The sequence below is a fragment of the Nothobranchius furzeri genome, chromosome 19 (genome assembly GCF_043380555.1).
Source record: "Nothobranchius furzeri strain GRZ-AD chromosome 19, NfurGRZ-RIMD1, whole genome shotgun sequence".
Lineage (NCBI taxonomy): Eukaryota > Metazoa > Chordata > Actinopteri > Cyprinodontiformes > Nothobranchiidae > Nothobranchius > Nothobranchius furzeri.
The window spans coordinates 21237407-21379468 of record NC_091759.1 but is presented as its reverse complement, the minus strand read 5'-3'; the positions used below and the strand labels follow the sequence as shown (position 1 = coordinate 21379468).

The 142062-nt window shown below is 42.6% G+C and overlaps 8 protein-coding genes across 12 annotated transcripts in view; 2 read left to right on the top strand and 6 right to left on the bottom strand.

Annotated features, from left to right (window-relative positions):
* Window positions 1-6657, bottom strand: part of chd4a (chromodomain helicase DNA binding protein 4a) — a 16375-nt gene extending 9718 nt beyond the window's left edge. The window contains 8 exon segments of the mRNA XM_070547512.1: window positions 1230-1368; window positions 1452-1582; window positions 1663-1928; window positions 2020-2138; window positions 3847-4089; window positions 4205-4317; window positions 5964-6119; window positions 6504-6657. Of these exon segments, the coding sequence (XP_070403613.1) occupies window positions 1230-1368; window positions 1452-1582; window positions 1663-1928; window positions 2020-2138; window positions 3847-4089; window positions 4205-4317; window positions 5964-6024 (1072 nt within the window). The 5' untranslated portion in view covers window positions 6025-6119; window positions 6504-6657.
* A 9146-nt stretch (window positions 6658-15803) lies between these two features.
* LOC129164602 (zinc finger protein 664) lies at window positions 15804-25135 on the top strand. The gene is made up of 4 exons (XM_054745305.2): window positions 15804-15967; window positions 22694-22734; window positions 23067-23127; window positions 24146-25135. The coding sequence occupies exons 3-4, from the start codon at window positions 23110-23112 to the stop codon at window positions 24671-24673; spliced, it is 546 nt and encodes a 181-aa protein (XP_054601280.2). The 5' UTR covers window positions 15804-15967; window positions 22694-22734; window positions 23067-23109; the 3' UTR covers window positions 24674-25135.
* Window positions 25136-27627: 2492 nt separating this feature from the next.
* Window positions 27628-45918, bottom strand: LOC107394771 (cell division control protein 42 homolog). 2 transcript variants are annotated; one of them, XM_015973862.3, is made up of 6 exons: window positions 45824-45918; window positions 43800-43904; window positions 34155-34227; window positions 32195-32304; window positions 29132-29329; window positions 27628-29047 (listed from the first exon to the last, which is right to left on the bottom strand). In XM_015973862.3, exons 1-6 carry the CDS (start codon window positions 45857-45859, stop codon window positions 28958-28960), a joined length of 612 nt encoding a protein of 203 aa, XP_015829348.1. In that variant the 5' UTR covers window positions 45860-45918; the 3' UTR covers window positions 27628-28957. The 2 variants fall into 2 exon arrangements, with proteins under 2 accessions (XP_015829348.1, XP_054601277.1); XM_054745302.2 differs by lacking the exon at window positions 45824-45918 and adding an exon at window positions 45601-45772.
* Window positions 45919-50249: 4331 nt separating this feature from the next.
* Window positions 50250-76916, top strand: LOC107394772 (gamma-enolase). Of its 2 annotated transcripts, XM_015973863.3 has the most exons (13): window positions 50250-50563; window positions 63546-63631; window positions 63806-63901; window positions 66612-66670; window positions 67839-67908; window positions 70261-70394; window positions 70486-70577; window positions 70680-70810; window positions 71449-71646; window positions 71732-71933; window positions 73032-73140; window positions 73685-73743; window positions 76033-76916. In XM_015973863.3, exons 2-13 carry the CDS (start codon window positions 63547-63549, stop codon window positions 76100-76102), a joined length of 1305 nt encoding a protein of 434 aa, XP_015829349.3. In that variant the 5' UTR covers window positions 50250-50563; window position 63546; the 3' UTR covers window positions 76103-76916. The 2 variants fall into 2 exon arrangements, with proteins under 2 accessions (XP_015829349.3, XP_054601276.2); XM_054745301.2 differs by lacking the exon at window positions 50250-50563 and having other exon boundaries at window positions 63505-63631.
* Window positions 76917-77042: 126 nt separating this feature from the next.
* On the bottom strand, window positions 77043-82983 carry LOC107394773 (triosephosphate isomerase-like). 2 transcript variants are annotated; one of them, XM_070547555.1, is made up of 4 exons: window positions 81801-82983; window positions 80695-80855; window positions 79416-79501; window positions 77043-77571 (listed from the first exon to the last, which is right to left on the bottom strand). In XM_070547555.1, the coding sequence occupies exons 2-4, from the start codon at window positions 80840-80842 to the stop codon at window positions 77320-77322; spliced, it is 486 nt and encodes a 161-aa protein (XP_070403656.1). In that variant the 5' UTR covers window positions 80843-80855; window positions 81801-82983; the 3' UTR covers window positions 77043-77319. The 2 variants fall into 2 exon arrangements, with proteins under 2 accessions (XP_070403656.1, XP_070403655.1); XM_070547554.1 differs by lacking the exon at window positions 81801-82983 and having other exon boundaries at window positions 80695-80996.
* A 232-nt stretch (window positions 82984-83215) lies between these two features.
* On the bottom strand, window positions 83216-90491 carry gnb3b (guanine nucleotide binding protein (G protein), beta polypeptide 3b). The gene is made up of 9 exons (XM_070547552.1): window positions 88806-90491; window positions 87461-87577; window positions 87159-87304; window positions 86693-86756; window positions 85952-86108; window positions 85586-85652; window positions 84716-84917; window positions 84158-84374; window positions 83216-84042 (listed from the first exon to the last, which is right to left on the bottom strand). The coding sequence occupies exons 2-9, from the start codon at window positions 87527-87529 to the stop codon at window positions 83936-83938; spliced, it is 1029 nt and encodes a 342-aa protein (XP_070403653.1). The 5' UTR covers window positions 87530-87577; window positions 88806-90491; the 3' UTR covers window positions 83216-83935.
* A 3200-nt stretch (window positions 90492-93691) lies between these two features.
* On the bottom strand, window positions 93692-107387 carry LOC139064276 (CD209 antigen-like protein D). The gene is made up of 6 exons (XM_070547553.1): window positions 107212-107387; window positions 99738-99857; window positions 99410-99580; window positions 99173-99330; window positions 95281-95396; window positions 93692-94339 (listed from the first exon to the last, which is right to left on the bottom strand). The coding sequence occupies exons 1-6, from the start codon at window positions 107312-107314 to the stop codon at window positions 94183-94185; spliced, it is 825 nt and encodes a 274-aa protein (XP_070403654.1). The 5' UTR covers window positions 107315-107387; the 3' UTR covers window positions 93692-94182.
* Window positions 107388-110358: 2971 nt separating this feature from the next.
* Window positions 110359-125586, bottom strand: sytl1 (synaptotagmin-like 1). 2 transcript variants are annotated; one of them, XM_070547551.1, is made up of 15 exons: window positions 125429-125585; window positions 124189-124315; window positions 122160-122311; window positions 121962-122055; window positions 121835-121883; window positions 121729-121765; window positions 121615-121655; window positions 119271-119384; window positions 118914-119080; window positions 118729-118831; window positions 118441-118602; window positions 118178-118256; window positions 118006-118105; window positions 115609-115814; window positions 110359-113451 (listed from the first exon to the last, which is right to left on the bottom strand). In XM_070547551.1, exons 2-15 carry the CDS (start codon window positions 124311-124313, stop codon window positions 113309-113311), a joined length of 1572 nt encoding a protein of 523 aa, XP_070403652.1. In that variant the 5' UTR covers window positions 124314-124315; window positions 125429-125585; the 3' UTR covers window positions 110359-113308. The 2 variants fall into 2 exon arrangements, with proteins under 2 accessions (XP_070403652.1, XP_070403651.1); XM_070547550.1 differs by having other exon boundaries at window positions 118006-118256; window positions 125429-125586.
* Window positions 125587-142062: the final 16476 nt, after the last annotated feature.

Sequence of the window (142062 nt, the reverse complement as noted above, 5' to 3'; positions counted from 1 at the left end):
AACCAGTACAGACCCAAATACCAATATCTTGCAAATACTGACAGCAAGAATTATACAGTGGCATTTATAACAAATAAATGCAAATAAATTGATGTTCACAAAATGTTGCATAACATTTATTGAGTCGTGTCAAGGTGCTGTAGGAGAGTGCACTAGCACCGTGTCCTCAGAGAGATTAGTTATTAGTTATCAGCGTGAGGAACTTATTTCTACCTTATTTATAAACTATTTATTTACAAGTCCATCAGTTAATGTAATAATTGTCCCAACCACAGCTGCACCCCCCACCCCCCAACCCGGTCTCACAGCAATCGGGGCAAGCTGCATGTGTGTTTAGCACGCCGCACGCGCACACTTAGCCGTTTTTAGTGGCTCAGGAGCCCGCAGGTACGGTGTGTGTGTCACTCACTCTGGTTAATCCAACAGGGAGCCGGCTCCGAGAGCCGTTTCTTTAGCGACTGACACATCACTACAGCATTCCCTTTCCTAATGTCCTGAAGAACGGTCCGGAGCGCAGGCGGAGTGTTTAGCTAACCTGCAGCAGGAAATGTCGACGATAGTTATCCAGAAAGTAGCTAAGGGTTACCAGAGATGTTTCTGAGGTGTTCGCTAGGTACTTTTAAGATTTAAAAAGTCAAGAAGGGGGTCTGAGAAGCTGTTAGAAATAGCATCAAAGTCGCTAAGTTGGCAACGGAGCGCTTCATTTGTAACTCAGGGCAGCTCAAGTGGGAGGAGCAAATAATCGGCTTATTTTATTTTTATAATCGTTCAAAACATTTCATTCGGAATATATTTCTATGTCGATGTTCAGAATATGACACCTGATAGTCTGAAAAAAATAATACCTAACTTGGAAAAAATAATACCTCTGAGACCAAATTTAACACTTTTAATGGCCTTAAATTTGACTATTTTTATTTATCACTTTTTAATACTTTTTAAAACCCCGCGGACACCCTGAGGAAGATAATAAACAGGCAGGACAGAAAAATAGTCAAATAAAAACAAGTTAGTTTTTGTACCTGCTGGTTGCAACAAACAGACACCACTGAAGGTAATCAGAAGTGAAAATGAAATAATTATTGAAGCAGGATGCAGAAACGTTGTTAAAAGAGAGGTTTAACTTAGAAAATGTGGGCGGGCGCAACTTTAATAGTCAAAAACTCGAGCGAACCAAGCCACAGCGGCCGCTAGCGAGACTCCTGCTACGGAGGAAAACCAGAACTCACCTTTCTTCTTTTTGGGTTTGTTCTTCAGGGCCTTCTTCTTGCTGCGGCTGCTGCGGCTGTTGGAGCTCTCCGACACCGAGATGCTGTTGATGCTCCCGCTCTCAAAGTCGCTGTCCACGTCCGGCTCGTCCTCCTCGCTCTGAAGAGGAAGACAAACAAGCGCGTTAGGGCGCTCCTCCTGAGCGGCGCGCAGACGGTCCTCGGAGACGAGGGCGGTCGTACCGACGAGCGTTTCCTCTTGCTGCTGAAGCCTCCGAGTTTGATTTTTAAAGGTGCAACCTTCTTTGTTTTGGTGTTATTCTTCTTCTCCTGAGGCTTCGGGGTGGGCTTGGACCTTCTGCGAGCGTTGGGTCCTGCAGATTAAAAAAAACGTTAAAATTTAAGGAATAAGCGTAATTTTAATATTAAAACAGAAACATGGGTGCTCTTGTACCTTTGCCTTCCTTGGTCTTGGCCTTGCGGAGGGGAGGTGCAGGGGTCTGCACGGGCTCAGGGGGGGGCGGCGGGGCCACGGCTACAGGGGCCACCTCTGCCACCATGTTGTCCACAGCAGCAGAGACGTTGGCGGTGGCCAGGGCGGCGTTGGCGGCAGCGGCACCTCTCAGAGGGTTGTTGGTGCTGAACTCGCGCCACTTGGCTCCCAGAACCATCATCATCTTAGAAACTGCAATCTTCGGGTTCTTGGCTGCAATGAGGGGTCTGAGGAGGACAGGAAGCGTTTTGTTTTCTCACCACGTTTGTTTTTGTAGCTTCAGACTCCAAGATGCTGGTGATGAAAGCAGAAGCTCACCTGACAAACTGGCTGAAGGCTTTGTAGTTGGTCAGGGAGCGGTAGTCTTCCTCAGTGAAGACGTGGTCGATGTCCTCCATGCCCCAGTCGTCCAGCAGCTGAGACGACGACTTTGGCTCCTGCAGGAGGACGAGTTCGGCGGTGAATCAAACAAAACAGCAGAAAGATTCAACAATCGCTGCGGAGAGACTGAGAAAAGCATCCTGGACCCGAAGGGTTTTACCCAGAATGCTCCTGGCTGACGAGCCCTCCTGTGTGACCAACGTTCGGGATGCTCCGCTAAATAAAAGCGTTTGATGAGATGCTCTCGTTTTTACCGGAGTCGTTTTCCCGGGAGGATTAAGGCGTCGTGTGACCTCAGCGCCGCGGCAGACGCCGGTTCGTGAGAAATAACAGGCGATGGTCGGGATTCACACATCAACACGATGAAGAGCCTCTAAAGTCAGCAAACGGCTTTCCTAATCGACACGGACCCACACGTTTTCTAAGGCAGCTACGCCAAATTGCTCGACGATATCTGACCCGTTCTGGAGGCCGAACAGCTGATCTCACCAAGAACTTCTGCCTCCTTCATGGTGACGAGTTCCACATGTAGCGTTCCAGATTTTTCTGCTGTTTTCATTTCACTCCAATCATTTTTTTTTCCCACCTAAAATCCAGTTTGGCTCCGTTTTTGGTGCATAGATGACAGAACTTCTTCCATGAGCCAGGATCGATGAACCACCCGTTAACAACAAGTTTAGACCAAAGACGACTGAAAAACACCCATCAGCTCTTGAAATTTGTCTAAATTTGCTCAAATATAAAAATAAAGATATAAAAATGTCTCAAGAAGCCGAAGTAAAGCCGACCTTTCATGACCTTACTCCGGACCGGCTGCAGTAATGTGGGATTTGCTGATTTTTAGTATAAATATAATCCGTTTATGTCTAAGTGGGGCTCCCTAGGTGTTCCTGGGGGGTGAACAAAGAGGCAGACTTGAGCCTACGGGTAACAAAAACCAGCTTCCTCTGACGGAGGCCACCCTTTGTCTCAACAACAGGCTGCAGACCGAAGTAACAACGTTTCTGCCAAAGAATTAAAAATGTGTTTATGCAACAAAAAAGGAAAAAGGGTCAAGTGCTGCACTGGGATCACCATGGTAACAGCACATTATATGCAGATCTTACACACCCATCCCTGACTTACACACCCCGCTGCACCCCCTCCCCCTCCCTTGCATAACTGTCTTTAACAACGAGGCCCCCTATTGGCTGCCGGGCTCTGAATCCACCAGACACGGCTCTTTTGTTCGGCGTCGCTCGCATCACACGTGTTTGTCAAATGTCCATTACAGTCAGGCAGATCCGTCAGAAAAACTTCCTTTTCCACCCTAAAGAGTAAACGACTAACCCTCAGCAGCTCCCCGAACCCCTTTAGGGTGGTCCTACCAGCACCGCTCCAACAGTTCAGGTGGTTTTATAACTAATCCTGACTTTAATTCATCCACCATGAACATTTCTGACAAAATACTCGAAAAATAATGCTTGAACTGAATGGGATGCATTTTTTACAGCTTTTTTATGTGGCTTCCATCTTTTTCCACGGTTACGGAGCTTCTACCAGAAATGTACGAGTAAAACGATCCAGGTCACGTTTATGCAAAGAAATTTAAACCTTCCAGGTTTCTTTCCACGTCTCACCAGATAAACAAATCCTAAAATTCTCACGGAATAAAAAAAAAAGCCAAACTATCAAACCCGGGATTAGTTCACAGGGATAACATATGAACAAGTACTCTCACCGATCCAGAAATCCCATTCTTGTTCAATACAGATGTTTTCTTACCGAGCTATCATCGTCGTCGTCGTCTTCTTCGTCCTCCGGTTCCGGTTCTTTCCTTTTGGACGAGCTCCGCTCGACTCCGGCGCTGCCCCTTTTCTTTTCCTTGCTGCTGCCACCTTTCTTCTTCTTCTTGCGTCCCGGCGTGTAGTCGCTGCCCTCGCTCTCGGAACGCTGGGCGGAGATGCCGTCCTCTCCGTCCTCCACTCCTCCGATGTCCATGGGCTCTGGAGAGCTGAGAGCTAGCTCCTGGTACAAAGAGAACAATAAATAAATAAATAATCGGTAAATAATGTCCCGATTGCTCTTTAAATGTCATTATGATGTTGTTGAGGACGGCTCAAGTTTTTCTGATGCCACTCACCTCTCTGCGCGACCGCCTCTTGCTCCCCTTGCTCTCTCGGCTCTTCTTGGCTTTTTTCTTTTTCTTCTTCACCTTCGGAGACTCGTTCTCCGAGATCTCCTCTTCCTCCTCATCTGTGAAGCAGACCACCAGAGTGAACACCGGCTGGCGGCGTGTCAGCACATTCAGGCCGTGTGACCATTACTTAACAACGAGCTCCGACAATAACTCGTATATCGTACGTGTACACTTGCAGATCCTGATAGGAAACAAGCCACCAGTCACGTGATTGTTATCTCTGTTTAGCTCTGGACAGAGTTTAATTTAACCAGACCGGTCAACAAAAACACTTTCCTGGCCAAATGAAAGCAGGCGTGAGGGTGGCGGCATCCAGAGAAGCTGTACAAGGAGAGGATAAACCCCCTGGTCTAACTTTGTGTCCCATTTTACAAGAACTCCTGAGGGAACATGATTCTAATCAATGCTCTGGTAGCTAAAACACTAATTTACAGCTGATTAGTCAATATGATTCACTGCAGTCCTGCAGGCCTTCTAACGAAGCATCTCCATCCAGGATGTGCCTCTGCTGCACCGACGCTCACAGCCTTTCACTGGAATTGGCCAAAACTTAACAGTAAACGAGGATCTGCCCTTAAGATACACCTGGTTAGAAAAATTAAGTATTTAGGGAACAAGAGAAAGTGAGCAAACTCACAGAGAAGAAATACATGATGTTAAAACATGACACCTATTTTGCTAGAGAACATGAGCAGAGTGGCTGTACAATACTTTTAGGGAAATCCTGTCTTGAGACATCAGAAAATCAACTTTTAATGTAAATAATATCAGTTTTAGTTCTATTTGACATTTTATTTTCCTAAAAGTTGATCTATTGGAAACAAATGCGCTGAAACATGATGTCTGATCAGCAAAAATCCTACAAAACTATCTCCAGCCGCATTTCATCCCTTATAAAATGACTAATAAACATAGCATTAGCTCTTTTTATGCTTGAAATATGTTTATATGCAATAGGATACTTAAAATTTTGTATGGATGCCTTAAAAATGATTAAGCTAATCCAAAAATGCAAATATGGTTTTAGTCCATTTTTACATTATTGTTCCTTTAACAGCTCGAAAGTCCGATTTAGATGTTAGCTTCTGAATAAAAACGCATTTATTAGGTTGGTTTTATTACAGACCCGCATCAGAAGGAACGGCAGTGTCACACCGTGTACTATGTGCGTGCTCGCCGTTTTTAGCTAATTGTAAACAACGCACCCTTTTACCACAACACCACCTTCAAAGACACGGGTACGTTAAACTTCATTCTGGGGAAGTGTGTTAGTATTTCGCGCTTTTTCTTATATTTTTTGTGCACTTTTTGCCTCCCACAGTTAAACCGAAGGCGCCGGCGATGAGGAGGGGAATTATCCTGAACGTCATCCGCCAGCTTTCAAGCTAACTGGCTGCCTCCTCCATCTTGTCATAGACACGTAAAATATACCGGTAGCTGGCTAACGTTAGGCCCCGGGAACATGCCGGTTTGTTGGCGTGACGGCACCACACTCCCACCATCCGCCTTAAACCCGCTTATTATGGTTGGAGTAAAACAAATTAGCTTCTCTAAAATGTGTTTGATAGCGAGTTTGCTAACGGAAGCTACCGAGTAGTTAGCCGCATCCACGAGCTAGCGCTAAGCTAACACAACGTGATTGATGTGAATGTCAAAAACATCTGCTAACACAAGCAGCTAACAAATGAGCCGCATATCTTACCGTGCATTAGGCGGTCGTCGGCGGCTTCGTAGTCCTCTCTGTCATCTTCACTTCCAGACATAGCGGACAGCAGGAAACTTTCTTTTTAGTTAGCTAGCAATGTAGCTAACCAAATAAAGTTAATATTTTGGGATAATCCAGAGTCCAGTCTAAAGTCTGCGTTCAAATCGCAGAGGGAGAGCCAGCCAGGTTTAATAGAAACACAAAAGAAAGCGGAAGTGGATTATTAGGAGCAAAAAGAGCAGCGATGTAAAGCACAGAAAGACATCAACACATGGGACAAAAACCTAACTTTCATCCAGCTATTTGGGACTTCCAACATTTTATCTCCTGCACTCACTCCATCTCAGCTGACATCTTGCCACTATCGTTACTTTAAGACCCATTAGCATGCGTGCTAACCGAGCCGAGCTAACCCGGTGGGAAGATTTGGGTTTGAGACAGAAGCGAGTGGACTGTTTTCTACAAATAAAAACGACAACCCGAGGCTTGCTCGTCCGAACTCGAGCTAATTCACAAACCCAAAACTGATATACTCACAACTTGACTCCAAAAACAGTAACTCCACGCGCAGTTTGCCGGTTAGTCAGTACTTGGAAGGTCTTTTTTTCCCCTTAGCGTAGCGGTGTGCGCACAATTTAGATATATTTCTGTGATTTTTGTGCCAGCGTGTGCGCACGACGCCGTCTCCTCTTTCTCTTCCTCGCGCGCGCACACACACAAAGAGATCAGGGGGCAGGCATCCCATAATATTCCCCCCACACACACACTCATGCACACACTCATACATACATACACTTCACTCGGCCCCTCCCCCACTCTGCATAGTTACCTTGCAACGTACAGACCATAATACTCAACTCACCCCCCCCCCTCTACAGTCTCTTCCCCATTCCTCCATGCACACCCCCCCCCACACACACACACACCTCCACCCCTCTCTTAGCAACCACTGTTGCTATGGAGACGCTCTCCCCTCCCACTCCTGTGTGGCATCCCATAATAGTAACGAGTGCAGTCACTGACATCCCACAATAAGCATAACTCCAAAAAGAGAGAGATAGGAGAAAGGAGGGGTGAAAAAAGGAAAACGTGCTCACATGGCAACTGTGTATGCCACATGACTGCTCTACTTGAGTGTGCGTGTTTGCATGTATGCGCAGGCACTCTTGTGAGCGCGGCTCCTAATGACTGCGTGGGATGCTGGCGATCCGGGGAGCTGGGGTGCACCTTCAAAGCACACCTGGGGTCACAAAAAGTGGGGTGACCCTGGCGTGACCTTTACATGAGGCCTTATGAGCTCAAACATGCATCCCTCAGCATGAGAGCAACTTTTTTTTAGTCACTATGCTCATGGCGACCCCCCAAAAACTTGGCAGTGAAAAAATCTCAAGAGAGGAGAGAAGTCACAATGGTCCCTCCTGTGGGGACAACAATAGGAGGTCACTGGGGTCAAACGGCAGTCGAAACATTTCATGTCTGCAGCCGGAGGTATCCTCTGGAAAGTCGCCGCTCAGACGTGCAAGGCAACAGCTGAGTTAAGCTGTCTGCACACATGCACATGCTGGCGTGCTCCACAGGCTGTGAGGAAATGCATTGCAGTCAATGGTGGGAAAAACGTCTGGGTCCTAGACAGCTTTTTTCCCACCATTGACTGGCTGTAATACATTTAGACTGTGGGGCGAAATTCAGAACTGCTTGAGCTTAACATGGCAGAAAAGCTCCGGAATGATACTTCACCACATGGGAAATCAGCTATGTGCGTGTCTGCTAATGATCCAGGGCCCTAGGGAAAATCTGAGTTCGTTATTTTCTGTAAAGTTTAACTGTGGGACAAGTTAATTCTGCACATCACGCACAAGTCACCAGAAAAATGCAATGTGTGGTAGTTATTTATCTTTAACACATATTTGTGTGACCAAAAATAATTGAACACAGTGATTGTCAAGTGGTGGCCCTCGGGCCATTTGAGCTTATGTGCTATGTGACACTTAGCATAATTTAATGCAAGGGTCAGTTATAGCTAAGCTCAGAGAGGGTCAATGACTGCAGTACTTCAGCCAATTAGAGCACTCGCTCACAGCAGACAACCAGGTCAACCACATGTGGGAACGTAGCATTGGGAGGACGTCCAGCTGAGAGCTTATGGGTCAGTGACCTGCCCTGCCCTGCCCTGAGTGTTTAGTAACAGCCAAACCTTTGCTGTAGGACAATAAGAACATTCTGTACCAATGGAAGCTAGATCAAGACAGAATCCCGGGGTGAGGCGGGGTTGGGGGGTATCCCATTTTTTGGTGAGGTTGAACTAGTTTGCCCTTCAGACTTTAGAGGCACACTTCAGATATCTGAGATATGGGTTGAAGTGAGTATCTCACTGGATTGCAACTGTTTGTACTAATCAGCAGGGGTGGACTGGCCTGTCTGGCATTCTGGCACTGTCCCGGTGGGCCGCTTAGCCAAGTGGGCCTCCCGCCCAGCTTGGGCCGACACAAACCCCCAGCGCGCACTCCCGCTACATTCGGCGGCATAGAGACTAGTCCGGCAAAGCCCCCCACGGTCTCACATTCCGCAAGACAGACGAGACCGTGAGCCCCCCACACACACATACACACACACATTTCTTGAAGTTCCCCACCTGTGAGCGCCAACGCAAATGCCAGGACCGATTTTTGGTCCCAGTCCACCCCTGCTAATCAGAGAAACGAAACAGCACTTTTTTAGTTGGAATTACTTGGTCCAACACATTTGTGACAAACTTTATCTAGGCATGGGTCACGTTTGACATCTGACGTAATTGCAACGTCACTGTGACACTTCAGTTCAGTTGTGTGTCAGTCGTGCAAATTTTCCTCATGTGATTTAGTCACAAAGTCGCCAACCCTCCCACAGTTGTCTCACATTTTCCAAACTTGCCGACTTAGGAAAACTAAATTAGTAAGCGTTGCAAATGACTCCATAGCCTATTTCATAAGACACCATGCTGGACAATCTTGGTAATATCACTGCCACAGTGTGTCTTAAGAAAGTGCCGTGGTGGCATGGCGTGGCAGAAACATTGTGGCATTAGTGCCACCAAGCTTGATAGTATTAGCACAACAGCGGTCTTCTGAATGAAGATCACCTTCGTGCAACAAATGGTGACGTCATGATCATGTGTGGAATGTCCGCCGAGCCCCGCCCAGCAACAATATTGAAAATGTAAGTAAACAGGGTCAGTTTTGCTTTCAACAGTATTGACTGTGAGATCAAACTGGAGCGACCAAGGGGACTGTGAAGGACAGCCACCTTTGGAGCGGCTCATGAAAAAAACGTAAAGAATGTGGCTTTAAACGGCATAAAAAATCTGTTGCGTCCAATCTAAAAGGACGCCCGAGACAGCGTGTCAACAGCACGGAGATTATCTTTACACCCCCTTCTTTATCGCAATCATGTACTCATTTGTGAAAAACGTGAATGCGCCACAATACTGCCACAGGCCGAGCACTTATGAGTGACCGGAGGTTTCTCGATGCCGCCTCAGCTTTGCGGCAAAGTGGCACCATCAGGGGCGGCGTGAGGCCCGGCTACTTGGGCTGAAGCCCCGAATGTTTCATGAAAAGCCCCGGATCTAAATCGCGGAAGTAACATGCAGTACCAAAGTCCAACAGAGAGGGAGCAGCTGGCAGTAGTTTGTATACAGCCTGCCTGAGCCTCCACCACTGAAGAAGAAGCCCTTCAGCAACCGGCTTCTTCTACACTCTCTGCCTGAAACGCATGAGTGAAGATGGACATAAGGACGATTTTTAGACCAAAAGTACAACGACAGAACCCCAGCTTTGATGAGACTGGTGTTGACTCAGGTTTGCGAGTCTTATTTGAAAATATTTGTTGTGCTGCTGGTTTGCCTAAAGTTAGCTTACTATCAGGTAAAGTTGTTGGAGAAAGAAAGGGAATATTTACTATCATCTCACACTAAACACTAACAGGAACAATACTCTGCCCTGAATATGCTTAATATGTAGCTTCAGATTAAAAATTATGTGGTACAAGACAAATATGATGTTGACTAGTGCGTGCCACGTGTGTGTGTGCGCGCGTGCGTGTGTGCGCGCGCGTGTTAAGCCCCGGATCTTCTTCAGTCCTAAATCCGCCCCTGGGCACCATTTTTATATGAAAGAAAGTCATGCCTATTTTGAGAGAACATGTTCCTTGCAATAAAAAAAAATCATGTTCAGAAGACCTTGCAATTCACTCAAGGTAATAAAGAACCATCAAGTGTGTTTCAATTCCCTCTGTTGTTGGTAATTTTTCACCAACAGTCGCAGCCTTGTGAGATACTGGCATGAAGCCAAACTCCACTTCACCCAATCTCCTGGCTTATATCTGCTTCCACACCTGTATCCCATGCATTTTGTGCCATAGGTATTTAGGGCTAGGACTATCCTACCCTTTCATAGAATATTGTATTAACAGAGATAAGAGGTGCTCGAATACAAAGAAATACTCAAATAGAAGCACTTTTTTCATTTAAACCAATTTGAAAAGCTTCTCGATGTCTAGTTTGATGTGTTTACATAGTCAATCTTTAATACTGATACTGTTGATGCATGTCACAATTTGCAGCGTTGGGTATACAGTTGGTAGCACCGTTTCACTGCAGCATGAAGGTTTCTGTATCGCTGGAGTTGGCATGTTCTCCCCATGCATGCATGGGTTTACTCTTGGTACGCCCGTCTCTTCCTAGAGAAGAAAACCACGAAATCTTAGGTGAATTGGCAAATTATCCATTTGAAATTCACATATTTAAAAGTGAATTAGCAATAACTGAAGGTACAGTATACTGTCTTCTTGAAGGGGTGCTAGATTTTTTATAACCACTATCACACAAGATATTGAATGAAGGACCAAAGATAGATGTATAGAAGTGTTGTCCCTTCCTGTTTGTTTAGGCCACTCTCCTGCACGAATTAGATGGTTCCAACCAACCTTACCATTGGGTAAATGATGTACTTGATATGTCGAGTATGGCACAAGGACGTATCGAAAACATGCAGTCAATTGGCCCTACAGTGCTGGGTTGGATTAATTCTTATTAGAACGCCTAGCTGTTTGCTGGGGGTTTCCTCTGGTTGAGCATGCTTTATTGTTATAAGACTGATTGTTGAGGGAAGAAGGAAAGATCCTGCAGGATGTATTTAATGTCAAAATGCAAACCACAGTAACTGCATTATTTTCCCTAAACACTGGTAACATTATCAGGCTGTTTTCATCTCTAGAGGACCCACACCTCACAAATTATTCATGCCAGCATATTGTCGGAGTGCCCTAACTCTTTGGCTTTTAACCCTCGTCAAGCTGTCTTCCCGGGTTTTTCTTCCTTTTTTCCCAGAGGGCTCCAACTCTCCACTGTTGCCTTACAACCTCCTCTGACTCAGCACACCTTCAGTCAGTCTTTCTCTGTTCACTCACTCATTTTGTTTTTCTCACATGTGCCCAAATAGCAAAAGACCTAAAAAAAAAACTTCTCCAGATTTCTTTTCTTTCCATCTTCTCTGCTAATCATCTTCCCTCCTCCCCCACACCTCTTTTTCTTGACTATGGACGCCATGTTTATGCGTGAATTTGAAGAGATGAGGGGGTAGGGGTGTGTGTGTGTGTGTGTGTGTGTGGAGGGGGGGGGGGTAACATCCCATAATCACCAATCAGAAGGATGCCAGGGACAGTTGTCATAGTAACCTCGTGCAAAGGTCTTGATGCCACTCCCACATCCCCCTTTCAACACCACCTCCACCATGTTCACAGAATTGCATATCTCATAATTATAATAATATCATTTCTGAGCCAAAAAGGCAAAAGGAGGGGGTGGAGGGGGGAGACTACAGACCATAATAGTGCTCCTGTGCTGCTAGTTGCCATGGAGATAAGCAGAGGGGTGGTGGTGGTGGTGACAGAGGGAGGAGGGACACAGGCAGGGTCAGATTACCATGTAAGTAAAAATGCATACCATAATATTCATTGACCGCCCCCCCCCCCCCCCCCCCCCAGCGTCCTGCCCTAAAGTCCACGCTTTGAAGCTGCACCAAATAAAGTGCAAACAGATTTGATAAGCCCCAACATGTCTGCCGTGTCAGATAACACACAGCGGCGGGAGGGGACAGACGGAAAACAAAACAATAAAAAAAGATGAGATTTGTACGCCAGGGTCGTCCGAACGTCCTGAAGACTCGTGAGCTCGAGTTCCGAATGACTCTTTCATCCCTCCAACCATCACTTGTGTCATTCTTCCAGATGAATGACAGTAAAGTCATAAATATTTACAGTTTCGCTTGACTGGTTATTTACCTATAAGCAGAAACTAAATTAGCCTCCAACACAGGTGCTTTCCCGCTCCATTTAACACTCGTTTCAGCAGTCTGGCCGGAGATATCTAGCTGTAATATCTCGAGTCATATAGATTTTTTTATATGAACGCAGCTTTAGCTCTTTTTTTTCACATTCACTCCCTAATTCTTGTTCTTCTGTCAGATGCTGCTATTTTTTCTCTGAATTGCTTCAGAGCACCATGAATATTTTATTCAACTACATCTTGACCTGATTGCAGCCTTTACAAAGATTTTGTTATGCTTCAGCTCCTTTACAACTTTTTAGGTAAGGTGGATGGTCTTTACTTTTTCCAGCAGTGACAGGACTTTGGGATTATTCAAGGAGTTCCATAAGGTTTCACTAACCAAGGAGTCAACAGAGGAAGCTTCAACATTTAGAAAAATTAAGATCTACCTATGAATTTCTGTTTTCATGTATTTCATAATGAATGGTTGAGGTAAAGATGGTTGGCAAAAACAGACACATCATATAACGACGTGTCATCATCAGCAGAGTGACGTTGGGCCCAGGACTGAAGAAACCTGATTTAAATGCCTCAGCTGTAAGATTTTAGGCAAGGACAATCCCTTGTGAATTTAGCTTCACCGTTGTCTCAGTCGTGTATCAATCATGTGACAGAGACGTATTTCTCTGTTGTGTTGTTTAATTAAAGACTGGAAGAAGAAGCATAAAGGAGAACCAAGGACTGAGCCTTGTGGAACTCCAAAATGTCCCTTTTCCACTTCTACTTGGGCTCGGCTCGACTCTACATGGTTCGGGACGTATTGTGTGGGCTTCTCAGTGCAGGGTGGCCCCCTGAGTTTGAAAAGCAACACAAGATGATCTATATGCAAAACCAAAACACAGAGATGGAAGACATGATTGCGATGTTTCACCTTCTGCTCAGTGTTTGGCTTTTGTCAGACTTTGAAAAGACGTGGAAAAAGACCGCGGGCAGCAGGTCAGAAGTGTAGGACCGTGCAGGGGACTTCGCCTACTTGTGGCCAACTGTCTCTAACGTCATGTTGGTTGCTCTGTATGCTTTCAACCAGTTTTAAGGAATGACAAAAAAAGGCCAACCTGGTACCCGTCACCAGTGGAAATGCCACGCCGGTAAAAGAACGGCCATAAGTAATTTTGTCGTTTTACGAGTGTCTTTGATTCAGATCAGTTACTTTTCGTGTCCAACTTAACCTGGACGTGAGAGTCTAAATGAAAAATCAACACAGTCTAATTGTTTCTACAATCTTGTTTCTCTCTTTGAGATTTAGCTTTGTGAATTTAAAGAACAGTCGTGGCAATCAGGGCCACACTATCCTGAATGTTTTTGAAAATGTCCTGCTCCAAATCCCAATCCAGATCTTCTGTGCACGTCATCAAGGTCAGAAGAAGCCTGGGATGTCCCGTCTGGTGAAGCTAAGGTGTGCTGAAGCGGGGAACAATCTAGAATATGCAGGACGCTGGGTCCACAGCACCAGGACTGGGGAATGCGGAGAATCTTTGCTTTTAGATTTGTGGTTACAATCCAGGGATGAGGAATGTATTATTCACTTTGCGCAGCCTAGTTTGCATTGAAGTTTTTTGTTTTAATGAATTCCCAGCTGTTGTCTGCCTTTGTGCTGCATCTTCTCTCGACTCTGCTCCCTTTCGGTATTTGCAGATAGTTATTTCTCTGTGCACGTCGGGCTGTGATGTCAGCGCACATGTAGAGGGGTGTGGGGGGAGCCACCACACACAAAAACAGACCAAAACCAGACCAGAATACCCCCTCCCCCACCTGACAAACCAGACATCCCATAATATTCATTCATCCCCCCCCCCCCCCATCACTTCCTCCTCCTCTTTTCTTCACTTGGCCCTGGCGCTCCATAATAATCACTAATTCCCCTCCCTTATTCTGTCTTTCTGTCACCCCTCCTCCCTCCACCACCACCATCACTTCCTGTCTCATATGTTCCTCAAGTGCTTCGTACAGTATGCCTCTCCGAATGGCCGCCGCTTAAAAAGGCTCAAAATACCCAGGTTTGCCATCTCTGACGTCTTCATTGCACTTCGTCGAGCCGGGGTTCCTCTCGCGCTCCTCCCTCCCACGTCCACCAAGTTCACCGGATTAAAGAAAACACGAGAATCGGCCTGCTGATCTGGTCTGAAAGGCCACAGAAAAAAACAAAAAGTGACTCCCACTTTGGCATTTCTGAACCACTTTACTCCACTGGAACCATTACCGTGTCAACGCGTGGCTCCCAGAAAACATGCTAGTTTTGATCTTCATTACAACCTCGCTAATTTCTTACAAAACCTTACTTTGACATGATTTATGAAATGTGTCACAAGCTGTGAGAGAGGCGTCTTTACAGACGGATCTAAACAATTACTCATCAGACGCGAGAAAGCAGACTGTGAACGGAACATCAGAAAGGTTTAATTATTAGAAGGTAACTTCGTTACCACGAGGTTTTTGTGGCTCAGTAAAGAGTACTGGACGATACCCAATATAATAAACACAGGTCTTTAGTACATTGGGCTTTTCTCTACTTTTTTGTGTTTCATTTAGAGTTAAAAGTATTTTTGTGTTGACCTGTTGCTGTGTGGTTCTTGTAAAACATGGATTACACATACATGTGCTTATTAAAGAGCAAGTCACCCCTTACAAGAAGCGTACTTCACTCCCACTTCATGTTTGAAAAATGCAACAAATGCTGTTGCCTAGCAGACCGAGAGGGTGGAGCCACTAACAAATACACACACTCATGACATTGTGACATCATAATGTACCAGTTTACATCATAGCATACCTCTTAGCCAATAGCGGTGGCAGATTTAAATTCAAATGCAGTGCAGAGTTTTTACCTGACAACGGCACAACACTGACAGTTTCAGGCAGAAAATTTAAATTTTAACTAAAATGCACTAAAGTGCAAAACTATTGACGACACGTGTCTGCAGCACGATTAGACACACATTTATATAGTTTATCAGAAAAAAATAGTTGATTTGGGGGTGACTTGCTCTTTAAATATCCAGCTCCAGTTATTAATGTGTCATTTGATCACAAACAGTTTAATTACACATAAATGCTCTGTTATGGAAAAAAATTATATTTATTAATTCTTGATCATGGACTCAATCAACTGAATGTAACATGTATTGCTCCATGTCTTTCTGCATGCCCACTAGTTCAGAACTCACACACACACACACACACACACACACACACACACACACACACACACACACACACACACACACACACACACACACACACACACACACACACACACACACACACACACACACACACACACATAATCTCTCTCTCTCTCTTCCATCTCTCCATAAATGAACTCTGTGACCGGGTGTTCGGGGCATTTTGCCTCGTGCATTTTGCCACAGTTATAACTGTTTGACTTGTCTGCTCATTGTCTCCTTCTCTCTTCACTATAGGTAATGAGTTATTGATAAACATACTGATAAAATCCATGACATTATTTGGTCCTTCAAAAGCTGGGGTCCCATCACCTCGCGGCGCCAAGAGCCGACGTCGGAGGACGGTCGACTACCTAATCTCCTCCAGCGCCGAGTTTGCTGGGGGGTCGGTGAGGTCTTGACATCGTTAGGAGGAATGCGGATCCACGAACTCAAGCCCTGAGTGGAGAGATTTGGTGAGACAAGTTATTTTTTTGTTGCTTTGTCTTGTGGTACCGAGAGAAAATCCTAGGTGACCAGGGGTTAAATTGGTTTTTGGGCATTTTAGCCAGAAAATATAAACGCAAACAGATTCCTGGAATGCTGTTTTGGTGTGGTTGAGAGAGAATGGACCAGTGTGGTTCCTGAGAGGTGGCCCAAGTGAGAGGTGGCCTGGCTTATGAGCATTTAGCCTTAAATTATGCTTATGTTTATTTATTTGGCAGATGCTTTTATCCAAAGCGACTTACAATTTATAACCTATAGGGCATGTCGTGATGTAAATTGAAACGCAACTCCAGTTGTCCTTGTTGGTTGTGCGGTCAGAGAGAAAGATAAACAGATTCCGGGAATGCCGTATTGGCTTGGTTTTTTGAGCGTTTTTGCGGGGTGGGGGTGGGGTGGGGGTGGGGGTGGGGGGGGGGGGGGTCAGTGAATTTCACCAGTGTGGGATGATGACTAATGGGAGTTTATGAGCTGATGGATCTGTGAATTATTATCAACTACCATATGGAACCACAGTTGTGGCAGCCATCTTTAATGTGCTTGATTTTAAAAGTCAAGTTGTAGATGGACAGCCTTCTAGGAATTAGATGAAAATCACACATGGTGGTAATGATGTCTGTTTTTGAGTCGAGCGGACGTTGTTAAGATTGTTGTATTTCCTTTCATTGTTGGACTTTTCTTCACAAAGTTTGGAGTACTGACAGTTTTGGATTTCTGTGTTCGGGATCAACTAACCCAAGGAACAAAATAAGATGATCGGCTGTTCAGAATCAGGTTATGAAAAGATAAAACTTGATTTTGAGGTGAAGAAAGAGGATTAAAGTTAACTTAGAAGTCCCTCCTAAAGGCCAGCGTGCGCACGCGTGCGCACGCACACACACACACACACACACACACACCAGCCACCATTTTATCTTACCTTCTCGAATACCTACTCGTGCACTCTCTCAGCCTCTCATGCACTCATTATAAACTTGCACGTCTGTGCAGACACGCACACCCCTCCCCCACCCAACACTCAGCTCAGAACACACACACACATCAAATTACACATATAGCTCCCCTTCACACACACGAACCCCGTCTTTGCGCGCACACACAGCTGTGTGTGCAAAAAACACACAAATGTGTTGCTCCCCTCCCCCCTCCCGTTCCAAACCCGGGCACATCGTGACAAAACAAAGAACACCCCATAATAGTCAGTCACACTGTATGCATGGCAACCAGTTATGTCAGAGATGAAGGCACTGTGTGTGTTTTACTGTAAACTGTTTATGAGCAGAGACACACAAATTATAGGCTAACACACACACACACACACACACACACACACACACACACACACACACACACACACACACACACACACACACACACACACACACACACACACAACTAAAACACGACAAACATGTGCATCAAGCCACAACACAAAATCACAGAAAGGTTCAAAAGTACGTAGAAGTAAAAGTACACTCATTTAAAAAATGTCATTAGCATAAAAAACGTAATGAAAACCCAACTGCAACACATTCATACACAAAAACCTAAAACAGATGTTTTAAATGCTCTCTTTCATACAAAAACTCACATAGAGTCAAAACTAAACTTAAATCAGCAGATTAGATGAAATAAAACCTAAAAGAATCAGAAATACAATCACAGCTGGACGGAAAATTACAACCAAATAAGGAGAAAACTCAACAAGCTTGACTTTTTATTTATCCAGAAGTAACATAAGCAGTAGAATAAACAGTTTCATTCACATACGTATAAAAGTGTCCAACATGCAGGATGAAGGCAGTATTCCCAATCAGACAGTGTGAGAACCAGGAAGTGGGGAATGCTTTCTGGATGTTTGGGTTTATTGTAAAAAGCAACTCATGAAAAATCATAATTTGATTTATTAATTTGTGCTGCCGTGTTTTTTTATGTGCGCTGACTCAGCATCACGTCTTTATCCAGCTACGTTTGACTTTGTGTGTTGGAGGTTTTGTGACTTTTGCATGAATGATTTTGTTCAGTTCACTCAGTAAACTCCATATTTGTGTTTTATGACGTGTGTGTGTGTGTGTGTGTGTGTGTGTGTTGTTGCTAATATCTCAATCAGACTCAAACAAACAATGTCGTCGTTCAGACACAAAACAACCAGACCTCACACTCGGTTTCTCCTATAATGCATCTTTGTTTAGACGAAGTGTGTGTGTGTGTGTGTGTGTGTGGGCGTCCTCTAAGTGAAGAAAAATGGAAAAAAAGGGAGAGGTCAGGTTTCTTTCCCATAATGCAACTCTCTTCCATCCCTCCCATCCTCCTCCTTCTCCACTCTCATCACCCATGGCAACACACTTATAATGAGGTCAGGTGGACATCCAATAATGTTCAACAGAGCAGTCAAACTGTCAGCAAGAGGTGAGAAGACTTCCACTCAAACAACCAGAGTTTCTGGTGACTTTTTAGTTCCCAGCAGCTTTAACTAAACCTCGTTTCGTCTTCTTGTCGTAATCTTTTGGACTTTTAAAACGTTTTTCATCAATACGTCTAAAACAATTTGGACTAAATTGTTTAAGCCAATTAGATCAAATGTAAAGCTGAAACTTGAGAAAATGAGACATTTAACCCAATAAATCCCACTGTTGGAGCTATTTACACTGTTGTTGAGTTATTTATTGGGTTTAGTTGTTGGGTAATGATGAATTTATTTATTTTAGTTTTGCCTGTGAGAATAAGCCAGGAATAAAAGAGGTGTTTTGTTTTTTTTATAAATAAAACAAACAAATCACTTGTAAGTCACTTTGGACAAAAGCGTCTGCCAAATACATAAACATAAATATGGGGACTGGTGTTGGACCAGCATGCACTGGGGTGGGCCTATAGTTTTTTACCAGAGCAGGAGAAGCAGCAGGAAATGATGGAAAACAGGATCTGTGTCTTATTGCTTGCCAAAGAATACGCAGCTTTCAAGTTTGGACATTGAACTTCTGCCTGCGTACGAAACGTTACCACAGTGCAGCAGTGGCTTTTAAAGTTGACAACCAAAGGAACTGCCACTACACCCACAAAAATGTGCAATAAACTATAAACTGGTATTAAACTAGTAATGTTGAGCTTCTATAGTTTTATTATCCTGCAGACCTCTGGCTGACGTGCACACAGAAAACCTAATTAAACAACCCCATTCACCCTGAATAATCAAGAAAACCCAATCAAGGATTTCTTAAGAAAATATAGTAAAAAAAAAAAGCTTTCAGACTTTAAATGGATTTTTTAAACATGAAAAAGTGTTTTTCTGTGTAAAAACGATAGATGAGTTACATAACTGCCTCTGTTTAGAGAAAGAGAGTTTAAAGTTTGGAGTTTTGCACAGTCGTCAGGTAAAAACGCTGCACTGCATTTTAATTTAAATCTGCTGTTGCTATTGGCTAAGAAGTACACTATGACGCTCTTTAAAGAGCTAGTCACCCTCCACCAGAGTCTTACACCGCTCCCACTTCCTGTTTAAAAATGCAACAAATTAAGTTGCCTGGCAGACCGAGAGGGCAAAGCCGCCAACAAATACACACACACACACACACAGGCTCACAACAACATTGTGACATCATAATGTACCAGCTAACATCATAGTGTACCTCTTAGCCAATAGCGATGGCAGGTTTAAATTCAGATGCAGTGCAGAGTTTTTACCTGACGACGGCACAACACTGACAGTTTTAGGCAGAAAATTTAAATTTGAACTAAGGTGCCAAATTATTCACTACACGTGTCTTCAGCACGATTAGATACTCATTCACATAGTTTATCAGCAAAAAAAAAGTTGATTTGGGGTGACTTGCTCTTTAAGTCTTTCAGGACTGATGTGCTAACGGCTAGTCCCACTCCAGCCAGTGTTAGATCTCCAAAATTTCACATTTTAAAAAGGGTTTTATTTTACATTATTAAATCAGCAAAAATACATTTCTGTGGCTCTTCACACTTGGCTGCACGAAGTGCTACATTTAGCAACTGCTCTCGTTTTATATGTTTATTGGTTAACGGCTATAAATTTCCACATAAATGACCCGTCATGCAAATGGATAAAGTATAAAAGTTAAAAGATCTTTTCTGTAGCGTCTCTCAAGTTAAAATCACGAGGCGCTTCACAAGAACAAAAATATTTTAAATACAAACATTATTTTTATAAGTTATATTAAAAATAATAATAAAAATTGTGATTACAATTAATATGAAAGGTAAAGAGAAAATGGTGGGGACTACATACATAAACATGAGTGTGGCTTAAAGGTTGCTGGAGACAATCATTGTTAATTATTTATATATAAGTATTTGTTTGACATTTTAATTACAGTATGCACTGCAGTGTATTAACAGGTGTTTCAAATCAGAGCTTTATTGAATAAATGAAAGTTATAAATTGGGGTTGATCCTTCTTTTCACTGATGAGACGAGCCCCTAACCTCTCGGCCACGGCAGCACTTACGAACCTCAGCAGAATAATATCAATAAAACAATTCTTAGCTAACCCACGTCAGGTTTTGGGTAATTCCATATTTCCTCGCCACAGCCGAGTTGTCTGTAATATGCTGGATTGATAAAAATAAAATTACAATAGTAGCGGTATCACAGTAGGACCGACCGTCCAAGAGAAGACAAAGAACTGATATCCGTCAAAGCACCGCAGAAAGTGCAGCCCTATAAAACGGACAACAAATGACCAGTTTTTCATGTTTGATATTAAACGAAAGTTTAGTTTAGCTAAAGCGCTAACTAGCGTTTACGATTCAGCAGGGGCGGGGTTAGGGGGTGGCTACTTGGGCTCAAGCCCTGGACGTTTTCCGAAACTTCCTGGAGCCTCATTTATCAAAACGTTCGTACGAACGTTCCTATATTCCTTCCTACAAATGAAATTTAGGATGTGTGTACTCCTGATTTCGGAAACGTGCGGTGGCCTCATCTCCACGTTCCTCCGCTATCGACTGATGATAAATCCCACTTGTGTGTACCCAGGTGCTCGTGTCCTTTCACTGTCATTTACATACAGAAATGCCCTCAATTAACCATATTTGGTCACGCTACGTCCTCAGCACGTGACAGGATTCCCTGTTTTTTGTCCAGAAAAAATAAGAAAAACCTTATTGACAACGAGATCTAATCACTGGCTGCCGAAGCGCAAAAAAAAAAAAATTATACAAACAAATTTTATATATATATATAATTTGTTTTTATAATTTTTTTATATAAATAAATAAGTTGTAGAGGTTATAAATGCGGTAGGGACAGAGAAGAGGTTCCAGTCGGCAATAAATACAAAATGGATTTGATAAATTGTAGAGAAATGGGTTGTCATTTACATTTAAGGAGTCGTTTTGTTTGGAGTTCGTTTCATTTGGAAATCTCATCCGAGAGTGCAGCCTCAGCCTCTTCTGAGCAGTCATTCAGTCTGGTATGACCGGGGAGCAGAGGAGGTTCTGGGGGGTTCTCATAGTTTTAAAATAAAATTTGTACTGGAATCAGATTCGTGAGATTTGTCTGTCGCACCACAAAAGGTCCCAAATCACAGCATAGCAGAAGGATTTCCTTTGAGATCAGTGTGCTCGCGGAGAACGTGTTCCCTCCAGTGTGCATGCTCTATTAAATACTTAAATAACACAGATTAGTCATGATATAATGTCAGATTCCCGTTGGTCACGTGCCTTTTATTGGTTTTAGCACCAATTATGCACAAAAGCTGTTTTTCCACCGATGTAACTACATACTGGGTAAATATAATTTGTGGATGAAGAACACGCATCGATGACTGAGACCATCAGAATTGCTGTTCCCCCGTTCTACCGCTAGATGCTGTCCCTACGCATGGTCAGAGCTGTTCTTGTATTTAGGAACATTTTCACGCACAAAAATAGGTAAATACCACACAATGCGTAAAATCGTTCCTACGCACGAAATACGCGCAGATCTGCTCTTAAGTACGGTTGATAAATGAGGCCCCTGAATTTAAATGTTACTTTTGGTAGTGGGAAAAAAAATGCTTGTACACGCACGCACACACACACACACACACACACACACGTGCCCAGTTGTATGGTTTAACACTTTAGGATTTAAAACAAATTATTTGGCGTTTATTCAAATCTATCCAAGAAAAACATAACAAATTCCACCTTGTCATTGTTATTTTGTAATGAAAGAGCAAGTCACCCCCAAATCAACAATTTTTTCTGACAAACTATATAAATGTGTGTCTTAATCGTGCTGCAGACACGTTTAGTCAATAGTTTTGCACTTTAGTGCGTTTTAGTTAAAAATTTTATGTTCTGCCTAAAACTGGCAGTGTTGTGCCGTTGTCAGGTAAAAACTCTGCACTGCATTTTAATTTAAATCTGCCACCGCTACTGGCTAAGAGGTATGCTATGATGTAAACTGGTACATTATGATGTCACAATGCTGTTGTGAGCCTGTGTGTGTGTGTGTGTTTGTTAGCAGCTCCGCCCTCTCGGTCTGCTAGGCAACAGTATTTGTTGCATTTTTCAAACAGGAAGTGGGAGTGGCGTAATAATCTGGTAGGGGGTGACTTGCTCTTGAAGCATTATTGTTTTGTTTCATTTTAAAAATCGATTCTAGAGTTTTTCAGCTGATGCCACCATTGGTTACCATGAAAACAATGCTGCACTTTTTAAACCCTTCTGATTCTGTGACTTGTTTAGAGGACATTTTCAACCGAGAGCTCAACATCTTCACGAAAACGGTAAGAAAAACGATGCTTTCGAATTAGATTTTATACTCCTCTGCCCTTCTGAAGTAGCCTTTTGAATCTTTGATTTTTGGAAACTTTGGATTTTAGCAGATTTGCCATCAAAATTTTTGCCATTAGTGCATGAATGCAGCAGAATCATATTGGTACGATAATTTGGGCTGCCAGTGAAATCTTTAAATGGAAATCAGTCCATTTAAATTATTATAAAACTTTTGTATAGCTGTCTATATCTTTACCAGAAATAGTTAAACATAGCTTCATCTTTTATTAGCTAGTTTCCACAGCATTTCCTTAAATATGTTGTGTTCTTTTCAATATTCCAGAGGTGATTCCTGGATAGAGAGAAGAAGTGTCACCACCAGGAAAATGTCATCACTGGAGAAGGTGGGTTGACTTCACTTGTAGTTGGTCAAAAGCGTTGCTTTGGATAAACACATTTGCCAAATGCATAAATAGAAACATGGAATCTGATTGCTGGGAAACATCTGAAGCAGGGATGTGTATTGTTGAAATTCTGGCGATACGATACATATCACGATACAGGGGAGACGATACGATATATCACGATATATTGCAATACATCCAGTCAGACGTTACAAGCAATTTTTTTACTGAATTTATTGTAAGAATGCTCAATGAACAGTCCAAACTGATTCGTAACATGTTTAACATGAGGTATCTGACCCATGATGGAGGGATTTACATTTCAATGGTGGAAACAAAACCCATTGCACACTGCTGCCAACTAGCGGGTGGCAATTGAATTGCACAAAACGAAAAGAAAATACACAAATGTTTGCATGTAAATGCTTTCAAAGATTAGATACATGGCTTTTGAATATTGATGTAATAAACGCAGGAAAAAAAATCACTATATATTGCCATATCGATATTTCTGATACACGGTTTTTGAATATCGATATAATATTGCTGGAAAAAATATCACGATATATTGCCATATCAATATTTTCTTACATCCCTAATCTGAAGCATTTGGAAAAAAAAACAGCGTAATCTGTTATATAATGTTGTAAATTACAATGTGATGTCTGGTACAAAACTATTATGTTTGTATTATGATAGAAGTTAGTTTATCTGCTTAGATGTTTCCACAGTAAACATGAGTTTGTGAGAGAACATTTATGAAAGAACCTTAATTAACCCACCCACTGTCTTTATGGGTGACCCCGCGAGGAAAGTTGACCATTGAGCAGGGTTGTTGGTTTATCCCTTGGGTCCACATGGCAGGGGTGAGGAGTGAGCACCACCTCACCCCTGTGATATGGACCTCAAAGGATAAACCATCAATCCTGCTCAGTGGTCAACTTTCTTCGCGGGGTCACCCATAAACTCAGTGGGAGGGTTAAAAGCTTTTCTTGTGTGGACTTTTTCTTTATTTCAGCCTACCGACAAGACCAAGCAGCGTTACTGCTGTGACCAGTGTGACAAGAGCTTTCGACATTCACCACATTTAAAACGTCACCAGCAGATTCACACCGGAGAAAAGCCATTTCCCTGTGACCAGTGTGGGAAACGCTTTACTACCTCAGGGAATCTGAAAACCCACCAGCGGATTCACACCGGAGAAAAGCCATTTCCCTGTGACCAGTGTGGGAAACGCTTTACTACCTCAGGGAATCTGAAAACCCACCAGTGGATCCACACCGGAGAAAAGCCATTTCCCTGTGACCAGTGTGGGAAACGCTTTACTACCTCAGGGAATCTGAAAACCCACCAGCGGATTCACACCGGAGAAAAGCCATTTCCCTGTTACCAGTGTGGGAAACGCTTTACTACCTCAGGGAATCTGAAAACCCACCAGCGGATTCACACCGGAGAAAAGCCATTTCCCTGTGACCAGAGTGGGAAACGCTTTTATCAGTCAAGGGATCTGAAACATCACCAGCGGACCCACACTGGAGAGCAGTAACACGTGTGACTGGTTCAGAGTTTTAGTGTCTCCATAAGCATATTTACCTTGATGGACCAGATAAGTCACTTGAATGGGTCAAAGTTTCAAGCCTCAAACAATGTTTCATTAATACAAGTCTGCATTTAACTCCATGTGTGAAGTTTTCTTTTAAATGCATAAACACAACAAGCAACGATTATCTTTGCATAACCAATCATGCAAAATAGCTGCATTTACAAGCTTTTGATCCTTCTTTTTATGTAAAAAATCTTCTGCAACCGCTGAATATCAATGTTGAAAGAGGACAGCCCAGAGTAATGATGCACTCAACTGTTCAGTGCATAGAAAAAAAATTTATTATCATTTTACTGTTGGGAATTTTAGCTCACACCAGAAAAGTGTCTAATGTTTTTCAGAATAGTCAGAGGTACTTTGTGGTTTAATAGTTGGTTTGTAAGAAACAAAATAGCTTAATAGGGTTTTTACATAATCAGACTAACTTCTAACAGCATCAGTTCATAGTTGATTGTGCAAGATGATTAGTTAAGTAGACGTTCACGGGTTTGGAATGATTCAGTGTTTTTTTACATTTCCACTATGGGGATGAACTACAGACTGTTTGTGGAAACATGTCAGGCAGTTGGAAAATTAGACAGATTTTAATATTAATATCAGACATGCTGGCTGACAACTAAAGATTTAAAAATTGATTTTCTTTTTGCACATACAAAAATAAATAAATAAACAAATAAATAAATCGCTTCTCTGGGCTAAGCCCCAGAACTTCTTCAACCCGAAATCCGCCCCTGCGATTCCGCACGCTGATCACCGATTGGATGGGACAGATTTCCCAGCATGCCATGCTGTTTCTTAAATGTTGAAAATTAAACTAAATTCATTATTTATGCTTTAATGTTGTTCAAAGTTAAGCCATCTTTGATTAAATGTAGACCTATATATATCTAAAAAAGCTGAGCAGACTTACAGTTATATGTTAACAGTGAACGAGCGACAGCATGACTGAAACGGGTTACGGAGTTGATGAAAAATAATCTATTTAGGTGTTGAGGAGTAGATATCGTCAAGAAAACAGACGTGTGCACTCGTTATTAAGAGTGTTCTTGTTCAAAAGTGGTGGGGACATGTCACTGGCGTCCATGGTTAACGGACTATGTCCTATAGGACAAGAACTCCATTTCTCTGAACAGGAAACCATAATATCCAGAATAGTCTTATTTTTCTAACTTGAACACAGAAAAACTTCATAATTAATTTTTTTAAATGATTTAATAAAGCTGAAACACCAAAAGAAATGATAAAGATGTAAAAGAGAAAAATAGGACGAGGGAAGAAGAGGGAGGAAGTAGGAGAAAAATCAGGCTCCCGTTTGCCTGAATACGTTTTATTGATGTTTGTCACTCAGACAAAGAAACAAGCAGCCTTCATGCAGGGATGTCTGAAGAATCCATCTTAGACTTCCAATTTTGAAAGAGCTCAGCTCATTTAAATCCAGCAGAACGGCTTCCCCTAGCGGTCAGAACGGAGCAGTGCAGCCTACAGATGCCACCAGATTCTCGACTGGTTTTAATTTTAATTATATTAAAAAAAGAGACACATTTTAACAAACCGTAGCATTTTGCCTTTTATTATAAATTAAACAATTAAATAATCATATCTTCTTAATACTTTGGGTATTTTCTGTATTAGTTTTGTTGCAAAAATATTTGATTTTTCTTTCTTACAAGGAGCCAAAACGCTAAATAGTTCAAAGTTTAAAGAATAGACTTGAGTTGCTTTTATAGTTATGTTGCTTTTGAAATAAGATTTATTACTTGTTTTCTAAAAGAGCAGAAATTAGGTTTTACTTTTTCCATAAAGGAAAAAAATATATATATATAAATATTAAATCAATCTCTTCTTATGCTAATTCAGGACATTTATACATTATAGATTTGAATAAAACAGCAAAAATATTACTATAAAATGTCCTAAAGATAAGGAAATGTGAAAAGTGAGAAAAAAAAACAATGAAATCTGGATGAAACAACGTTCAAGTTTTATTTTCATTATTTCTAATCCTAACCCTCAAACATTCAAATCTCTATACAGATTACTGCATCTGTAAATATTGCTTTAAATAAATTCTCTCCTCCTCCAGTAAAAGCTTATAATAAAATTCTGTCAAACCAACCCGATGATTTCTAATCTGTTGGCACTTATAAAGTTGTGTTGTTCAAAAAAAAATTTAAAAGAAATAAAAAAATTCTATGTCTAAAAACCTTTAAACGTTGTTTCCAAAGAAACAATTAAATACTCTTAAAATCAGAGAAGAAAATAGCTAAATCAGCAAATAAGAAAAAGAAAATCAGTTCCGTGGAAAATGGATCAGTTTAAAGGTTGGAATTGTTCTCAGGGCTTTAATTTAAACCAAATCCAAGCAGGAAGCTAGTGTCGCTCACTCCCATATCATTCGAGTCCTCAAAATACGAGCCGGGAACCGCATGCAGAACATTTTTTATAGTGATCTACACTGTAAGAAGGTTTATGTTTAATTAACTTAACCACGTTAGAACAACTGGTTCCACTCCACATAGCTGCTTGGATGTAAAGAGTAACTTACATTGTTTTACGTTAGGGATGCACCGATACGATACTGGTATCGGTATCGGTGCCGATACGATACTGATACCAGTATCGTATCGGTTAAAGTTAACAAATACCAGTAACTGATACCAATGCAGTTGCTTGAAAGTGACTTCACTGTAACTTGTCATTTCTGTTCACCTAATATTTTAGTTTTGTGATCACTTATATTACTTTTTCTCTACCTCACAGTCTTTTCCTATTGAAAACAGAAGAAAATAAAACCTGTATTCCAATTCATTGCATTTTTTGTGTGGTAGAAGTATCTGTATCGGTAATCGGTATTGGCGAGTACTCAGATCCAAGTATCGGTATCGTATCGGTTTGGAAAAAAGTGGTATTGTTGCATCCCTATTTTACGTTACATTAAACAAATTGGTTTAGTGGAACCAGTCGACATAACTGGGTTCATACAACACATCCTTTCTTACAGTGTAGCTTTAGCTCCATATTCTGATGTTTGTTTTACGTTTTTAAGCATGGATTTAGTCCATCTTTGGCCAAATAAAGCTCCAAAGACCAACCTTCACACCGAGCTTTCCCCAATAAGAGAAAACGGGATGAGACTTCCGAGGAGTTCCTAAAACAGAAGTTTTACATTTAACTACTAAAACTAATGAAACAAAGGAGTTTCTCCTCCATAAACATTTGTTCTGATCCGATTTAAGCAGAAAGGCGTTTCTCAGGGAATCGTTTATCTGATTAAACAGATTAGCTGGAGAGATGTCGGATTAAGGTGCAACGAGAATCCAGACGGACCGTTTTAACTCAGAGGAAGCTCCTCCATGTTTGTGGTGTCATCCCCGAGGCAGTTGTAGGGCTAAATAAGCACTTATCAGTAATAAAGCTTTAAAAGTCGGGATTGGAGTTGGGTTCAAAATTCCCCAAAGCCGTCAGCAACAGGAACACAGCAACAGGAACTTAACAGAGCTGGTGCGTGCTCCTTTCAAAGTAAAATGGAAAAAAAAAACGCTCAGATTGAGTTGGTTTATTTATATTAAGGCTAAATTGGTGCTAAAACACAGATTAAGGTCCTTTAGGATCCGGGGAAGGTCAACGACTCGCATCTACTTTTCTTCACATCCATAAGGAAATAAGGCATCGTGGATATTTTTCTATGATTTTGAGGTTTTCTGTATTTGAAAACTTAAAACAGCGGATTTTTGAGTCTTTCCAGAAAAAAAACATTTTAGTTTAGAAACAAGTTTATGTGCTAGAAAATGTTCCACAAACAACAGAATAAAAATGTTACTTTTTGGTTTATATGTGCGTAAAAGCTGGCGTATAATCGTAGAGGAACGGATTTAACCACGACGTAGTGCCTCGTGATTTATTTACATTAAATCCGGATTATTGCAAGACGACTTTTCCAAATGAGGAGCTGGTTTCCAGTTTTACTTGTAAAAGCGACTTCGTTTTATTGCATCTTCCAAGAAATTTCAGGTTCAAGCCTCAGTAGCTCCGCCCACTTCCCCCTGATTAATGCCTGCTTCCTGGTTAGTGAGGAGTGTTAGTCATATCAGGAATCTATTAGGAAACGAAATCCGTTCCGACACCACACCCTCGTTAGGCCACTACGGATGAAGGCACAGCTGAAACGTCACCCACCCTCCCCCCGGTACTCCCGTCCAGGACGACCTCCTCCTCTTCCTCAGGCGTCTATAGGAGGAAGCAGTGCCTCTTCGGTTTGGTGTCTGGAGGCTCTAGAGCTGCCAGGATGGCCTCGTCGAACACGTTCTTCAGTCCTCTCTGTAGGGGAGACACGGGTGAGCTCATTTCTTTGACACAAAGCTAAATCACGTACGTCAGACATGATGAACGGGTGTTGTGTACCTGCGTGAGAGCCGAGCACTCCACATATTTGACGGCTCTGAGATCGCGGGCCAGTTTCTCTCCGCTCTCATAGGCTAGGGGGCGCTGTTTGTTCTTGGCCAGTTTCTCCAAAGTGTTGCCGTCATCTCTCAGATCCACCTGAGTCCCGACCAGCAGGAACGGCGTCCGCTGGCAGTGGTGCTGAATCTCAGGAACCCACTGTAAACAGAAAACACTCGGGGTCAAGGGTGAAACCCGGTTTTCCTCCCAGTTGGTACCTTCTTCATCTAGTTGTGTCCTTTTTCTAAACGTTCTGTAACTTCTATATGCTGTGGACCCTAAGCTGAGTTCTGTTTTCGTGCTCCGCAGCTTTAAGTACATTTTTGCATCAGAACAAGTGATTTGGTGGAGAGCGGTGTGCTACCGCTGCGTTCCTGGGACATTTCTGTGAGGGGGAAGGAGACGGGGACAACGGTTCGGTCCTCTCAGCCGTTGTTTCCATAACAAATTCAGCTCTTCGTGGAATTTGCAAAGGCATCAGCATTTTGCGACTGTTTTGGCAGAGGGATGTCGCTGATTGGTGCAAAAGGGCATCCACAGCCACAGACATGAACTGTCGCACCGTTTTTTTAACTGCGCTCTGAAGAAGATCATTTTCTTTTCCTGTCATTCTGCTTCACCGGCAACTCAAATGCTGGCTGTTAGGTGACGTGTGCCGGTAACATTCAGCAGCATCGGTTAACCACAAGTCCTGCCCAGCGACACCAGGGGGCCTTCCTGAGTACATACCCCAGTTCAGGTAATCGGTAAAAAGTCCTTCCGGTCCAACCGGTGAAACGGAGACACCACCGTACAACAAAGATGCGATAAAATTACCCAGAAGTTCTCACAGTGGAAACCTGGTCATCAGGTGAAAAGCCCCGCCCCCTTTGGAATGCCACAGCTGACAGACTCCTCAGCAGAAATGTTATCTGACGTAATGCTGCCACGATTAGTCGATTCGCCAAACAAATATGGCGACAATAAAAGTAATAATCGACGCCATCTCTTATTTAGTGACGCTTTTTTTTTTTAAATCAGACATCATGGCGAGCCGGCGACGCAGCTCCAAAGTTTGGGAGCATTTTACAAAGATGAAAGAGAATCTGCAAAGTAGAACTCCCACAGGAGCGCAGCGGAAGACCTGAAAAGGAAGCGCGCCGTGGCGGAGGAGGAAGATGGACAGACGCCTCGTTAGCTGCTAACATCAACCGGGAGGTACTTCTACTTATAGCTGTTCAACAACAGCAGCGATAGCCATTTTATTACCTTTAGCACACGTATGGCATGTATTTGCTCTAGCGTTACAAACGCTAACGATTCACCGTATACCGCTACGTTACAGAGTTTGTTACCAAGCCGACAGCATGCACTCCTCGGCAAGCGAACGTCCTGACCGGGGCACTTGAACCACGTTGGTGACGGACGCGAGACCCCGTTGTTTCATAAGCTATCATCTTAGCCACGTTTACATGCGCATATTTAATCGGATTGAATGCCCATTCAGATTGAAAATTCTGCATGTAAACATGTCAATCGGAATATTCTGATCCGATTCGGCCCGATCGGATTGAAATTTCAATCCGATTGAGAGAGGTGGTTTATTCCGTTCTTCATTCCGATTGACGTGCATGTACACAGCCATTCGGATTGTTGGGGTAAAATAATGCCCACTGCGCATGTGTGCAACAGCCAGCGGGCCTCTCCGCTGTCATTTGGACTGCCTGACTTCAAAAATGACGGTGTAATTAACGAGCGGTGGCTTTTAAATCCGACGACAAGCCGTCCCGTTTCAGTAATATTTAATTCAGAACTTGCATTTTGTGGAAGTAAAATAAAAATCTGATTATTGCACAAATCATTCGACAAACATGTTCAAATCTGTACTGGAAATACGCAGGTTTATCGCGGGGGTTGCAGCGCACGGATCCCCGTTTCTGTCAGCTTTGAACGCAGCAGCTTCTGCAGCAGGTGATGGAGACGCGCTTGTAAAGAAGACAGGATAATCTGGGTTTTACAGACCTGATTGGAGTCTGATGTTGGGTAGGAAAACGTCCTCGGTTAAACACTCTGGACGACAGTAAAGTCCGTGTTGGAAACACGTAAACGCAGATGACCTGAGATGCGGTTTGGTAATGATGAACACAGGCTTCTAAAACTTTCTGAACATCTTCTGTTATTTTGTTTGAACAAATTTTTCTCAACAGTTTCAGCTGATCGTCACATGTTATTAATAATAAGCCACAACAGAGCTCAGTAATAAAACATGAGGCTAACCCCCCCCACCCCCGCTCTGTGCCACAGCGCAGCGCAACAGCTGTCAATTCAGACCCGCGGACCAGCTGATCAAGAGGCAGACATAACCCTCCCTTATTTTAATCAACAATAAAATGCAGCAAAGCATATATGTGCAGTTATTCACTGAAGAAAACGTCACTTCTATGAGCTAAATAAAAATATTAAATTGAATAAATAGATCAGGAAAGCAGGAAGAATAGTTATTTCTGTTTTTACATTTTTCTTTTCGTTTCATGGCGTTTGTTTACAATTTTTCTTTCGGCAAAGGCAACTCTGCGCATGCTCAACCTATTTAATCGGATTAAATGCTTGGTGCGTATGTACGCACGGCATGATCGGATCATTTCAGTTCGTGTCCATGTGAACAGAGATTCGGAAATTCCGATCAACCAAGATTTCAATCGGATTGAGGAAATTTGCCACATGAAAACGCAGCTCGTCTTTGTTTTTAGATGGCGCATAACTGATCCCACTGGAACTAATGATGGATATGTTAGAGCAGCTGCATGTGGTGCAATAAGCTATACTGACACGATTAGTCGACTAATCACCAAGAAAACTGGTGATTAGTCCATTATTAAAAGAATGGTTTGTGGCAGCCCTAACCTGAATTTCTAACGGGTCACAGAATGCATTTGGTGTTTGTTACACAACCACAGTTTGACTTTTCTGATTTATTATTTTTCCTGTTTTTCCGCTCCGGCGTTATTCAGAAGGTTCACGGAGCATAAAGCGTTTTAATGAAACCTTTTCTTTGACGTTCTCAAAGGAGGAAGGCGATACGACGGAGAAACAGACGAGGAAGACGTCAGTCTGAGGGTAGCTGAGGGGTCGCAGTCTGTCGTAGTCCTCCTGGCCTGCAGGGGGAGACAAAAACATCAGTTTAATTTAATTCTACTGCAACAAAAAGGAAAATAATAAACGCATCTTCTGGAGCTACAGAACGTAAGATCATGTCGAAGGAATTCTCTGCAAATGTTCATATTTTAAAACCATCTTCTTGAGCCAGTGTGTGCTAAAACGACCATTTAGGGTTAATGAAATGTCAGTCCCCATGCCGCTTGTGACCAGAATACCGGACTTGCAACTTCTGAGTTGCCGGTCCGGTCCCTGATGGTGAGGGGAGCTGTGGAGTGGAGTCTGCTTCCAGCTGTAACGCCATGAAGGAGCTATTCCACCGAAGGTTATCTACCCTCTCTCCACAGATGCCTCTGACACAGAACTAGTCTGCATGAGATGTGGCCTCAAGGTCTCATGAATTTGCTTCTAAACTGCTTCCTTTCCAGCTCAAGAGAAGAATGAAGAAAGGACTCTCTCCTTTTAATAAATCAAAGAACTCTATTTTAATAAAGCTAATCAAACAAAGTGTTAGTCAATAATAAGATGTGACCGACCTGTGAAATCAAAATATTAATTACTTTATTATAATCCTATAGAAAATAATAAGTAATATGACTTTAAATGTTTCCACTAGGACTGATCTCATGTAGCGTTAAGAGACGACACATTGCTTCACTGATCCAATCAGAATCTGCCAGATCTGACGGAGGCGGGGTTTTGGTGGTGTTTGGTAAATCTGTCATCTTTTCATTCGACCATAAACCAAAACATCCGAAGTATAAAACTATGCCCACGCCATCTTTAACGCCAGTTCAAAGCGTTCTAGAGAAGTTGTCAGAGTGGCCGATCCGTAACTTTCCTCTTCAGCCGAAAGAACCAACCACAAGCTGGATAAAATCTGTTGCTGTTCCAACTGCTGCAACGGTTCCTTTCAGAATAAAAGCTGAACCATCACGACCCAGTTCTGGGTCTCGCTAGATGCCGATAAACTGTCGTGACCCGGAAGTATCTCAAGACTGGTCTGGTCGGCGGCCGCGGCTGCTTCTACAGACTTCGGCTCCATAAAGGTCAAGCTGGACCTCTACACCTCCTGATCTAGACGGGGACTTCCGCTAAGGGTACGTAGACCGACAAATGGCGTTGAATGTATCTCCTAACCAAAGCTTAGCGCGAAGACATCACCTTCACTTCCCACCAGAACTAATCGTTTCTTCGGATTTGCTGGTTCTGAGCAACAATCCACACTACACCATTCTGTCTCATTAACCTTAGTTACACCATACATTTAGTGTTTAAGTTAGTCTAGTTTAATTTGTTTAGTAATAAATATTTAAACTTTTAAAACTTGACTCTCTCTTCTGTTGTCTCTGAGTGAATACAAGGTTGTTACATAATCCCTGCAATAAAAAGTTCCAATCTTCTGGTTAAAAGTACCAACAGATCCATAAGGTTGATTTCATATTTACTATGGAATCTTATGCCTTATGGCTCATTAAATAAAATGTAAATTAAACCATTACACAGCTCATTTCCTGCGTATTTTAGATCGTGAACGCAGCTGATTTGTTTGATTTAGTGATGAATCACTCTTCTAGAAACTAATGAAAGCTGAGGGGACATTTCAGAAAGTTAGATTAAGGTGTTAAAAAGACAAACACACAGCGAGGAGATAAGTTTCATCTTTGGTATATCCACAGTGAATTAATAACGGACACTAGGGGGTGCTAAAAGCAACAAAACTGCATAGTATCCCTTTAAAATAAAAGCACAAAGCTGCTTCTCTAAAAAATATCTGTTAAGTTTTGTAGGCAAGCTTCAACGATGAGAATCATCCAGCATAATAAAGTGGGATTAGATTTATTTTCACCTGCAGTGTCAAAGAGTCCGAGGGTGTACGGCTCTCCGCCGATCATCACCGTCACCGCATAGTTGTCAAACACCTGTGGGACACAGAGGGTGAGCAGATCACAACCAAGTAAAGAGGAAGACAGAAAATAAGGAAGGGAAAATGTATTTTCCAATACTTAAAATGCTTAATCATAAGGACTTTAGATTAAATTAGTTCCATTTTGTGTTGTTTTTCAGATTTTAAAACACTAAATATGACTGAAAAGACTTTTCTAACTCCCCACGCCCGGCACACGTCAGGTTCACGCCCCGATGATTACGTCGGTTAAGACAGCTGACTTTAGACCTTCTGACTGTCGCATGACCAGCACCTCTTCCCTTTTTAAACAATGACCCAATTTCAAATCAAAAGGACATTTTATTTCAGATTTCTCTAAACCCAGCCTCTCCCCACAGCCCAGACCCGTTCCAGAAACCGCCGCTTCACTTCATTATTCATGACCCTAGCTGGCGGGGGGTGTAGCCTCGGGTTTACTACCAGGAAACTGGAATACTACCTGATGAATAATGCAGGTTTATTACTCAGGGTCCTTAATGCATGTCATAACTGCAGTCAGCAACACGCGAGTGGTTTTAGTGGTCCGGTCCACGGCAGAAGGAGCAACCCGATGTTCCCGTGAGGTCTCCACAGAACCAGTGTTCTGATTCTTTAGTGTTATGGTGGTTTTAATGTTATCATGAGTACAGTCTGTAACACAGAGCTCTGTTTTTGCCCCACTTTCATTGGTTTTTCATTTACTTTTTACACATTTAGGTTGAAAACATGAATTTAGGAAGAAAAGAAAAAAAAAGACGTGAAACAGTTGAAATGACTCACAGAGCCCTAAAATAAACACGTCTGCCTGAATAATCTTCTAGTCCAAACTCATTTAGAAACCCAGTGCCTCCGCCGCAGATCCTTTGTTATTTTTTACTGCTCTGATTACTCGCCTCATGATTTCCAAAGGGGTGAGAGACTTACGGCTACTTGAATCACAAAGGAGAATCAGCTGTGGGTGGCTTTGAAACGCCTGAAGTCAGACCGTATGGGAGAGGTTTCAGCATCTACTGTAAAGGCTCCGTTATTGTTGTCGTTATCATACGTTCTGTTACTGCAGGGTATCTGCAGGCTTAAGGGAGCCACATTCAAGACTTTTTAAGGACCCGCGGATACCCTGTACTGGAAATAAGCGTGAAACTTTTGAAGCAGCTTAACTGTGAGTTCTCAGTGGTGGGAAATCTCGCTCAGGTGAACGGACATCTCTGGCTTCCCTTCTGGTTTCCTCTCACGCCTTCAGGCTGCAGCAGAGCACGATAACGAGCGGCGTGCTCACGAACACGTCAGCTGACTCCGGCTCTGAACGTGAAAAGAGCAGGAAGTCCCTGTTCCTGCCTCCTGAAACCTACAGACATGAACCTCTAAGTTCCAGATAAGCTTTAAGAAGAACCAACTCAAACGTGTAGCGAGTATCCTGATGTTGAGCTAATCAGTTACGACTGCGACAGATTTCGGATCTGAAATAAAACTATTTAGCGTTTTTGTACAAATAACCAAACATTAAACCGTGTTTGTTACTTAAACTTGTTTTTTGGGGGGAATCGAGGCAGATCAGTGCGTCAGTCAGCTGATATTCTGATAAAGTTGGTCAGTTTATTAATTTGTCTGAATAGTTTTAGTAAATAATCGATTTTAATTTAAATGATAAAATGGCCTGTATTTGATACAGCGCATTCTAGAGTCCTGGAACCCCCCAAGGTGCTTTACAACACGCTTCACCCATCCACACCCTGGTGGTGATTCAAATTAGAGTTTCAGTACACACGATTCTGGGATCAGACATACATACATAGACATAGACACATGACAAGAATTGGTGACTGTGGTCATTCGGAACACGAGTCGCGCTACCTTAATAGATCAAGAGGGTTTATATGAGGATAGAGTCTGGGGGAGGTGAAAAAGGCACTTCAGAGTTACCCTCCACAGGGAGGGCAGCTTTGCTATGCAAAAAAACACCTCAGACAGATATGCACACAGACTTCAGACATTAAAACAACATAAGTGTCCACTAGGTGGGGAGGTAGGTTGGGACTCTCCTCACTTCAGTGCATGCAGCCGCATGTGGCAGCGCTCAACACCTCCGTTTGGACAGGGGAGGGAGATAATGGGTTAGAGAGCACATTGACTCCTAGATACGGTTCCACGACCTTCACCGGTCACAGTCCCGCCCAGGCTGGTATAGGGAGAAAGAGTTTCCATGGCGACGGCAGCATTCCACATTTCTTCTGAGGGGGGAGTTTTCACTTCACCCTCACAGGCTCAAGGGCACCAGATTCAGATAAGAATTGTTTTGGGGACAGACAGAGATAACTTCCTCTCTGCCTTAGTCTTCTGTTGGTCTTCAACCCCTCTGGATCCAGTAATGGCGTAATTAATCAATCTATTCCAATCCGTGCTGATCCGTCCACTCGCTCCTTGATGGAATCCACCTTCTGTGCCAGAGTCTGAATCTCAGCCAAAGTTCCATGCATACGACTCATCTCGACAATTATATGAGTTTGTGCGTTCACAGCGCGGTGTAATCCATCCCTGAGCTCCGGCATTGAGTCAATATTCCTCGAAAGCTCGTTAATTTTCCGGTAAGCCAGATAACCGCTCAGGCCAAACAGCAGGAACCCCGACACCAAAACAACGAATATCCAGACGTCTTCAGAATCCTCTACAGACAGTTGAGAGAGGCAGATCAGGTTCCACTGTTTCCAGGAGTCCATGATATACCCAGCTGGCTCTGTCCCAGAGGGGCATCCGGGAGCCCCTTCTCCCATTCTCATCGTTGAAAAAATGTTGTCAATCGCATTGAGAGACCAACTGACCAGATCCATTTTTAATAATTTCCAGTTTCCAGAAAAAATGCAGAAAGCGCCGCACACACATAGACGAGACAAAGAGCCTTGGGATGAGGAGGGAGGGAGAGGAGAAAAAAGCGTCTGTACTCTCCGAGAGCCGGAGGAAAGTTGAGCTAGATGAGCTACATTGTAGCCACAGCTGCCCTGGGGCTTACTGACAGAGGTGAGGCTGCTGTACACAGACGCCACCGGTCCCTCCGACCACCACCAGCAGGCTAGGTGGGTTAAGTGTCTTGCCCAAGGACACAACAACAGCTAGCAGTTGGTTTTTCAGCTCACTGATTGTCAATAAAAAGCACAAGAAGAAGATAAAGAAGAATTTTACGTTTCCTGTTGGTATCCTGCCAGAGCCTGGAAGTTAAAGTAAGACAGTAATGTCTTTGGAGGTAAAGCAAAAAGCTAAAACAGGAGTGAACATCCGTGCAGCTTGCGCTAGTTTGAGGGAGCTAAATGAGGCTACAAAATCACAGACTGATGGTGACCTGGCTTTGTTGCTACTGGACTTATAAATAATATTTTAGTACAACAGTGTGGATCTTTTTACTTTGTGGCTTATTCAGCATCAGTTAGCTCGTGTTAGCTCATCGTTAGCTCTAGCTACAGCAGGCTGGCCTGGGTTGTTAATTACAGTTGTAATTCTGCTTTTGGCCAGCAGGAGGGGGAAACAGGAAACTTACTTTTGCTTCAGGATTCAACAGTTGGTTAAATTCAGTCTTCAAAAACTGATTCAGGTTCAGAAATGTTGTGCATCCACCATTATTAGTGACAACTTCACAAGTAGATGAGGTGAAAAATGTCCAGATAACGGCCAAAAAAATCAGCCCAAAAAATCGTCAGCACATATCAACCATCGGCTGACCGTGACCTCTAGATATCGGCATCGGTATCAGCGACGGAAAAACCCATGCTGGTCGATCTCTAGATAGGAAGCTTTGACTCTTCATTAGTTTGCTTACCTGTTCCGTTGAATCCGATAAGCTAACTGAACTATTTAAGATTTCATCCAGTGGTCCCGTTTAGTTGGTCATACGGTTTTTCTGGGTGGTTATTTTTGTTATGACTCGGTGACGCAGGAATAAACTGGATTAAATTCATAAAAATAGAAGAGAGGACAGCAGACACAGATAAGTGATGGTAATGTGTTTGGATGGAGCTCAGATTACAAACACTGATGGAAAAAAACAGACTGTGGAAAAGAACCAGTCTGTAGACTTCTTTTCAAAATTCAACTAATGTTTTTTCTGTATTTAGAGGCAAAATCTTATTGGAAAACCCAACAAAGATGTTCCAGTTAAAGCTCGTAAGATATGAAATTTGGTAAAAGGAATGGTTTCTCAGGAGAGACTTCCCCTCTCCTGTTTTCTTATTGGTGTCAGCTGACGAACAGGAAACAGCAACATGGCTAAATGCAGCAACGACACAATGAATCCAGAGAGGAAACGGAAGGTTTGCATCCATTTGCTGTGATGAATCTGTTGACTAAGCTGCAGCTGCTGCGTCTTTTCTCTAGAAGCCAAGAAACAACGGCTGATGTCTGTCACTGATGGGAGACACGGAGACATTAAAAAGTTATTAAAGAAAGCTTTCAGATGATGCTCCAGTGTTGATATGGAGAAACAGGGTTGTTAGCAACAACAGGATAGCTCAGGCAGGAAGAGGATGTTATGTGTGTGTGTGTGTGTGTGTGTGTGTTTAACTTTATAAAAAAAAGTATAGAAAGGTTAAAAACTGGAAAAAGTTCAGAGAAAAGGGACACTCAGGGACAAAAAGAGTCAGTAGCGATGCTAACATTCCCCAAATCCCCGTTTACATGGATGCTAACTGAAATGACCCCATCATGTCGGGAGTTTACATGCACCGAGCATTCAGGTTAAATAGGTTGCGCACGTGCAGAGTTGTCTTTCACAGAAAATAAATTGTAAACAAACTGCATCTTGTCCGCACGTCGTTCCCCTCGCTTTTTATTTTCTTATTCTCTAGCTTTGTCCGTTGGTTTGCGTTTTGTCCCCGTTATGGACGTTCTTCGTAGGGATGGGTACGTTTGACATTTGAATCGATCCGGTACTAATTCCCGGTACCTACGAATCGATACCGGTACTTAACGGTACCAATTTTCGATACTTTTGAGTGTTTAATATTTTTAATTCTCTTTTATAATTAAGTATATATTTTTCTCAATATATAACAATATTTGATAAATATCACGATAAATAACATACAACTGTTTGTATTTTAACATCGTCCTTGTAGTTTTAGAAGCTGATAATTAAACTGAAGCAAACATCTTTACTGTGAACTAAATTTACTGTGTATCTTCATTCCTTTTGCCGTCCTTTTTCATTTGATTTTTCCTACTGGGAAGTTAGAATTTCCGAGGAGAAAGCGAACGCATCATTAGCTGATAACAACGGTGGCAATGGAAGCTAACATACCAAGCTAACGTTATCTTAAACAGTTTATTTAGCTGCTGGAGCAGATTAAAACGATGATGCCTCACACTTAGATCATTGTCACTGGTTTCATCTTCACCCAATCACCCGTCGCATTTAGTAAAGTGAAGCCAAACTTTAGAGCGCGTTCATGTTCTTCTAGTCGGAATTTCGGAGTTCCGAGGAGAAAGCGAACGCACCATTAGTGAAACGGAAGCTAACAAATCAAGCTAACATTATCGTAAACATTTTATTTACCCACTGCAGCTGCTCTGTTTACAACTCGCTCGCAGCGACCCATGACTTAACGCTCTTGCGCATGCGCAGCTGTCTAGGCAAGTTCTCGTTGTGAAGGACGGGTACCGAAACGAGGCACCGTTTCAAATGAAGTGAATCGGTGCTCGGTCGGTACTGTGGAATTCGGTCGGTACCTTAAAAAGTACCGAAATCGGTACCCATCCCTAGTTCTTCGTATTTTCACCTGTATGCTTTTGTTTTTACTGATCGTTTTAACTAAGCTACAAGCTAACCCGCTCCTCCGCTACAGGAGAGCAGGATAACTTAATATTGATCACCCGCTCGCTAGTTAGGGTAACTGTCCTCCAGCTCCTCAGACTTGTCCTGGACGGCTGCAAAGGTGGAAAAACGTCACACTTGAGTCGCACACACGCTCAGTGGGCATTATTTAACTCCAACAATCCAAATGGAAGTGTACATGGACGTCAATCGGAATGATGATCAGACAAAACCACCTCTCTCAAGTGGGACTAAATTTCATTCCGATTGGGCCGTGTCAGATCAGAATATTTTGATTGACATGTTCACGTGAAGAATTTGTGATCTGATGATTGTTCATTCTGATTACTTGTGCGCATGTAAACGTAGCTGATGCTGCTTCTACAATCTACAGGTGGTTCAGAACGCCTGTGCTCGGCTTCTGACCAAGTCCTCCAAACACACCCACATCACCCCGCTTCTCCTCCAGCTTCACTGGCTGCCAGTCAACTTCAGGGTTCATTTCAAGATCCTGGTTCTGGTCTATAGGGCCTTACATGGACAAGTACCATCTTACATTGGTGATCTTCTTAGTCCCTACACCCCCAGCAGGTCCCTGAGGTCCAGTGACCAAAGCCTACTGGACCAAAGGACCAAAGGTGACAGATCATTTGCTGCTGTGGCCCCCAGACTCTGGAACTCTCTCCCCCTGAGCCTGAGATCAGTGGACTCAGTGATCTCCTTTAAAAAGCAGCTGAAGACTCACCTGTTCAAGCTGGCTTTTGTATGACTTTCTTCACCCTCTCTTTATTCTGCTCTCCCCACCTATTCCACCTTCCTCAGGATCCACTGATTTCCCTCTTTCCTGTTCACTCTCTCTCTTTCTTAACATTTTTAATCACAATTGTCTATTTTTTTGCTCATTTTAAATATATTTTTAATCATTTTCTAAATTCTTTTTATATATTTTCACATTTTTTGTTTTTGTGAAGCGCCTCGTGATTTTTATCTTGAGAGGCGCCATAGAAATTATATTTTCTTCTTCTTCTTCTGATCTAACTGTGAGGAGCCAACATTAAACTCCTTGTGTGTTTGCAGCCACAAGGTCACTGAAACTGTAAATCCACTCTAGGGCTGCACAATATATCGTAAATATATCGTTATCGCAATATCAGCATGCACAATATGCATATCGCAAAGAACGGATAAATATCGCGATGAATGGTCAGCTCAAATGTTTGCTACACATGATGCATTCTGTCAGAAGTGTGATTTTTTTTTAACAAATCAAATCGAGCTCTTCACCCATTTGGCCAATCAGGTGGGTTCTCGTAGGTTAGATGCCCGCCCCCAAGGCGGAAGACACTTAATTTTGATGGTTAGCGAACACCTGAGTTAGCTTTGTTCTGCTCTTTTTGCTGATTCAGCTTTTCACGGGATGCACTGATCGCCTTTTCTTGTTCATTTTCGTTTCCCCTTTCCTCACATCTTTTGCTTTTCTCATTTTATTATTTGTAATTTCTTTGTTTTTGATTATTTTTGTTCCTGAGTTAAGTTTTTATTTATGGTAAGTAATATCGTCATCGCAATATTAATCACTGTTATCGCAGATCGCAGGTTTTCCTAATATCGTGCCGCCCTAATCCACTCCTTACTGATGGACGCGACTGCAGGTCAACATTCTAAACAGCACAAACCAAAATGCAGCTTCTGCACGGTGAAAGCGCAGAGTTAGGGCCGATGTGACCTGGAAGTATGCAACGTTCCATCTACAAGGCTATTTCATAGGGAAAATGCTCATTTCCAGATGAAATCAGTGCTGTGGGTCATTCGACAGTTCACTGACTAGTTTTATAAACGTCTGGGTCATCAGGGCCATTTGAAAAAACAATAGAAGAAACTGTGACCATTACTGTAGGGGAACCTTTCTAATCTAATTACACCACAAAGTTTAATTTACCCCTTTTACCAAGAGCACCTGGCTGCAGACCTCCACTGTCAGGCTGCTTCCGGTGGAGGCTCCACTGTCAGGACGGGAAATGCACGGGATACATTACAAAATAAAACAACAAACGTACTTACGCTTGTAACTGATAGGTTTCAGTACAAAATATTACGTAAAATATATCAATTATTTCTCTATAGTTCGTATGTAGTTGTCATTTAACACACGTACGGTTGTAATTTTTCTAAATGAATTAACGAATGGTCGGGGTAGGTTTCAACATAAAACGTTAACATACGCTAACATACTTCTGGTCGTCATATTTCTAAATAAAATCCCGAATGCTGTTTCGGTTGAATCGCTTTCCTCACAAACGCATTCATTTTTTAATATTACGTCTTAGATTATGACAGAATATATCATAATGACCACGTTGTGCAACAGTAAAGGAAAACACAACAACAAAAATGACAAACAAAACCAAGGTTTACTAAATAAATGACAACTATATATGAACTATAGAGAAATAATTGATAGATTTTACGAAATATTAAAAATTAATGCATTTGTGAGGAAAGCGATTCAACCGAAACATCATTCGGGATTTTATTTAGAAATATGACGACCGGAAGTATGCTAGCGTGTGTTAGCGTTTTATGTTGAAACCTACCCCGACCATTCGTTAATTAATTTAGAAAAATTACAACCGTAAGTATGTTAAAGAGCAAGTCACCCCCTACCAGATTCTTACTCAACTCCCACTTCCTGTTTGAAAAATGCAACAAATGCTGTTGCCTAGCAGACCAAGAGGGCGGAGCCACTAACAAATACACACACTCACCACATTGTGACATCATAATGTACCATCTAACATCATAGTGTACCTCCTAGCCAATAGCGATGGCAGATTTAAATTCAAATGCTGTGCAGAGTTTTTACTTGACAACGGCACAACGCTGACAGTTTTAGGCAGAATATTTAAATTTTAACTAAGAAGAACTAAAATGCCGAATTATTGACTACATTTGCCTACAGCACGATCAGACACTCATTTATATAGTTTATCAATAAAAAAAATGTTCATTTGGAGTGACTTGCTCTTCAAATGACAACTACGTACGAACAATAGAGAAATAATTGATAGATTTTACATAATATTTTATATTGAAACCTATCAGTTACGAGCGTAAGTACGTCTGCCGTTTTATTTTGTAAGGTATCCCGTGCATTTCCTGTCCTGACAGTGGAGGTCTGCAGCCAGGTGCTTCCCCTTTTTACTCACACCAACACCTCTCAAAGCGTTCTCAATGTTCTCTCTGACTCGGACACCAAACTGAGGCTTACACACACCCACGACAATTATTAAAGTGTTTTAGAGGAAATTTGACAAACACATTTTTTGTTTGATTAAAAACTCCGGCACCACCACGCAAAAAGCTCTGCTGCTAATGAAGAACGTGGTAAAACTTTTACATTTAGCATTGAGACCTGCAGATTGAAAACAATCCTATTGAATCAACTGAATAGCTGAAGGATTATAATATCGTCAGAGATCAGACATGAACTATTATTTATACTTGGTGCAGATTTAGTTATTCAGTTGATGAAAAAGATCTTTAGTCAGATGTTTGAAAAGCTTTAGTAATGTGGTGTCTTTCTTTCAGTTTCTTTCTAAGTGTTTCACTAGCAAGGATTGTTTTTGGTTTATTCATTCCAACATTGTAAACAAAAGTCACTTCCTGCGTGACAGGAAGAAGCTAAAAAAACGCTGCTGCTAAATGTGACTTTAGTGCCCTTTTCAATCACCTCACAGTCTGAAACTTCATTTGTTTTGGGTGTTTTTACTCACGGTGGGGACGTATTCTGAGGGAAACTTGTTGGTGGTGTAAGAGATGAGCAGGCAGGTCTTCCCCACCGCACCGTCACCCACCACCACACACTTTATGGTCTGCATCTGCGAAGGAAACACGAAATTAGGTGGCTCTTACCCAAAACTCATCCCTAAATGAGTTAAAGCAGCTAAAGAAAGAGCATGGTGATGACATAAGCACATAATAATGGAGTTAATGGCTGCCAAAGAAATCTCCTGCCATTCCCATCCTTTTCAGACAAGTTTTAGCAAGACGGAAACAAATCTGAGCCCCAACGAAGCACCGTGAGCAGGAATTGTTTAGGAAACAAGTCGATTACTGTTTGTACCTAGACAGAGCAGTTAGCATACCCAGGCTGCTGCCTTGTTAGGAGGCACAACAGCAGAGAGGTATGGCTGGTCTCTCCATAACTGGCTCTTTGTTTGGGCCAATTGGCTGCAGCAGCATTCGGCTGAACTCTGATGAGTCAGGGACAAGGTCACGGCTGCAGGTTGGTTATGACAGGAAAACATTCCTCGGTAGCAATTCACGCGGAAACAATCCGGAACGATTAGCAACAAGCGTGCCTTTCCAATGCACCCTTTGTTTCTGGAACACACACTTACCTGCAATATCAAGTCGGTCCTGTTTGGCAATCAGCAGCGTTCATAACTCGAGATAAATGATAAGTGATGCAGACATATTTTTTTCCACTGTCAAATTAAATCAGTTTCACGTTCAAACTGCACTAATATTCTCCAACTTTACATTTTATTGGTTGGGATGTAAAAATGTAAACATTTATTTCAGACTTAATAAAATAATGAGACACAAAAAAATTAGAATTAGAACTAGAGGGTAAAAACAAGCTCAGAAGAATCGCTAAAACGGATTTCAAAGATAAATGTGCAAAACCTTTCCTAATTTTTTAAATGGACTGAAATCTACGCAGATGACATACAAACCACAGACACGACTCGGTTATTTCACCATTATGCTATTTTGTCACACAACTGCAATAAGAACTAAGTGTTGTTCTTGATGAAATAACATTTAGGCAACTGAATGTTGATGGTAATCAAAATCAACGCAAAGATCCACACAAGTGTAAAAAGGAACGAATGAGAACATTTTCCAGGCAATTCATAAGTTGTAAGTTTTTTGTATCTTAAACTAGTCAATGGCCGTTGAATTTGTTCTTTTGAGCTCTGAAAGCTAATAATTTATTACATCATTATAAAACACACAAAATAACCTAAACATAACACTCGAAATTAATTGATGTCTAACCCAAATCAACTCAAACTACAATTATAGTTAGAAACATGTCAGATTTTACGTATTCATTATTGACAGAACTAATCAATCAGAAAATATTAACAATCGACCTCAGTATGTTTTATTTCTATACAAACGTTTCTGAGATTTAAGTATTTCACTTTTCATTTAGTTTCTTTCAGATTTTTCTTATTCTTAGCCACTTCCGCGTCGAAACCCTTTTTAAAGGGACTTATCCCAGACCAGCCCGACTAATGACGTTAGAAAAGGTTATCCAAACGTAAAGTTATTAAGAGCTGATAGACGTTTAATTGTTTCTTTACCTAAAGCCAATAGCTGATTTAAAAACGCCAGTCTGATCGAAAGCCAAACCTCTAAAAGTCAAACTAGTTGTTTAAAATGTTTTTAAAAATTTAAATAAGCAAAACAAATTTAACAGATTTGTTTAATTTAGTCAAAAAAATAAAAGCTGATCCGGTTCATTGAAGAAAATAAATATTAAAACAAAAACTTAAGACTCACCGGTAACTTTTTGGGCAGATTTACGAACGCTGCTAGCTTAAAGTTAGCTAAAGGATACAGTTTGTTTGGACAGCTGTTAGCAGGTATAATTATATATATCCACACACTAACAGCGTAAACAATGACTAAATAAAGTGTTACGATAGAATACAAGGTTCTTTTTCAGTTTTTATTTCTGTATTTATCGTGGTAATGTGCCGATAATGAAGCTGGTAGCTCCTACCTTTCTGCCCTCAGTTGTCGTAATGTGGTGGCGCATTCAGGTTCTTCCCGTAAATTCCCCTTTCCTCCGTGACCGGAAGTCGAAGGAATGAATTGAGTTACGTTCATGTACACTTGGAATTAGGACCTGGCTGCAGACTGCAGCCAGATGTTCGTATTTATGTCACACGAGTCTGGACTCCAGTCAAACAAAGCTGGTTTTATTTGAGTTTAGAAGTTTTATAGATGTTTGAATGATTCATAAAATTGTGTTAGCTCAAGTTTAGTGTCTGGACACAAATAGATAATTCATTAAAGCTGTTTGCAATCAAAGTAAAGAAAAGAAATAGTCCAGAATAAAAAAAAAGAGCTTGAATTTTCACACACAAAAGGGGTTATTATGCTACTTGCTCCAAGTAAATTTTCACTCCAAATCCACTGGAAATGAAATAATATTTTTCTACATATAAAGAGAAAAGTGCTGTAAACATTTCTGTGTGCTTTTGGGAATCCATTTAATTTTAGTACATTGTTATTTGACACAGTGGTACTAACCAGCAAGTTAGTTTTATAACTAAGTTAGAAAAGTTTTTATTAGAAGCCAAATAAACACCTTCTCTATTTAGATGATAAACAACAAACATCTTGGGGTCTCTTCGAGTTATTTTTTTACCTTATAGCGCACTAAATCATGCACTAAACCTATTGGCTAGAAGATTAAGGGCATGTTTGACCCCATCATTACCATAGCTCTGCATCGTTTTGAACAAGAGCAAAGATCAATAATGATATTACATTTTAATTTAATTCTGAGGAATTGAAAAAAGTGTCACACTGAGAAATAAAATTTTACTTTTAAAGGTCAAGTTGATTGCATGGGTAGAAATGGCTGCAGACCACAGATGCTGTGGTGTTCCAAAGCGACATGTGGGTGTTTTGGATGAGAATGTAACCCAAACCAGAAATAGAAAATACGTTTCAATAAAACATTCCCTCAGAGCTGCTTTCTGTGGGATGAATGTGCGTGTTTGGCTGTCCTGGCCATCAGTCAGAGCTGCAGGCAGAGGGCGAACTTGCTGACGGGAAGGCCAGTCGACCTTCTGCGTAACGCAGCAGAAAATAAGATCATTACAATGCAGGTCACTTCTCTAGAAGCCTATCACACTGCAAGGCTTTTCTTTTTGTGTATATCTTCACAATAATGTGATCACACACTCTGATTTCATCATTTTTCTCCCTCGTCTCCCTATTTTTAAATTCTTTGCGTCTCCCTCCATGTGTCTCTATCAGCTGAGGCCGACCGAGACAGTGGATGTCAAGGACGTCGTGCTGCTTGTCTCCCAAAGATAATCCCATTAAACTCAAGAAATTTAATTATAGATTATCTCACACACTCACACACACACAGTCGTGCCAGCACATAAGCCCATTTAAAGACATGCACGCATGTGGACTTACACACCTGCCTGCACACACAAACAAGTACAAAGATGCATGAATATAACACCCATGGAGGCGCACACACACACACACACACACTCACTCCTTTGCCCTGTCAGTGTGTATCAGTGTCACCCTGCAGGCCACATTTCCAGTGCCACCATGCAGCAAGGACACAGCCAGCGTCAGTCTGCAGGGAAACAAACCAGTAAACGATAAAACTTTTGAACAACTTTTAGTTCAATTTCATCACCTTTCGTCTCATGTGCTGCAAACAGGAAGAGGGGTTGCCTTTCTGTACTTTATTTTACAAGTTTTGAACAAATTTGGCAACTCCTGCAGACGGTTTCTCTCACAAAGACCTCTGATAAGATAAATCCCTGTTTGGTAAATCATAATGAAGCTCCTGCGTGTTTAAAATGATAATTTCAGATTTTTTTTTCTGTATGAAAGTTATAAAAATGTAAGATAGGTTTCTGAAAAGCCTCAGTTGGGAGAAATGAAGAGGATTGGTGCGCTCAAATAGTTGAGACACAAGTCATGAACAAAGTGTCATGACCCTTTAGCTGACTGGTCAACCATTTTGTAGAGCCCCTTTTAAGGTGTGGAACACAGAGAAAAACATTTTTGATAATATTTCTGATCATAATCGAAGTAATCAGAGTGTTTCTTGCAGGCTGAACATGAAAATAGTCTCCTACACCTAGGGATGGGTACCGAATTCGGTACTTTTTAAGGTACTGACCGAATTCCACAGTACCGACCGAGCACCGATTCACTTCATTTGAAACGGTGCCTCGTTTCGGTACCCGTCCTTCACAACGAGAACTTGCCTAGACAGCTGCACATGCGCAAGAGCGTTAAGTCATGGGTCGCTGCGAGCGAGTTGTAAACAGAGCAGCTGCAGTGGGTAAATAAAATGTTTACGATAATGTTAGCTTGATTTGTTAGCTTCCGTTTCACTAATGGTGCGTTCGCTTTCTCCTCGGAACTCCGAAATTCCGACTAGAAGAACATGAACGCGCTCTAAAGTTTGGCTTCACTTTACTAAATGCGACGGGTGATTGGGTGAAGATGAAACCAGTGACAACGATCTAAGTGTGAGGCATCATCGTTTTAATCTGCTCCAGCAGCTAAATAAACTGTTTAAGATAACGTTAGCTTGATATGTTAGCTTCCATTGCCACCGCTGTTATCAGCTAATGGTGCGTTTGCTTTCTCCTCGGAAATTCTAACTTCCCAGTAGGAAAAATGAAAAAAGACGGCAAAAGGAATGAAGATACACAGTAAATTTAGTTCACAGTAAAGATGTTTGCTTCAGTTTAATTATCAGCTTATAAAACTACAAGGACGATGTTAAAATACAAACAGTTGTATGTTATTTATCGTGATATTTATCAAATATGGTTATATATTGAGAAAAATATATACTTAATTATAAAAGAGAATTAAAAATATTAAACACTCAAAAGTATCGAAAATTGGTACCGTTAAGTATCCGTATCGATTCGTAGGTACCGGGAATTAGTACCGGATCGATTCAAATGTCAAAAGTACCCATCCCTACCTACACCTATATCCTGCATTAGCTTCTGATAGAACACAGACGATGAAACTCTAGGATTAGAACATCCTGACAGATCTACGTCACCCTGTCACTTCACATTCATGGACTCACCCAGCCTGGCCTGCCAGACTCACCCTCTGTCTACACAGAGGACGAGTCTGGATACTCAGAGGCGGAGCGCACCATGGGGGGTGGGACTAGTCAGCTCAAAAATAACTTGTCGTGGTTTTAAAGACGTGTCCAAGTCGTTCAGAACAGAGGAAAGAGCTGCAGCGAACTCCGCTTTAGACGCCGTCTTTGTAGTTTATGAGAAACCGAGCATCGCGGTGTGTGACGTACGCTGCTCAGCGCTGATTGGCTCAGTTTGAATTCTCAGGGGCTGGGGTTATTTGAACGGGAGCGTTGCCACGCCAATGCTTCCCTTGAGGACGAGGAAGCATTGGCATGGCTGGCCGGTCTAGGACTCACCCACCTTGGCTTGTTACGAGGAAGGCTGTCATTGGTTTAGCGTCCAGGAAATAGCAAAGAACGTCTTGAACAGTAGAAGCTAACCGTTAGCATTAGTAACTCCACCACACAGCAGAAGCTTCTCCAAGCTTGTATTTTTAGTGGACATAAAACATCAACATTGCAGAGCAAACAGTCAGTAGTGGAGTCACGTTGATGTCATCCAATCCGAGATGTCCAAATATCAGGAAATAAGAGTCTAAAGCCTGCTGTTTGAAGCTCAGCTAACTTTTAGTTTCTGGAAATGCTGCACCAGTGTCCGACTTACGAGGCTTTCATTCCTACTAGTGTTGGAGTGTTCCACACCGTTCTGTCTTACTGAAGCATGAACCACATTTTAGAATAAAAACATTTTATATGAAAGACACACTTGGCAGTTTTGCAAGCTTTTAGCATCCCCCTAGTGTCCGCTGTCATTCACCGAAAATAAATAGTGAGTTTGTCTTTTTAACCCCACAATCTAACAGCTGAAATCTCTCCCCAGCCTTCATTAGCGTCGACAGGATCAGTGCATCACTAAATGAATCAAATCAGCTGGTTTCATGATCTAAAACATGCAGGAAACGTGCTGGAAACAGACGCGGCGCCAGTTATGTCAGCTCCACAGCTGTGGGGCTCTGAGTGACATTTCATTATCCCTAAAGAGTCATTTTAGACCACACCGGCTCAAGAAAAGGATCTAAAAATATGAAAATGTTGCGCAGTATCCCGTTAAAACACAAAAAATACGAGGACATTTGAATAGAAAGTTCAACTTTATCAGTTTACATTCATTTTATCCCAACATTAATGAATTTGCTGTCATGTAAATAAAACCCTTAATAGCGTAGAGGAATTTTAAACCAAGTGATGATTTCTACCAGACTAGCAGGCAGAGCATCCTCCCGTCTGAGTGTGGTGATGAAGCATGGATTATATAACCGTGTGAACATCAGCTGAACCCCAGAACAGCAGCAGAGGAAGACGAGGAGACGCCGGTCCTCCCTTCGTCTATTTTTACCTCCACTGCACCCCGTCCTTATGCCTTCATCCAAACCCTTAGTCCATCTTCTTCTTTTTAATTAGCACTCCTCTTCCTCTCCATCTCCCCTCTGAGTCATCTCCCCTCCCCCCCTTCATCATACATCTCACCCCCTCCTGCTCCCCTCCTGTTTTCCTCCCTCTCCCTCTCCCGTCGCTCTGCTTCTCCAGTATTTTCTGGCTGGCCGCAGAAGGCAGGACACACACACTCACACACACGGGAGGCAGGTAAAGGCGGAAAATCCTATCTTTGTTTTCTCGTCTGCTCCTCCGGCTTTTGTGTGTCTCCATCACATTTTTTTTAATTTATTTATTTTTTCATATTTTGAGTCATTGCAGGTTAGTGGCTTTTACGGATGCAGCTTGAGTGTGTGTGTGTGTGTGTGTGTGTGTGTGTGTGTGTGTGTGTGTGTGTGTGTGTGTGTGTGTGTGTGTGTGTGTGGCCGAAATCTATCTTTAGATGCATGAGGGATGGAATTTGCCATCAGGTGTGCTTGTGGGCGTGAAAGAAACAAGAAGGGTTAAAGATGTGTGTGTTTTCACTCTACAGTGTCTGTCTGAGATGACAGTGTGTGTGTGTGTGTGTGTGTGTGTGTGTGTGTGTGTGTGTGTGTGTGTGTGTGTGTGTGTGTGTTTGATAAAATTGCAAATTAGAAGGTGAAGGAATCAGTGTTGCAGAAAGTGTGTGTCAGGAGAGCAAAGACGTATGTTTGTATGATGCAGTTTTAGTGTTACTGTGTCCAGGTGGGTGTAGCAGGGTGTGTGTGTGTGTGTGTGTGTGTGTGTGTGTGTGAGAGAGAGAGAGAGAGAGAGAGAGAGAGAGAGAGAGAGACAGAGAGAGAGAATCATGCATGCACGCATGTCAGTTCGCGACAACATTGCTGACAGAAAAATGTGTGTGTGTGTGTGTGTGTGTGTGTGTGAGTGACTGCTTGTGTGTGTGCAATGTTGCTGCACAAATCTCATTCTTTTGTATAATGGCTGTCAAGTGTGTGTGTGTTTGTTCATATGAATATTGACTACAGTAACAGAGACTGTGTGTGTGTGTGTGTGTGTGTGTGTGTGTGTGTGTGTGTGTGTGTGTGTGTGTGTGTGTGTGCGTGCATGTGTGTGTGCGTGCGTGTGTGTGTGTTATGGTTATGGTAAAGTGTTTCATCAACAGCAGTTGTGTTTAAAGAGGCGGCAGAGATACCTGAGTGTGTATTTTATTTCAGGGAACATTTTAGGATTATTATTTATTTTATGTTCCTACTAAAAGGAGAACAGATTTTTAATAATAGCAAATTTAATTGACTCATTTTATGCTAAAAATGGTAAATTTGACATGTATGAATCCTTTCGTGTTCAAGCTTAACTTGTGTGTGGAGTCTCAGTTGTCCAGTTCGTGATTATCGTAATAATCACAATAATCATCGAGATAATGATCATTAAAGACGTCTCACCTCAGAGAAACAAGAAAAGTCCAGATGTTTCCAACAAAACCTTCGAGACTGTCAAGTACATTGTTCAAACTACATATATGGAATCCCCAGAAAGCAAGGGAAAAAAAGGAAACTGATAAAATAAAATAAAATAATAAAATAAAATAAAATAAAATTGGCTTGTTCTATTTTGGACCAGAATAGGAAAATCATTTGGAGATGTATCTGATTTTTTCTTCCTACATTTTAGAGCTGAACACAATCTTGTATGTTTCTGTCAGAAACAAGAACACATCTTTAGTCATTACATTTGCACTAAAAAGAGACCAGGCCCAGAAAATGTATTTTTGCTTTTCAGGGCTTCCGTAGGTTTAGCATGATCCTCAGGATACTTCATACATTCTTGTTTCAGCCAAACGAAAAGATGCATAATGCAACAAACACCGTGTGTCTTTATGCTCGACCCGGTTAATGAACTCACTCAGATTTAGCGCAGGTTCCCCTGCAGCTTTGGCCACTTTTGCGATCTTTCTGGGATTTCTGCACAGTCATGAACCCATCTGAGAAATCCTGCAGCTTCTTGGGTTTTTCTGCCTCTTTCACAGATCAGCAAACACACTAATCCTCCTTGACCTCCCTGCTGTCACTCTCCTGTCCAGGAAAATGTATTGCTGCTAAGTGATAAGCTTTATCAGTGGCGGTCCTTCATCCTCCGCTGCATCGGCCTCTCTTTGATCATCTCTCTTTTCTACAGCGTCAGTAAAATTACAGGCCTACTAAAGAAACATGGGGCACTCTGCTGCTGTGGTATTTTGTGATGGTTGTTGGGAACTACGGGCGGAGACTGTGGTTTTTACACCAATATTTGGAGGAATGGGGATGGTCTACACATGGATGTTTGCAGTCTGGATGCATTGGCTCCACATTCTGATTAGTTAATGTGATGGAATGGTTTTAAATTAGTTCATCAAAAGATAAATAAGTAATAAAACTGTGATGCTCATAAAGTTTCCAAACTCTTCCTCACTATACCCCTCAGTCATACATCTGCCTGGCTCCCTTTCCAGTCGGATCACGGGTCCCTGAACGAGACTAATAACGCTATTTTCTAATCCTCGTTGCCGTACGCCCTGGATCACACATATGTTGTACTGTAGTTTAAATGAAAAGTAATGATGGGTGTTTCGACCACGCCTGACATGTACTTTGAGATTTATCAGCTTGTAAAAGTTCGTAATTAGCATAACTACACACCATGAATCGGCACGTCGCATGTGTGACGTCACCACATAATCTCCTCCCCCCCAGCGTAGATTTATGGCGGTTCTTTCCTCCTGAAGGAAGGATTTGAAGTTTGCTGAACTTGCAGCCGTTTTCCCTCCGTTTTTTTTTCCGTGCGTGGTTCGATGGCGTCACTTTCGTGAAGCGCTTTTGTAGTCCTGGACTTATTTTCACACAAAACCTAAAAGAGCATTTTCCCCTGTTTGAAAATAAGCACAGTCTTGGAATCAAAATGCTTCTTTAAAATTCACGCGCATCATATTTGAAATCCACGGCACAAAACAAGCGGATTTATAAAATAGCGTTTTTAGCCCCGTTGACTTGCATTCATTTTTCGTTCTTCCAGAGACCCGTGGTCCGGAAGTAGATGGGCGTGAATTAGGCTTCCTATAGTGTTTTATTTTTATGTTTATTTCAGTTGCACAATCTCAGTGCATGGCCTCCTGCACAAGTTTTCTTTATATTGACCTTATTTTTAAAAAATGCACCTGAAATAAAACCATAGTTGTCTTTTCCAGAAGAGTACGAAACGCTGGTTACTGCCTGAGCACGAAGCTTATTTTTGCTGATTCACTGGAGCGGTTTGTTTAAATGGCTAAATGCTAGTTAGCGCGTGTGTGTCTGAACAGAGCCCTTTAAAGGTCAGGGGTAAAAATGGAAACAGTGATTGATAAATGTTTGGAAAATCGTGCACATGGATTTTACAACCGCACTGGTGCTCGTGAACAGCTGGTGTCGTGTTGAACTGGGTTTCTGGTGCAGAGCAGGGTGTGGTGTCTCACTGCGACTGATGGAGACTCACGTCACATGCAAACACAGAGGTACAACGTTTTTATTTAACTTCTGAGGAGGTCACATGACTTATGATGTCATTGTAAACTAACATTAACCACCTTGTTATAATTTCATAACCTAATTCACGTCTCAGTTTGGCTGCCAGATTCTTCCGGAGTTGTCTTACATTTTCTGAGCCACGCAGACAAAACTGAAAACCTCCAGATGAGCCCTGAATGATCGACTCTGTGACTTTTTGAGAGATTGACTGTTGTAAAGTTAAGTTTTGTGACTTGTGAAAATATTAAAAACATTTGGAGACACTTTGGCAACTCCCTCGCAAATGCAACTTACATGAAATCATAAAAATGTGCATTTGTGTGTGTTTTAGCCATGTGCGTCCACTGTATTACAACACAGTTTAGTGTGGATATGTGTGTGTGTGTTTTGGTCCCAGTAATCTATTGTGTGTGTGTGATATCCGGCTCTTAGTCACCCTGGTTGATGTGAATGCGTTTAAACGCGCCGTACTCGTGAGCTAACGGTTTAGCGTGCTAATGTCCACACATTACTGGCGTTACATACATGTGAGACCGCTCCACCTCCTGTGAGGATGTCATATTTGCCACGACATGCCTTCTGTTACCCAACCTCCTCCTTTCCTCTTCTCATCCCTCCATTTCTCCTCTCTTCTCCATCCACAGATGGTCATTTAATTATTTATTTGTCTCTTTCCTGTCCTCTTCTGCTCTCCCTCACTTCCTCTCATTCTCCATTTCGTCCTTCACTTCCTTCCCTCCTCCCTCCTGGTCATTCTCTATATCGTTTTCTGTTTTATACCTTTAAGTAGTCAATTCACTTTCTCTCTTTTCTTTTTTGAGTTATTTTCCAAATCTTTTAGCTTTTTAACAAATTAATAAAACATAAAAACTTCCTAAAATTTTTGGGATTTTACGTGCGTCTCCAGCAAAATGACAAATGAAAAAAATGTTTAAATATAATAATTTTGGATCTGTTTAGCTATTTGCTGATTTTTGGACCATTGGGAAACATTCATTTTAGTTACCTGGAGTAAAAAACAAACACAAAAATTCAGGATATGAAATTTATACAATTCAATAAAAATAATAATGAAAGGGAATTTCTTTTAAGTTGAGCTTTTATGTTGATTTTGTGTTATCCAAATATCTTTAATTTATTTGCTTAAAATCCTGATGTAATAAGTAATAATAATATTAAAACCTGTTTTTAGGAAATGAACTACTTGTTGTCTAATGTTAATATAATAAGTCTATAATCATCGGTTTTATTTATATGTAATATAATAAAACTAAAGAAATAAAATTGGCCCTTACCGCTTCTAAATCATCCACCAGGGGGCAGTAGACATGAATGAGATTGGATGAAGGTACTAATTTTAATACTCCATCTGGACGCTTTGAGGTACATTTTTGACAAGGACTCAGTTTTATATACATATATATATATATATATATATATATATATATATATATATATATACACATATATATATATAGTGAAAATTCTTTATTTATCGTGGGACAAATGTCTGCCCTTACATTCAAAAGATCCTAAAAATTGTCACCAATATAAACCAGGAAGCCCCCGTCACTTGGAGGAAGTATAAAAAAAATGGTGCACTTGAGCTAGAGCTGGGCGGTATGGCCTAGAATCAATATCACGATACATTGAGGATTTCACATTGATAACGATAAATGGACGATAACTACAGGTATGCGCAGAAAAAAGTTGTCCACTAGATGGGGCTAGTACACGTATTATGTTGAGTCATGTTTTTACGTGACTCAAGTTGATTCAGCTTCTTAAAGGGACATGAACATTGCCAACCTACACAAATCTTTTCTTTTTTTTTAATTATAAAATTTATTGACATGGGAAAATTGATTTAGATAAAAGTCAGAACTTTTGATAACGATACATTTTCGATTTATTGCCCAGCCCTGAGTTGGACAAAATCTGGCATTACTTGTTTTGGGGTTCATTCCTTTTCCTTAGCGGCCCTTTTTGTAGACTTTTTCATAAGAGTATTATTTTCTCCCAGTTTTTCCTGTAACATCAAATATGTCATTTTTTCTTTCCCTAAAAAGAAATCTGGCAAATTTGACGCAAGTCATCTGTCCCCTGGTGGAGGATTTGAGTACTGCAGGCACCAGTTTTGTGTCTATTTATTTTTGTTGAATAGTTTTATTTTTAGATGATTAAATTATCACAAGTGTTGCTTGAAAGCTGGCCAAATGATAAATAGTTCAACATTTAAATGCAAATTGAAAGAAAATCTATATTCACTTGGTTTGAATCTGAAGAGTCGAATCATCTCTGGTTTCAGGTGATTCCTGAGAGCAAATTAACCAAATTAAACACAAAGTCTATCTCATATCCTGGAGCTTAGCACTTCACGATGATATATAATCTTTATGACTCTTCCATCTTTCCATATGTTCCTCTCTATTCACTTCCTCACGTCCTTCCTCCATCTTCATCCTTTTTTCCAGATTTCTTTTTCCTTGCATGACCTCATCACTTCATTTTCTCACCACTCTAGCTCTGGTTTGCTTCTTTTTGGTTGTTTTTTATTCCTCCAGTGCTGGTGTGTTTTCTGCTGAGCACCGCAGTCTCTGTTAGGTGTGGTTGGATGCGTTCATAGATGTCCTCCATCCCTCCCTCCGCTGCTGCTGTAGAGCTTACGTAACTCACAGCAACGTGTCCAAACAGCGGAGGAGAAAACAGAGGAAGGAGATAAGAGAGATCATGAGATAATCTCACTGAGGTGACGTCAGATCATGTGTTTGTAGAAATGAGATGGATGCTCCGACAGCAGGGATCTAAGGGTTTTCCTACTTTGGAAAATGAAATCAGTCAATTGAGTTGTTACATTTTTTGTTCTAAAATCAGAAAAACAAGAATAAAACTCCAATCTGTAACAGATATTTGAAGTTGTAAACACCCAGAAGATTCCCCTGAAATCTGTGTTTGGAGCTTTTAGTTTCATTACTTTATTGCAGAATTTCTTTGCAGAGATTTTCCGCGGTGCTGCTCCACCCTAAAAGGAGGAACCGCTGAAAGAAACTCTGCAGCGCTGCAGGATGGAGCCTTATAAAAAAGGAGAACAAATACCCATAAAATTAATATAAGCCCGTAGAGAAAACCACCTACGCATCAATTCTCTCCACTCCTGGATGGGTGAGACTTCTCTGTGCCGCCAGCACCTATCTGCTCATTCTTCAGCTGAGCACCATTAACACTTTTCTGGACCTCTTTAACCTCAGTGACTCTCAGTAAGGGCGAGACCTACAGAGGAATAAATGGGCAGATTTGTCATTAACAAACAGAACAGGGAAGAAAGTTCACAGAAAATGTGGAAAAGAAGGGAGCTAGCTTGGAAAAGTAGTTCAGAGTGATGATTTGATGAGCGTCTGTGACAATAATTTACAAATCAGGCTTTGTAACAATTTGGGTTCAGGGCAGTGGCACCCCCAGAAAATTTTGATAAGGATGGCCAGATGGGGCCAGAGAAAACTTGGGGTGGCACACCAAGTTGGTCCTTGAGTTAACTCTGGGAGAGTTTAGCCTGTGGCGATGCATTTCATGCTCCTTTAAAAAAAAAGACAATATGCATCCAAAACACTTAACTCATATTTCAGAAACACATTTTCAGAAAAAAAAATACTTCTCAATTTGTTTATTTTAGAATTCTAACGTTTATGTTTTATTAAAGAATACTGGTCTTTCCTATGAGGGGCGGAAATTTCTAGAGGGGCCATGGCCACCCTTGGCCACCTCTTTGGGGCACCACTGCTGTAAACTTTCTTCCCTGTTCTGTTGGCCCCTAAACGTTGGGGACACATAAGGATAAATCAAAGAAGCAAATTAGCTTAAAAAAAGGAGTAATGTAAAGAAATTTCTGTTTATTTAAAGAGCAAGTCACCCCAAATCTACTATTTTTTGCTGATAACCCATATAAATGAGTGTCTAATCGTGCTGCAGACACATGTAGTCAATAATTTGGCACTTAGTGAATCTCAGTTAAAATTTAAATTTCCTGCCTAAAACTGTCAGTGTTGTGTAGTCATCAGGTAAAAACTCTGCACTGCATTTGAATTTAAATTTGCCATTGCTATTGGCTAAGAGGTACCCTAGAACGTGAGCTGGTACCATATGATGTCACAATGTCGTTGTGAGCCTGTGTGTGTGTATTTGTCAGCAGCTCCACCCTTTCAGTCTGCCAGACAACAGCATTTTCTACATTTTTCAAAGAGGAAGTGGGAGTGGAGTAAGACTGATAGGGGGTGACTTGCTCTTTAAATACATTTTTGATCAAACTTACGGCTGTGGTCTGTAATGTGATGACATCCAGCAAAGGAAGAGGAGATTTAGATATTTGAAGGCTATAGCCCCCCTCCTCTTCTGGAAGGAGCAGAAAGCCTTGCCTCACACTGCACACACAAATAGCCTTGTATGGCTAACTGAGGGCCGCTGTGGCTGCATGTTTTCAGTATGTTCCTGCTCAGATACCTGATTCTAACCGCTGAATTACCTCCTCAGCCTTCACCGGGTGCTGCAGGAGCTGCTAAGCGCTAATTTTAACCAAATATACAGTGTTCAAGTAGGGAAACATCTAAAACTGGTAGGATCACTGGTGAAGCTAGCACACCCCTGCTAATGCTATAACAGGCAAAAACTATAGTTCAATGTAGCACAAGGTTAAACGCTATGCTAATCACTTAGCTCCAGTACACAAAAGATAAATCTCTTTTTGTTCTCCTTTCTCTTCCACAGTTAGCTTGAAGTTTACAGACTGACATTAATTCAGTTCAGGTCGAATTAGCATTCAAGCTAACGCCTTATAGCCTTCAGTAAATGCAGCATACAAAAATTATCTCACTATTATTTTATTGTAATATAATTTTAGTTCCAGGTTTCTAAAATACAATGAAATACTTAATAGAATCAGAATCAGCTTTATTGCCAAACACTCACCCTACAGAAAAACTTTGCCAACTACTCATCAGTTTTGAGCATCCTCCATCTTTTAAAAATGTTCCCAATGTCTACATGACTGTTTATTTTTTAGAGTAGAAGTCAGTCGAGGAACCTGTAACTTAAGTATTTGTTTGGTTGATCTTCTGCAAACGTCCGGCTTCTCCTCTATGTTCCACCTGAAGGTGACTAATCAGGCATTAGAAAATTATCAGATTTATCACATAAGAAATGTTGATACACAAAATAAATAATCAACCTGTTTATTTTAGCTATAAATGAGACAGCTGGGAAATAGCCCTCCTCAGGAGATGATCTGATCTCGTGGTATTGTGCATCTGAGCTACAAGATCAAATTAAAAGCTGAATAATCAACGTGGAGTTAAATAATAAGCTTTTTTTTTTTTTTTTTTTTTTGCTTTGACCATCATTGGAACAATAAAAGCAGGTGTGTCCAAAGTGCAGCCCGGGGGCTGTTTGCGGCCCTCGGAGTGATTTTGCATGGCCCTCACTAGCGCTTTTAGAAATGTAGAATGAAGTTTCTCCAGGAAGCTTTTGATATATTTTAATATTTTATGTTCAAATTTTTACTAATATATCTATTTTAGGACTTTTTTTGAGCAGAACAAATGAAAAATATAAAATAACGTTTGCATTCTTGAAAAAAAGTATTTATTTTTGTGGCCCATGAGTAGTTTTAACTTCATGATTTAGAAAAGTTTGGACATCGCTGAATTAAAGGTTGAATGTGGAACACGAACACCAACGCAACGTTGTAGGTTGGAGGTTGTAGTTGCAATAATAGAACAAGATTTCCAGCTGTTGGGATACCAGAGTCGCTGCCAAGGACGTAATTTTCACTTTAGAAGTGGGGGGGACACGGGGGGGGGGGGGGGGTATCTTTACAATATGTTCTAATAGGAAACAGGCTTCAACACAAACGGTTGCTTTCCACTTGGTCCTAGAGCTCAACCAGTGTGAATTTAATATAGCGTAATATTGTTTTTGGATGGTAAAAAGTGCAGGGGTCAAAACTTGACTTTGGAAAAAGTGGGGGGGGACATGTCCCCCCTGTCCCCCCAAAAAATTACGTCCATGGTCGCTGCCGATACGTGACATTTTTTATTTGGGTCCATCTATTGTAGGCTTCACCTAAACTCATTCTGGCTTTTCCACGGTGCTAGCCTCGCAGTGCCGAGCCAACTGTTTCGCAACCCGCAACAGTGCCCTCTAATGGCTGGTAGATGTAACATAAACCCAGCGTTACGCCCTTCAAAATAAATATTTGATTTCTTTTTTTATTAAAATAAAGCTTTTAAAGCAAATACTGTACCTTGATTCTGAACACCTCTAAACGCCCGGTGCACGCAGCGTTTTATTTAAAAGTCCCATATTCAACCTTTAGGAGAAACCAACGTTTGAAGCAGGAAAACGTTTTCTGACTTCTTTGCAGCAGTTTTTTCTTCTGTTGCTACCTGAGCCACTTATACTAGGACAGATGCAGAGCCTTTCTTTGACAAAAGCACGCTGTAGCTGTGAGAATAAAGAAAAGGTGGACATGGTTCCTTTTTCTCTTTTGTAAAATTCAAGGAAACAGCCTCTGCGCCAGTTTTCTGCAAGCTATCAGGGAGACAAATTTAGCTCCCAGATCGATAAGGTATTCATGCAGTAAAGAGGACAGCATGAAAGGAGTTTTTCGACATATCGCTGCAGTTACGACGCGGCGTGTCTGGAATATCAATGTGGAGAAAAGAGGGGAAACACCCTCAGAGGAGAGCAGAATTAATCAAAGTGATTCAGCCTACGAGATTCCAGCTTCCATTAGTTTGGAGGACGAGGTCGGCTAATAATGTCACGGTGGTGCAGAAATGTAAGAAGCTCAAAGAGAATTCATGCATTTCTAATCCTGGGATGTGAGGCAAAGTGAAAAAAGATTCTTTCATGTTAAAGTTAAAGTGAGAAAGAAACCAACTACAGAAGAAACATGATTTTGATGAGAAGCAGAAAAAGAAAAGCAGACAGAAGTTTTATTTATTTATTTTCGTTTAAAATTGAGATTTTATGCAAAATTGTCATTATAAGGAAGGCTGTTTAAAATAATTTTGTAAAATTTGTATTTTGGGAAATTTACATTTACATTTTAAAGTTCTAGAAATTAATTTCCACCAACATTAGTGTTAAATTTGCTGCTTGTGTTGTTTTTAATTTTGACTTTTTGCACATTGGATGTTTATCAAGCAGTAGAAGAAATACGTTTTAGTGTTCCTTATAGGGCAGCGATCATATTACTAGTGTGCCCAGCTGAGCTATGCAGCTCCAAAGTGGGTGGGGCTTCCTCGTGTTTGGTTTGACCAGAATCTCATTGTTGTTTTGCTGTTTCCCAAAAGTCAAAACTCACTGTTTCTCAATAAAAAATGTTTTGGAGATCTTTTTGCATGTGGAAACTAAAAAAGGTTGTTGAATTACGTGGCGTCATACTAACATGTTTTATGATGAGATTATCTGCTTCAAGCCAAAAAGTTAAAAAAAAAAATAAATAAAATAAAGTTAATGAAAAGAGCAAAGTCAATGGTACCAAGTGTACTGATGGGCATCCTTATGTTCGAACATGGTGTTCGTTATGGCCAAACTGCGGCTTGCACAGAAATCCAATAACGAAACACCACTCAAGTTCAGATTAGGTGGGCCGTTCCTCCCAATCACACCCCTCCAGGTCATGCTGTCATTGCCCACGTGAGCATTGAAGTCCCCCAGCAGGACAATGGAGTCCCCTGATGGAGCACTATCTAGCACTCGTCCCAGGGACTCCAAAAAGGGTGGGTACTCTGAACTGATATTTGGCCCATAAGCACAAACAACAGTCAGGATCCGTTCCCCGACCCGAAGGCGTAGGGAAGCTACCCTCTCGTCCCCCGGGGTAAACCCTAACACACAGGCAGAGAGTCTTGGGGCTAACAAAAAGCCAACCCCAGCCCTCCGCCTCTCACCCGGAGCAACTCCAGCAAAGGAGAGTGTCCAACCCCTCTCAAGGACTTGGGTTCCAGAGTCAATGCTATGTGTCAAGGTAAGTCCGACTATATCTAGCCGGTACCGCTCAACCTCTGCCACAAGCTCCTGCTCCTTCCCCGCCAGCGAGGTGACGTTCCATGTCCCAAAAACCAGTTTCCTTGTCTGGGGATCAGACCGCCAAGGTTCCCACCTCGTTCTGCCGCCCGATCCACACTGCACCAGACCCTTCATTTTCCTCCTGCAGGAGGTGGGTCCACAGTTGGATAAGCCCATGTATTCGGTTCGGATGATTAAGGTTAAAACACAAAAAATACCCATGAAAAACAAAGACAAAAGGTATAAAATGGTATAAAAAAGTTAGGGGTGGTACTGAAAGACTTAATCAACTGTAATTAATTAATTAATCTAGATTAATCACTATTTAATCATTAAAGACAATTTGCACCCAAGCAATGTTTTTAATTAAAAATAATACTAGAGAAGATCAGTAGACTCACCCACACTTTAATGAGTATATTTCTGTAACCACAAGGTCTATGTCCACAAAGGTAACAATTGTGGGATTTGTTGGGATGTGTAAAGATTTGTAAATGGTGAAATGTAATTAAGACATGTATTAATGTAAATGTTGTGTACTGAACTGAACACTAGGTGGCAGCAGAGCACTGTTTATATATATAGAGAGAGAGGTGTAGCGTAGAGTTCAGTGGAAGTTCTGCTGAGGACTACTAGATGTATGCTCATCCCTCCAGCTGTAATAAAGTTCATATGGATGAGTTACTGCATGCTTTCTACCAACATAACAGTAAAAAAGTGGATTTTTTTCTTTTCTTAATGAATAGCAATTTTTCACGACTTAGTTGTGTTTGGAGCACATAAAACATGTTATAATGGTCTTGTAGCTCAGGCTTTGCTGTTTCGTTAAATGTGCAGCTTGATCGTATTTGTAGATAAATCAGGCATAAATTGGGACGCTAAACTTTTCCAGCCCCCAATTTGAGGGAATTCTGCTTAAAAATTTAAGAATTTTTTTTCCTAATCAATTCATCGTAAAATATGCGTTAAATTCCCACCCCTAATAAATAAGGTACACGAAAATATTAAAGGGTCGAGTTCTATTTTTGGGGTCATAACTGAACAGAAAATAAAATATATTTTAAAATGGGTGTAAATGATCTAAAGCCTTTGAAAGTCAACTTCAGCTAAATGAGACATTATGTCTGATTAAATTGCATTATATTTACTTCTAGGCACACGTTACCTGAATGATGTGTAAAAATTAAACTTTTCCTGTGACAACAAATATTACTAAATTCACTGCTGACTTAAAAAATCTAACAAGAGCGGTTTGTATGTGAGCTATGATGAAACAAGTGAGAAATAGAGCATTAAAATGATTTCACCTTGAGATGTTTATCCCCTCCAGACATGCATAAAATATGCTGTGTGTGTGTGTGTGTGTGTGTGTTTTAAACCATACAGTATTGTGTGATAAACATATTTTTTCTTTTTTAATCTCTACATTGTTTTCTGTCAGAGCACAGCTTGCACAATTTAAATAAACATATTAAATGTTTATCATGTTTTAATTCTGTATATTTCAGTTTTTTTTATCATCCCCGTCCTGCTTGACTCCATCCATGCAGAATTTGTGTCGTATTCATAAAACCTGAATGATTGATGGCAATGTCGGTTTCCTATTTCAGGATGTCGATCGTCAGCATCGTTGCCAGGGAGATCTTGGACTCCCGGGGAAACCCCACTGTGGAAGTGGACCTTCACACAGAAAAAGGTGAGCCTGTCTGGGTCCAGATGGTCTGATTTCTATTATCAGTCAAACCACTGGAGCAGCATTCCTACAGTTTTACAGATCAACCCATTTTAAGGAATATGACTTACACAGAAGGAAGCATAACTGTGTGAGCTGTGTTCTTTCATCAGTGGAATAATTTGCTCTGCTCTTTAGGCCTGTTTAGAGCTGCGGTGCCCAGTGGAGCATCCACAGGGATCTACGAGGCTCTGGAGCTGCGGGATGGAGACAAGAGCCGCTACAAGGGCAAAGGTGTGAAGAGCTGTCAACGGAGCATCTGTCATGTTTGATTTGATCAAGTTTCATGCAGTGGCGGCTGCTGAAAAAAGCTCTGGGGGGTGGGGGATTGCCCTATATGTGAAATATTACCCGTCTTCGTCCATTCTAAGTGTTAAAATGAAAAGTTGGAAAAGTCCAACAAACATTAAATTCCTTCCTCCAAATAAGCACAGTTGGAGAAAGTCAATTTTCTAATTTGCAGATAAAGCTGTTGGTTATAATTTTACTAATACTCAAATACTCAAGCCACCTGCAGTCAACAATCATGTGTCTCAGTTAATCATCTGCCCAAAGCTGGACACCTCAAAGCACAATACTCATCTTGGCCAGTAGATGGCAGTAACACGGCATAGAAATCGTATTAATAACGCAGTTTTATGCAACATAACAAGAACCAATAAATACAATTTTATAGCAACAGCTATGATTTCAGCTTTCTATTAAACCAACTGAGTGTGTGTGTGAATGAGGAAGTGACAGACGAGCTGAAAATGAAATCCAGCACCTGCTAGCATGATAGCTAGTTGTTTTCTGTAAGCTGAGGCGCTGACTGAGTGTGTGGTACACTAGTGCGCAAATAATTGCCGAATTGAGACAGGGTGCATTGCGTAATCGACTGCTACGCATGCCGGGACGCTGGTCGCTGTGTTACTTTGTTTGAAAGTTATTAATAAAGGTTTTTAAAAAGCAACCAAACCGTTATTTGAAATACATTTACATTATTTGCTGCTTTGTCTCAGACATACAGAGCATTAATTAACCATTCTAAATTGAACTACTTTATTTTAAAAACATTTTTTTTCCTGAAAAGGCACTTGAGCTTTTTCTTCCACAACAATGGATTGTTGGTAATACCCTTCACCAGAAATGCGGCTCAACGGTGCAAAAAGGGCGTGATCAACTTCCACACTTGAGAACCGGAACACCCTACACACTCGCACAACTGACCGGGATCGTGCAACTGAAGGGTGCAAGTGTGGAAGCGCAGGTATTGGGATTGGGCCATAGACAGTCAACTCACGAATGCTGATTGGCCCAAAATTCTCCAGTTCTCCCTAGCAACCAAAAGTGATTGGCTGTTTAGCGGCAGTTCAGGGGCACTTTGCTCAGCGCCCCAGGAGTGAAACTAGTGAGTCTGGTGGAGGAAATTCACTGTTTAATAAGAAACAGCTGGTAAACATGTAGACACACACAATGAACAAATCTGACACACAATGAACAAATCTGACACGTTTATAGTAAATATATGAATACATATTGTAGTTTTATTTACCTTTTAGACTGCCTTCAAGATTCAAAACTGCCTTGAAGAGCCCTGTACACAAGTAGGAGGATCTTAAATTTGGCTCTGTACTGCACTGGGAGCCAATGTAAGGCCGTCAGCACGGGAGTCATGTGTTCCCGGCCTCTAGTGCCTGTCAGAAATCTCACTAGACGAGCTGCAGCCTTGCAACCGCACCTTGACTTAAGCCGGGCGTACACTGTGCGACTTTTTCACTCGTAGCACTCAGCTTCAGCTCACACTGTACGACTTCCTCGCAGAGCAGATCTCACGAGTCATGTGCTCACACTGCACGACCCAGTTCTCAGATGCGACCTGACTGCTCACACTGGACGTCTGGTAGCTACACGTCGGCCCTAAAAATATGCTAAAAATAGCCGTTTTTACACAACACGTGAGACTTTTTTGTCTTGTTTTGCCTGTTGTCCTTCGGGAGTGCTGCAGGAGGACACACAGGGATTTATGGGGGTTGGATGAGGAAAACGAAATAAAGAAAGTGAATCTGTGTTTTGTGATCAGTTTAATTTGACATGAACACGACAAACACGCTTTCTTGACAATCTTTGTGAGTAAAAAAAACGTGTAGAAACAAAAACGAACAGCGTGTGTTATTAGGGAAATAGCGGGCGAGCGGCGTTGATGCAGGATTGCGCATGCGCCGTGAGCAGTTCTGATACTTTTTGGGTCGCAGCTGCTCGCAGCGCCGCCTCAACAGTGCGATACCCCCACGAGGGACGAGCGAAATGTTAAACATGCCAGAAGTCCGTGCGACCTCACGACTGCTGATCGGCAGCTGGTCACGTGGTGTTAATCGCCTCTCGTAACCCCCTGTACGCTACACGACCGCTCGGCGCAAAACTCGCCCCGATCTCGTGGATTCTCGCACGACTGGAAAATCGGCTCAAAAAAGTGAAAAAGTCGCACAGTGTACGCCCGGCTTTAGACTAGCATCAGTGACATATAAAGCATTGCAGTAGTCCAGCCTGGACAGGACCAATGCATGGATAACAGACTCCAGGTGTGCCGTGGACAAAAGGGGCTTGATCCTAGACAGGTGCCTAGATTACATAAACAGGACCGCACAACTGTAATACAGATTTTTCAACTTTAATGCTTATTTGATCTGCCACCCTTCATAATAACAAGACAATTGTATGAATGAGTTCAAAATTCTACATGATATCCAGATTTTGCAGCTACATAAACATGCCAGATGTATGGAGCCCCTCTGATGACATGGTCCAAAAAATAAATAAATTGTGGCCACGAAATAGCTATAACGTGGACACGAGGGGCTCCGTACAGATGTGACGCACACGTGCACGTGTTTCCACTGCAGTTTTCTTAAATGTTTATAATTTTTTGCATTTTTTTATCACACTCTTTTTTTTGTCTGTTTAGGTGTTCTGAAAGCAGTCGGACACATCAATGACACGCTTGCACCAGCTCTTATATCCTCTGTAAGTCAACAAATATGGAGATTATTATATATTCTAAATGATAATAAACTGAAAACAGAAACTGTTTAATCCAACTTAAAAATTTTAAATATAAAATTTCAATTTAAGTTAAAGAAGAAAAAATGAACAAAAAATAACAATTTTAAATTTTTTGAATGGTCACATTGTTCTATTTTCAAGATTTGAAGGGATTTTGAAGTGATTTTGTATCTAAGAAGGTCTTTTTACTGAACATTTTTACATTTAACAACAATTCTGAAGTGGTTTTAGGTGTAAAATATATAATAACTTCCTTTTTCTTCCCCAAAACTTTATTAGGATTGATGAGCTAACGGCTAGACAGAGCACAACCTAGTCCAAAGTGTATTTCAGTTGTTGGGAAACAGCGCCACTCTCTCAAAGTGAATGCAGGAATGATTTAGTAAACCCTCACAGAGGTACCTCTTTTGCAAAAGGAAGCTTTCTGCAGTGTTGTAGTTACACCTATGTTTTTTTTTTTTACCAAAAATTGGTTTAAAAAAAATATATATATATATATATCAAGAAAATTTTCGAAATCTTTGTGACTTTTGACATTTTAAAAGTTCTTTAAAATATTTAAAGCTTGTTTTAACTTTTACTGTTTTCATATTTCCACAAATATCAGATTAATTTATAAAATGTTTAGAAAAGCAATTAATTCACTTGAGTAGGTCTACCGATTTTAGCTACCTGGAAAATAACAGCAGAGTTTGATTTCTGCTCTTCGTCATAAAACAAGAACAAAATCCGATCCATTTATGGGAGGATGTTGTTGCCATGGTAACTGAGCAGACTGGTCAGACTGACAGGAAACAAAAACAGCCGACAGTCATTATGTGCAGCCACCACTAATGTTTGCTTTAAGTGTCTAATGTGCAGTTAGCGTGTTCAGGTGAAGTTTGGAAAATTCTAATTATTTAGAAAATATAAGATATGTTTCTTTATAATAATAATAATAATAATAATAATAATAATAATAATAATGCTTATTTTATTATCATCTTAGCTTTATTCTAATGTAAATTCTAATTTTAATTAGAAAGATGGAAGATTCATCATAAAATAGAAAGCTAGCTTGTCCTCACCTTCTGATGCGAAAAGTCTCCTGTGATCTTTTGCTGCGTTGCTTATTGTTTACTGTCTGCAGGGTATCAGTGTGGTGGAGCAGGAGCAGTTGGACAACATGATGATTGATATGGATGGCACAGAAAACAAATGTGAGTCAAAACACGACGGGAGCAAGTCGTGATGACTAACACAACGTCATCAGAGTCTACCAGCCTGCTGGAAATCTCCATGCTTCAGCAGAACGTCTCAGCCAAAGCTCGTTTGTCACAGCGTCCTCTGCAGAGGAACAAGCTGCATAAATACCGGCGTTAATAAGACAGAAGGAATGGATTGCTGCTCCAAACGGGCCTCGTTGGCTCGCACCACGCAAACTCACAACCTTTTAAATAAATGCACCGCTAATTTATTTTAGGCAACAATCATGACAACTAATCATTTCAGATGGAGCGGTAAACAAGCATGAAAGTGATGTTAGAGGGAGTTAATGTCAGCCGGAGCAGGAGCGCTGACAGATTAACCTGCAGCTGCAGGAATTCACTTATTCTTTTCACTTCAAAACAAAATATTTCAATCAGAGAGTCTCGGCTAAACTAAAAACCTGTTGTTTTTATTCTTATTAATGTTGTTTTTATTCTTATTAATGCAGATAGTTGTTTTAACGGGTTTGAAGGCAAAAGTTTGAATTTGAAATAAAATAAATAAAAACAAAGTTCTTTCTTGTCGACACAGATAAACAACAATTTCTTGTAAGAAATAACTAAATATAATTTAATGTATGTTTTTAAATTTTTTTATTCATTTTTTTATTTAATAAGAAAACTAAAAATATTTATAGCTTTGATTTGATAATCTGATCATTACTAGGGATGAGCGAGTACACCACTATCTGTATCTGTATCTGTTCAGCCAACTAAATTATCTGTATCTGTACTCGGAATGGGCGTGGCATAACCCGGAGGTGGGCGTGGTTTAACCGGAAGTGGGTGTGGTTTGTATCAGTACATTATTTTAAGTCTGAAATTGATATGGAATGATCAGAAGTTGATATGTGTGTGGTTTATTTGAAAACTATTTACAGAGCAGCCTCAGAATTGAGATAAAATATTTTTGATCACAATAGTAAAGGAACTATTACAGAACAAGTGTTTCAATAAAATCAGAACATTAATATTTAAGTGCATGGATTAATACATCTGAACTCATGCAGTAGGAACTAGGAAATATGAAATGCTAGAACCAGACACAACTTTATGTATATTTTTTAATTTTAATTTGATTAAACAGATTTTTTTCTTAACGTTCTTGGCATTTTGCCACACAAAGTTAAACAAAACAATGTGGATTGAGGTGTGTGTGTGTGAGAGAGAGGGAGAGAGAGAGGGAGGGAGGTAAAAAAAATAAAAAACCCGACCGGAGCGGAGGTAGAGACACAGCATGTTAGCTCTGTCTTGTCAAATGCACAATGTAAATTACGAAAAAAGTTACTTTAAATATTCAAAAAGAGGCAAGCTGAAGAAAAGCTAGGGAAAACTGAAGAAACGTGAGCAACAGTGAAGCAATCACAGCGAGATCCGTTACTGTGTGTGTGTGTGTGTGCGTGGATGAGCCAGACGGACTGCGCTCCCGGCCGGCTAGAGAGTTTTGTGTGTAGGGAGGGGCGGGCGCTCTATGAGACTGGCCAATCACAGAGCGTGAAGACAGTCAGTTACCCAATGAGGATTTTCCTTCAGCACGATTACAGATATTTACGAGGTTTACTCGTGTCATGATCGTGTTCGTCAAAAATGCTTTATCCGTACCGGATACTCGTCTGAAACGAGTATCTGGCTCATCCCTAATAATTACCATTGATGCAAAAATGATGTGAGATGTATTTTAATCTACTGGGAAAAAAGTCCCATTTTTTTACAGGGAGGGGGCGGGGCTTGAAAGGTGAACTCCAGCCTGCCACTAGGGGGCGATTGTTTTTAGCCTCAGCCCCAGGGCAGCTGTAGCTACAGTGTAGCTCATCACCACCAGGGTGTGAATGGGTGAATGTGTGTGTGAATTGTGTTGTAAAGTGCCTTGGGGGGTTCTAGGACTCTAGAAGGCGTTATATGAAACACATACATTTGCCATTTCTTGACGAGATTTAACAAGTCACAGTTTTGTTTGCATCACTGAATTAAAACATGTTTTATTGAAGTAAAACTGCATAAAAATATGAATGAATGCATTTATCTAAAATCAAACATTTTAATGAATTTGAATGTGTTGCATTTTGCCTCTAGACTTCACATAAGCCATTGAAATGTGCCTCTAATTGAGATTTAACATCAAATCTACAACCTAAAACACGTGTAAAATAATGTAAATGACAAGAAAAAGAGAGTAATATAAGTTAGAAGTAAAGTATAATTGTTCATTTATGTTTAAAATCTCTGAACTCCAAACTCAAACATTTATTTTGTTGCTTTTGAGGCTAATTCTGAGTATCTGTTGATGCTTGGCCCATCAAACAGCTACGTTCGGAGCCAACGCCATACTGGGAGTATCTCTCGCCATCTGTAAAGCCGGCGCAGCGAAGAAAGATGTCCCCCTGTACCGCCACATCGCCGACCTGGCCGGAAACACAGAACTCGTGCTGCCGGTTCCTGTAAGAATCAACTCCACCACCACAAAAATAAGGCGTCCTTCACTTTGGTTTGTATTTAACAACATTTAAGCTTCTTTTATCTGATTTTCAGGCCTTTAATGTGATAAATGGAGGCTCTCATGCAGGGAATAAACTCGCCATGCAGGAGTTCATGGTTCTGCCTGTCGGTGCAGAGTCTTTCAAGTAAGAATTCTTCTTCCAAAAACATTTTCCACCCTCAAATGAAGAATCGAATGTTTCTGGTGCTCTATCATTCATGCTAATGGGAAAATCTGCATGTCTCAGGGAGGCACTGAGGATAGGGTCCGAGCTGTACCACACACTGAAGGGGGTGATTCAGGAGAAATACGGCCAGGACGCCACCAACGTGGGAGACGAGGGAGGATTTGCCCCCAACATCCTGGAGAACAGCGAAGGTGAGGAGGACGTTAACGCCTAGATGCTTGAAATAAAGATGAAGTCTAACGGTAAATCAGAGTTTTTACTTCTGAGCCGTAATGAAAGTTCCATTTTTGGTTCTTTTTTAAACACAGGAAAGGTTTTTCTTTACCTTGCTGACGTTTCGTTTGCGGCTGCCGACATCCTCAGAGCTGACACTGATGGTGGCGTCACTTCCCACTCCGTTTATCCGCGGGCAGGAGACGTGGATGTGGGACCATGAACAGGAACGATGGGGTCTAGACATTGGATCGTGCATGGGACTGCATCGTCGGAGAGGGGAGAGCGGGCAGCAGAGGGCGACAACGTCCTCTGCTGCCCGCGGATAAACGGTGTAGGAAGTGACGCCACCATCAGCGTCAGCTCTGAGGATGTTGGCAGCCGCAAACGAAACGTCAGCAAGGTAAAGAAAAACCTTTCTTGTGTTTAAAAAAGAACCAAAAATGGAATTAGAAGACAAACACAGCAAGAACGTACAAAAGATGTTTAATGAAAGTTATTTAAATTCCCGCTGAAGCTCTGCTGTCCCAGATTCCCAGAATCCAGAATCGTGGGTTCAAACCTCTCTCTGTTTCCTCCCATCTCTCCTCCATCCGATGCTCCTCTGACTGCTCAGCTCTGGACCTGCTGCAGACGGCCATAGAGAAGGCCGGCTTCACGGACAAGGTGGTGGTCGGGATGGACGTGGCCGCCTCTGAGTTTTACCGGGAGGACAAATACGACCTGGACTTCAAATCCCCCCCAGATTCATCGAGGCACATCTCTGCAGACGAGCTGGCTGACCTCTACCAAAGCTTTGTGAACAACTACCCAGGTGCAACATCTTCCTTCTGCTTGTTGGTGAAGAACAGAGGGTGAAACACGTCACATAAAAGCTAACTTTCCCTCTTTCGTCCCAGTTGTGTCCATCGAGGACCCGTTTGACCAGGACGACTGGGAGGCCTGGACGAACCTGACGGCCCAGGTGGGGATCCAGGTCGTTGGAGACGACCTGACGGTGACCAACCCAAAGAGGATAGAGAAAGCAGCCGAGGAGCGAGCCTGCAACTGCCTGCTGCTCAAAGTCAACCAGATCGGCACGGTCACCGAGGCCATTCAGGCGTGAGTCTGCGGATCACGCTGCAGGTTACGCGGTTGCCATGGACACAGGATCGATGCTCATGTCTGGTTCTTCAGGCAATCCTCTCCCCAAATGCTCCAACTGGAACAAAATCCCTGGTCCTTCAGCAGAATGCCAGTCTGTGCTGGAGATTATCCTGGAGAGGCGGCTTCTGCTGACTATCGTGATACCAGGCCAAGGAAGATCAGGGCTCAACGCTCTAGAGCTTCTGCAAATGTCCGTCATAAAAAACCGAGACAGGAAAGAAAATTAGGAGAAAATCTTTTTTGAGTCATCCTCAAAACCTTTTAGACAAATATTCAAAAGGTGCCCTTGCAGACCTAACACACACACACACACACACACACACACACACACACGGGTACTTAACACGTCGGTTAGGTGAGTTACTTCCATCCAGCTATTAATTCCAAACAAGAAGGTCACAGGAAGTTGTTCATGCTGGGACTTCCTCTTGGCTCGCCGGGACATTTTTTATGCTTTTACATATTTTTAAATATTTGTAGAGAACAATCCTTCACCAGTGTTGGCCCGGTGTCCGGCTCCTGGGTGTGTGTGTGTGTGTGTGAGATCCCAGCGGCAGAACCCTCCGCCTCATGAAAACCTCCCTGCACCATTAATCTGATAAATAGCTGTAATAGATGCGATAGCTCAGCTGGCCGGGTGGAGCCCGGCGGCATCAGGACACGTCTTAATCCTCATCCTGTTAACTTGTCAAAGAGCCTGCAGTTAAAAAAAGTGATAATGCTCTTGTCCTGTTATGAGTGTGACTCATGAATGAAGTGAATGATCTGCACTACCAATCTGAATTCTACATCAAGCGCATATGATTTATATTCATATGTGCTTCGAGCTAAGTCGGTCGGGTTATACCAAAGACTTTAAAAAAGGGACCCGACGCCTCACTGCTTGGTGCTCAGCTTTAAGGGGTTGGATTGGACCAAATAGTTCCCGAGCACAGCCACTGCTGCAGCTCAGCGCTCCCCACGGGACGGGCCAAAAGTGGAAACGTCACTTCTGCAGCGTGTGATGGCGACGAGTGAGACGACCACGAGTTTTAACTTCTGTTTGTCTCCCAGGTGCAAACTGGCTCAGGCGAACGGCTGGGGCGTGATGGTCAGCCATCGCTCGGGGGAGACGGAGGACACCTTCATTGCTGACCTGGTGGTGGGACTGTGCACTGGACAGGTGAACACACACACACACACACACACACACACACACACACAAGGACACACACATATTGAAATGCTGCACTAAAGGAAACTGATTGTTTTTGCTCACCTGAAATATTTTGTGTAAAAATTCGTTTTAGGAGTTGTGAGCAAACAGAAACCGTTAAAACCGTTTTATCAGAAAAGCATCTCAACCCGATATATTTCTGTTCAGAAGTCGTGTGAGACATGTTCAGGACGAGTTTAAATCATGGACGTAATTTTCACTTTATAAGTGGGGGGGACACGTGTGTGTGTGTGTGTGTGTGTGGGGGGGGGGTCTTTACAGTATGTTCTAATGGGAAACCGGCTTCAACACAAATGGTGGTTTTCTGCTTGGTCCTAGAGCTCAACCAGTGCCAATTTAATATAAAGTATTGGTAAAAAGTGCAGGGGTGAAAACCTGACTTTGGAGAAAGTGGGGGGGACATGTCCCCCCCCCCCCCCCCCCCCCAAAAAAAATTACGTCCATGGTTTAAATAATAAAACCTGAGCTAAAGCTTCTGTCTCTGTTGCAGATCAAGACCGGCGCCCCCTGCAGATCTGAGCGACTGGCCAAGTACAACCAGCTCATGAGGTGAAACCAACGTTTTACAGCGGATGTTTTTATGTTGGACTTCTCTGCTGCAGGAACACAACAGCTCAGGACTGGTTTCTACCTTTCATGACATTCAGACATGGATTTATGAAATAAATGAGTATGTTTAAACCTCTCAGGTGAAAAATGATGCACAGGTTTCAATTTGAGACCCGAAACGTGAAGTCAGAAGCGGCAAAATGTTCCATTTTATTACAAATCAGCTTCAGGAATATATATTTGAAATCGTTAAAGGAACAAAATATGAAAAATGAGTTTATTTAAGATAAATGTAAGTTTTATGTGTTCAAAGGAAAAAAACTTTGACATTTTTTATTCTGATTCGTTCGCGACCTTCTAAATAAAAAGTTTTACCCTTTTTTTTTTTTGCTCTGTCACACCTGAACTTTTTAATGATTCAGCATTTTTCTGTCCTCCTCCAGCTCAAACTCTGGCTGCAGCCCAGCAGCCCCGCCTCTCCTTAGGAGCTTACTCTATTTTAGTGCGTGTAGTCCGAGCTAATTGATGTGGCAGTCGACAGAAGCGCTGGCGTCGCCCGATGTATCCGAGCCAGTCAGAGGATGGGAGGGACGGGGGGAGGGTACCGACTCGGTGGTTTAATCCCATCGGATTGCTGAGGAGACACAGGAGAGGTGGAAGGTGGAGCATTCGGATCATTAACCTGTTGGTGCGTTTAAACGTGAGCATCCAGGACAAACCCGTGTTACAGGATGTCAAAAACACAATTTATTCTTAATATTTCTTTGCCTTTTAACAAATCTCATTTAAAAAGGGTCTAATATAAGTATGGAAAATCCTGACATTGTCTTTAATCAAGGCTCTATTTAATCCAGCTTTTAAACATACTTACAGACTGATAATAGTCCAAAAAATATATATTTGTTTCCTTTCAAAAAAGCTAAATAGCGGCGTGGTCCTTGCTTACAATCTGTAAACCCATGGGGTTGCTGAGTCTGCGCCGAGCTAACGCTGAGCTAACGGTATTTGCAATTCAACACCGGCAGGGAAAAACCTTCAAAGGTATTTAAGTAACTGAAGCCAGTAAATAGGAGCGACCCAGAAGTTATTTCTTGAACCCTAAGAAGCCACGACATGTTTTTGTTTTGCTCTAATATCGAGTGAAGCAGGCTAGTAGCTAACAAATTATCAATGCTAACGTGAATTCGAAGAAAATAGTCGGCTCTAAAAAAAATCTCAAGCTACTTTTGAAATTACCAGCAACCCATTATTACAGTGACATGTGTGTTTGAAGTTAATCACGAGTCAATCGTAGCGTTTTATTTCCTTCAATGAGTCGTTCAGAACCATAACAGCAAGCTAGCAGCAAGGCGGCAAACAGCCAGACTTCCTGGAATGCTGGAGGCATTGCTACCATAAGTGTAGTTAGTGATCCCTACCGTAAAACACCCAAGAGTGGTAACACCAGATTTACGATATACTTATCTACTTATCAACTTACTATGTATAACTCATCTTTAGTTGTCATCTAGAGTGTTCTGGTGCTGATCTGTAACCGTCGACAGCCATGAGACTCATGGAACAGGAGTGAGATAGTCACTATTTGTTTAGAAAAATGGGCTGCAGTACCCAAATTTCACCACAGGATGTCATTATTACTTTATTCTTACATGTTGCACCTTTAAGAAAAACATAAAATGTCCCTTTAAAATGGTTTTCTCGCTAGGCTGCTAGTTCTCAGTGGTTCAGTAAGCTGAAGTGCCTTTCTGTTGTGTTGTTGGAAAATCAGACAAATGTCTCCGTTTAGTTTCTGAATCAGAAAGACAATTATGGGAGGAGTTAGCAACAAATTTGTGAATGGAGCGAGGTGAAGTGGCACACAAATGGAGACGTGAGTCAGGCTCAACAACAATTCCATGACTCCGACATTTAGGGGAATTTGTCAGGGAGTTTCCTAAATGTCTTTTAATAGTTGTCCAAGATCTCAGTTAACTCATGACTTGTAGTGGCTCGCTGGTGGTGGCGCTTACATTTTCACCAAGTCTAAAAATTAGTGAGAAAAATCTTATCTGAAGATAGTCACAAAGTAGGAATGCAGAAATCTCGATTTAGTTTGCGTGAGTAAAAAATTTCAGGGAATGTGAGACAAGTTTGAAAAACAAAAACAGCAAAAATGGAAGTTTTCCGCAGATCGTTTACAATTTCGTTTCGTTCCACACGTGTCCCGGCTGGACTCAGCCTGAAGCCGTAAAAACAGAACAAGAACTTTCCTGCTTCTCATGTTTAAACAAACTCTTTTCTTCTTCGTAGGATCGAGGAAGAGTTGGGTGACCAGGCTCGCTTTGCAGGCCACAACTTCAGGAACCCCAGCGCTCTGTGAAACTGACCAACGAATGATTCACACACTCATGCACGCGCACACCCACACACACACACACACACACTGACATCAATGACAAATAAGGAATGAGCCATGTACAAAGAAACGCCACACAAATTCAGGAAAACTCACAAACTCGCTGCAGAGCCAAGCTGAATAAACAAATAATTTATGCACTGGACTTGAAGGAGGGAGGTGATACTGTATGCACGTCCACACACACACACACACACACGCACGTGAAGACAATAACGCACACGCAGGAGAAAACCCCGATAAATAAAAGCCAGACATGCACTGTTACTGTAGGAATAGTTCACGTACAGCCAGAGGACAAATCTGCAAAAATACAGATTCATCAGATCATGAGTAGAGAAATTAGAATCATTTAGACCGAAGAAAAGGGAAGCATCAAGCATTAAAGACCAAAACGAGGATTATGCAGTTTTACTGGCATTAAAGCGACACTCTGTAACACCTGTACACACACTCAGCCGTGCACTCACCTGGACACTGGAGTACCTGCACTCCTCACACCTCCTTTCTCTTTGATTCTCCTTCTTGTCCCGTCTGTGACCGTGTTCCTTTTTCTTCTCACGCCGGTGTGATCCTGTCATTCATGCTTGAAGTCTTCTCCCCGTCTTAAAGAAAGAGTAAAATAAAATAAACCCCCTTTGATTTCCCCTGAATGCCCATAGAATAGCTGCTGTTGAAACAGAAGAAAGAGCAATGAAATAATAAAACACCATCAGAACGCTTGTCACTGAAAACTGTGTGAAAATATGTGAAATAATAAAGTTAATTTACAATTTCAGCCAGGTTGTTTTTATTGTCTTTTTTCTACTTTAAAGCGACAGTGTGTAGTTTCCCCGGGGGATAACGCCAACACCTGGGGGATAACGCCTTTGTTTCTGCTCCGATTTTTCATGAGATGGACTTAAAGACCTAAAATTTATTCCAGATACACAATATCACCATTTCTCTCAAACATTGTTCACAAATCAGTCTAAATGTGTGATAGTGAGCACTTCTGCTTTGCTGAGATAATCCTTCCCACCTCACAGGTGTGCCACATCAAGATGCTGATCTGACATCATGAGTAGTGCACAGGTGTGAATTTTAGATCTTTAAGTCCATCTCATGAAAAATCGGAGCAGAAACAAAGGTGTTAAGTTCATATTTTTGTTGAGTGTGTGTTGTTATCAGACACAGCACCTTTAGTTTAATCCTTGCACTGACAGTAATGTGCTTCCGTAGCAGTGACACATGTAATGTTTCTCTGGAAGAGAACGGCTCCACACGCTGTAGAAAGTTACTAAAACACAACTAATTAGGATTAAAATAAATAATAAATAAATAAATATAAAAATTTGTGGCTGACCTCCGTAAATGATGCGGACAGAATCGGCCACTTCGTCTGAGAGGTTTGCTCTGAGCCAGGATCTCAGTTTCTGATGGACCTCCTGAGCCTACAAAAAATAAAATAAATAAATAAACAACTTTAAATCTGTCATATTATTATAAAACTAAATTCAGAAAATACTGTCAAAATCTTTTTTCCTTTCAGTCATCAAAAATGTGTTTTTCTTTTGAAAAGAACAAACGTTAACTTCATGAAGCTGTTGGTCATGGAGGACATCTCACACAAACTTATGAAGAAATACAGGATTAAATGAGACGAGAAAGTAAGAAGAGTTTTAGATATTTATTGATAGCCTTAAAGGGACTGTAAGGAAGTGTGACAGCCAAAACATGTGTAGAAATAATAAATGTCTTCTTCATACGTTCTCCTGCAATGCCCTGGTCCTGTAGAATGAGCCCTGGCATTTTTACTGTGATTGCCTGTTTTTCTGTAAAATCACAGAAAAAGAGAGATGCTCGGGTCGAGCAGGCTGCTTCATGCGCGTTCACGCTCAGGCATCGCCCGTAGCATTTGCTATCCGTAGCTTTAGCAGCAGAGAGAGAGGCAGTGCCACTTTGTCGCTGTTCCTAACGCCTAGTGACCAAGCTAGCTACATTTCTGAGGACCCTTAGCTACTTTCTGTAGAACTTTCTTCTAGATATTTCCTGCTAATTAGCAACAAAATAGCCGTTTTAGCTCCGAACCGTTCTTTGGATTGACGTTGTTTCAGCTGTCATCAAGGATATAAATGTTACAGACACTGTGAATGTTACTAGAGTGTAGCTCACCTTGTAAGATGTCTGACTCCCATGCAGAAGACCCGGGTTTGATTCTGGATGTGAACTTAGTTTATTTAGAGTTTCTTTTTTACATTAATGGTATATTTTTTACAGTAAGATGCCCAAAATTTTTATTTGAGACTCGCCGAACGGCATTGAATTCACAGATAAAAAAGATGTGGGTTCAACTTTCATTTTGGAACAATTTTTCAAGCAAGGGAAGGGAATGATCTGAGCATGCAGGAGGACTGACCCATCATAAACCTTTGTCGGCTGTGCTGAAGAGAAAGGTACAGAACCTAATTATTTAATTAATTAGCTACGTGTTCTCCTGTCCTCTGGGCCATACACACACACACACACACACACACACGGGGTGACGGTGGCACAGGAGTTAAGTGCTCGCCCTGTAATCGGAAGGTTGCTGGTTCGAGTCCCGCTCAGTCGGTCGCTGTCCTTGGGCAAGACACTTAACCCACGTTGCCTGCTGGTGGTGGTCGGAGGGACTGGTGGCGCCAGTGCTCGGCAGCCTCGCCTCTGTCAGTGTGCCCCACGGCAGCTGTGGCTACATTGTAGCTCATCCCCACCAGTGTGTGAATGTGTGTGTGAATGGGTGAATGACTGATTGTGTTGTAAAGCACCTTGGGGGGTTCTAGGACTCTAGAAGGCGCTATATCAAATACAGGCCATTTACCATTTACACGGGACTGTCTCAGCTGTTATTTTCGTTAAGGAGTGTGCACGTACAGCATGCGCGCCTCGTGCACGAGCCTACTATTGAAGCTGCCGTCACGCTTTTGGCCTGAGGGGGCAATCACGAGCATAAAATTCAAAAGTACGTAAAGTCTCTAATTATTATTTATTTATTGTCACATTTGTGTCAATTAAACATATTTTCTTATCTGTTTTTTGGTTAGAAATGTTTAAAATCTACCCTTAGTGCTTTTCTGTATTTATTCTTATTTTTGGCAGGAAACGTCCTCCATATTAAATAAATATAACAGTTTTACCTCTAAATGGTTTTAAGATTTAATACATTTATGAATATTGATTATTTTTTAGTCATTAATGATTTATTTTGGGGGACAACATTTTATTGTGTGTGAGTAAAGTTTATTTTATTCTGTTTTACCTGCTCAGGTGTGGCTGTCTGGCTAGTGACGATGGCCCACACTGGTTCATACGCCAGCACCACGTTGCTCCAATCCTTCACGTTCTCTGGAACAAAACACCAAACGGCTGAAAATAAATGGGTCTATAAATCAAACATCTATCGGAATAGGACTTCATCAAAAATATCAACAGGAAACATTCCTAGAAAATCTGACTATTTAAACTCTGATTGTCCTTCAGCCATCTTTACTTTTCGTGCTCATGTAAGAGAGGCAGAAACCAGCTGTGCCTTTTAAAATTCCTTCAGCTGCAGAGACCAGTGACCTATTTACATTTTAAACTAGGAGGAGACCTACTTTTGGTTCAGAGAAGATCCACGAGTCCAACGTGTAACCGGAGGAAGGATCATTAATCAGATTATGTAACAGAATAAGGACAGAAGCAAGAGAGATGCAGGTTTTAACAAATGCAGACGTATTTATGGATGCAGCTGCAGCACGAGGAAACATCTCAGTCACAAACGTGGTTAACCCTTAACTAGGGATGCACCGATCAGGTTTTTTGCTGCCGATCACCGATATCAAAGAATGCTGATCACCGATACCGATCACGTGGATTGGCCAGAAATTTTCTACAACATTATAATGAGTGCTACAACCTACATAATCTGGGAATAAAGGAGATGTAACCTAATCTAAAATGGTCTGTATTAAGGTTGTCACGGTGTGAAAATGTAACCTCACGGTTATTGTGACCAAAATTACCACGGTTTTCGGTATCGCAGTATTTTTTTAAACGTGCTACATTTTCACACAATTAAATAAACCCTGTATGTCAGGAAATATTGTCCTCAGTTTGTGTCTAAATTTTGCCTAAAATGTGTTATTTTGTAATTATGTTGTTTATTTGTTTACATTTTTCCCCTTTAGTCTTTTAAAATACCAATATTTGCCCATAACGTCTTATTATGATGTCATCATTTAAAAATATTAGATCAGATGATACTCAGTACCCAAGTAGCATTCTAATCAGATACTTTTTTACCCTTACTTGAGTAATAAACCCGATATCAGGAAAATCACACACACACACACACAGTCCTTTATCATGGCTGGGCTGGAGGAAAAGAAGGTCAGGTGATGATAACTTTTAAACTAAAGAGACAAATTCTGACAAACTATTGGTCAGAAACACGTCTTGTTTTTATTCCATGGTCATCTAAACTGCAATGTTCACATTCTAGGAAGACATAACGTGTATATGATGTTTAAAATGTAATCCCTCCTCTTGTGGCACACCTGATCTCCCCTGTAAACGCTCCCTTGGACCCCGGAAACAGTTCTGGGCTGCAACGCTGATTCTGGGATCCAGACTGGACCGAACAAAGTCCAGATAGATGGAGGGAGCAGCGCAGACCACCTCTGAAATCAGAGGCAGAATGTCCATCCACTTCAGAAGCCTAACAAGAAAAGACTGAATTAATGACCCCTTGAACATCTTAGGTGTGTTCTTGCTGTGTCTTTCTAAATCCATGCTTTCGTTCTTTTTAAACACAGAAACAGTTTTGTTTACCTGTTTGTAGCTACAGTTTCGCCGACGGCTGCCGGCTTCTTCAGCCTGACGCTGATGGTGGCGTCACTTCCTTCTCCGTTTATCTGCGGGCAGCAGAGGACGTTGTCGCCCTCTACTGCCCGCTCTCCCCTCTCCGACGATGCAGTCCCATGCGTGGTCCAGCGTGTAAACTCCGTCGTCCCTGTTCATGGTCCCACATCCACGTCTCCTTATCTCGATTGCTTCCTTGATCCATCTTTTGTATACCATGAACAGGGACGACGGAGTTTACACGCTGGACCACGCATGGGACTGCATCGTCGGAGAGGGGAGAGCCGGCAGTAGAGGGCGACAACGTCCTCTGCTGCCCGCAGATAAACGGAGAAGGAAGTGACACGCCACCATCAGCGTCAGTCTGAAGAAGCCGGCAGCCGTCGGCGAAACTGTAGCTACTAACAGGTAAACAAAACTGTTTCTGTGTTTAAAAAAGAACGAAAGCATGGAAATGACCCCTTGGTCCACAGGTGGAGACATCATTAACCTGTCGCTCCTGGAAGCTAAGGATCCACCTTTATGAAAGAAACAAATAAAAAACATGGAATCATGTGTTTAAACATATTTTCACGCATTAAAACAACAGTTTTCTACTCTAAGTTGTCTTTGCATAAATAAAACTAGAATCACCAACTGAGTAAAGTTTTATTTTGTTGTATTTCTGTTTGAAACTTTGTTGGAGGAAAAAAAAAGAGACTTGAAAACAAAAACATCAGAGGATTTAACCTACTCATCTGGTCACGTGACAGATTTTCTATTCTGGTGACTTTTGAAATCAAACGTCGGCTCGGTTTGTTACCGTGCAGGATGGCGCTGTCCAGGGTGCTGATCGGCTGCCCCAGACTCTGCTTGTCGCCGTTCATCTTCCGGTTTCCTCCCACAAAGACCCTCTGGGGCGCCATGGCCGGCTGCTGGCGGCTAATTCTCGGTGAGGAGAGAGGAGGTGGAGGAGAGACGGCAGGCAGGAGGAGTCCCGCCTGGTGCTGATGTCACGTACGGTGGGAAATGTCAGCACCGGACACCGGTGACGCGTCATAACGGCTTTTGGTCCTTTACTGCCCTCTGGTGGATTTACACAGAATGGAATGAGGAATTGGTGTCGGTCTTAAAATTAGAATTTCATGACAAGTTGATTTATTTCAGTAAATCAATTCAAAACGTCAATATTAGAGTCATTCATTATTTCAAATTTTTATTTTATTTTGATGATTATAGCTGACAACTAATGAAAATCCCTAATTCTGTTTCTTAGATTATTAAAACATTTGTTGAGACCAAAGCAAAAAATAATTTTTTTTTATTTTTAGAAATGTTGGCCAGTTGTAAAGTATGAACATGTGCAGCACCCAGTAGTTAGTTGGGGCTCCTTTGGCCTGGATGACTGTAGCAACGCAGCGTGGCACGGAGTCATCAGTCTGTGGCGCTGCTCAGGTGTCATGAGAGCCCATGTTGCTCTGATAGTGGCCTTCAGATCTTCTGATCTGTTGGGTCTGGAGTACTGCATCTTCCTCTTCACAACACCTCATAGATTGTCCATGGGGCTAAGGTCAGGTGAGTTTGCTGGCCAATCAAAAACAGGGATGGTCCTTAAACCAGGTCCTGGTAGCTTTGGTGCTGCGTGCAGGAGCCAGGTCCTGTTGGAAAATGAAATCTGCATCTCCATAAAGTTGGTCAGCAGCAGGAAGCATGAAGTGCTCCAAAACTTCCTGGTAGATGGCTGCGTTGACCTTCGCCCTCAGAAATAGAATGGACCGACACCAGCAGACGGCATGGCGCCCCAAACCACCACTGACAGCAGAAACTTTACACTGGACCTTAAGCAACGTGGATTCTGTCTCTCCTCTCTTCCTCCAGACTCTGGGGCGTTGATTTCCAAAGGAAATGCAAACTTTACTTTCATCAGAGATCCTACCGTCCAGTCCTTTGGTCTTTTGCCCAGATGAGAAGCTTCTGACGCGGTCTAGCTCGACACAAGGCTGAAACTCGTGTCCTGCGCACGTCTGATCGTTGGTGGTTGGTGAAGCTCTGACTCCCAGCTGCAGTCCACTCTTCGTGAAGCTCCCCCACATCTTTGAACGGGGTTTGCTTCCCAGTCCTCTCCAGGGCGCGGTCATCCCTTGTACGCTCATTTTAAGGGTCTTTCTGTTTTTTTCTACTGCTTTTCCACTCCTACAGGCTCAGCTTTGGGAATAAACCTGCGCAGACACACTGATATCACATTAATGCAGAATTCTATTTATTAGAAAGATGTTCAAGAAACATTGTGTGTGTGTTTTTACATTAGAGTTGATGTACAAGAACTACAAAATGCTGTAGAGCCAACATGTTTGTGCTTCAGCTCCTCGTTAATCCGAGCTCATCACATCGTCACGGAGAGACGTCAGACCAGCTCGGCCCCTGATGACCTTAACCCATCAGCAGCCCCACAAACAGAAATGAGGGGGGAGTAAAAGACATAAACTCTTTATTCTAATGATCAAACAAGTTAATTTACATGCCGGTGCTTGATCTAAGCTGGTCCAAGATCCTGTTTCAGGATCTCAAAGACAAAAAGAAATGTTTCTCTAGGACATTGTTTTCAATATTTAAACATTCTTTTGTTTTTAAAAATCTACCTGCTTCCGATTCTCTCTGACGGACTTTATTTTCTGCTCTTTTTCTGTAAATTAATGTGCTATTTTTAAAAATGCGTGCCAGTATTTTAATCATCTGAACAACGAAGCTCTTCTGAGCAGCAGGACGCGTGGAGCGTCGTTTACCCGCTGCCGGTTTTACAACGTGGCTCATCCGTATTTTTATACATCAGGGAGGAAGAAGAGAAGAAGACGGAGAGGAGAAGGTCTTTCCATGGACATCTCTCTCTTCCTTCTCCTCCGTTTTCATCCCTTCCTCCTCGTTCCTTCTCCTGGATGTGTCTTCCATGGCTGAATCATTTCAGTTCCACAGTTTGAGGAAGCTATCCCAGGATCCTGTGCAGACGCCCATCCCGTCAGCGGGAACGCCGGTGCAGCTCACCCTGTTGTCGTGGCCGGAGAGAACACCTGGAGGAGATGAGGTTGCAGGAGGAGAGTTCAAGGGAACGGACAAGAAGAACATTAGAGAAAGCATCGTTTTCTAAATAAAGTACATGGAAAGAGCGAGCGAACCCGAACTCACCAACTTTCTCCCCCTTCAGCGAGTCCCAGATGTGGCAGTTGAAGTCGTCGTAACCGGCAAAGATGAGACGGCCGGAGTTGGAGAGAGCCAAGGAGGTGACGCCGGCGTTCAGGCTGGCGTCGACGTACTGGATCACCTCCTGGTCGGAGCGCAGGTCGTACATCTTGCAGGAGCAGTCGTCGGAACCGGTGATGACGGCATTCCCACTGCCGAAGAACTGAACCAGGAGAAGAGGAGATGTTTATTTTTCTAGAACAGATTAAAATGACATTTTTCTTAACCCGAGCCACCACTAGGATGTGCATTTGGATTGTTTAAAGCATGGAGATACACAAGAAATTCAACCAAAACTCAGCAGTCGAAGCTGAATGTTCCTCTAGTGGATGGGTGCAGTACACATTTTAAGCCCCGCCCCTCCATGTAAACGCATGGGACATTTTTCTGACTAATAAAAAAAAAACACCTTTTAGAAGAGTTTAACCCTAACCCTAAATCTCCGTCACACTTTTGACATTGAGGTTGTGTTATTTGCGGCATTATGCCTGACGGCATCCTCACAGCGATGGCGTTGATGTCGCTGGTGTGTCCGGAGAAGGTCTGCTTGCAGGTGCCTTCCCTCAGGTCCCAAAGCTTGGCCAGAGAGTCGCACGCTCCGGAGATGAAGGTTTTCTGGTCTGGAGACAGAGCCAGAGACATGCAGTCTCCAATGTGGTTGGTGAAGATGGTCTTCTGCTTGCCGGTTTCCAGGTCCCACAGAACGCTGAAGAGAGGAGACGCAAGACAAACAAGAAGAGGACGGCTTTAGGAGACTTTTTGTTTCACGATTTTATTTAAAGAGCAAGTCACCCTCAAATCAACTTTTTTTTGTTGATAAACTATATAAATGGGTGTCTTAATTGCTCTGTAGACATGTTCAGTCAATAATTTGGCACTTTAGTTAAACTTAGTAAAAATTTAAATAATCTGCCTAAAACTGTCAGCAATGCCGTCGTCAGGCAAAAACTCAGCACTGCATTTGAATTTAAATCTGCTATTGCTATTGGCTAAGAGGTACACTATGATGTTAGATGGTACATTATGATGTCACAATGTCGTGAGTGTGTGTATTTGTTAGTGGCTCCGTCCTCTCGGTCTGCTAGGCAACAGCATTTGTTGCATTTTTCAAACAGGAAGTGGGAGTTGAGTAAGAATCTGGCAGGGGGTGACTTGCTCTTTAAGATTCTATGATCGATTCCAGCAAGATAAAAGTTTAGCAGCTGAGAATGAGATTTTTTTATTTGAATATGGGTCAAAGTTGGATGGGTGGTTTCTGCTTGATTTGGTGGAAAAGTGTATTTGACTGAAAGACTGACTCATCATTTCAAACATTTTAGGATCTAAAGTAAATACTAACGAAGTGTTGATGTTACCAACGGTCAACAAACCTACCAGGTGGTGTCACCAGAAGCTGTCAGGATCTCAGTATCACTAAGAAAACGGCAGCAAGACAAGTAACCTGCAGAGGGAAGAAGGTTGTTAGCATCTCGGGCAAAAACAATCAAGTCGTTTTGATTTAAAGCTGGTGAAAGTTCTCAATCATCCATGGAATCCGTAGAGGTTCGAGGCAAGGCAACTGGACTTCGGAGGCGTTTTGCTTCTCATCCGAGGAGCTTTTCCAGTTGTTTTGCATATTTCGGTTAGAAGTGACAAATCTCCTCGGATGGGAAGCGAAACGTCTTCCAGAAACCAAAGTCCAGTTGCCTTCATTCGAACCTCTTTGAATAAACTTAAAGCCTTGAGGCTAAAGAGTCTTACCTGTGTGAGCATCCAGCTCCCGGAGGGTCTTGGGGCTGGCAGCCTTGATGTTGTAGACCGTGCAGATGTTATCCAGACCACCACTGGCCACCAGGTTTCCAGACGGGGCAAAGGCAACACTCATCACCCAGGCAGACTTCAGAGGAACAGCAACCAACTGGGAGGAGGAAGTTTGGTTCAGTTTGTTCTGCTTACTAAGGCCTAGGGGGGTTGTAGAACCCTAAGAAGGCACTAAAAAAGTACAAGCCAATTACCACTTAACCAATTAAGTTGGGGAGATACTAGTTCCCAAAGTTTGATTTTCACACCAAAGAGAGAAGTGTGAATGTTTTATGATCACATTGAAGTTTCCAGTGTCTTTGAACTCAACATGTTTGCATCTTTTGAGCCCCTTTGTTATACATATTTAATAGCATATTTGGGGGCTTGTCCGGGATACAAACACAGGAGTCTCACAGCCTTCTGCCCTTCTTTAAAGGGTTTTTAGGAGAGGTAGGAAGTCCAAACTTCACCAAAAGATGAACAGAATCAAGAAGAACGTTTGTTGAGCGCTTTCAAAAGTTCTTATCACATGGTTTGTAAATCCTCAAATAAAAGACGCAACAGTGTGTTTAATATGCAAGTCACTATTTGCACAGATGGATTATAAAAGGATCATATAAATAAATAAATACGCTTTTAAACATCGATTAGACGCTTCTGCAGGGTCTCTTTAACTAATTTTTTTTTATTTGATCCTACCTTGTTTCCAGTGAAGGTGTCCCAGACAAGAAGCTTTCCATCCTGAGATGCACTGACCATTTGCCTTTAGAAGACAACAGACGGTCACGTTGTTTGCAGAAAACTTAAAAAATCTGATTTTTATCCAGATGAGACTCGAGAGCTTTTGAAGTAAATTTTCTGTCCACAAGGTGTCGCTAAAGAGTCACAGTAACATGACCTTTCGCACGCAACAAGTTTATTTTCCTTTAAAACAAAATTAAATAGTAACCTCACATTTAATTGTTTTTAATGTGGTTAAAATATAATAAACATGAAGTATGTCTTTTAGAATTCAATTATTACACATGAAATTAAAAAAAAGGATGAATATTAATAATTTTCGTAGTTCAACAGACTCAGACAAGTAAATAAAATGCAGCATATTTGACATAAATAACATTTTTGTGAAATATATGATCAAAATCAGTGGTTTAGGAGGGTTTACCTGGAGTCTTCTGCCCAGTGCATGGCATAGATTTTAGCCAGGTGACCTTTGAGGTTCTTCCTGAGCTTCAGCTGGACCCGACCCACCGGGGCCACGCCGTTAGCTGCTGCTGACATGGTGGAGTCGTTCGCAGCCTTACGAGCCGCCTGGAGGTCCAACACAAGAGTTCATCATCACAGGGCTTCTTTATGTTGGTTATCATGACTGGAGCAGCCTTAGTTTATTTTTTTAAATGATCTTTTTTTTTGATGGTCTGAAAACCCACAACATGAAGTTTTCTGTCCCAGGCAGGAACGTCTCACCTCGATCTGCGTACGGAGGCCATCGCATTCCTTTTTCAGTTTATCCATTTCAGCTTTTTCAGCTGCCATGGCGACAGATGCTCTGGGATGTCACTGACGGAAACGGAAACAGTCACTCTGCAACAGGAAGCAAAGACAGGAAAAACATTTGGAGTTAAGGAGAATAAAAACGATCCTCCCGCTTTGCCCAGAAAGCTGCAGGCAAACACCAACGTCCTGAAGCAGAGCGACTGGACTGTTGCTCCACCTCTAAAAATTACAACCTGTGGAGAAGTTTAACCCCACAATAAACTGAGCTTTCGTTAGTAGAAGAGGAGAAAAATCACAGGAAAGACAAAAGAAGAGGAAGAAAGATGGAGCTGTTGAAAGAAGCGTGTCAGTCCTTTGAGATGTGATGTCTCTTGTTCCATATTTACGTTTTAAGCTCATTTTTACCCAAAACTGACTTTTTTATTTGATCTTTAATTGTTTTAAGACTCATCAGCTCAGATTCAAACACTAGCGTTCACATATAACACAATCCCAGGAGCTGGATGATTATTTTTCTAAATGTTCTCGTTTCTGCTGGAGGCCTCGTGTGCTGCAGAGATGTTCCAGTCTGAACAGGCTGCTGACGTTTGCTCTGATGCTTCTGACTTTTAGCTTCTCCCTTTTTGTCGTCTTACAGGAATTTAATCAACAAACATGCGTCCTGATTTTTTTTTATGAAACACGATGCGGCAGAGGAGAGGGGTCCAAGCCCTGCATCGTAAAGTTTAAACATCTTTTATAAACGAGGGTTTGAACTGGCAGCTCTGGTCCTGACGCGGGTTCAGGTGGGTTTTAAATCAACGTCGAAGAACTTAAGACAAGCTTTACTCCTCCAATCTCCTGTCATCCGATTACCGGCTGCTCCTCGCCGCTGAGATCAGAGAAACAGGAGGAGCAAAACGAGCAGCTTCACAGCTGATGCCGTCCAGAATTTAAAAGCCCGACGCTTTGGCCAAATGCTGCGTGTGAAACTGCTTCTGAGAGCTTAAAATATTGATTTAATTCAGAAAAAATAAGATGTTTGTTGAATTATTGAAGAAATTAAAGCTTCAAAATGAATAAAGTGGGCAACAATCAAAGAAAGGATCTCTGAGAACTGCTGCAGTTTGAAAGAGTTTTAAAAACTCTTCATTTTCAAGCAAACTGGAGGACATTTCTGCACGTCTTGTGCTACAATTTTATGTTAGTTTGCTTTTCTGATGCTGCAAAGCGATGCAAAAGCTCTGTTTCTCAGATGTATTTGCATCATCCAAAGTTCTCCACCAGCTACAAAAAAATAAATAAACAAATAAAAAACACATGAACCAAATCTCACCTTTTCCAGTCGGTCAGGACCTTCTCTCCTGCAGCTGTGCAGCTTCTGGTCCCAGTCACCTCCAACTTCACGAGCTGCTGCAGATTCCACAATCCCGGTGTGGACGGCCGACTCGATGGCTCCTCTGATGCTCTCCACCTGCAGACTGCTGATGGAGCTTAGCTGGCAAAAAAAAAACTCTCTCTTTCTCCTGCCCTTCCTCCACGGAGAACAGCTGAGGATTGGAGAGGATGAAGGAGATAAGGGATGAAAGGATAAAGCACAAAGATGGAAACAGAGAGGGGAGCAGAGAGACCGAGAGAAACGGGGGGAGGGAACACGGCAGGAAGAATCAGGTAAACTGGGAGGTGGAAAAAAAACAGGTCATGAGGTCAAATGACAGGAGAGGGAGAGGAAGCAGAGGAAGGTGGCAGGAAGTTAAAGAGAATGTGTGAGAGAAGGAAAAGTTTGGAATTCTTGGTGAAGAACTGATTTATTCAACCTAAAGTGCAGAAAAACTACAGAGAAAACATGAAAATGTGCTTTTTTAAATGCACTTTAAACATTTTAGCGGTGGCTGCGTGATTTTTGTCTCCACATGATGACTAGTGTGAAGGTTGACAATAAGGCTGGAATTGGTTTTGCAGAGCTAATGAGCTGAGCCCGGTTAATCAGGGTTTTGTGAGATATCCGGGAACGGCCAATCTCGTTAGGGAATTAGAGCAGGTCGAGTTAAACGTGCGTCACGCCTAACGCACAGCAAAGGTAAGGACGACGAGTGGATCAGGAGTCAAACGATATGGGAAATAAAAACCCCCCTCTGAAAGTCAGAAGCTCTCAGCGCTTTTTCAAAGATGGCTGAAATGATGTCATCTGATCTGATGGAGCGTTGTTTCCCAAGATGCATCTGGCCCGTCCAGCTTGTGATTTTAGATAATCCCAGTTCTAGGACTGGACTGGGACAGCAGAAGGGTTGGTTCTGGCCTTGTTCAGGCTCCTCTTCGGGAATGATATGATCTGACCTCCAGTGTGTGTGTGTGTGTGATCAGCTGATGATAGTGAGATCACTTCTCTCCTCTAGAGTAGGGATGAAGATCGATCATGATCCTGGAGTCTTTCTCGACTTTTTAGGTCTGAAACCATGCAGCTTCATTTTGAAAAGAATTAATCTTGTTTTACAAAATTAAATTTTTGAGAGTCAAAATATTTCCCCGAACTCTTGAATCCAAGTCTGTTTGTTATTCTGACAGGTGATCGTTTCTGTAATCCTGTCTAATAATGATTTTATTAGTGTAATTAATAGTAGCTCTCATTAATCTGTGTGTATTTATTATTGTTACTGGCAGTCTGGATGAGTGAAGTGTAAACGCGTCTGTCCAAGGAAATTAAACTTAAACTTTGATGAGATTATTTCTCATGACAACTGAAATAAAGACGATGAAAAGGAAAAACTGCTTTTATGTGAGTCCCATTTCCTGTGAACAGAATTGATTGGTTTTATAAGAATAAATGTCTGCAAAGACCTCACTGCAGCTGTGTGTTTCCACACCCGTTCACCCGCAGCTGCGCATCTCCACACCCGTTCACCCGCAGCTGCGCGTTTCCACACCCGTTCACCCGCAGCTGTGTTTCCACACGCGTTCACCCGCAGCTGTGTGTTTCCACACGCGTTCACCCGCAGCTGTGTGTTTCCACACCCGTTCACTCGCAGCTGTGTGTTTCCACACCCGTTCAACCGCAGCTGTGTGTTTCCACACCCGTTCAACCGCAGCTGTGTGTTTCCACACCCGTTCACATGCAGCTGCGTGTTTCCACACCCGTTCAACCGCAGCTGTGTGTTTCCACACCCGTTCACATGCAGCTGCGTGTTTCCACACCCGTTCAACCGCAGCTGTGTGTTTCCACACCCGTTCACATGCAGCTGCGTGTTTCCACACCCGTTCACATGCAGCTGCGTGTTTCCACACCCGTTCACATGCAGCTGCGTGTTTCCACACCCGTTCACCCGCAGCTGCAGCCTCAGGCGATGCAGACAAGCCCAGGGGAAACAAGGGTTCAAATTTAATTTGAGTTAAAGATAATAAGGTAATGATTAAGCTTTTTAACCAAACATCAACATTTGTTTTGGTGTAATCCTTTTTTTTCCCCACATTTAAGTTTCATTCATCGTTCAGGTTTTAGGATGTAAAAGTTGCTCTACCCAGCGGTTAAAGGGTTAACTTCAGTGGTTTTCATCACTTGATCTCTCTTTTCTTTGGCCTAATTTAGAGATAAAAGTGGACTTGACTGGTGTTACAGATAATTATGAGAAATGAAATAAAATAAATACAGTAAATGAATAAAAAGTGAAAAAATACAAGTAAAACAATAAAATTTAATATATATATAAATGTTTTGAGTTGCAGAAAGAAGACATGGAGAAGTGTGGTCAACACATTCTCAGCCTGCGTTCTTGATCATGACAGTACAACCTGGAAATGAGAAAAGAGGACAGATGGTAAATGCCCTGTATTTGTATACCTCCTAGTGGTCCTCCAACCCCCCAAGGTGCTTTACAACACAATAAATCATTCACAAGCTAGTGATGATGAGCTACCATGTAGCCACAGCTGCCCTGGGGCGCTCTGACAGAGGTGATGCCTGCTGAACACCGGTCCTTCCGACCACCACCAGCAGGCAAGGTGGGTTAAGTGTCTTGCCCAAGGACACAACAGCAGCATTCTCTGGTCGGAGCCAGGATCAAACCTGCAACCTTCCGATTACTGAACAACCCGCTCAACCTCCTGAGCAAGACCTGAAAGGCTAGAAAGTGATCGACAACAAGAAAAGAGACAAATATTTATCATTAATTATTAAAAAGTGTCTCCGATGCTGATAAGAGAGCAGGAACGTCCGATCTTAAATTTGCTCTTATGGACCTTCAACTCCTCTGGTTCATCTCCAGAGTTCAGGTGCTGCTTTATGATGAATTAAATTCAGAAATCAGACTTAAAAGAAAAACTTTCATCAGGTCTAAAGAACTTCCGATTAAGATGACTTTAAAGGATCAGAGAAAATGTCACAGCGTAAAAAAACAAAGTCAATAAAATGATTGAACAAACGAACAAAGGAGTAATAGATGATAAATAAAAACATTTATTTAAATATTTTGTAAAAAAGTTGGATTTGTGTAACTTCTATAGCAGAAAGTAGAGGTGATCTGTTAGCCCCGCCCCCTAGAGCTGTGGCCCCAGAGGCCAGGATCTTAAGTAGGAGGTCCAGGTGTGTTTACTAAAGGAAAAAAGAATAAACTCATTAAAACTTAGTCTGTTGGTTCCTCATGATAGAACACGCCACAGGAAGTCTGATCCAGGGATGAGAGAAAGATGAAACGATGGTGTGATTGGTGCTGTGACCCACCGGGCCCGGTAAGTCCTGCTCTGTAATCTGGGCTAATGAAGTGTGACAGATGAGGGCGAGCTGGCTTCCTGGTATCTCTCTGTTGTAACGAGCTCAAACTCTCCCCTGTTGGCCTCTTCGTTCACTGATGCTCTTAGTGAGAGAGAGAGAGAGAGAGAGAGAGAGAGAGAGAGAGAGAGAGAGAGAGAGAATGCAAATGAAAGAGAGAGGGAGAGAGAGAGGGAGAGACAGGGAGAGAGATTTAGAGAGAAAGCAAATGAGATTTGAGAGAGAGACAGGGAGAGATGGAGAGAGAGTGAGAGAGAGATGGAGATAGAAAGAGAAAGCAAATGACAGAGAAAGAGAGAGAGATGGAGAGAGACAGGGAGAGAAAGAGAGACAAGGAGAGGGGGAGAGACAGAGAGAGAGAGGGGGGGGGGGGCAGACAGACCTGTTTCTGCTCTAAAGCAAAAAAATTGTTTACATTTTAATTAGATATTTTTTTATTCATATATAAATGAGAGGTGGGACTTAAAAACATTTTAATCTAATTAATCAGAGGGTTTGTGATTAATTAATCTTGATTAATCACATTTTAATCGTGTAAGACAATTTGCCCTTAAGCAATTCTTTTTTTGCAAAAATTCTTAGTGAGGCACTGTAATGAGTATATTACAGCAGTGCAAGATATATAAATACTATTATTTATTATGTATTTTTTTTATTTATGTATTATTATGATGGGGGCTGCACGGTGGTGCAGTGGCTAGCGCCGTTGCCCTGCAGCAAGGAGGTCCTGGGTTCAGATCCTGGCCTGGGGTCCTGGTGCATGCGTGGGCTCTGTCCGGGTACTCCGGCTTCCTCCCACAGTCCAAAAACATGACTGTCAGGTTGACTGGTCTCTCTAAATAGTCCTTAGGTGTGTGTGTGTGTGTGTGTGTGTGTGTGTGTGTGTGTGTGTGTGTGTGTGTGTGTGTGTGTGTGTTTGTGTGTGTGTGTGTAACATTTTAACCAGTTTTTATTAGATTTAAAATCAGATTTTATTAGTAATAGATAAAATATTATAATCTGAATAAAATATTCATTTCTGTTTATTTATGAAGGAAAAGCTGGATTTACTTTTGCAAATTGCTAAATAGGCTCTCCCTGGACAGGTTACCAGTCCATAGAATAATCACATGAGGTAAAAATGTTGAGTTTGTCTGTTTGCAGAGCGCCATCTACTGGAGGAACACAAACTAACCCCCAAAAAAACCACTTTATAAATGCAGTTTTTCCAATTGCAAACAACGTAAACTATTTACAAAAACAGCAAATACAATCTTAACTCAATTTCGGGAGTACATTTTTTTTAAATACTAAAACTGCAACATTTGTTATTTTTTGAAAATTCTTTGAAAACATAAATCTGATCATTTTTAAGAATTATGTTTCTAAATGAGAAACTCTGCAGTTATAAAGCACCGGAAATGAATCGCTCAGAATTCTCTCAAGAACTTAACAGAATAAACTTTAATAAATATTGAGTCTTTAGAGTAAAATAATCCTTTATTGTGTTTTTTTTCCCATGATGGGAAAGGACACAAATTCATTTTTCTGATTCCTTTCTGAAGTAAAAAATACTTGCTTTTAAATTTCAAAATAAAAGTCACTGCGGTGATTTCATCTCAAACACTATTCTTGGTGTAAGTTGTCCTGAATCAACGGCCCATTGAACGAAAATCGCTTTAGGCATTAAAACTTTTCATTTAAGAACCATAATCGTAAAAACTTGCATAAACAAAGCTGTTAAAGAGTGCATCCTCCACATTCATTCATTCATTTAGAAGAAAATATTTCTTCTAAAATCAAATCTCTAAGAAAAGATGATCTTCTGCCTAAATTAAAAGCCTGAATGCATTTAAACACACCCGTAATCTCCACATTTGTTACCCTGACTCATAGGCACCACAACAGCGCAGCTGACAACCTTGTATTAAAAGGGATGGGGTGGCGTTGCCATGACGACAGTGTCAGCAGCTCACAAACCCAGTTTCTTCTCACAGATGAAGGGCAGACTCATATAACAGGGGGCATCGTACCAGCTCTTGGTCGCCACCCGCTCTAACACCATCGTTTTGATCATGTAGCCACAGTCCTCGTTGATGTGATTGTTCGGCTCGTGGTCCTCCCAGAAACTACGGGAAACCAAAGAAAAGGACTTTAGGTGGACTTCTACAATCCTAGTCTAAGTTTGGGTTTGAGAGGATGCTAGAAGAGCAGAGTTTCACGCAGTCTCAGTTTGAGGATACTTGTGATGATGCTGCGTACTTCGTTTGAGCTGACGGAGTCAGAATCACGAGAGGAAGAGAAGAAGGGTGCGTCGTCCTGGAGGGCCAGCTCAAAAAGGAAGGTCAGAAGATGAATAACGAATGGTTTTTATAAAATGAGGAAGTGAAATCTGATGGTTCTCAGAAAAATGGGCAAGTAAGCAAAAATATCAAGAAACAGAAGAAAGGAGGAAGTACAAGCAGAAGTGGAAGAATGCGTCAAGTCCAGGAGATCTTGGATTAGAAAATATGATAAAAATAAGAGAAGAACTGAGTTTGCATTTTAAAGAAAACCCATAAGAGAAGTTCCTGGGTTTCTGCCTGAAAACACAAAAAACCCTCATCCCTATCTGGATCCCAACCTGGATCCTGACCTGCATCCCAAACCTGGATCCTGACCTGGATCCCAAACCTGGATCCTGACCTGGATCCCAAACCTGGATCCTGACCTGGATCCCAAACTTGGATCCTGACTCAAATCCCAACCTGGATCCTGACCTGCATCCCAAACTTGGATCCTGACCTGCATCCCAAACCTGGATCCTGACCTGGATCCCAAACTTGGATCCTGACTCAAATCCCAACCTGGATCCTGACCTGGATCCCAAACTTGGATCCTGACTCAAATCCCAACCTGGATCCTGACCTGCATCCCAAACTTGGATCCTGACCTGGATCCCAAACCTGGATCCTGACCTGCATCCCAAACTTGGATCCTGACCTGGATCCCAACCTGGATCCTGACCTGGATCCCAACCTGGATCCTGATTACCAGTTAACGGCTAGGAAGACACGAAGGGAGAACCTACCCTCCGACCAGCGGAGAACCATCAATCCACTTCCACACATCTTCCGTTTCTCCGTCAGTGATTCCAAACCAGTAGGCATTCCAGAATCCTCTGGGAAGAAGGTTCCATACAAATGTCTAAAACGAAATAAACACAAAGGAAAAGTTTGACACAAATCAGTGGAGTCCCCAGCCTTTCGACCAGGGGTGCCCTATCCTGGTCCTGGAGGGCCGGTATCTAGCATGTGTTTTGTTTCTCCGCTCCGACACGCTTGATTCGGAGGATGGATCACCTGTGCAGCAGATCATCAGGCTCTGCAGAAGCTTGTTAATCACCTGCTGATTGAACACAGGTGTGTTGAAACGGAGTTAAAACTAAAACGTGCTGGATACCGTACCAGGATTGGGCAACTCTCTTTAAAGGGTTAAACACATCTTCCTCCTCTCCTCCAATGACCAACAGCAGTCCGGTTCCCACCGACAGCTGTAGGTCGACAGTCATCGTTTTCCCAGGTCTCTAATGATCCGGTATGACATCCCTGGCAGCGACTCCCGTGTTTGATCAGTCTTTGGTTTGACGATGGATGCCCTTCCTGACTCAAGCCTCGGCATTAACCCAGATTTGGACCGGCACAGAGACTCTTATGACTGCATTTAAAGAATGAATAGAAATAGAAATGCTGCTCTATATTCCTACAGATCTGGAATGATTCCTGCATGGGGAACAGAAGGATACCACATCATGTGATGAACATGTAGCCATAACTAGCTCCACCAGCTTTTGACTTCACCGACTTTTTATTTAAACGTTCAGCTCAGCGCTTGTGAGCTCAGCAGACTCCTCTCCGTCTTCATTCGGTCTTCCCCTTCTCCTCCTGAGCTAGTGCATAAATCCCTCTGATTGGGAATGCGTCTCAGCTGTGCCCAGCTGCACTCCCACGGCTCCGTCCGCTCCTCACTCACCCACAGAATTCCAGCTCCATGAGCACCGCCACACACCCTACAGAGGCTTTACAGCAAAGTCACACAGATGCAGCGGGTGGGCCAGACTAGCTGAAGTGTCAGTCGTTTGTACACCAACGGTTTGGTCCTTTACACCTGAAGCACCATGTAGGGCTCTGGGAGGACTTGTCCTGCTCCTCCAAAGAGCAGATAACGGGTTAAGGACGTTCCATGACTCTATCCAGCTCTACTAGAGTAACTGGAATCTCCTCCATGCTGTTGACACTGAGCTGTAGAACGGCAAACCTTCAAGCCCACCTTGATGCACCGTCCTGGTGGAGCAGGACTGCCTATGGAGCCTCGGTAGGTCCAGGTATCTCCTAACTCTGGTTACTAAACTACTGAAAGGCAACAACAAAGATGTCTTTGGCCTCCGCCTGCAGAACTATCCCTGTTTGTAGGGTTGTCCCATTGTTGCCTTTTAGTGCAACAAGTGTTCTTTCATTGAGCTTGATGACTGAATAGTTATCATGACTTTTCTAATGACTGTTCTGCTGCAATGTTTTCAGCCTGAATGATTCAATTTTGACCTTTTTGATGGCTGAATAAAGTTATTTTATGTTTATGTATTTAGCAGACGCTTTTGTCCAAAGCGACTTACAAGTGATCATCAGCACGTTGCCCTTGAGGCTAACAACAACAATAACAACAACTTGACATCAGTCATGGAGAGGAGGGAACAAGGAGTGGACGGTAGAGTGGGGGGACGGGTGCAGACAAGGTGCTAGTTAGGAAGATGCTCTCTGAAGAGCAGGGTCTTCAGGAGTTTCTTGAAAATAGAAAAGGAAGCCGCAGTTCTGGTAGTGTTAGGAAGGTCATTCCACATTTGTAGAACGATGCATGAGAAGAGTCTGGATTGTCCTGAGCGTTGTGTTGGCACTACTAGCCGACGATCCTGTGATGACCGGAGCGGCCGGGCCGAGACGTAAGCCTTTGCAAGAGGATTCAGGTAGATGGGAGCCGTACCATCTTGAACTTTGTATGCTAGTGTTAGCAATGTGAATTTGATGCGTGGTGCTAACGGTAGCCAGTGGAGCTCAATGAACAGAGGGGTGACGTGTGCTCTTTTTGGCTGATTGAAGACCAGACGCGCCGCTGCGTTCTGGACCATTTGAAGAGGTCTCACAGTACAGGCTGGAAGACCAGTTAGAAGGGCGTTGCAGTAATCGAGGTGGGAGATGACAGTAGATTGCACCAGGAGCTGGGTGGCATGTTGTGTTAGGTATGGTCTGATGCTTTGTATGTTATACAGCGCAAAGCGGCATGAACGAGCAACAGAGGCAACATGATCTTTAAAGGTCAGGTGTTCATCAATCACAACACCCAGATTTCGAACTGCCTTTGAAGGAGCCAGAGATAGGAAGTCATGCTGGATTGAGATGTTGTGCTGTATGGATGGTTTTGCTGGGATGACAAGTAGTTCAGTTATAGAGAGGTTGAGTTGGAGATGGTGGGATTTCATCCATTTTGATATGTCAGAGAGACAGTTCGATATTCGTGCAGAGTCAGTGTGGTCATCCGGTGGAAATGACAGATAGAGCTGGGTGTCGTCTGCATAGCAGTGGTAGGAGAAGCCATGTGATCGAATGATCTCACCCAGTGCGGTGGTGTATATGGCAAAGAGAAGAGGTCCTAGTACAGAGCCCTGGGGGACTCCTGTGGCAAGACAGTGCACGGTAAAGGATTGTCCAAGCCAAGATACACTGAATGATCGTCCTGTGAGGTATGATTCAAACAAGGCATGTGCTTTCTCTGTGATGCCCATGCTAGAGAGTGTGGACAAAAGGAACCTTTTTGACCTTTTTGATGACTGAATAACATAATTTTGACTTTTTTGATGACTGAAAGGTCAAAATAACATTATTCAGTTGTCAAAAAGATAAAAATAACATTATTCAGTCATCAAAAAGGTCAAAATAATGTTATTCAGCCATCAAAAAGGTCAAAATAGCGTTATTCAGTCATCAAAAAGGTCAAAATAACATTATTCAGTCATCAAAAAGGTAAAAATAATGTTATTCTGTCATCAAAAAGGTAAAAATAACATTATTCAGTCATCAAAAATGTAAAAATAACGTTATTCAGTCATCAAAAGGGTCAAAATTGAATCATTCAGGCTGAAAACAATGCAACAGAGCAGTCATTAGAAAAGTCATAATAACTATTCAGTCATTAAAAAGGTAAAAATAACTTTATTCAGTCATCAAAAATGTCAAAATAAAATGTTATTTTGACCTTTTTGATGACTGAATAACATTATTTGACCTTTCTAATGACTGCTCTGTTGCATTGTTTTCAGCCTGAATGATTCAATTTTGACCCTTTTGATGACTGAATAACGTTATTTTGACCTGTTTGATGACTGAATAACGTTATTTTGACCTTTTTGATGACTGAATAACATTATTTGACCTTTCTAATGACTGCTCTGTTGTGTGTATTAAGATTTCAGCCTGTATTGACTTGAGTTGAATCGTTTCACATCCACTTTGCACACCCCACTTGTGTTGTTTTTATGTTCATCTCTTTGAACGGCACAAAGACTGAATGCGTTTCAGGGGCAATAAAGATTCATTCATTCATTCATTGGTGTTTGTTTTGAAGAAATGTTGAAGAAAAATGCTGAAGCAGAAGTTTCTTCTCTGATGCAACAAAAGGAGAAGAGAAGCTCTGATTGCAGCTCAGAATTGTTAAAAAGGCTGAAGACTTTGTTTACATGAGGAGATTTTTTTGGTGCGACATTTATTAAACAACTTTGTGTCTGAAAAGCAACGACGACGACGCTTCTTAATGAAAATGTTAATTTGGATGTTTTTCAGGAACATGAGGGAGTGATGACATCATCGTCAGCATAAGCCTCAAGTTGACCAAACGGAATAAAAACAAGGAGCGCCGTGACGTTTACAGCTTACCTGCTCCTCAGCCGTTAGGATGATGGCCAGGTGACCTCCTTGGCCCTGACAGTATGTCTGCCCCCCCTCCCAGTTTCTTGTGAGGCTGGTGATGAGGTAACAGCTGTTGTTGAAGAGATGCCAGTCAGTCTGGCACACAGCAGGGGGCTTCGTTTTTCCTGATGACGGTTTAAAAAGGTTAGAAAACTTAGGAAACGCCGGGTTAAAAAAAAAAAAACAGAAACGTCATTGATGGACCTTTAGTGGCCATGATGGTAGTCAGGTTGGCCTTCAGCGCTTGGTTGTCCTCCTGCAGCTGTTTATTCTCCTGTTTCAGCTTCATGATGTTGGACGTCAGCGCCGAGATGTTCGCTTCCCCCTTCTGCATCAGAGAGGCTGCTTCCTCTCCGGCCTGGGGTTTGTTCTTATCTGTGAGGAATACAGAAAAATGCTGGCATGTCTCCTAAAAGAGACATCAGATTAACGCCAAATGAAGAAGCAGCAAAACCGTTCGGATCGTATCTCTGAATTCTTCGTGAGCTCACGTCTAGCTTCACAGAGTGTTTTCTGACGGGTGTGTACTCACGCCGCGCGGTGACAGCTATGATGGAGATGAGCAGGACCACGCAGAGAGCAGCCAGGCAGACGGTGGCCAAACGGTAAAGACCCGGACCGCTGGGGAGTCGGAGTGAGGACACCGGGAAACCTGGAGGAGACAGATCTGATCACGATCACCTGTCGTCGTCGTGAGGGAAAATGAGAGGTTCTTACATTTTATTTAAGAGCGGAAACGCATGACACATTGTTTTCAACCAGTCAGAACTTTCGTCTGTCGTACAGAGAATCTGGTTGTTTAGTGAAGTTGTCCAATCCGGTTTACTAAGATTTGTAAACAATTAGGAGATATAAAACAAGGCAACGCCATTTTAACCTCAGCTCTGTTCGACCTGAGCTCCGAAGGAGCTACATCATACTCTCAACGTAGTTTTCAACCAGCTCTCGATCCATCACCGCCAAAAGAGAAGTACAGCCTGGCCAGATGTACTTTCTACTTTAAGCTGAGAACTGTCAAGCTGGAGATTTCCGTCGTTTGAACAACAAGACGGCGTTCCTTCAAAATAAGAGTGAACTCGCTGACACCTGCCGACTGCTACCGGAGTCGACCCACAGACGGGCTTTGTAGTGCTGCGACCGCTGTTCCACCAGCTCCAGTACATCCGAGGGTCAGAGGACCTGGCATTTCCTGATCTACACGGGAGGCTCCACAGGGTACGTGGTTACGGCAAAATGGCGGCTCATGTCATCAGCTTCTGAAGCCTCGTGGTAGCCTAGTCATAACAACCAGATTCGCTACGCCAGCCTAGAGATTCTGAACAAAACACACAACTATGTAAGGCGTAGGATTCCATAGTAAATATGAAATCCACCTTACGGTTCGGTGGGTTAGTTAAACCAGAAGATCGGATCTTTTTAATGCAGGGATTATGTAACCGTTATGTATTCACTCAGAGACACAGAATAGAGAGTTAAGTTTAAAAGTTAAGAATTTTATTACTAACGATTAAACTAGGCTTATTTCAGAACTACGTGTATAGTGTAACTAAAAATGGATGAGACGGTGAATGGATGACGTGTCATGTAAATCAGAACCAGCAAATCCGGAGAAGCGATTAGTTTTGACGGGAACTGAAGGTGTTGTTTTGGAATAAGCTTGGGTTAGTTTCAGAACCGCATGAGACACCACCAAGCCGGTCTACCTGCCTGGTGGAAGTCCTCTGGTGAGATCAGGAACGTCGAGGCCCAGCGGACCCTCTCTGGAAACCGAGCTGGTAGAAGAAGCCGCGGTTCCGACCAGACCCGTCTCGAGTTACCTCCGGCACACGACTCTTTTCTTGGCGTCTGTTCAGACCCAGCATGGGTCGGTGGAGCTTTTATTCTGAAAGGAGCTGTTGTTGTTGCTGGTTGTTATAGCGACCGGATTTCCTCAGCTTGTCGACGTTCTTTCGGTTGAAGAGTTAAAGGTCGGATTGGCCACTCCGACGCTCGCTCTGGAACGCTTGAACTGGCGTTAGAGCTGACGCGGCGTAGTTTTATACCTCGGATGTTATGGTTTATTGTCGAATGAAAATTACCAAACACCGTCAGAAGCACGCCTCCGTCAGATCTGTAGAATTCTGATTGGATCAGTGAAAGAATGTGTCATGTCTTTTTAACGCTACGTGAAATGAGTCCTGTTGGAACATTTAAAGTTACATTACTTCATTTCTAAGATCATAATAACGTAATTAATATTTTAATTTCACAGGTCGGTCACATCTTATTATTGACTAACACTTTGATGGATCAGCTTTATTAAAATAGAGTTCTTTGATTAATTAAAAGAAAAGAGTTCATTCTTCATTCTTCTGTCTTCGTTGCTGGAACGTAAACAGTTTAGAAGCGAATGCATGACCTTCAGGCTGCTTCATGCACTCTGGGACTGTGTCAGAAGGAAACAGCTGTTAGAAAGTAGAAATGGCTCCTTCATCATGTTACATCGTCGTCGTCTTCCTCCGCTTATCCGGGTCGCGGGGGCAGCATTTCCAACTAGGGAGCTCCAGACCGTCTTCTCCCCAGCCACCTTCGGCAGGACCCCAAGGCGTTCCCGGACCAGATTGGAGATGTAACCTCTCCAACGTGTCCTGGGTCGACCCGGGGGACCTCCTGCCGGCAGGACATACCCGAAACTCCTCCCCAGGGAGGCGTCCAGGAGGCATTCTGACCAGATTCCAAAACCACCTCAACTGACTCCTCTCGATCCGGAGGAGCAGCGGTTCTACTCCGAGTCCCTCCCGAATGTCCGAGCTCCTCACCCTATCTCTAAGGCTGAGCCCGGCCACCCTACGGAGGAAACTCATTTCGGCCGCTTGTATCCGCGATCTCGTTCTTTCGGTCATTACCCAAAGCTCATGACCATAGGTGAGGATTGGGACGTAGATGGACCGGTAAATCGAGAGCCTGGCTTTCTGGTTCAGCTCCCTCTTCACGACAGATCGGTTCAGCGTCCGCATCACTGCAGACGCCGAACCGATCCGCCTGTCGATCACAATCACTTGATTTAATCAAACAAATGGAAAAGAGAGCAAGAGCGGCAATATTCCTCATGAAGGCCAAACTTATAAAGATGTAATTATTTAACACTTAGTATATTTTACAAGGAAGAAATAATTATAAATGATTTTAGCTTCACGATGTTTTTCCACGAGATTTATCAGAATATTTAAGGATTTTCACTTTTTTGTGCCCACAAATTTAAAGTGCTTCAAAACATGAAATTTGTTTTTTTGACAATTATTCTTTTCAGGCGTTGAATTAGCCAAGAATTCTTATTTATGTCTCCTAATTTAAAACTTCAAAGTTAAAAAAATGCACCAAAACCACAAAAGAAGATTTTATTCACTTTAATCTTAGGTTTTGAACCATTAATTTATTTAATCTGTGGACTTTGAGCACTTGCACAACATTAGTTCTGTTTGCTTTGAACAAACATTCAAAATGAAACAACTTTGTGGATCATCAGGTCTAATTCTGATTTATCTGCTACTGCATAAAAGCTCAGATGGACAAAAAAGTTCATTTATTCCCATAAAGTAAAGATGCTTCAAGAGAAATAACATAAAGGACTTAAAAATAAGTCAAACCCGTTTTGGTGCGTTGTAACGTCCAGAAAGGGTCAATTTTCACCGACATACTGACCTACATAGTGACCGGTCATCTACAGATATAATTCCATTTTCTAGGTGGATTTTAGGTTCCATCTTCTACAACCCAGGAGGCGCTGCTGTGCTTGTTGACATTCCATGAAGACAAGATTGTCAGCCTGTGTCTCCAAACAAAGCTTTCCTCTGATAAGACTGCAGGAGTCCGCACTCTGAATGAAAAGTGATCTTTTACAACTCATAAGTTAAATAATCAAACAATCACATGGTTGGATGAACCAGATGTTATATGAAATGTTTGAATAATCTGTGCCCAATTCAGTGAAGTTGAAATGAATACTGTGCTTACAATGATCCATTTGGGGGCGACGGTGGCACAGGAGTTAAGTGCTCGCCCCGTAATCGGAAGGTTGCAGGTTCGAGCCCCGCTCAGTCTGTCGCTGTCGTTGTGTCCTTGGGCAAGACACTTAACCCACGCTGCCTGCTGGTGGTGGTTGGAGGGACCGGTGGCGCCAGTGCTCGCCAGCCTCGCCTCTGTCAGTGCGCCCCAGGGCAGCTGTGGCTACATCGTAGCTCATCACCATCAGTGTGTGAACGTGTGAATGACTGATTGTGTTGTAAAGCGCCTTGGGGAGTTCCAGGACTCTAGAAGGCGCTATATCATATACAGGCCATTTACCATTTATATCCTATGATCAGTACTGTTTGATCTAACAAGTTAATCCTTATCTACACTCATACACAATGTTCATAAGATGCAAATTACGGTTAAGGTCACCTCACATAAGTTTAAAGATTCTTTATCCACAGAATGGGAACATTTTGTATCTGGAAGGTGTGTTTTCTGAGTGATGTTTGGTAACGCTACAAGATGCCAGATTCTGATTCGCCAGAATCATAACAGGTGGTAATAAAACTGAATTTACTTCCCGATTAACTCGGTTTCCAGCTGACACCTCAATTCAGCCAAATTGGGAAAGAAGTCTTTTTGAAACAACCTCCTTTGACCTTAAAGTCTGAGTAATGCGTCTGCGTCAGTGTGGAGACACGCAACGCCGTTATCCGTCCTTGCATGCCTGCTGGAGAGCCCCCGCAAGGACGGACAGAGTCGAGCTCTCTTTTCTAAACATCCGTCCGTCGAGACGGAGAACGTAAGCTTGTGATTGGTCAGGGCACCGCTGTCGTATGGCGCGGTATGGGGGCCAAAAAACTACTGCCCAGCAGCAGGAGGCTATATGATTTCCGAAGCAAACTACTGATCTGATTAATGATAAGCTGGCGCCGGTAACTGAGAGGCTGGCGCTGCTTACTGAGGAATAGCACCTTTACCGGCGTTACTACTAGATACGCTAGGGACTAGCAGCCCTAGGCTGGTCATTGACCGGTTCACACACTCCCTCTGCTGTCTATTAGCATGGATAGGCTAGCGTTAGCCTGGACGGGCTGGTGTTAGCATTGGAGAGGCTAGCCATTAGCGTTCCTAAGCATGCCACTAGCTGGATTTCCTACCCCCTTGACGGACCTTAAGCATGGATAGGCTGGCATTAGCATATGAGATGCTAGCCATTAGCATGTCTCGGAGAGTCACTAGTCAGCTAGTGGCATGCTTAGGCACGCTAATGGCTAGCCTCTCCAATGCTAACACCAGCCCGCCCAGGCTAACGCTAGCCTATCCATGCTAATAGACAGCAGAGGGAGTGTGTGAACCGGTCAATGACCAGCCTAGGGCTGCTAGTCCCTAGCGTATCTAGTAGTAACGCCGGTAAAGGTGCTATTTCTCAGTAAGCAGCGCCAGCCTCTCAGTTACCGGCGCCAGCTTATCATTAGTCAGGTCGGTAGTTTGCTTCCGAATTTATATAGCCTCCTGCTGCTGGGCAGTAGTCTTAATTTTGGCCCCATACCGCGCCATAGCTGTCGTGTACACAGCCACCATTGCACCCTCAAAAACATAAAGAGAGCCGAGGATAACTAGCGGCAGACACTGAGAAGCTTGAAGAATACCTCGCGAAAAAAACTCTAAAAATATGAATATTTCATTCCCCCGTGACTGGAGGAGTGAAAAGATGCGCAGCAAGCATTTTATTTGTGGACGGAAATGACAGGAAACGTGGGTTTAGAGGTGGCAAGCGCATGAAGAGGTGGAGGAGGATGAGAGACAAATTTGTCCGTGTTAAAAGTCTCTTATATACAAAAACATAAACACACTATCTTGGACTGGATACATGACAGGATACCACAGAACAAACAGCGCTACGCCCTCTGGTGTCCTGGCAGGGAATTGCTTTGCAACACTCCCCAGGAGTATGAGGGTAAAATGTCTCCGTCCGTGCGTGTCTCTCCCTTTTGGAGCTGACGAAGCATGACTCAGGCTTTAGTCAAAACCTTGCCACGACGCTGCAAGTGATTACAGACACAACAGCTCTTTTCAGAGCTACTGCAACTCTCAGACATACGTTTAGACTAGGACCGTGACTCGATAAAAAAATTTAATCTAATTAATTCGAGTCTTTGTAATTAATTAATCTAAATTAATCGCATTTTTAGAGTCTTTCTGTTTTAACTTAAACTTCTGTTTTCAACTTTAAGACACGTTGCTTGTGATTGTTTACAGAGATGTGAGAACACGGAGCGTTCTCCCAGCGGCAGTCAGGTGCCTCTCGTTTGTCTGACTACTTTCATAAACTACTGTTAGGGCAAAGAATTATTCCGTCTGGTGCTTTCAGCGCTGCACAGATGTTACGTAAATGTTAAAAATATAGCTTACCGCAACTTTTGTAAAGTTTCCGGTGCATTTCCATTATTCATAGCTTGTCATGTATTTTAATTAGTTTAGAAAATAGTTTATACTGGGGATGCACCGGTACCTCTTTTTTCCAAACCGATACCATACCGATACTTGGATCTGAGTACTCGCCAATGTCGATTACTGATACCGATACTTCCACCACACAAAAAAATGCAATGATGTGGAATACAGATTTTATTTTCTTCTCTGCTTTCAACAGGAAAAGACTGTGAGGTAGATAAAAAGTAAAATATATGAATAGAAATCATCACAAAACTAAAATATTAGGTGAACAGAAATGACAAGTTACAGTGAAGCCATTTTCAAGCAACTACATTGGTATCGGTTCCTGGTATCGGCTAACTTTTACCGATACCGATAATGGTATCGGTATCGGTGCATCCCTAGTTTCTACTTAACTATGTACTTGAATCTGCCTGAATTAATACGAAGAGTGTTTATGGTCACTGAACAAACAAAGAATACTAAAGTCTTCTGATTAAACATTCAAAGATCAATCAGGTTGATATTTCATATTCATATGGAATCATCACATCTTATTGTTCATAATTAAATATGCAGTCTGCTGTGGGTTTTAAGAATCTGGGAAATGAAGTCAAACTGGAAGCTAAAAGTGCCACAACTTGTCTGATTTTCCCCAGAATATAAACAACACACCAGCTAAATCTGGGAATTTACCGCTTTATTGTCGTTGCCAATCTCACAAAATCCTTCTGGTGTCTCTTATTTATTATAAATATTACTGATTTGAACCTAAAACTTTCAAACTTGCCATGTTTTTCATTATTTAATTCAAAATGTGAGCACTAATCAGGAAAAATGGTTTTCTGTAGAGAGACGGAGTATTTGTTCTGCTTTACATCTCCAGAACCCAGTTTTAAATTTCCAGAACCCAGTTTTAAATCTCCAGAACTCAGTCATGTGGAGCACAGAAACAAAAAATTATTCTGTTTACCAGAAAAATTTTAAATGTTCTTCACTGAAGGCCAGAACAGTCAAAGTTACAGTTAATATTTATTTTGAGCAGTTAAACAGTTGAAGCAACAAAACACACTTGCCCAATTTCCCCTGTAAGTATAAAATAAGTGTCTGCAAAGCAGTACAGCTGAAAGAAACTTATTTTCACAACAAGCGTTTGACCAATAATTCGCCCCCTTTCCTTCAGGCAGGAGAACAAGCCACCCTGAGAGGCCCATGACCTCTGACCCTTAGGCGGTCCTTATTAAAGAAAGCTTTTGGGAGTTTATTCATTTTGGATTTTTATTATTTTATCTCAAACTGTCAATATTTTAACTGCTAAAATTTTCTGCAGATTAGTAAAATCATGAAATCCTTCACATAGATGCAAATGTAACTAAACATGCAAATTTACCACTTAACAAATAAAATGGTCACAAAACTTAAATAAATACAAACTAAATAGACCAACAACAACAATAATATTATTAATAATAATAGGTAGGATTCAAACTAAAGATTACATAAATAACTCTTTATTTTATTATTCAGACAGCAACACAAACATCCCTAAACTCAGAACAGCGTCTATAACTCACCCCGGTGATGACCGTCCGTCCTCCGCTCGTCCCCCGGTCCCCCGTCGTCTATCAGCTGGGAGTACATCTTCCCAGCGGTCGCTGAGGTCCCGGTGGTCGACATGTTCTCCGTTAAAACGGAATGAAAACCGTTCAAAGAGTGACAGAAAAGTCCCGCCTGTCGCTAAATAAATCCCATCTTAAAGCTAGACATGACTGACTAAGCTAGCACTTCCGGTAGGACACTTCAAAATAAAAGTTTCACAACAGGATGTGATAAATACAGATTACACATATTATATAAAAATGATTGCACTACCTTCTGTACTGTTGACCTGTGGTCAATAACCCCATCTGAATAAGGGTTACTGTGAGATGATCATGACTGCTCTTGGAAAAAGCTGTTCCTAAGACAGATTATATAAACACACACACACGCACACACACACACACACACACACACGTTAATTTCTAAAAATCTGTCCAAAGATAGCATTACGGTCAATATCCTTACAACGGCACTTACTGACCAAAGAGCAATATACATCAATTTACAATTTCTTCCTACTGAAAATATTCATAGATCTTCATACTGCAAGTTGAATAGTTCACTCTTGAGCCATACATTTGTAAAAGCTGAAGTTACACGATTGTTAAAACACTTTATCAACAAGGGTAATATTGAGAAGTCTCACAGTATAAACTGGGAACTTTTTAAATTTGAAACAGGTACATTTTTGAGACAGTATGGGGCAAAAATAGCTCAGGCAAGATCAGAAGAGGAAGAAAAATTAATTGTTCAAATTTCATCAGTACATCAATACCACCAGAGGAAGTCTCAGAGGAGGATAAATTGCAACTTAGGACCCTTCATTCTAAACTTGACGAGCTTTATCACCAGAAAGCTGAAGGTGCTTTTGTTCAAGAAAAAAATGGAGGAAGGAGAACAGAACTCTGCTTATTTTTTCCATTTAGAAAAATCTAGATCTAAATCCAATACCATCCATCAGTTGAACATTAATGGTACGATCACTAATGATGCCAAAACCCTCTCTCAATTTTGCTGTAAATTTTACTCAGTTGTATGAATCAAAATATGAGGCAAATGTTGCTACTCAGTTCATCGACTCTGTAGATAGTAACAAAAACTGCAGATAGGCTTTATTGTGACAGTTAGTTCACTGAAAAAGAGATACTGGACTCCATTAACCTTCTTAAGAACAATAAGTCCTCAGGCACAGATGGCTTGGTAGCTGAATTTTACAAAACGCTCTCTTCCCAGTTAGCACAGTTACAGGTTTATAATGAACGCATTGAAAAGGGCACTCTTCCACCCAGCCTCACTCAAGGAAGAGGGCCTCTGCTCTTCCTCCTCTATCTGCTTCCTCTTCAGCACATCCTGAGCTCCTTCAAAGGAATCTCCTACCATCTCTATGCAGGTGACATCCAGCTGTACATCTCCTTTAAGCCCCATGAGATGTCTAAGCTGCAGCTGTTACACTCCTGCTTAGACTCTATCAAAACCTGGATGGTGGGAGCTTTCTTCAGCTGAATGAAGATAAGACTGAGATCCTCATCTGTGCCCCAGACAAGCTGGTTCCCAAAGTCAGAGACTCTCTTGGCCAGCTTGCTTCTCACACCAAACCCTCTGTCAGGAATCTTGGCGTGACCTTTGACCCAGCTCTCACCCTGGATTCTCATGTCAGTTCTCTTGTTCGCTCTTCCTTCTTCCATCTCAGGAACGTTGCTAAACTGAGTCCCATTCTGTCCCGCTCTGAACTTGAGACAGTTCTCCACACCTTCATCTCCTCACGCTTAGACTACTGTAACTCTCTTTTCACGTGTCGGAGCAGAACCTCCCTGAACCGTCTACAGGTGGTTCAGAACGCCTGTGCTCGGCTTCTGACCAAGTCCTCCAAACACACCCACATCACCCCGCTTCTCCTCCAGCTTCACTGGCTGCCAGTCAACTTCAGGGTTCATTTCAAGATCCCGGTTCTGGTCTATAGGGCCTTACATGGACAAGCACCATCTTACATTGGTGATCTTCTTAGTCCCTAAACCCCCAGCAGGTCCCTGAGGTCCAGTGGTCAAAGCCTGCTGGTTGTGCAGCACCAGGCTAAAGGTCAAAGGTGACAGATTATTTGCTGCTGTGGCCCCCAGACTCTGGACCTCTCTCCCCCTGAGCCTGAGATCAGTGGACTCAGTGGTCTCCTTTAAAAAGCAGCTGAAGACTCACTTGTTCAAGCTGGCTTTTGTACGACGTTCTTCACCTCTCTCTCTTTGTTCTGCTCTCCCCACCTATTCCACCACTGATTTCCCTCTTTCCTGTTCACTCTCTCTCTTTCTTAACATTTTTTCTTTTAAATCCCAGTAGCCTATTTTTGCTCATTTTAAATATATTTTTAAACATTTTCTAAATGCTTTTTTATATTTTAACTTTTTTTTTTTTGTGAAGCGCCTCGTGATTTTTATCTTGAGAGGCGCTATAGAAATTATATTTTCTTCTTCTTCTTCGTCTTCTGGATCTGTTCACATGCTACGTTTTGGAAAGACTTTAGCAGATTTATTATCGGACAGCTCTACAAGGACTTCATTTTAAAATGGGAAAATGTTGTATTTTGTTTTTGTCGCAAGCACAGAAAGGAAGATGTAGACTTTGTTATAAATTTGTTAATTATTAGCTAAATTCTATCTCCACAAATACAAGTATAGTAACCAAAAACCTTATTTCAAACACTATTATAGTAACACTATCTTATATAAAATTGATTAGTGGATCACTAAATAAAAAAGCTTTAAAAACTAACTATTTGCACTGCCTACAATTTATTTGGATGTGTGTAACATTTCTGTAGGCATATGTTTCATGTTCTTTGTTCAATTTTGTATACTATTTGTTTGTATACTTATCACCTTGTTCAATAAAGTTTTGGGGAAAAAAACTGGAGAATTATTTTATTTATATATATATTTTTTTTAATATTTTACCTTTGGCTGACATGTTTCGGCCAGAGCTGCCTCCATGGTTAAAAACGCTGTTGTTCCATTTTTAACCAGATGAGGGCGCTAATTCACTGTTCTTTCAAGAAAAAACATGGTGTTTGGAACAATTTAGAGGAACCAAAAAAGACAAGAGAATGAGACACAGTTATGACAGAGCAGAGGTATCAGCTAACATGAAACATGTTTTATTCTTTAGTTCTGATCTTTAAATGTTGTTTTTAAAGGTTTTAAACAAATCTTGTCTTACTGTAACAAAGCAAAAGCGGCGCAGAGCAAAGGCTTCACATCATCAACCGCTGCATCAGACATAATCGTCACCAGGCATGATCAAACCAACATGCAGAATTCCCTCCTCTCCCAGTACATCCCTGGGAGCAGCATTCCTTTGGACATAACAATCCACATGGGATCAGAGCACAGGAGGTCAAAATGGGAACTTTACATGATGCCATCATAAACTTGAAACAGCCCCAAGTGGAAAAGTTAAGCGTTAACCAAGCCTCAGAGAGAGACCACGACACAGACTGACCTCAGATCAGACCTTAAAATAACAGCAATGTATTAGTTGGTTGACATTAGACCCAAATTTACACATATAAAGCTGAACAAATACTTTGAATCAAACTTAAGTAAAACAAAAGTCCAAAAATATAAACGTGGAACTTTAACATACATTTTTTGTCCATTATGCAAATTTGGACTGCCCTAAAACTAAAGTGGGTTACCAAAATAAAAGCAGGGATGAATAGATCTTCTAGTTAAGGCCTCAGAGCCTTCTAAATGGTGAAATCTATTTGATAAGTTAGTTCTGCGTAACAAAACCAACAAAAAGCTCAGTTATTGAAACATCAATGACAAAAGAAAAATACTCCCATTTTATTTAAAAAGCTGCTTTCATCCTTTCAGATCCGCTAATTTGATGGTTAAAATCTACAATTACAGCTTCTGAGCAGAAGACGGTACAACTAGTTATCACCAAAGTAAACGTAGTTAAACAGGAGCTTTACAGCACCAAACACGTAAACGTTAAATACATTTACACTCACCTAAAGGATTATTAGGAACATCTGTTCAACTTCTCCTTAATGCAATGATCTAATCAACCAATCACGTGGCAGTTGCTTCAATGCATTTAGGGGTGTGGTCCTGGTCAGGACAATCTCCTGAACTCCAAAGTGAAGGTCGGAATGGGAAAGAAAGGAGATTTAAGCAGTTTTGAGCGTGGCGTGGTTGTTGGTGCCAGACGGGCCGGTCTGAGTATTTCACAATCTGCTCGGTTACTGGGATTTTCACCCACAACCATTTCTAGGGTTTACAAAGAATGATGTGAAAGGGGAGAAACATCCAGTATGCGGCAGTCCTGTGGGGGAAACTGCCTTGTTGATGCTAGAGGTCAGAGGTGAATGGGCCGACTGATTCAAGCTGATAGAAGAGCAACTTTGACTGAAATAAGCACTCGTTACAACTGAGGAACGCAGCAAAGCATTTGTGAAGCCACAACACGCACAACCTTGAGGCGGATGGGCTACAACAGCAGAAGGCCCCACCGGATACCACTCACCTCCACTACAAACAGGAACAAGAGGCTACAATTTACACCAGCTCACCAAAACTGGACAGTTGAAGACTGGAAAAATGTTGCCTGGTCTGATGAGTCTCCATTTCTGTTGAGACATTCAGATGGTCGAGTCAGAATTTGGCGTAAACAGAATGAGAACATGGATCCATCATACCTCGTTACCACTGTGCAGGCTGGTGGTGGAGGTGTAATGGTGTGGGCGATGTTTTCTTGGCACACTTTAGGCCCCTTAGTGCCAACTGGGCATGGTTTAAATGCCACGGGCTACCTGAGCATCGTTTCTGACCATGTCCATCCCTTCATGACCACCATGTACCCATCCTCTGATGGCTACTTCCAGCAGGATAATGCATCGTGTCGTAAAGCTCCAATCATTTCAAACTGGTTTCTTGAACATGACGATGAGTTCACTGTACCACAACGGCCCCCACAGTCACCAGATCTCAACCCGATAGAGCATCTTTGGGATGAGGTGGAACGGGAGCTTGGTGCCCTGGATGTGCGTCCCACACGCCTCCATCAGCTGCAAGATGCTGTCCTCTCATTGTGGGCCAACATTTCTAAAGATGCTTTCAGCAGTTTGTTGAATCAACGCCACGTAGAATTAAGGCAGTTCTTAAGGCGAAAGGGGGCCAAACACCGTATTAGTGTGGTGCTCCTAATAATCCTTGAGGTGAGTGTAAATGGAGTCGGTTTGTTGTTTTGAGTTGTTTTACAAAAGTGATTAAAAGAAGCAAAGCAAAGAGCTCTAAAATAGGTTGGTTTTAGCTTTGTGTTGTAACGGTCCCAATGTTTGTTCCTTTGTTGATTAGGTTCATTAAATTACAGGATTTACAATAAAGTCACTTTTAAAACTCAGGGTATCTGCAGGTTTAAGGGAGCCAAATTTAAGACTTTTTAAGACCTTTTTAAGGCCACTTTGACCAAATTTAAGCTATTTTTAAAATTAAATTTAAGCAATAATTTCCAGCTATTGCCTGGAACCGGTGCTAACCACGTTGCCAACTTGAGATTAGCCATCCAGTTACCATTAAACTTGCACTTCCCCATGGCGCAAGCTCCCACTAGCTTAACCAGCTAATGTGCTCATCTAAAAACAGCCCCCTTGCACAACCAACCGAATGTGTACGGTTCTGCTTACGGCAACATCGTACGTAAAAAATCCTGAACACTGACTAGAAATTCACAAAAATTTTATAGAAATAAAATAATCTTTTTTTATTGTGTCTTTGGTAATTTAAGACCTTTGGAAACTGTATTTAAGGATTATTTGTCATTTTTAAGGATTTTTAAGGCCTTAAATTTGGAAAGGCCAATTTAAGACTTTTTAAGGACCCGCGGATACCCTGAAAACTGAACGAACAAAAAATAAAACTTTTTAAATGCAAACAAAGGAGATTCTTCCTACTACAGTATTATTGCACAACTACCCTCTCCAGTGTGTGTGTGTGTGTGTAACCATATTTAAACAGTACAAGTGTATTATTGTGACAAATATGTCCAACCGCTTTTCCAAATAAATGAGTGAGTGGGTCACACGGAGCGCTGTGTGAGGTTCGTCCTGATCGGTAGCGTCGTGTCGATCCAGTGGTTTGGGTTTTCAACCATGGAGGTCCAAACTGCAACTTCTTCCTCTGTGGAATCCATCCAGTTGACGGCGTTGCCGTAGCTCTGACCTGTCGTTAAAAATGACCCAAACTGCTGTTAAATGTTCAGCTACCTCCACTGGAGTGGTCCTGCACAACCACGCTCATTCACATTCCCCTAGTTTTACTCAGACACTCCTTCGATGACAGATGAACAACGGAGTCGACGGTAAATGCACGGAGAATTGTGCTTTTCTGGCCAAAAACACACAAGTGTGATTCAACGCATTCAGATGTGAAAATAATCAGCATTCTGGCTTTAATAACTATTTTAGCTGATTTCGACTCCACAACCTGTTATACCGAATGTGCCATTTCACTGGTTAATTATTGGGTTATGTAACAATTAAAGGAGCATTATGTAAGACATCTACAGTGAAATAATCACAGATAAGTGTCTCAATCATTTGTAGCGTCATGAAGGGACTGTTTCCCACCTAAAGGTCATTTTCCTCTCTCTCTCCTCAGGAAGAACTAATCTCCTTGAGATATGGCTCAAGGCCTTTGATGCCTCTGCATCGAAACTGTTTTAACTAGCTGTTTGCCTCCTCCTACAGCTCAAGAGAGGATCAGAAGAACTCTTAAATAATAATCAAATCACTTTGTTAGTCCAAATAATCATCTATGTTGAATCAATCTGTGAAATGACAATGTTAATTACTTGATATTATAATCATATGATAGTATTTTAATAAGTAATATAACTTTAAACTACACACGAGACCGATCATAAAATCGCATGACACATTCCTTTTGCCTCTCCAATCAGAGCTTTCCTTTCTGACGCGGGGCGTGGTCTGTGTGGTGTATATTTTTGGTGTCAAATCCTGATTCGACCATAAATCAAAAACATCTGAATTATAAAACTAACTCCCACGTCACCCTTAGCTCATTTCAACGTTCTAGAGTTTCGAGCCGGCCACTCGTAACTTTTTAACCACAAAGAACCTTGACAAGCTGCAAGCTCCACCTGACGCAACGCTCCTTCAGAGTAAAGCTGAACTCACTGACCCTTCAGGGTCCCGCTGACGCTGTCAACCACCTGTCGTTTACCTGGAGGCAATCCAAGACTAGTCTGTCATACCGTACGCTGTTTCACCGGCTCCGGTACCAAAGGGGGGTCCGAGGACCTGGCATTCTGGAGCTACATCGGAGGTCTCCAAAAGGGTATGTGGAACGGCGAGATAGCGTCTGAATGTGGTTTTTGAAACTCCGACTGTAGTTTAGAGCAAAAACATTCGCTCCCACACAGAACTAACGCTTCTCCGAAAACGAGAGTTCTGATAACAACACTCCACATTTACACCATCCATCTCGCCTCATTCACCTCTAGATCCATTCATAGTGTTTAGAGTTAGCCTTGTTTTAAATTGTTTAGAAATAAATCTTAAACTTTAAAACTTGACTCTCTCTCTCTTTAGACTCTGGGTTATTACGAAGTGTTACCTAATCCCTGCAATAAAAAGCTCCGATCTTCTGTTAAAAGTAGTATTCAAGTAGTATTCAAAGATACATCAAACTGATTTAATAGTTTCTTTTTTTCATAAAAATGCACGCCGGACACCCACTCACGCTCCCCATACACACCCTATTCACTCTGGTCCCGGTACTGCTGCACAATGGGTACAACCATCACCGGTTACCAGAGTTTGACCCTTTCTGCTGGGGTGCTGATGAGCAGGCTCCCCCGCCCAACGCTGAGCACAGCAACCCCAGACCCCAACCAGACGGCCAGATCTCCCTCCTAGCCTCCAGCCCTAGGAAGCCAAGCGACAACAGAGGTGTGCTAAGACCCCTAGTCTCCCTCCACCTGCTCCAATATGGTGTTGTTGTGTGTTGATGAGGTGTATTCCATGGCTGTGGTGAGCGGGCAGTGCGGTCATTGTCTGGCCTATGCCAGCTGATGCCACCGCACTGGCATATTTTCTATGGAATCTCACCTTTGATGGTTTCTTACGTAAGACGCAACTATTGAATCACTACACTTTCTAGAAGGAAGGATGATGGAACAGATGTCTTTCTCAGGGGGTTGTCGGTTTGTCTCCTTAATAAAAAGATGTTTTTCAACAAATCAGGAAAAAAAAATTAAAGTTTGGTTCAATTGATGCAGTTTTGTTCTCTACTGGAATCGTGGTAGAAACAGCCGTTTGACACCAAACCAGAAAAAGATCCCGTATAAAAGCTCACCGGTTCCACCGCTCAGACGAAGCCCTCCCAGGATGTGCGTCTTCAGCCCCTCACGCTGCCACACCGTGAGCTCAGCACAGGCCTCCCTCAGGTCGCTGGTGCGAAACCCGTCGTAGACCATCGTGTGGTTGTACGTGGGACTGATGCAGCGCTTCACCAACTGCGTCTTCTGGCCACTCTGTCGACTCGCGTCAGGGAGAATGTAGCTTCAGGGGTGCAGGAATAAAAAGATGTTTTTAAAGAGTCAGCTCGTTACGTCTGATTTCCCATCAACTAATTCCTGGTTAGAATAGAACAGTTCAGTTTATTTATAAAGCGCCAAATCCTGGCAAGTCGTCTCATGGACCTTTACACAGTAAACATCCCAATACAGTCCAGGTCATTAATGCCCCTTTCCCACTAGCATCGGCTCCACACCGCCCGGATAGCTCCAGTCGGCCCGGTTGACTCCACACATCCTTGCTTAGGAATGCAGTCAGAGACATTTTCAGCTTCTAGGTAATCAGCACGATAATGAACTGAGGATCCCTTAAGGTTGGTTTATGCTTGACGCGTCCGCGAGGTCTGCACGGCTCCGCGCAGAAGAGTTGCGTCATTTTAACAACCACGCCCCTCCACCGCGTCTCCGTACGGCCCAAAATTTTCGCAACGCGCACCTAGGAAATTTTCTAACCGCGCCGACGGTCGGACGTGGAAAAACATGGCGGGCTGGCAAGAACTAGTACGGCAGAGGTTCGTAAATACAGACATTTGTATGATTCAGCTCTCAAAGATCACCGTGATCAACATGTTGTTAATAATTCTTGGAGAGAAATAGCTCGCACTGTCGGAAAAGACGAAGACGCTGTTAAAAATGCTGGAATGCCATGTTGTAAACAACAGTCATTTTTACTTCTACTATGGTGTAGTGTTGGATGCATGCCGTAGAGCTCCATGCTGCCCCCTACAGTTTGGGAGAATATTGGCTCACCGCAGAGACAAGCTGCACGAACCATAAACGCTGCGAGTTGTGAAGCGCGTTCCAGCCGCGAGCCGCATCACCAAGCGGAAAGTAAATGCGTCAAGCATAAACCAAGCTTTAAGCCCATGAGGGCTGATTCTACCCACCAAACATAGGCTTGCTCTAATGGAAGGTGTGAATTTGCTGACTGATAAGCCAGCTTATCAGTCAGCAGTGGGTGTGTTGGCCCTGGTCAGCCTGAAGCAGACCACCTCAGAAAGAAGGCTGAAAAACAGTCTCGTTGCACCCTGAAAAAAGGCCACCAAGATATGTAAGCAAGCTATGCTATCCGTGCACGGCCAACCAGGTACAGATGGGAATGGCCTATAATTAAGCCAATCAGTAAAAATTTTCCTATATAAGGAACCCAGCAGGTTGTATCGAGTCACTGACTAGTGTCAAGAGTCTTTACAGCAATCCTCATACTAAGCAAGTATGCAGCGACAGTGGAGAGGAAAACTCCCTTTCAACGGGAAGAAACCTCCAGAGGATCCTGGCTCAGTATAAGCAGCATTTTCTCTCTCTCTCTCTCTCTCTCTCTCTCTCTCTCTCTCTCTCTCTCTCTCTCTCTCTCTCTCTCTCTCTCTCTCTCTCTCTCTCTCTCTCTCTCTCTCTCTCTCTCTCTCTCTCTCTCTCTCTCTCTCTCTCTCTCTCTCTCTCTCTCTCTCTCTCTCTCTCTCTCTCTCTCTCTCTCTCTCTCTCTCTCTCTCTCTCTCTCTCTCTCTCTCTCTCTCTCTCTCTCTCTCTCTCTCTCTCTCTCTCTCTCTCTCTCTCTCTCTCTCTCTCTCTCTCTCTCTCTCTCTCTCATTAATAATCTAGATAATTAATAGAATAAAACACAGAACAGGACAAGAATAGAGCAGATTAGAATATAATAGAATCAAATCAGAATGAATCAGGAACAGAACCGAATACAAAATATTAGAACAGATTAGAAAATAGAGTAGAATAAAATAGGGAACGTTCTAGAACAGACTAGACCAGATTATAGTGACTATAATTAATCAGGAATAGAATAGAATAGATCAGAGTATTATACTATACAAAACAATAAAATCAATCAGCAATAGAATTTGTTCAAACAATAGAATGGATCAGAGTTGATTTTGTTAGATTAGAATAGTTTTATTGCCATCGTAATCCAGACAGTTGTAGTGTGATGAGGTAGGGTTTAGGGTCAAAATGGATCGATTATAAACTACGATAGACATAAAATATTAAAGCTAATAATGAAACAAAAAGAGAAAATATCAACAAGGAAGAGGAGAAAAGTAAAAACGGTTAAAAACAAAAATCGGTTTCTATCATTTTTTTGTGCTAAATCAGGTTTAATTAGAGCCGAACATCGTGGAGCAGACCCATCTAAGGGTGAGAGGTGTTGCAAAGAGCAGACCCACCATCTAACAAAGGAGTCTGGAGAGCCTCCTCTGCTGGCCAGGAGACCGCGAGCCTCCCGGAGCCAGATGTGGACCTCACCTGTCAACGGCAGACCCTCACCTGGACACACAAACCCTCGGATCAGAGGAGCAGAGGTAGAACGTCGGTGTAGAACGTGTGAAATCTGCTCACCCTCACATCCTTCTGGGATGAATTTAATAGAAAACACGATGCTGCCTCTGCTGCTGATCGAGTCTGGATTCAGATGAACCTGCAGCCAAAACAGGAAGTCTTACATAAGAACTTCTTTGTAATTCACAGCATGTCTTCGTCTTCCTTCAGCCCTCCCACCAGTCTGAGACACTGAACACATAGAGATGCAGGAATCCCAGTATGCCACAACCATTACTCCTCATAAACACGTAATTCTGCTCATCAGCATCAGCTCCTCCTACCCGCGGCTGCAGGTCCTGCCACAGCGGCTGGCTGCAGCTCCAGTCCCAGAGCCCCAGACACACCTCCACCTCCCCCAGGAAGACATTCCTCCCCAGGGGCTCGGCGTGCCACACCGAGAGGTTCAAAGTCCGGCCGCGCAGCTCCCCCATGTGAACTTTATACTGAAAGAGAATCATTGGAATCAAAGGAAGGGCGGGGCTGATGCTTTATTCATTTCTAGCAGCACAGAGTGTGACTTCCATCATCATTTCATATATGCCGAGTTGTGAAAGAGGACAAGGTCTCACTCTGAGGGTCTGATCATAGACGGGGTTTAAGGTCTTCTTCTTCACTGATGTTTTCTTCTTACTGTGGTTCGACTTGTCTGGCAAGAGGTAGGTTTTCACGTACCTGTGAAACACACACACACTCACTCACACAAGGTATTTTTTATGTGCGGTTCTGCTGATTTTGAGCACATGAAGACACCTACGGGTCAGAACGGCTCTTGCGTGCCGGAGCGAGGTCCTCGCAGCGATGCACCTTCACCAGCAGCTCCTCCCGGTGAGCGTCGTAAACCAGCGAGTACTGGACACGGCCTCTCACCTCCACCGCTCCAAAATCCCCTGAGCTGAACAGGCTCATGAGGCTTCCGCCGAGCTGGATCACACACACACACACACACACACACCAGCTCCTGCATCACAGTCTAGAACTGAGTCATCTCACGTCATCAGATAAATTCATTCAGTCAGTGTGTGTGTGTGTGTGTGTGTGTGTGTGTGTGTGTGTGTGTGTGCGTGTGTGTGTGTGTGTGTGTGTGTGCGTGCGTGCGTGCGTGTGTGTGTACCGTGTAGCTGGAACGAAGGCTGCCAGTGGAGTTGCTGGTTTTTAGAGAAGCAGGATCAGTCAGGCCGCTGCTAAGAGAGTCAGAGTCCCCGTTGTGGAGGGCAGTCAAGTCTACCTAAACACACACACACACACACACACAATTCAGCATTGGCTTATATAATAACTGACCTTCACTCTCTGACCCTACGGAGTCTAAATTTAGTTCAAACTACCAAAAAAGGCATTTTCTCTCTTGATTTGCACAAATCGAGAGGAGCCAGTTGAGGTGGCTTGGGCATCTGGTCAGGATGCCTCCTGGACGCCTCCCTGGTTGAGGTTTTCCGGGCACGTCCAACCGGGAGGAGACCTAAAGGTAGACCCAGGACACTTTGGAGGGACTATGTCTCTCACCTGGCCAGGGAACGCCTTGGGATTCCACTGGAGGAGCTGGCCCAAGTGGCTGGGGAGAGGGAAGTCTGGACCTCTCGCCTTAGGCTACTGCCCCCGCGACCCGACACCGGATAAGTGGATGAAAATCGATGGATGGATGGATGGATGGATTATTCTGTTAGCTTTAGTTTATTCTGTTAGCTTTAGCTTATTCTGTTAGCTTTAGCTTATTCCTTTAGCTTTAGCTTATTCCTTTAGCTTTAGCTTATTCCTTTAGCTTATTCTGTTAGCTTTGGTTTATTCTGTTAGCTTTAGTTTATTCTGTTAGCTTTAGCTTATTCCTTTACCTTTAGCTAATTCTGTTAGCGTTAGCTTATTCCTTTAGCTTTAGCTTATTCTGTTAGCTTTAGCTTATTCCTTTAGCTTTAGATTATTCTGTTAACTTTAGCTCATTCCTTTGGCTTTAACTTATTCTGTTAGCTTTAGCTTATTCCTTTAGCTTTAGCTAAACTCTGGAAGAACGAAAAAATGAATGAAAGTCAACGGGGCTGAAACACTATTTTCCAACTGCGCTTGTTTTGTGCCATGGATTTCACATATGATGTCCATGAATTTTAAAGACACATTTTGACACCAAGAATGTGCTTATTTTCGAACAGGGGAAATGGGCGTAAGGCAAAGTGGGTTAGAAAATAGCGTTTTTAGCCCCGTTGACTTGCATTCATTTTTTCGTTCTTCCAGGGATCCGTGAGTCGACTGGAAAGGGAGGAGACTTAGGGGTTTCCTCAATGCCAAGGAACCTCGCCTTGATGTCTTGGCCCCGCCTCGGTTACCTAGGAGATACATCATGGGGAGCCACCAAGATGTGTTCCAATGTTCGTGTTCTACCAAGGCGTGTGTTCTCCGTTTGTTAGCAGTTTAGCTAGCTGAGCAAGGATACACGGGAGGTGTCTTGTAGCCTAGCCTTGGTCAAAAATTACCCACAATACACCGCAGTATTTTCAAAAGGACAGTGGATCAGAAGCCGGCAGCTACTCTGGGGACAATTTTCAAGTTTAAAAGTAAGTCAACTAATTTAAAATGTTTTTTTTTCAGATCCAAAGAAGTTATCTATTTTTGGTTAGTTGCTTAGTAGTTGCAGCTTCGGTGGCTAGCGGGTAGTAACTCACTTATATTTTTAATTTAATAAACATATACACAATTTATTTATATTGAAACTAATACATATAAAATATAACGTTATCTCCCGTGTCACGTGATGTTACGTGACCACCGTGGAAGCCGCGGCCACGTGATGAAAGTCTGTTCCATTTAACCGATTTCTTTGACCAAGGAAGGACAGCGTCCTCGTGAGCATGGTGCATTGACATTGAGAAACACCCTAGTTAGACTCCCTATTCTGCTAGCTTTAGCTCTTTCTGTTAGCTTTAGCTCTTTCTGTTAGCTTTAGCTCATTCTGTTAGCTTTAGCTCATTCTGTTAGCTTTAGCTTATTCTGTTTGCTTTGCTTTGGCATCATTTAGACACGGCTTTTTCTTTGTCCAAGAACAGATAAAGTTACCTAAGTAAAGTACTCAACATACTACCAGGGAAGTGACACTTAGATAATTTCTCTGTTTTAAACCATCTGCTCTCTGACAACCTTTGACCCTAAAACACAAAAGAAGCTAAGTTTTTTCCTGGTACAGTTTAATTTACTTAAGAATCCACACATAATCCTTGTTATCGTTTATGTATTTGAGCTTTCCTGTGCAGAAATTACTTTTAAATCTTCTAAAAGTTAAGTTACTAGTTTATTATACTCGGATTCTGTGTTAGCAGACGGGTGACGGGTTCAGCAGTGTTTACCAAAACCATTAGTCATAATAAACTCTGTGTGTGTGTGTGTGTGTGTGTGTGTGTGTGTGTGTGTGTGTGTGTGTGTGTGTGTGTGTGTGTGTGTGTGTGCGTGCGTGCGTGCGCTCTTTTAGTCACCTCAGGTTCTTCTGAGTGGCCGTTACTTCTGCTTTTACATCCTGTGAGGTATAAAGTAACTCAGAGACATCTAGAGATGTACAGAGATTATTCAGATTATTGTATTTTTTTTACCTTTGGAGGAGGATGAGTCCTGTGTGAGCTGGAAACCCTGCAGGTAATTATTTATTTACATTTATTACTAAATCAAAATGAAATAATCTAATTTACACTCACGTACCTGATCTACAGGGTTTCTTGTGGTTTCAGCATTCAGATGTTCCTGAATCCTGGAAAATCAAATCAGAAATTGGGAATTTTTTCTTATTCAAGTACGAGTTTTTATTCCTACAGATGCTTCTACTAACCTCTCGTTATTCGGTCTTTCCTCAGCCTTGGGAGAGATGCTGCTCGCAGAAGTTTTCTCTCCCTCTCCGTTAAACAGTTCATTCAGGTTCACATCTGTTACCACGGCAACAAGCAGAGAACTGTCACCGATCTCCCTGCATAAGCAGAAAAAAGGCCCCCATGGGGAAATTATAGGATTAGATTAAGCGAAAACTCACCTCTGATCTTCGTCTTCCTGTGGCGTATGCTGGCCCGGATGAGGTCACAGGCTGAAGTCCACTTTTGATGCCGTTTGCTGCAAACCTCGCTGAACCATTCTCCAGAGAGGAGGCGCAGGCGAGCGTGATCGGTTTCTGACTGACCGAGGATCCTGCAGAATGGAAGGGGGGGCCGAGATTATCAGCAAACTGTCACATGCTTCTTTATTGATGTTAGGAATGATGTTGGAATACATCAGAAACAGGAGCTGATGCAATGAAAACCTAACAAGTGTGTGCAAGACAAAATATGAAAATAAACATTTTTTCTATTTGTTCTGAAGTTTGAAGATGTGAAACACTGAAAAACCATTTTTAATGACTATTTCTGATTATAATCAGTCACTGTGAATTTTTCATGCAAGCTGAACAAGAAAATAGTCTCCTACACCTATCTCCTGCATTAGCCTCTGATAGAAAATAGACTCTAGGATTAGCAAACCCCGACAGATCTACGTCACACTTGTCATTCATGGACTCACCCATCTTGATTCAGGAAAGAGAAGGCTGTTGTTGGTTTAGCGTCCAGGAAACAGCAGAGAACGTCTCGGCTAGTAGAAGCTAAACGTTAGCATTAGCAACTCCACCACACGGCAAAACTCGTCCAGGCTTGTGTTATTTGTGGAGGTAAAACATCGACGTTGCAGAGCAAACAATCAGTGGTAAAGTCACGCTGCTGTTAGCCAATCAGAGGTGAAATATCCAAATTTCAGGAAATCATTTCATTGTCATTTCATTTATTTGTTTATAAAGCCCCTTCCTAACCCGAACTCACGGCCGACGCAGACCCCCCAAGGTGCTGAACACAACACAAATAAAACATAAAACCATCAAATAAAATGTAACAATCATAAAACCAACATAAAAACTGTAAAAGAGAGAAGATTAAATGTTCAAAAAGAATAAGAGGCCAGGGCAACGAAACCAAGTAAAAAATGCTAATCCTGGAAAGCCTCTACATAAAAGTGGGTCTTCAGGCGAGTCTTAAAAGCCATCAATGAAGGTGACTGACGCACCACCAAAGGAAACTGGTTTCAAAGTGTAGGAGCAACACCGAAAACACATGGTTCCCCGTGACCCGCTCTTGGACCACGGAACCATCAACAGCTCCCCATCGGCCAAGCGCAGGGCCCGCAAAGGAGCGTGTTTATGCTAAAGGCTGACAAGATATGCTAGCGCCGTTCCTTGTAGGGCCTTGTATATCAGTACCAAGACCTTAAATTTTGCCCCATACTGCATTGGCAGCCAGTGAAGGGATGCCAACACAAGGCTGACATAGTCCCTGCGCCTAGTCGCTGTCACAAACCTAGCTGCTGAGTTTTGTACTAGCTGAAGGGCGTGCTACTGCGCCCTGACTCAGGCCGGCATACAGTAGCCAAGCCTTGAAAGAATAAAAGCATGGGTGACAGACTCTAGACGTGCTCTGGACAGCAGGGGCTTAATTCTGGCCAATCGACGCTGGTTAAAAAAGCACAATCGTACAACTTGGTACAACCAATCAGAATGAGCTAATCTCAAGTCCCGCCCTCAACCTCTAACTGGACAATTTCCTGGTCGGATACTCAGTTGGTCCCTGAAATGACCTTAAGGATGGTCCTTTTTGGGGCCGGTTCAGTGAAACTGAGAAACGGGAATGTCAGCAAGGTCTGGTAAAATTACCCGGAAGTTCTGATGGGGGAAACGGGCCTAAAGACCCGTCTCACATTTACCCCAAAGACCTCTAGGTACATGTTCTGTTGTCTGGTGGGACAAAAGCGGAATTTTCTAGAAGAAATGCATCCCATTCCATCAATAGTAAAACTAACACTGAAACACTGTAGCAACAGTCAAACATGGAGGAGGCAGAGTGATGTCTGGGGCAGCTTCAGGACCACTTCCTGTTGTTGACGGAACCATGAAATTACCACCAGTCCTTTTCTTGACTCAGACATTTTGTGTTTCACATCCGTTTACTTGTTGAACATTCTCCCCGGGGAGAACCACGCCTGACCTTATACGACCTTCATCGAGATGACGCAACTCCAGGTCACGCTGTAAGACCTGCAAGATGGAGGACTGCTCCTCCTCCGTCAGGTGGCTCAGGTCAAGAGACGAGTCAACTTGCTTCCCTGCCATTCCTGTAGAAGATGAATGCTTTTATCCTCAAATACAAATGCTTCAATGTTTAATCATATTATTTAGCAAGGCACTTTAGCAGAAGGGATCTGTTAGAGAAATAGAGAGACACACTTGTTGTGAGATAAATGAGAATGCACAGAAAAAAAGTGCTTCAAAAACATGAAGAATGGCCTATAAGTGGGAAAACTATTCCAAATATTAAACAAAATATCATTCATTCAGAGCACAAAGAAATATAATCTATACAAACCAATGTGGGGCTAAACACTACAGAAAATAAAGATTAGCCACAAAGTCACAAAGATTTAAACGTCCGTCAATTACAAAAATTATGGAACATAATTAATTCAAGAGTCCAGGAGTGGGCGAGGAAACAACACTGTCTCTACAAAATACACCGATTCATTCCACTTCTGATCCAAATAGTTTTTAGTGCGAATCTGCACGAATCCAGAGAGCTGTCAATCATTTTTGAGTATTTAGTGAGCTGAAATCCAAATTAAATCCTACAAATATTAAAATAGCCTTTATTTTAAAGGTTTGTGTTTAAAAGCAGGAAGTTTTCAGTCATTATTGATTATTTACAGAACGTTGTTGGCCTAATTAACTTTTTTGTCATATAGTAAACATTACTCTGCTTGCTTCAGTTATACACTTAATTTTAAAAAGTTTAACGTAGACTTAGAAGCCTTCTCACGCACCAGTAAGCACTCTGCTGCGTAAAGAAAAAAGGTTTATTTGTGGTTAAGAACTGCTTTTTTTACTTTAAGCTCGCGCATGCGCAACGGGGTTTGCTTAGCAAACTTAACAAGTTAACCGCAGTTTTTCCACGAAAAACAAACAAAACCTGTTTGAGTTCACTACAACATCGTTTCCTGCTCGAATGTTTGTTTCACTTATCATCGTTCTTAAATCCATAACCGCTTTAAGTCGAGTTAATTATTTGTATTTGTTTTAGACTAGCCCGCTTTAAACGTGTTTCTATCGGTGGAAAACGGGCTCGCGCGGCTCTTGTCTGGTCCTAATCAGCGCGTGAGAGAAAACACCTGTCTCTAGCATTTATTTAACTCTTTGACCTCTTGTCAAAACGGACAAAAACACGGTGGGAGTACCTTTACTTGACGTCTTCCGTCGCTTCCATCTGTGAGGAGTCGAGGAAAAGTTGTCCAGAGAGCGCGCGCGCGCGCATGTATGAAGTGTGTATGGAGTGTGTGTTGAGTAAACGGAGTGAACACACCCTCTGCTCAGGGGAGAGCCTGAGAGCAAACACACACACACACACACACACACACACACACACACACACACACACACACACACACACACAAGTTGTTCGCATGCAGAAGTTGCTTCAAAGTAAGGGATTTGGACCACAATCTGGCACGTGGGACATTCAAGCAAGAGTCTGTCTATAACACCTTTAAATAACAAGAAATAATTAAAGCTGCAAGCAGCGTCGTTCGGCCCTCGCAGCTCTGCACCGCTCCTGCCTGGCCGGCAGCCCGGGGCACCAGGGCACGTCCGCAGAAAACAAACGTCGACCACCCCAACACCAGAAACTGCTAACGGCCACCTTGTCCGCAACTCACCCTGACTCAGCATCCCCTTTGAGCCCACCATTATATTTTATGTCTCACCACTAGGGAATCCTCTATCTTTACCACACTGGTGGTGTGATGACAGTGACCAACTTTAATGCTATTCTGACCATGTTTTTTAAAGTTATCGAAGGATAACGTTATCTAGGTGGCGCTGTGACCAACTACAGAAAAGTCCCATTGAGGTCAGCTTTGGTGACATTATATAACATTCACCAACCGTTTGTGCCTCATTGGCTAAAGGGCATGATTGTTCATTGCCATATTCAGTTTCGGGCAAATCGGAGGCCGTTTGTGGAAGTTACAGTCAAATGTAAGGTCATGGCGTCACGCCAGCATTCACCATGGCATCAAAGCCCCTCCCTTTCTGGAAAGCTATCAGATCTGAATGGTCTTTAAAACATCATGAAGACACTGTATGACCTGAGTGTCATTTTCACTAAATTAGAGGGGACAAATATGGGCATTTCACCATAAAACAATAGACTTCCTGTTGTCAGGGGGCGGGGCTTAGGTGATGTCAGCTGTCCACATTGTCGTTGTCTTGAGATGTGGTCAGTGATCACACAGACAAAGTTTGAATTAGATCTGATCATGCACATGGGAGTTATTAAGTCAAGTAATGTCATGGCGAAAGGTCAAACTTTGAGGCTTAGCCACGCCCACACCTTTATACTTATTTAAAATCCGACGGTTGAATTTTTTCCCCTTTGACTTAAAAGTACATAGCATAAGTTTGAAGGTGATCGATGTAAAGGGCAACGGGCCATCAATGTCCAAACAACGTGTGCGAAAACCACTAAATCGAGAACTTGGACCAAAATGGCCGACCTCCTGTGCGAAATTGCGCTTGGCTCCAAGATACTTTTTTGTAGGTCCGGAGACCCTACATGAGTGTACCAATTTTCGTAATCCTCAGTCAAACCTTGTCTTGGGGCTGACAGTTTTAATGGTCCTAGGGGGCGCTATTTCAGAATATAGGCCACGCCCACAAATCTCAGATGCCCATTTCTATTGGGGGTCAGACTAGGATCACTCACCAGACATTTTGTGGCGATGTCACGATAATTGAAGAAATGAGAGGCAAACGTATTGCCATGGCGTGATGGAGAATTTCGCCATGCTCCCAAAGCCCCGCCTTTTTTTCAAAACCTGCCAGTACTGTAGACCAAGTGACCTCAACTTGTCAGCTGCTATTTACAAGATATTCCAGGTGATTGGGTAAAAGGAGTCCAATAGGGAGCTGTGAAAAAAAGAGTGGCGTGGCGAAAGGTCAAAGTTTGAGGCTTAGCCACGCCTACACCTTTCAACTTTTGAAAAATCCGACGGTTGACTTTTTTCCCCTATGCCTTAAGAGTATATAGCAGAAGTTTGAAGGCGATTGGTGAAAAGGGCGAAGGAGCATCACTCTCCAAACAACGTGTGCGAAAACCACTAAATCGCGTACTTGGACCAAAATGGCCGACTTCCTGTGCAATTTTGTGCTTGGCTCCAAGAGACTTTTTTGTAGGTCCTGGGACACCACATTAGTGTACCAAATTTCGTAATCCTCAGTGAAAGCATGGCTTGGGGCTAATAGTTTAAATGGTCCTAGGGGGCGCTATTTCAGAAATTAGGCCACGCCCACATATTTCAGGTGTCTATGTCTCTTTGGGGTCAGACTAGGATCACTCACCAGAAGTTTCGTAACAATAACACGATAAATGAAGAAATGAGAGGCAAACGTATTTCCATGGCGTGATGGCGATTTTCGAGATGCTCCCAAAGCCCCGCCTTTTTTTGAAACCTTCCAGTACTGGATACCAAGTGACCTCAAGTTGTCTACTGCTATTTGCCAGAGAATCCTGCCGATTGGGTAAAAGGAGTCCAGTAGGGAGCTGTGAAAAAAAGAGTGGCGCGGCGACAGGTCAAAGTTTGAGGCTTAGCCACGCCCACACCTTTCAACTTTTGAAAAATCCGACGGTTGAATTTTTTCCCCTATGCCTTAAGAGTATATAGCAGAAGTTTGAAGGCGATTGGTGAAAAGGGCGACGGAGCATCACTCTCCAAACAACGTGTGCGAAAACCACTAAATCGCGTACTTGGACCAAAATGGCCGACTTCCTGTGCAATTTTGTGATTGGCTCCAAGAGACTTTTTTGTAGGTCCTGGGACACCACATTAGTGTACCAAATTTCGTAATCCTCAGTCAAAGCATGGCTTGGGGCTATTAGTTTAAATGGTCCTAGGGGGCGCTATTTCAGAAATTAGGCCACGCCCACATATTTCAGCTGTCTATGTCTCTTTGTGGTCAGACTAGGATCACTCACCAGAAGTTTCGTAACGATATCACGATAAATGAAGAAATGAGAGGCAAACGTATTTCCATGGCGTGATGGCGATTTTCGCCATGCTCCCAAAGCCCTGCCTTTTTTTGAAACCTTCCAGTACTGGATACCAAGTGACCTCAAGTTGTCTACTGCTATTTGCCAGAGACTCCTGCTGATTGGGTAAAAGGAGTCCAGTAGGGAGCTGTGAAAAAAAGAGTGGTGCGGCGACAGGTCAAAGTTTGAGGCTTAGCCACGCCCACACCTTTCAACTTTTGAAAAATCCGACGGTTGAATTTTTTCCTCTATGTCTTAAGAGCAGATGGCAGAAGTTTGAAGCAGATTGGTGAAAATGGCGACGGAGCATCACTCTCCAAACAACGTGTGCGAAAACCACTAAATTGCGTACTTGGACCAAAATGGCCGACTTCCTGTGCAACTTTGCACTTGGCTCCAAGAGACTTTTTTGTAGGTCCTGAGACACCACATTAGTGTACCAAATTTCGTACTCCTCAGTCAAAGCATGGCTTGGGGCTGACAGTTTTAATGGTCCTAGGGGGCGCTATTTCAGAAAATAGGCCACGCCCACCGGATGTTCACATCAGATCTTTTGAGGGGCCGGACTAGGATCACTCACAACAAGTTTCGTGACGATATCTTTAGAAATGACGAAATGGAAGGCAAACGTAAGGCCATGGCGGTACGCCTGACTTCGCCGCGCCGCCACAGCCCCGCCTTCTGCCGAAAACTCCCATAAAGTGACGCCAAGCAACCTCCACTTGTCTTGAGTTACCAGCTACAAGTTTGTGGTGATTAAGTGAAATGGGGCAATTTGGGACCTTTCACAGTAAAACTTGACCTTTTTGGTCCTGAGGGGGCGGGGCTTGTGTGATGTCATCATCCGACCATTCAATTTACTTTGTGGCTGGATGACGAATGACCACAGAAAGTTTGGTAATTCTATTCCTTTCAGTTATTAAGTTATAGCAATTTTAAATTTTTTGGCGAGTAGTCAAACTTCGAGGCCTGGCCCCGCCCCTTCAACATATACGAAAACTCAGAATCCTTGTCTCATTTTGTTCGCCCATTCCTTCTGAGCAATTTTACACAAGTTTTGAGACGATCGTGCGAAAAATGATCGAGCAATCCAATCAGAAACGGACCCTAAAAACGGCAAAAACGGCTAAAAATCGCCATTTCAACCCAAAATGGCCGACTTCCTGTTTGATATTGACCATGCTTGCAAGAGACTTTTCTGTGCGGACTGTTGAGTTCTACAAGTGTACCAAATTTCATAACTGTACGATAAACTAAGCTTTATGGAGAGGGTTTTTTTTCACTTTGTAGGGGGCGCTGTTCAGCCATTTTCTTTGCGATTTTTTTGGGACCTTTAAAATATCAAATTTTTCACCAGGCCTGAGAAGTTTGCAAAATATTGTGAGTTTTGGGGTATGTTAAGGTCCCCAAAAAGCCGTTCAAAGGGGGCACGGAATAACAAAAAATAATTAAAGCTGCAAGCAGCGTCGTTCGGCCCTCGCAGCTCCGCGCCGCTCCGGTCTGCCGTCGCACCAGTGCACGTCTGACAGAACAGAAACGTCAACCACCCCGACACCAGAAACCGCGAATGGCCTCCTAGTCTGCACCTCACCCTGACTCAGCATCCCCTCTGAGCTCACCATTAAATTGAATATTAAGATTACGGCGTTACGCCAGAATTCGCCATGGCATCAAAGCCCCTCCCTTTCTGGAAAGCTATCAGATCTGAATGGTCATTACAGCATCATGAAGACAGTGCATGACCTTAGGGTCATGTTGACTAAATTAGAGGGGACAAATATGGGCATTTCAGCATAAAAAATAAATTCCTGTAGTCAGGGGGCGGGGCTTAGGTGATGTCAGCTGTCCACATTGTCATTGTTTACAGATATGGTCAATGATCACACAGACAAAGTTCGAAAAAGATCTGATCATGCACATGGGAGTTATTAAGTCAAGTAAAGTAATGGCGAAAGGTCAACGTTTGAGGCTTAGCCACGCCCACACCTTTCAACTTTTGAAAAATCCGACGGTTGAATTTTTTCCCCTATGTCTTAAGAGTGTATTGCAGAAGTTTGAAGGTGATTGGTGAAAAGGGCGACGGAGCATCACTCTCCAAACAATGTGTGCGAAAACCACTAAATCACGTACTTGCACCAAAATGGCCGACTTCCTGTGCGACTTTACGCTTGGCTCCAAGAGACTTTTTTGTAGGTCCTGAGACCCCACATTAGTGTACCAAATTTCGTAATCCTCAGTCAAAGCATGGCTTGGGGCTGAAAGTTTTAATGGCTCTAGGGGGCGCTATTTAAGAATATAGGCCACGCCCACAAACTTCAGCTGTCTATTTCTCTTGGAGCTCAGACTAGGATCACTCACCAGAAGTTTCGTAGCAATATCACGATAACTGAAGAAATGAGACAAACGTATTTCCATGGCGTGATGGCGATTTTCGCCATGGTCCCAAAGCCCCGCCTTTTTTCAAAACCTGCCAGTACTGGAGACCAAGTAACCTCAACTTGTCTACTGCTGTTTGCCACAGAATCCTGGTGATTGGGTAAAAGGAGTCCAGTAGGGAGCTGTGAAAAAAAGAGTAGCGTGGCGACAGGTCAAAGTTTGAGGCTTAGCCACGCCCACACCTTTCAACTTTTGAAAAATCCGACGGTTAAATTTTTTCCCCTATGTCTTAAGGGTATATAGCAGAAGTTTGAAGGAGATTGGTGAAAAGGGCGACGGAGCATCACTCTCCAAACAACGTGTGCGAAAACCACTAAATCGCGTACTTGATCCAAAATGGCCGACTTCCTGTGCGACTTTGAACTTGACTTCAAGAGACTTTTTTGTAGGTCCTGAGACACCACATTAGTGTACCAAATTTCGTAATCCTCAGTCAAAGCATGGCTTGGGGCTAATAGTTTAAATGGTCCTAGGGGGCGCTATTTCAAAACATAGGCCACGCCCACAAAATTCAGCTGTCTATTTCTCTTGGAGCTCAGACTAGGATCACTCACCAGAAGTTTCGTAGCAATATCACGATAACTGAAGAAATGAGAGACAAACGTATTTCCATGGCGTGATGGCGATTTTCGCCATGGTCCCAAAGCCCCGCCTTTTTTCAAAACCTGCCAGTACTGGAGACCAAGTAACCTCAACTTGTCTACTGCTGTTTGCCACAGAATCCTGGTGATTGGGTAAAAGGAGTCCAGTAGGGAGCTGTGAAAAAAAGAGTAGCGTGGCGACAGGTCAAAGTTTGAGGCTTAGCCACGCCCACACCTTTCAACTTTTGAAAAATCCGACGGTTGAATTTTTTCCCCTATGTCTTAAGGGTATATAGCAGAAGTTTGAAGGAGATTGGTGAAAAGGGCGACGGAGCATCACTCTCCAAACAACGTGTGCGAAAACCACTAAATCGCGTACTTGATCCAAAATGGCCGACTTCCTGTGCGACTTTGAACTTGACTCCAAGAGACTTTTTTGTAGGTCCTGAGACACCACATTAGTGTACCAAATTTCGTAATCCTCAGTCAAAGCATGGCTTGGGGCTAATAGTTTTAATGGTCCTAGGGGGCGCTATTTCAGAAAATAGGCCACGCCCACCAGATGTTCACATCAGATCTTTTGGGGGGCCGGACTAGGATCACTCACAAGAAGTTTCGTGACGATATCTTTGGAAATGACGAAATGGGAGGCAAACGTAAGGCCAAGGCGGTACGCCTGAATTCGCCGCGCCACCACAGCCCCGCCCTCTGCCGAAAACTCCCATAAAGTGACGCCAAGCAACCCCCACTTGTCTTGAGTTACCAGCTACAAATTTGTGGTGATTAAGTGAAATGGGGCAATTTGGGACCTTTCACAGTAAAACTTGATCTTTTTGGTCCTGAGGGGGCGGGGCTTGTGTGATGTCATCATCCGACCTTTCAATTTACTTTGTGGGTGGATGACGAATGACCACAGAAAGTTTGGTAACTCTATTCCATTCAGTTATGAAGTTATAGCAATTTAAATATTTTTGGCGAGTAGTCAAACTTCGAGGCCTGGCTCCGCCCCTTCAACATATACGAAAACTCAGAATCCTTATCTCATTTTGTTCGCCCATCCCTTCTGAGCAATTTTACACAATTTTTGAGACGATCGTGCGAAAAATGATCGAGCAATCCAATCAGAAACGGACCCTAAAAACGGCAAAAACGGCAAAAAATCGCCATTTCAACCCAAAATGGCCGACTTCCTGTTTGATATTGACCATGGTTGCAAGAGACTTTTCTGTGCGGACTGTTGAGTACTACAAGTGTACCAAATTTCATAACTGTACGATAAACTAAGCTTTATGGAGAGGGGTTTTTTTCACTTTGTAGGGGGCGCTGTTCAGCCATTTTCTTTGCGATTTTTTTGGGACCTTTAAAATATCAAATTTTTCACCAGGCCTGACAAGTGTGCAAAATATTGTGAGTTTTGGGGTATGTTAAGGTCCCCAAAAAGCTGTTCAAAGGGGGCACGGAATAACAAAAAATAATAATAATCAGAGCAAAAACAAGAGGCCTTCGCAGCGCTTTCGCTGCTCGGGCCTAATTAAAGCTGCAAGCAGCGTCGTTCGGCCCTCGCAGCTCCGCGCCGCTCCGGTCTGCCGTCGCACCAGTGCACGTCTGACAGAACAGAAACGTCAACCACCCCGACACCAGAAACCGCGAATGGCCTCCTAGTCTGCACCTCACCCTGACTCAGCATCCCCTCTGAGCTCACCATTAAATTGAATATTAAGATTACGGCGTTACGCCAGAATTCGCCATGGCATCAAAGCCCCTCCCTTTCTGGAAAGCTATCAGATCTGAATGGTCATTACAGCATCATGAAGACAGTGCATGACCTTAGGGTCATGTTGACTAAATTAGAGGGGACAAATATGGGCATTTCAGCATAAAAAATAAATTCCTGTAGTCAGGGGGCGGGGCTTAGGTGATGTCAGCTGTCCACATTGTCATTGTTTACAGATATGGTCAATGATCACACAGACAAAGTTCGAAAAAGATCTGATCATGCACATGGGAGTTATTAAGTCAAGTAAAGTAATGGCGAAAGGTCAACGTTTGAGGCTTAGCCACGCCCACACCTTTCAACTTTTGAAAAATCCGACGGTTGAATTTTTTCCCCTATGTCTTAAGAGTGTATTGCAGAAGTTTGAAGGTGATTGGTGAAAAGGGCGACGGAGCATCACTCTCCAAACAATGTGTGCGAAAACCACTAAATCACGTACTTGCACCAAAATGGCCGACTTCCTGTGCGACTTTACGCTTGGCTCCAAGAGACTTTTTTGTAGGTCCTGAGACCCCACATTAGTGTACCAAATTTCGTAATCCTCAGTCAAAGCATGGCTTGGGGCTGAAAGTTTTAATGGCTCTAGGGGGCGCTATTTAAGAATATAGGCCACGCCCACAAACTTCAGCTGTCTATTTCTCTTGGAGCTCAGACTAGGATCACTCACCAGAAGTTTCGTAGCAATATCACGATAACTGAAGAAATGAGACAAACGTATTTCCATGGCGTGATGGCGATTTTCGCCATGGTCCCAAAGCCCCGCCTTTTTTCAGAACCTGCCAGTACTGGAGACCAAGTAACCTCAACTTGTCTACTGCTGTTTGCCACAGAATCCTGGTGATTGGGTAAAAGGAGTCCAGTAGGGAGCTGTGAAAAAAAGAGTAGCGTGGCGACAGGTCAAAGTTTGAGGCTTAGCCACGCCCACACCTTTCAACTTTTGAAAAATCCGACGGTTAAATTTTTTCCCCTATGTCTTAAGGGTATATAGCAGAAGTTTGAAGGAGATTGGTGAAAAGGGCGACGGAGCATCACTCTCCAAACAACGTGTGCGAAAACCACTAAATCGCGTACTTGATCCAAAATGGCCGACTTCCTGTGCGACTTTGAACTTGACTCCAAGAGACTTTTTTGTAGGTCCTGAGACACCACATTAGTGTACCAAATTTCGTAATCCTCAGTCAAAGCATGGCTTGGGGCTAATAGTTTAAATGGTCCTAGGGGGCGCTATTTCAAAACATAGGCCACGCCCACAAAATTCAGCTGTCTATTTCTCTTGGAGCTCAGACTAGGATCACTCACCAGAAGTTTCGTAGCAATATCACGATAACTGAAGAAATGAGAGACAAACGTATTTCCATGGCGTGATGGCGATTTTCGCCATGGTCCCAAAGCCCCGCCTTTTTTCAAAACCTGCCAGTACTGGAGACCAAGTAACCTCAACTTGTCTACTGCTGTTTGCCACAGAATCCTGGTGATTGGGTAAAAGGAGTCCAGTAGGGAGCTGTGAAAAAAAGAGTAGCGTAGCGACAGGTCAAAGTTTGAGGCTTAGCCACGCCCACACCTTTCAACTTTTGAAAAATCCGACGGTTGAATTTTTTCCCCTATGTCTTAAGGGTATATAGCAGAAGTTTGAAGGAGATTGGTGAAAAGGGCGACGGAGCATCACTCTCCAAACAACGTGTGCGAAAACCACTAAATCGCGTACTTGATCCAAAATGGCCGACTTCCTGTGCGACTTTGAACTTGACTCCAAGAGACTTTTTTGTAGGTCCTGAGACACCACATTAGTGTACCAAATTTCGTAATCCTCAGTCAAAGCATGGCTTGGGGCTAATAGTTTTAATGGTCCTAGGGGGCGCTATTTCAGAAAATAGGCCACGCCCACCAGATGTTCACATCAGATCTTTTGGGGGGCCGGACTAGGATCACTCACAAGAAGTTTCGTGACGATATCTTTGGAAATGACGAAATGGGAGGCAAACGTAAGGCCAAGGCGGTACGCCTGAATTCGCCGCGCCACCACAGCCCCGCCCTCTGCCGAAAACTCCCATAAAGTGACGCCAAGCAACCCCCACTTGTCTTGAGTTACCAGCTACAAATTTGTGGTGATTAAGTGAAATGGGGCAATTTGGGACCTTTCACAGTAAAACTTGATCTTTTTGGTCCTGAGGGGGCGGGGCTTGTGTGATGTCATCATCCGACCTTTCAATTTACTTTGTGGGTGGATGACGAATGACCACAGAAAGTTTGGTAACTCTATTCCATTCAGTTATGAAGTTATAGCAATTTAAATATTTTTGGCGAGTAGTCAAACTTCGAGGCCTGGCTCCGCCCCTTCAACATATACGAAAACTCAGAATCCTTATCTCATTTTGTTCGCCCATCCCTTCTGAGCAATTTTACACAATTTTTGAGACGATCGTGCGAAAAATGATCGAGCAATCCAATCAGAAACGGACCCTAAAAACGGCAAAAACGGCAAAAAATCGCCATTTCAACCCAAAATGGCCGACTTCCTGTTTGATATTGACCATGGTTGCAAGAGACTTTTCTGTGCGGACTGTTGAGTACTACAAGTGTACCAAATTTCATAACTGTACGATAAACTAAGCTTTATGGAGAGGGTTTTTTTTCACTTTGTAGGGGGCGCTGTTCAGCAATTTTCTTTGCGATTTTTTTGGGACCTTTAAAATATCAAATTTTTCACCAGGCCTGACAAGTGTGCAAAATATTGTGAGTTTTGGGGTATGTTAAGGTCCCCAAAAAGCTGTTCAAAGGGGGCACGGAATAACAAAAAATAATAATAATCAGAGCAAAAACAAGAGGCCTTCGCAGCGCTTTCGCTGCTCGGGCCTAATTAAAGCTGCAAGCAGCGTCGTTCGGCCCTCGCAGCTCCGCGCCGCTCCGGTCTGCCGTCGCACCAGTGCACGTCTGACAGAACAGAAACGTCAACCACCCCGACACCAGAAACCGCGAATGGCCTCCTAGTCTGCACCTCACCCTGACTCAGCATCCCCTCTGAGCTCACCATTAAATTGAATATTAAGATTACGGCGTTACGCCAGAATTCGCCATGGCATCAAAGCCCCTCCCTTTCTGGAAAGCTATCAGATCTGAATGGTCATTACAGCATCATGAAGACAGTGCATGACCTTAGGGTCATGTTGACTAAATTAGAGGGGACAAATATGGGCATTTCAGCATAAAAAATAAATTCCTGTAGTCAGGGGGCGGGGCTTAGGTGATGTCAGCTGTCCACATTGTCATTGTTTACAGATATGGTCAATGATCACACAGACAAAGTTCGAAAAAGATCTGATCATGCACATGGGAGTTATTAAGTCAAGTAAAGTAATGGCGAAAGGTCAACGTTTGAGGCTTAGCCACGCCCACACCTTTCAACTTTTGAAAAATCCGACGGTTGAATTTTTTCCCCTATGTCTTAAGAGTGTATTGCAGAAGTTTGAAGGTGATTGGTGAAAAGGGCGACGGAGCATCACTCTCCAAACAATGTGTGCGAAAACCACTAAATCACGTACTTGCACCAAAATGGCCGACTTCCTGTGCGACTTTACGCTTGGCTCCAAGAGACTTTTTTGTAGGTCCTGAGACCCCACATTAGTGTACCAAATTTCGTAATCCTCAGTCAAAGCATGGCTTGGGGCTGAAAGTTTTAATGGCTCTAGGGGGCGCTATTTAAGAATATAGGCCACGCCCACAAACTTCAGCTGTCTATTTCTCTTGGAGCTCAGACTAGGATCACTCACCAGAAGTTTCGTAGCAATATCACGATAACTGAAGAAATGAGACAAACGTATTTCCATGGCGTGATGGCGATTTTCGCCATGGTCCCAAAGCCCCGCCTTTTTTCAAAACCTGCCAGTACTGGAGACCAAGTAACCTCAACTTGTCTACTGCTGTTTGCCACAGAATCCTGGTGATTGGGTAAAAGGAGTCCAGTAGGGAGCTGTGAAAAAAAGAGTAGCGTGGCGACAGGTCAAAGTTTGAGGCTTAGCCACGCCCACACCTTTCAACTTTTGAAAAATCCGACGGTTAAATTTTTTCCCCTATGTCTTAAGGGTATATAGCAGAAGTTTGAAGGAGATTGGTGAAAAGGGCGACGGAGCATCACTCTCCAAACAACGTGTGCGAAAACCACTAAATCGCGTACTTGATCCAAAATGGCCGACTTCCTGTGCGACTTTGAACTTGACTCCAAGAGACTTTTTTGTAGGTCCTGAGACACCACATTAGTGTACCAAATTTCGTAATCCTCAGTCAAAGCATGGCTTGGGGCTAATAGTTTAAATGGTCCTAGGGGGCGCTATTTCAAAACATAGGCCACGCCCACAAAATTCAGCTGTCTATTTCTCTTGGAGCTCAGACTAGGATCACTCACCAGAAGTTTCGTAGCAATATCACGATAACTGAAGAAATGAGAGACAAACGTATTTCCATGGCGTGATGGCGATTTTCGCCATGGTCCCAAAGCCCCGCCTTTTTTCAAAACCTGCCAGTACTGGAGACCAAGTAACCTCAACTTGTCTACTGCTGTTTGCCACAGAATCCTGGTGATTGGGTAAAAGGAGTCCAGTAGGGAGCTGTGAAAAAAAGAGTAGCGTGGCGACAGGTCAAAGTTTGAGGCTTAGCCACGCCCACACCTTTCAACTTTTGAAAAATCCGACGGTTGAATTTTTTCCCCTATGTCTTAAGGGTATATAGCAGAAGTTTGAAGGAGATTGGTGAAAAGGGCGACGGAGCATCACTCTCCAAACAACGTGTGCGAAAACCACTAAATCGCGTACTTGATCCAAAATGGCCGACTTCCTGTGCGACTTTGAACTTGACTCCAAGAGACTTTTTTGTAGGTCCTGAGACACCACATTAGTGTACCAAATTTCGTAATCCTCAGTCAAAGCATGGCTTGGGGCTAATAGTTTTAATGGTCCTAGGGGGCGCTATTTCAGAAAATAGGCCACGCCCACCAGATGTTCACATCAGATCTTTTGGGGGGCCGGACTAGGATCACTCACAAGAAGTTTCGTGACGATATCTTTGGAAATGACGAAATGGGAGGCAAACGTAAGGCCAAGGCGGTACGCCTGAATTCGCCGCGCCACCACAGCCCCGCCCTCTGCCGAAAACTCCCATAAAGTGACGCCAAGCAACCCCCACTTGTCTTGAGTTACCAGCTACAAATTTGTGGTGATTAAGTGAAATGGGGCAATTTGGGACCTTTCACAGTAAAACTTGATCTTTTTGGTCCTGAGGGGGCGGGGCTTGTGTGATGTCATCATCCGACCTTTCAATTTACTTTGTGGGTGGATGACGAATGACCACAGAAAGTTTGGTAACACTATTCCATTCAGTTATGAAGTTATAGCAATTTAAATATTTTTGGCGAGTAGTCAAACTTCGAGGCCTGGCTCCGCCCCTTCAACATATACGAAAACTCAGAATCCTTATCTCATTTTGTTCGCCCATCCCTTCTGAGCAATTTTACACAATTTTTGAGACGATCGTGCGAAAAATGATCGAGCAATCCAATCAGAAACGGACCCTAAAAACGGCAAAAACGGCAAAAAATCGCCATTTCAACCCAAAATGGCCGACTTCCTGTTTGATATTGACCATGGTTGCAAGAGACTTTTCTGTGCGGACTGTTGAGTACTACAAGTGTACCAAATTTCATAACTGTACGATAAACTAAGCTTTATGGAGAGGGGTTTTTTTCACTTTGTAGGGGGCGCTGTTCAGCCATTTTCTTTGCGATTTTTTTGGGACCTTTAAAATATCAAATTTTTCACCAGGCCTGACAAGTGTGCAAAATATTGTGAGTTTTGGGGTATGTTAAGGTCCCCAAAAAGCTGTTCAAAGGGGGCACGGAATAACAAAAAATAATAATAATCAGAGCAAAAACAAGAGGCCTTCGCAGCGCTTTCGCTGCTCGGGCCTAATTAAAGCTGCAAGCAGCGTCGTTCGGCCCTCGCAGCTCCGCGCCGCTCCGGTCTGCCGTCGCACCAGTGCACGTCTGACAGAACAGAAACGTCAACCACCCCGACACCAGAAACCGCGAATGGCCTCCTAGTCTGCACCTCACCCTGACTCAGCATCCCCTCTGAGCTCACCATTAAATTGAATATTAAGATTACGGCGTTACGCCAGAATTCGCCATGGCATCAAAGCCCCTCCCTTTCTGGAAAGCTATCAGATCTGAATGGTCATTACAGCATCATGAAGACAGTGCATGACCTTAGGGTCATGTTGACTAAATTAGAGGGGACAAATATGGGCATTTCAGCATAAAAAATAAATTCCTGTAGTCAGGGGGCGGGGCTTAGGTGATGTCAGCTGTCCACATTGTCATTGTTTACAGATATGGTCAATGATCACACAGACAAAGTTCGAAAAAGATCTGATCATGCACATGGGAGTTATTAAGTCAAGTAAAGTAATGGCGAAAGGTCAACGTTTGAGGCTTAGCCACGCCCACACCTTTCAACTTTTGAAAAATCCGACGGTTGAATTTTTTCCCCTATGTCTTAAGAGTGTATTGCAGAAGTTTGAAGGTGATTGGTGAAAAGGGCGACGGAGCATCACTCTCCAAACAATGTGTGCGAAAACCACTAAATCACGTACTTGCACCAAAATGGCCGACTTCCTGTGCGACTTTACGCTTGGCTCCAAGAGACTTTTTTGTAGGTCCTGAGACCCCACATTAGTGTACCAAATTTCGTAATCCTCAGTCAAAGCATGGCTTGGGGCTGAAAGTTTTAATGGCTCTAGGGGGCGCTATTTAAGAATATAGGCCACGCCCACAAACTTCAGCTGTCTATTTCTCTTGGAGCTCAGACTAGGATCACTCACCAGAAGTTTCGTAGCAATATCACGATAACTGAAGAAATGAGACAAACGTATTTCCATGGCGTGATGGCGATTTTCGCCATGGTCCCAAAGCCCCGCCTTTTTTCAAAACCTGCCAGTACTGGAGACCAAGTAACCTCAACTTGTCTACTGCTGTTTGCCACAGAATCCTGGTGATTGGGTAAAAGGAGTCCAGTAGGGAGCTGTGAAAAAAAGAGTAGCGTGGCGACAGGTCAAAGTTTGAGGCTTAGCCACGCCCACACCTTTCAACTTTTGAAAAATCCGACGGTTAAATTTTTTCCCCTATGTCTTAAGGGTATATAGCAGAAGTTTGAAGGAGATTGGTGAAAAGGGCGACGGAGCATCACTCTCCAAACAACGTGTGCGAAAACCACTAAATCGCGTACTTGATCCAAAATGGCCGACTTCCTGTGCGACTTTGAACTTGACTCCAAGAGACTTTTTTGTAGGTCCTGAGACACCACATTAGTGTACCAAATTTCGTAATCCTCAGTCAAAGCATGGCTTGGGGCTAATAGTTTAAATGGTCCTAGGGGGCGCTATTTCAAAACATAGGCCACGCCCACAAAATTCAGCTGTCTATTTCTCTTGGAGCTCAGACTAGGATCACTCACCAGAAGTTTCGTAGCAATATCACGATAACTGAAGAAATGAGAGACAAACGTATTTCCATGGCGTGATGGCGATTTTCGCCATGGTCCCAAAGCCCCGCCTTTTTTCAAAACCTGCCAGTACTGGAGACCAAGTAACCTCAACTTGTCTACTGCTGTTTGCCACAGAATCCTGGTGATTGGGTAAAAGGAGTCCAGTAGGGAGCTGTGAAAAAAAGAGTAGCGTGGCGACAGGTCAAAGTTTGAGGCTTAGCCACGCCCACACCTTTCAACTTTTGAAAAATCCGACGGTTGAATTTTTTCCCCTATGTCTTAAGGGTATATAGCAGAAGTTTGAAGGAGATTGGTGAAAAGGGCGACGGAGCATCACTCTCCAAACAACGTGTGCGAAAACCACTAAATCGCGTACTTGATCCAAAATGGCCGACTTCCTGTGCGACTTTGAACTTGACTCCAAGAGACTTTTTTGTAGGTCCTGAGACACCACATTAGTGTACCAAATTTCGTAATCCTCAGTCAAAGCATGGCTTGGGGCTAATAGTTTTAATGGTCCTAGGGGGCGCTATTTCAGAAAATAGGCCACGCCCACCAGATGTTCACATCAGATCTTTTGGGGGGCCGGACTAGGATCACTCACAAGAAGTTTCGTGACGATATCTTTGGAAATGACGAAATGGGAGGCAAACGTAAGGCCAAGGCGGTACGCCTGAATTCGCCGCGCCACCACAGCCCCGCCCTCTGCCGAAAACTCCCATAAAGTGACGCCAAGCAACCCCCACTTGTCTTGAGTTACCAGCTACAAATTTGTGGTGATTAAGTGAAATGGGGCAATTTGGGACCTTTCACAGTAAAACTTGATCTTTTTGGTCCTGAGGGGGCGGGGCTTGTGTGATGTCATCATCCGACCTTTCAATTTACTTTGTGGGTGGATGACGAATGACCACAGAAAGTTTGGTAACTCTATTCCATTCAGTTATGAAGTTATAGCAATTTAAATATTTTTGGCGAGTAGTCAAACTTCGAGGCCTGGCTCCGCCCCTTCAACATATACGAAAACTCAGAATCCTTATCTCATTTTGTTCGCCCATCCCTTCTGAGCAATTTTACACAATTTTTGAGACGATCGTGCGAAAAATGATCGAGCAATCCAATCAGAAACGGACCCTAAAAACGGCAAAAACGGCAAAAAATCGCCATTTCAACCCAAAATGGCCGACTTCCTGTTTGATATTGACCATGGTTGCAAGAGACTTTTCTGTGCGGACTGTTGAGTACTACAAGTGTACCAAATTTCATAACTGTACGATAAACTAAGCTTTATGGAGAGGGGTTTTTTTCACTTTGTAGGGGGCGCTGTTCAGCCATTTTCTTTGCGATTTTTTTGGGACCTTTAAAATATCAAATTTTTCACCAGGCCTGACAAGTGTGCAAAATATTGTGAGTTTTGGGGTATGTTAAGGTCCCCAAAAAGCTGTTCAAAGGGGGCACGGAATAACAA

What these genes read in the sequence shown, in the direction of transcription:
- LOC107394772 (XM_054745301.2), top strand. Translation starts at nt 63,520, where the DNA reads ATGGCAATGTCGGTTTCCTATTTCAGGATGTCGATCGTCAGCATCGTT. An exon ending in GGATGGCACAGAAAACAAAT is followed by an intron (nt 67,909 to 70,260) that starts GTGAGTCAAAAC and finishes CCCATCAAACAG; the next exon opens with CTACGTTCGGAGCCAACGCC. An exon ending in CATCCTGGAGAACAGCGAAG is followed by an intron (nt 70,811 to 71,448) that starts GTGAGGAGGACG and finishes CTGACTGCTCAG; the next exon opens with CTCTGGACCTGCTGCAGACG.
- LOC107394773 (XM_070547554.1), bottom strand. Translation starts at nt 80,929, where the DNA reads ATGGATTTAGAAAGACACAGCAAGAACACACCTAAGATGTTCAAGGGG. An exon ending in GCGTTTACAGGGGAGATCAG is followed by an intron (nt 79,502 to 80,694) that starts GTGTGCCACAAG and finishes GTTTTGTTCCAG; the next exon opens with AGAACGTGAAGGATTGGAGC. An exon ending in AGACAGCCACACCTGAGCAG is followed by an intron (nt 77,572 to 79,415) that starts GTAAAACAGAAT and finishes TATTTTTTGTAG; the next exon opens with GCTCAGGAGGTCCATCAGAA.
- gnb3b (XM_070547552.1), bottom strand. Translation starts at nt 87,529, where the DNA reads ATGGCAGCTGAAAAAGCTGAAATGGATAAACTGAAAAAGGAATGCGAT. An exon ending in ACACCTTCACTGGAAACAAG is followed by an intron (nt 86,109 to 86,692) that starts GTAGGATCAAAT and finishes TCCTCCTCCCAG; the next exon opens with TTGGTTGCTGTTCCTCTGAA. An exon ending in GCGACATCAACGCCATCGCT is followed by an intron (nt 84,375 to 84,715) that starts GTGAGGATGCCG and finishes CTCCTGGTTCAG; the next exon opens with TTCTTCGGCAGTGGGAATGC.
- LOC107394771 (XM_015973862.3), bottom strand. Translation starts at nt 45,859, where the DNA reads ATGCGCCACCACATTACGACAACTGAGGGCAGAAAG. An exon ending in CGGACTCTTTGACACTGCAG is followed by an intron (nt 32,305 to 34,154) that starts GTGAAAATAAAT and finishes CTCCCCCTGCAG; the next exon opens with GCCAGGAGGACTACGACAGA. An exon ending in TTGAGAACGTCAAAGAAAAG is followed by an intron (nt 29,330 to 32,194) that starts GTTTCATTAAAA and finishes TTCTGTTTACAG; the next exon opens with TGGGTTCCTGAGATTCAGCA.
- sytl1 (XM_070547550.1), bottom strand. Translation starts at nt 124,313, where the DNA reads ATGGCAGGGAAGCAAGTTGACTCGTCTCTTGACCTGAGCCACCTGACG. An exon ending in CAGGAAGACGAAGATCAGAG is followed by an intron (nt 122,056 to 122,159) that starts GTGAGTTTTCGC and finishes CCGTGGTAACAG; the next exon opens with ATGTGAACCTGAATGAACTG. An exon ending in GCCACTCAGAAGAACCTGAG is followed by an intron (nt 119,385 to 121,614) that starts GTGACTAAAAGA and finishes GTGTGTGTTTAG; the next exon opens with GTAGACTTGACTGCCCTCCA.
- LOC139064276 (XM_070547553.1), bottom strand. Translation starts at nt 107,314, where the DNA reads ATGTCGACCACCGGGACCTCAGCGACCGCTGGGAAGATGTACTCCCAG. An exon ending in CATAGCTGTCACCGCGCGGC is followed by an intron (nt 99,581 to 99,737) that starts GTGAGTACACAC and finishes TATTCCTCACAG; the next exon opens with ATAAGAACAAACCCCAGGCC. An exon ending in TCCTAACGGCTGAGGAGCAG is followed by an intron (nt 95,397 to 99,172) that starts GTAAGCTGTAAA and finishes ATTTCGTTTTAG; the next exon opens with ACATTTGTATGGAACCTTCT.